Raw genomic sequence first — 144,179 nt, forward strand, 5'->3', positions numbered from 1 at the left:
ACCACGTCGTTAGTGCGTCCGCAGCCGGCGAGGCCGAGCGAATAACTGCTCTCAAATGGTCGTGCCGTGTTCCATGACAATTCCCTCTGCTGATTTGCTTCGCCGAACAAAACGCTGTTTCTTTCCTACTTGTTTTTTGTTGTTTTCAGCCCCCACTGGCGTTCCATTCAAGCGCGTCAAAGGAGGGTTCCTGTTACGCTCTATTAAGGTCTTCTCTGACCGTAATGCGGCTCCGCACGGATGTACACGTGTCGCTCGTAGCCTATCCGACACTTTTGAATAGCCTGAGGAAGATTTTCGGCAGCATACATAATGCGCTTCTTTGTTTCGTGTATCCCTGAATTCATATGTTTTTGTTTGTTTGCCTTTCTTTGGAATGGTCGGTTTAGGAAGAGAGGGAATTATTTTGAACTTTCCGGCAGCGCTGCGCACATGATGCTTTCTCGCGGCCAAATTATGGCTTTTGGTTTAGTTTAATAGCATCTGTAATGTCTGTTGGTTGTTTTGTGTGTTTCTTTTGCCGAAGAATCGGGTCACAAGGCGTTATGCTTGTTTTGGAGAAGAAAAAGAAAGTGAACTACCTTTAATCGTATTTCATCTTTGTGCCAGTGCACATAGACCACGTGACCGGTAAAAAAGAAAATTGAAATCCAGGACACGTGGGTGATGAAGTCCACGTGGTATTCTGATATAGCGGAGTGTTGTTCTCCATTGTGCGTCCCGCAGCTATGGACAGCATTTGTCTAGGTGCAGAAATGGACGTGTACAGTCTCAAGGTATTTCTCCGAGATTCTGAACGTCGCATGCCGGTGCTGGGGACCCTGTCTGATAAAGGACGACCAATCGTTCTCGTAGCACATTTGAAGAGCACAACCAACCCTACCTGGTTTTATTGTGCAGCGGCTTCGAGGCCAGCTGAAAGTGCGTAGTAGGCCTACCTAATTTCTTAACTGAAATTTAAAAAAAGAACACAGTGTCATTCCACTTTGTGAAGGTGGAAGACCAGCGAAGTTGTGTATGCGGGCCCCTTAATGGCTAACTGCCCATTGTCGTGGTTCAAACGCCGTATGCGCAAAAATGGAAGGCGAGGCGCGGCTAGTGGCTCCTCCACTATGTTGAGCCTTGGAAGATGATGCGGCACCAGGGGGTATACATATCCATGTACAGTTGCAAAGCGCAACACACCTTTTACTAACGAATCCCGGCACGCAGAACACATACGCACCTCACCGCAATCCGAGGGCACACACTGCTTCACCGTAGCCAAGGCGATCGTGCGTTGGTCGACGTCCTGCAGTGCAGTAATGGGTGTGAGGTCACTCGAAAGCCACAAGACGGTCACACACAAAATTGGCTCCCCACAAGCTCCCTCTGAAACGTGGCTGTTGCTCCGGTGAAGCGTTCCAAGTTTGTGGGATCGGGGCCACATGGTCGGTTCGCCTTTCTTTCCGCCTTGTCGTCCTGGCGGGCAGCACGCTTACGGAACTGCCACCGCGGGAGAGCGGAAGGAAGGGAGATACGCTAGCGCTTGGAACGCCGACAAAGAGAGGCCGGTGTGAGCGTAGACATGGCCGATGCAGGTGAAAGTGTAGTAACTGTTCTTATCAGCTTAATATTGTATACGGGGTTTATTTGGACCTAAGATATTAGACTTGTTTTTGCAATTTGGCGGAGTGCTTAAAGCCTGCGCCACCTCCGCCGCGGGTCGGCCCGGTATTGCACTATATTCGGGATCGACCCACGTATGGGGAGAAATTCTCGATCTACACAGCTTTCAAAATAAATCGAGTCGCGTGCCAAGGCTTCTTTTTCTTCATCCTGTGTTCCTGCTCTAAACCAACAAATCACGCTTGCTGCCTGTCATCCAGTGTTGGACGAGAAAATTTAGCCAGAAGTTTCGTGCTCAATATCAATACTCAGCAAGGGAGAGAGTATGAACTTTATAGTTTATAGCATATAGAATAAACTTGAGCCGGCTGTCCTTCGCCTGACGCGGGCGGCCTGCGCTGAGGGTCTGAACCCTGAGGGCCAGCAACGCCTCCTGGACAGGGTCAGCTTGGCCCCCCTGTCCACCAGGCGTTGCTGGCCCTCAAGGTCAGCGCATGTCAGCCGATCCTCCAAGCGCTCTTCGGTCGGTGCTGTATTGTTGTGGTAAAGGAAACGTGCCACAAAACCTTTTCTTTTTGCTTGCTGAGTTTTGTTTTGCTATGTGCGTGTGGGCGCGCAACCCAAGACAACTCAGCAAGGAAAAAAATAAATCGCATATGTTGCCTCTAGGCAACACTCGTTGATAAAGGGTTAACAGAGTTCATCAACGTCATCATTCACGTCCGCTGCAGTACGATAGCCTCTCCGAACTATATATCTCCAATTGCTCTTCTGCCTTGCGTCCGTCGACTGCACCCTATGCCTGTAAATTTACTAATTTCATATCCCTCCACCTAATCCTCTGCTATCCTCGTCTTCTCTTGGCAGCCATTCTGCCACGCTATATAATATAAGGCAAGAGTTATCTCTGCCTCCCCCCCCCTCCCCACGCATTACATGGCCGGCCCAACTCAATTTCTTCCTATTAATCGCACCTATGGCGTGTAATATCAGATACACTCATTTGCCCGCTAAGTCATACTAATGTCTTTCCGTCCTTTAACGTACCGGCCATTATTCGTTCGCTCATTGCGCGGTCCCTGCACTTTCAAACGCGCCCCAAAGCGAGCTCGTGAGGAAATTTCTCTGTTGGCCTGCGGCCGACACGCGTTCGTTTCAGTTGTCATTACCGGCGGGCCGAACGCGACATTGCGTGCTTCCTCCGAGGCAGCTGATGACGCCGCCTTCCCTCCAACAGCCGTCAACGCTACCTTCCTCCACTTCCTCCTCAACACTTCATTTACTCTCATGGTGTCACTGCCGGTTTTACTACTACGGTCCGGAGAAAGTGCAGGGATATAATCGCTTTTCATATCCGTTCTTATTGCCGACTGACATGTTGCAAACGTGAAGAAAAAAAAAAGGGGGGGGGGAGAGAGAATGGTTTAAATACCACTGTTAAACGCGGGGGGCAAGACATCATCTTACGTATATAGACAAAGTAATATTGACCGCGGGTTCATGTTCCTTGTCATAGAAACCGAGCTTCTTTCTTTTTAAGACAGATATTGAGGTGCAACATCGTGTGGTACAGGTTGGAACATTGATGCAAGATCCAAGATTTTCATCTCGACTCGCGATATTCGAAATGCACTTCAACGGGATACTTTTCTCTTCTGTAACGACACAACGGTCTACAGCAAATTGGTGTCGAGATTCGCGGAAACGGACTGGTAGAATACTGTCACGGGGTAGCGACGGTTAAGAAGGCAGCAAAGCCGTGATTAACGAAACGAGCGTTTTATTGGGCGAACTTGTGCCCTCAAAAACAGGCTACACTCAAAGCACACCGATAGCGTCGAACACAGTCGGCGATCGTGGAAAATCTGATCAGCGGGTCAGGCGCGTCGGCTTTTATACAGCAGTCGTCGAATGTTCCAGACTAATCGTTGGGACCCGCGTGCCTTCCACAAAGTTCTACACGCGATGAATCAGATAACACAAGGTTCGGCGACAACAGACAGCGGATAGAAGCATCGATAACTTTCCAGAAACTTCGGAAACATGCAGGCGCGTCCCGCGCTGTGCGATATCATTTGTTAGGCGGCGAAACGTGGTCGCCCAATAAAGATAAGTGCACGTGTCAATACGCTTATTAAAGCCACTTTCGTGCAATGCCGGATGCGTTCGACTTCATAATCAGGGTTCAATATGTTACGCAATCGTTTCTGTGGTTATCATTAGTGTACGACTGAGGGCAAGGTTCACTGTAATGTGACAAGCCGTCCCATTACATGGATGCAGCATACCGTTGCGTGAGACACCACGGAGTGTGATGCTCCTGTCTACGTGAGCTCCGGACGCCCAAGCGTCTTCGCGACGCGTACGCGGTGCGTCGCCGAGAAATGACGCCGCACCTCGTTCTTGTTTTTCGCCCTTGACGACGCACACTGCTTCGGGCAGTATGGGAGAGAGCAAGGAGAGAGAGAGAGAGAGAGAGAGAGAGAGAGAGAGCTTCGTTACACACGCGAGAACGTGCGTGCGAACGCGCCGTATAACCTAGCAGCCGCTCGGGATCGCCATTACGTCTGTAAACTATAGCCGCGCCTGCATGATATATCCTGTGTACGTGCGAGGACTGTGTATTATATATATTTATATACAGAAATCCCGCTTGCGCAACACTTCTGTAACTATAGGCAATAAGGGCAGCGCATATTCAATACCAGGTGCTTCCAGCACGTAGAGGCTTGTGCTCGCTTTGCGGGGATGTCGCAACGATGGTCTGTGCGTGCGTATGTACGTTTCTCTTTTTTTTTTTGCTTTTATTTTCCGTAGTCGTTCCGAATATAGGGGCTTCCGGCCGAGAGATTGCCGAAACACGTAACCTCGGAAGAGAAAAAAAGAAAGAGAGGGGGGGGGGGGAGAGTCAACATGCCCCGATTTCTCAAGAGAGTCGCGCTTGTATACGAGTCGGTGGGAACATCGTTAGGCGAGACGTACAGTGAGGCAATTCCGAAGCCGTGCCGTGAAACAAACGTCTCAGACGGTGGTGTTTCGCTATACGCGAGACACAAATATACGCCTGGAGGACCGAGGCATCGTTATAATCTCACGCCAAAGCGGCGGCGTACGTGCTGAAACAGCTTTTGCCATGCGTTAACCTCCCGAGGCGTTGCTTTCTTTTTTTTTTTCTTGTCTTGATGTGGTGGGGGAGCTTTTGCGGTCACACGAAGAACGGTGCGCAGTCAACTCCGCAACTAAAGCGGCGAATGTCAAGCGCGTGTCCTACATATCATAGCGTGTGTTTGTTTCCTCGGAGCATCTTGCGATACGATAGCTCTAGCGCCACTTATACTACGTAGCCCCTGCGTTGTCCACCGAGTGCCATCGAAAGATCTACGTCGGCGCATTCGCGTATACGCAAAGGTCAGCGAGAAAAACGGCAGTGAAGCTATTTCTCGCATAGTGCGAAGCCTGCAGGGACAGCTATAGGCTTGAGGAAACAACGGATACTTGCAAATCGCACTTTTGGTAAAACTGGATCTCACTTCTTTTGCAAACATCACTTACAGCGCGTGCATAGGCAGGGACCATAGGAACGACGAAGCCAAGCGCTGACTTCCAACTGGTTTTTATTTTGAGTAACACCCATATATACCAAGACACCAAGGCAAAAGCCCCCCCCTTAGCACAAAACCGGGGGCGCTTTTTGTCTTGGTGTCTTGGTATATATGCGTGTTACTCAACATAAAAATCAGTTGGAAGTCAGCGCTTGTCTTCGTCGTTCCTTTGGTCCCTGTCTATTTACGCGCTGTAAGTGGCGTTTGCAATGGAATACCAACTAGCCCGTACCCAAACCCTGTCTCACTTCTTGTCTCGAGAGGCGCAATGGTTAAGATGTTCATACTGATAATGACGACGACGACATTGTCTGAACATTCTTTACACCTTATTCTCCCTGCTCTTCTGGCTCCCTGTATTGGTCAACTAGAGCGCTGCGTTGAGGACATACATCCAGTTTCTGAGCCCAATCGTCCTGATCGTGCTGGAACATGCGAGCGCTTGCGCTCTTCGCAACGAGCATGCCCATGCCACATAGTCATAGACTGGGACTGGTTGGACGTGTCGGGCTAAATGGAGAGTTGGTACGGGCGTGCGTTCCTTTTGGTTAAAGACGTCCTGCTTAAGGACGCCCTATATCGTCTACAGGAGCTGCAAATATGACCGTTCGGGCAGCACGAGGATGATAGGCGTAGTGTACATGGCCTTGCCTAAACATTGTCTTTCTGTCTTCAAGCATGATTTGCGACATTGCACACTGATCACTTTCGACACAATAGTATACGCTATGAAGGCGACACTTCCCAATGATTACGCGTGAGCGCAGAGACTGATTGTCGTGTTGTGTTTGCAGAACTGACTTCGTGAAAATTAGCGACGAAACGCACCAGACGTCAAGACCGTTTGGAGCCACAAGTGCGAAGATTAGACAAATCCACGACAAGTCCAAAGCTGCGTTCTTTCGTATGACGCCGTGTTTATGGTTTACAGTTTTGTGGGATATACACGTCTATATAGATAAGTTGTACTGTTTAAACACTCTTTCTATACGTTCCATCATTCTCAGTGTAGATGCACGATCGCATAGCCGGAGTTCCCTCTACTGATGTTTGCACGAAACTCAACGGCACACTCAAGCCGCCGTATCACCTCCTGGCTACCACCAGTTCGCCATACCGCGTTTTATCTCGTTCTTATATAAACACTATCGTTTCTGGGCATCGTGATTTTCGTGCGTCATTGGGCGCTCAAGTTTCCGAGAAGTAAGTGAAGAGAGAGAGAGAGAGAGAGAGAGAGAGAGAGAGAGAGAGAGAGAGAGAGAGAGAGAGAGAGAGAGAGAGAGGGGACTTAGATGTTTCTCTGGCATTCAAAACGTCGACACCTGAGAGCACGTCGTTCGTTCTCGGAAGGGTTTGCTGACGCGGCGAATGGAAAGGCTCCCGTCTGAATGGCGCGTCGTAAAGGATGTCGCCTTCGTGCCATCCCACGTGCATTCGAAAATGCATTGCATCTGCTTCGTGCAGTGCGCAGAGAAGGAACGCTCGTTAAAGTAATGCAAACTTATGTGCCTTTCAGAAAAAGAATACTGGGGGGAAATGAATAGCGCCCCTTTTGAGGATGCAGCCGAGAGACTCTTCTGGCGAATTCACTCGCGAAAACACTCCTTCGCGGCCCTGCAGACTTGAGAAAGAAAGAAAGAAAGGAAGAAGAAACGGAAAAGCTTAACGTTTCCCCAAACAGACTGACTTGGGAACCAACTGACCGAGAAGAGTGAAAGGGGACTTCGCCGCAAAGCTTGTACTTACAAACGGGCTAGGATTGAAGCAACGTGAAGCCGTTCGGCTTCGCTTTGTATGACCGTGTTTTACGGACTGTAGCATGCGGGCTAAGCACGTTTAGAAGCGTTTCCTAAACACAGCTTTGAATTGCTTAATATTGCTCGAATTTCCTCGCACTTGTGGAGCTGTTCAATGATCGAAGAATTGAAGAGAGTGGTCAGTTCAGGACTTCCGATTTTTTTTTTACATGTTTACGCGCGTGGAACAGGTTTCGAGCAATCGCAAAAGTCGCACTGTTTAATTGTTTGGGCAGGATTGACGAGAACAACGGTCAGTCAATATCTCATGCCACTGCTGATTATGAGGCACGCCGTAGTAAGGGATTCCGGATTAATTTTGGCCACCAAGAGATCTTTAACGTGTCCCCAATGCACCGCACACGAGCGTTTTTTGCACTTCACCCCCCATCGAAATGCGGTCGCCGCGGCCATGATTTGATCCCGCGGACTTGTGCTGCGCAACACCACAGCCAGCTAGCCAACTCGCCGGATTAAGCTCGTAGATACTGACATTATCGAAACGCTTTATAGCATTTCGGTAAGGTCTATACATCGACGCACTTACGCTCTCTACTGTTAACTGAACTTGAATTGAGCTGTGCGTCTAGGGGGACCTTCCATTTATGGCAGTACACGTGGAGTACGCTTGCACCAACTGCTAAAAACTACTAAGTGTTTTAGAGTATTTGTGTAGTGGCGCGGTCGGGCGTTAGGTATCAGGTGGCCCCTCCGTTGCGATATCGTTATCCAAGAGAGAGAGAGAGAGAGAGAGAGAGAGAGAGAGAGAGAGAGAGACGAAGTTACGCGCACTCTTGAATGTGTGCACCATCCATAAACGGTCACCGAGACCTTGAAGCGCTGCAGCAACGCAGGTGCTGTGGAGATCGAGTGTTGGAGTGCTTCGGATTATTTTGACCATCTGTGGCTTTTTAACGCCCACCGAAAACTTGATACAGGAGCACTTTTCGCACTTTTGGCCCCCCAGAAGCAATCAGTGACATTGAGTTCAGGATCAGAATACCTTAGCCCATGAGCCAACGTTACGTGTTTCTTCACTGTTTTTTTTTTCTCTCGAACAGTTACATCGATTCTGCGATTTTAATGATACAGTGAGATAGAGCTTTCAAGACATCTGAACGCAAAGGAGAAGCAAGCATTGGCAAATGAGTTGACATAAAAGACAAAATCATCACAATGCATGCGCTGTTTTGAATATAATCTATGTGCTGATAAAGTGCCTGTAGATTATTTCTGGCCAAGTTATTATGTGCAGGTTTATACAACAGGCGGGAACTATTGAGAAGAATCTTCAATAATCTTTTCTCAATCGAGGTCATTGCTGCGATCTAAATGTGAGACTTTGGGAGTACCGGACGATCCCCGCACATATTGTAAGGTTCTTTTTTTACCGAATTTTTTCTCACCCTATCCCTTTCTCGCATTGTATTCCCATGTAAATGTTTTCAAGATTTTAGGTGTTCTTTCACGTTGTATGTCGAAAAAAATATGAATTGCTTTTCTTTTCAAATTTGAAGTCGATATTTTAAGTCATCTTTCTGTCCTTGTGAACTGAAGTTTTTGTACAGTGCCAATTTCCTCCACGTTACTTTGTCCTCATGCTGCTTGTGTTGTTTTTGTAGTCTTATGACCTGTCTTTCTTTTTTTTTTCTTTTTCTACTTGTCCCGCGTTCTATGAACTCGCTATATTAATGTTTTATTTCGTTTTAATTAAACAGAAATAGATCTCTTTCTTGTTAAATTAATCTTTTATTTTGTCTTAACATTTCGTTGTAGACTTCCGACGGTGTTTTTATTTTCCCAACTTTTTCTTTTTTTGTTCTTCTTAACTAGGATATTAGGATACTGGGCCCTTTCTGCGATTGAACTTCTCACGCTTCACACCTCGTGAAAAAAAAAAACGATATAACGATTCGGTGCTTTTTATTTAGTTTTTTCTTTTCCTTCTTGGCGACACCGATATTGTCCCCTCATCTAGCACTACGCATTATACCTGGTTTGTTACGGTATACGGTACGTCTTCCTGGCCTCTCGGCTCCATCCACTGATCATAAGCCCTTCTTTAAAGCTCCTTTCGGGGCACAGCGTCCGGGCTCAACTCGCAAGGCACGGGGTCTGAAACCTTTTCATTCGTACACGCTGAGACGTGTCTTTGACTCGGGCTCTGACGCCGTGAAAGGACCTCGGGCAGGAATCGCATGCTTGATGAGCACTCTCTAGTGGCGGCGACATTCAGTCTCGCGAAGCACTCGCTATATAGAAGTGAATGCAGTAATGCTTCAGCGGTTTCACAGCGAAAACGACCCGTGTTCCGCGCGGTAGATTTTTCAAGGAAGAGATGGCTGCATAACCGTCTTCGCGAGATTTATGTGCGCGCCGTCTTTTCACGGACCGACGACTCGAAGTAGATACGGTATATGCCGATCTCCACACGCCGTTCGTATGAAAATCGGGGTTGTCGTCTCTCGCAGCGAGGCGATCGAGAAAAGGCGTAGAGTTTCTGAAACCTTTGCGGTATCTTTATGAAACCTTTGCGGCAGCTTTCACCTTACGCTCCAAAAGATGCGCCGTTCCTATCTGCTTCAGATCTTCTGCAGGCTGAAAAAGCCAAGTTCTGAATGTTCCGGTTGACTGTGATGTTTTTTAAGACTGACGGGCAAGTTTATCCACTGGATAAATGAGATATTGAAAAAAAAAATCACAATTTGCTTCACTGCGTCGTCGTCGTCGTCATCGTCATCACCACCACCACCAGCATCATCATCGTCATCGTCGTTGTCGTCATCGTCATCACCACCACCACCACCACCACCACCATCATCATCATCATCATCATCGTCGTCGTCGTCGTTGTCGTCGTCGTCGTCGTCGTCAGCAGCAGCAGCAGCAGCAGCAGCAGCCGCCGCCTATTTTAATGTCCACTGCAGGACGAAGGCCTCTGCCTGCGATCTCCAACTACCTCTGTCTTGCGTTAGCTGATTCCAACTTGCGCATGCAACTTTCGTAATTTCATCGCCACCGCCTAATTTTCTGCAAGTTCTCGATTGTGTTTCCCGTTCTTTGGTACCCATTCTGTAACTCTAATTGCCCACCGCTTATCTACCCTACGTATTGCATGGTCTTCGTTTCATCATTTTTGTGCGGTCCTTAGCTTGTTTCTGCCCCATATGTTAGCACCGGTACAATGCAATGATTGTACTTTTTTTTCATGGACAGTGGTTAGCTCGCAGTCAGGATTTAGTAATGCCCGCCGTATGCACTCCAGTCGATTTTTATTCTTCTGCAAGTTTCCTTCACTATATAATAGTTAGGGAATGAAAAGAAGGGAACCTATTTACAATTATTATGCACAAGATTGCCACAACACGCAATATGGCGAGGCTTTAGATATAGGTGCTGCTTCATGGTGTTCATTTGGTCAGATAGCTCGGAGCGTTTGCCGGCATTGCTAACCTAATGCTTCTTGACAATGTGAGGAAAATGATTCAGGGTAATATCGACATCGAGTTTGACGTATCCCTGGCTTCTCTATGTACCTATACAACGACAGCCATGCAACGACAATACAACGACGGTCCATGCCATAGCATGTTGATTAGATCCTCATGCACCAGAGAGCACGATCTCCTATGTATGACTCGCCTATAGTTCACAGACTCACTGCCACAGGCGCGAGACCGCAGGAAGCAGAACATTTACAGCTAGAGTAACGCAACTAATTCGCTCCCTGCGGTCTGTGGGGTAGCCAGATGGGCTGTGACAGTGCCCGACTGTGGTATTGTGGGCTGTTGCCTCTCTGTATACTAAACACAAGCGTCTTCCTTTCTGCTTTTTACACGTAATGCCTTTTCAGTTCTTTATAAACCAGCTACAGCCTTCTATGCGATCTTATGAGCTCTTTATGCTGTACTTCTGCTTGTAGTGGCTGATATACATATGGTTGCATAATTGCTAATGCTTTGAGGTGGTTCAGTATAGCCTCGCAAAATTTCTGCCGGCAGTTTCGCCCTAAAGTTTTTTAGTTTGCTTGCAAAAGTTGTTGCTGCAGGGGAACAAAAATTAATATAAAGTAGGTGACCTTCATGTTGAGTTACAGTGACTCACGGAAAGCGCGTGCACTCCAATTTCTATATATCAAACTCTGAAATAGTACGAGAGCCTTTTCATGTTGCTTTTCTTTTTCGTTTTACGACACCCACGTGCGGTGAACGTTCTTGAGTTATCCGCAACAAAAGCATCGACAAACACGGAAGTAGAGAAGAAAACAGTTCATATTACACCGACACTTCCCCAATAGAAGGCCATGTTCGCTAATTTGGCGTAATAAACGTTGTGTAGTGCCATGGCCCTCATACTAGGAACTGCTGTATATAATTCACGGCTTTTTCGGTGTTGGACGATGTCGAGTGAGAACGACGCGTTGGGAGAAATCCGGCTGCTTGGCGAAGCACCTCTGCCGCGGCCACGTTATCACGGAGCCGTGAAAGTTGTTTGTGACGGCGCTATACATTCGGGCTGTGGCGGAGTGTTTACGCAGGTACTCTGGAGCTGCGGACATCCGCTACCCGGATACGTGCTCAGAGTAGTGCGGCCGTGGATTTTTGCCGTTCTTCTGCATATGACTATTCTCCGCTATCACTGTACGCGCAGAAATAAGCGTGTCACGGCTACTATCAGTATAGTGCAAACACAGATCACTTCCGTTTCGTTTTGCTTATGAATTAGTGCGCTTGTTCTTCTTTATTAGCTTTGAAAGACAGACAGACAGATGGACACAGGCAGACAGACACAGACACAGACATACACAGACATACACAGACATACACAGACATACACAGACAGACACAGACACAGACATACACAGACATACACAGACAGACAGATAGACAGACAGATAGACAGACAGACATAGGCATACAGGCACAGACAGACAGACGGACACTGACAGACAGACAGACAGACACTGACAGACACACAGACACATACAGGCCCACAGACACAGACAGGCACAGACAGACAGACAGGCACAGACAGACAGACACAGACAGACAGACACGGACAGACAGACACGGACAGACAGATACGGACAGACACAGACAGACACAGAGAGACAGACCGACAGACACAGACAGACACAGACACAGACAGACACTGACAGACAGACAGACAGACAGACACTGACAGACAGACAGACACAGACAGACAGACACAGACAGACACAGACACAGACAGACACAGACACAGACACAGACACAGACACAGACAGACACAGACAGACACAGACAGACAGACAGACAGACACAGACAGACACAGACAGACAGACAGACAGACAGACAGACGGACGGACGGACGGACGGACGGACGGACGGACGGACGGACGGACGGACGGACGGACAGACGCAAACAGATTTTCATGTCCCAAAGCTATACTGGGGATGTGAGAGACGCCGTGTATAGTAGGAGGCTCGGGGTTAATTTTAAACTTTGAAGGTCAGTATTAAAGGGCTAGCGGTGACAAAGCCTCAGCTAAGAACAACAACAAGAACGGTAACAAAATAACAGAGCGCTATCAGTCCATAACACGAAATAACAGCGAAATAACAAAAAGAAATAACAACGAAATAACAGAGCTATACTAGTCCCTGGATTACGAAGTAAGAGAGATAATAAAAAAAAGACTATAAGGGCACATGAACAAAAAAACAAAACAAAACACACAAACAAGCAAATCATTGAATGAACCAACATTGAACCGTTGAATCACTGAACAAACAAATTACTGTTCACGAAGAATGTGAGCTCATGTAGAGATGGGAACAACCGCTTCTTTTACAATATGTTTATTCTTTATTATTAAGCATGAGAAATTGCGCTTTGGGTGCAGTTTACTTATAGTTTATTGATTGCAGTAGTCTGTAAGCTCGTGACATATGGTTAGGGGTGATAATTAGGGTTTTGGTCTATAGTCTCCCAAGCATGCCACAAATTGCATATTCCATACACGTGGAGCTCGTAATCGAAGAGAAGGTTTGTCGCGAGTTCGTGGCCTACTTGGCTGAACATTCTTTGTGTGACAGCGCAGAACTGACTGGGACGCAAGAATGCAGAAGCACATACCACAGTGTTTGTGTCGTCCCTGTCTGTGTGCTCGTCTCTTGTGCCCAACGAGTGTTCGGGACGGGTTTTTACGTCAAACAGCAGGCTCTTGCAGCAGAATTCGGATTGTCAGGCCTCGGGAATAATAAACAAACAAACAAACAAACAAACAAACAAACAAACAAACAAACAAGTCCAAAGTGTCAGATTTGCACGTATTTATTTTTTGATGAATGCCTACAAGGCCGATAAGATAACTCTTTTCCGTTATAATATCAGGGGGTGGTACGTGGCAATATGAAATGACATGAGGATACGAAATAAATTTTCTCATTAAAAGTGCTTTTTTTTTTACAGAACCACTTGTATTCACCTTGTGAGGTTGCCATATTCGTTTCTTGAAGTTCAGATTGCGTGAATGATTAATTTTAAATACAGAAGCTGAATTCCTGTTTGGCGTTAAGAGGAAGCTTCAGCTCGAGTGCTCCTATCTAAATACATGTAAAAGGAGAATTCGTTTTTCTCGGCAACCACTGCACCAAATTTGACGAGGTTTGTTGCATTTAAAATACAAACTTATAATCTAGTGACTGTTGGTTTCGAATTTTTGAGTTAGGTTGTCAATTTTTTATTAAAAATTGGCAAAAATCGGAAATTTTCAAAAAACGAAACTATCAAGTTTACAACTCTGTAACTTAACCACTAAATATGATAATACAATTATGTGAATTGCATCTAATAGTACATCTAAAGCGGACAAAATTGATATGTTACACATGAATATAAAAAAAATTTAATCATAGGGAAATACAACTTTTGCAAAACTGTTGTAACCAACGTAACAAATTCAAGTAAGTTGTAAAATGACATATTGAATTTGTCCGCTTTGAATGATCTAATGAATGCCGTTTACAGAACCGCGATATCAGTTCTTGATGCAGAGCTATGAATTTGTAAACTTCGTGATTCTATTTTTTTCGAACGGTCAAATATTTGAAAATCGTTTTAAGAAAATTCAAGCCCTAAATCGAAATTCCGCTTCCAACAGTCACTAGAATTTAACTTTCTCTTTCAAATGCGACAAATTTCATCAAAATCGGTCCAGGGGTTATCTCATAAAAACGTTTTTGCATTTTACATGTATTTGAACAGGCCGCGTCGGAGTTGGGCCCGAGCTAAAGCTTCCTCTTAAGTGCAACACATCGCGGATTTGTTCTGGTCACTCCCATATCAGGAACTTATGAAGCGCGTTATGTGAGATGCCTCAATGATAATAAGGCTGAACTCAGATTCGTGAATAATTGTGTTTCATCTACAGACGGTACTCTCGAACTGATGTCTTTCTCTGTGCGATCAACATGCGGAGCTTGCGTAAAACGGTACGGCGTTTACGTTAAAAACGGTGGTCCATGTAGGAGCCATAGTGGCTACGTTTTTGATATTTATTTTATTTAAGTCGCTCGATCATCACTCGGACTGACTGACTGACTTTATTTCACTCAATTTATTTACTGAAATTCGAAGAAACCGAACACGCGCACATTTCTATAGAACACTGCATATTTTACACACGTTCGAAATCGATCGTGTGACTTGGAGCATCCGTGGTGCTGCCGCATGCACTCTCCACGTTTGCGCATATGAGAACCTCCGCAGATGCCCTCGCAGAGTATTTGCAGCGACTTCCTAAAAACATAAACACCCGTGCTCAGCCGGGATTCTTTCTTTTTCACGACGTTACTGCTAGCGTACCTGTCAAGCACTACACCGAAGACAACCGCCCGACACGGAACGCCAACTACGTCCACCTTTCCTTATACCTTGTCCTTTAAAACGCACATAATGTCATCTTCATGTCGCCAAAGGCCAAGCCGAGACTTTGATGAATCCTAGAACGACGTGAAGTTTGACAAGTTGATGAGTGGCATTACGGAAAGGCAGGCGTGGAAGCACGCGACACAAGTAAGTAACGAAAAGAATGACAACACGACGTGTGTGCTCCCCCTCCTGTGGCAAAGCTTTCGACACCGTATGTCATGATCTACTTATCCATGAACTTAACCAGCTTAATGTTGAGCCAAATGTCTTATTTTGCATTAAGGAGTTTCTTTCTAATCGAACTCAATATGTCACAACCAATAAATATTTATCTGCTTTGTCACCAGTTACATCCGTAGTGCCTCAAGGCTCCGTCTTGGGGCCTTTACTCTTCTTGATATATATTAATGATCTCCCTAACTGTGTAAAGTCATCATCAAAAAATTCTGTTCGCAGACGATTGTATGATGTACCGAAAGATCACTAACCTTGATGATTCATATAAACCGCAAGGGTACCTTTACAATGTGTCACTCTGGTCTAACAAATGGCTCACGAAGCTTAACGCGAGCAAGTGTAAATCGATGCGCATATCACGTACGGCCAACAATGGAAATCAGCGCAAATATGTACTGGATGACACTTCATTAGTGCCTGTTAACGCTCACAAATGTCTTGGCCTTCACATAACTAATTATCTGTCATGGAATATGCTTACTAAGTGCATTACTGCTAATGCTAATCGCATGTTGGGATATCTTCGTCGTAATTTCTCTACTGTTCCTACTTTCGTAAAATTGACACTCTACAAAACGCCAGTTCGCTCAAAACTAGAATACGCATCTGCCATTTGGGATGACAATCAGGCATCACTAACCCTTACCCTTGAAGCGATTCAAAATCGAGCAGCTCACTTTATTCTATCTAACTATTCCCACCACTCCAGTGTAAGCCATGTATGAAAAAAAAAAAAAAACCCTGAATCTGCCAGAGCTTTCATTACGCCGCAAATGTGCTCGCCTTCGCCTACTCCATAAAGTTTATCACTCTAACCGCATGCACAAATAAAGAGCACTCGTCCCACGTGTCTGCCAACGAAGCACGATGTATGACAAGGCAGAAAGTAGAACGCGCCACCATATTACAAATCACTACATTTTTTTTTTTTCAGGCTCCATTCTATATATGTTGCGGAAGATGCTTCATCTATACCACGGAATTTTATTATCGCCAGTTCGCTGCAGCGAAAGTGCGAGTTTCTATTTTTTGTCATTTGCTTTAAGCGTCAGCTTGCTACCCCCCCTCCCCCTTCCCCCCTTCTGTATCGACACCGCACGTCTCGGAAAGGCGTACGTCCTCGTTTCGATGCGGTTGACTGAAGGGTACACCTAAGCTACTGTCTTTCCTGCTTCTTCGGTGTCGGCGTCGTCGTCTTTCTCGGCACATCGATGTACAGCTCCGTCGCGGCCCGAGATATATAGAGTGGGCGCGTGGCATTCCGTCCCAGCACTCGGCGACGCCTCGCACGACCGGTCACCGCAGTCTGTCAACGTCGCCGACTTGTCCTCGTCGCATTGGCAATAAATGGACGGAGTGCCTTCCCCACGTGTGACCCCCGCAGGGAAAGAAAGTCCGGGTGCGGAGATGCCGAGCTGCGAAAGAAGGAGAACCGAAGACGAGAGTTAGAAAAAAAAGAAAGAAAAAACCCCGACGTCATAGGAGGGAGACGTTAGAGAGGCGGGACGTATACAGGAAGAAAGCCACAAGAGATATACTAGAGCTCGCACGATTGCGCGCGGTCATCAATCGTCATCTGCGTCAGTCAAACTCTAGGGCGACTCGTTCCGGACGTTGAACTCCCTAATCGGAAGCCGCATTGTCCCGCGCTCGGGGCTGTGTTTGATGCCTCGAGGCTTTCCTGGACGCCTCACGCGCACCGTGGGTTAATGGTATTTTTGTTTCGCTTTAGCCTCACCGTTGCAACCTCGCCGTGGGTATCGTCAATGAAATCCTCATTACTTCACGCGGCAGGACAGACGTTGCGGCACTCGCTCGTCGGCCAGTCGCTTGTGTTTGCCGGCACTGCGTGCACTGTTTACGGTCGCGCGAGGATAGCTTAAGCGTGTATGTCGTGTAGCCCAGAACAGGGAGGTAACCTTGCGTTATTGCATGGCGTGACTACTTTGGCAATAAAGAGAAACAAATGTACGCAGAGGAAAGCCTATAGGGACGGCCGTCCGCAATAATAGCGGTTGCCTTATAGCCCGGCGGCAAACAATCGGAGACATGCGAACTACGATAATGACGACGACTGCACAGCGACGACCAGGGTGAAGCGGCGAAGATAACTGGTATACTGTCTCAACCGCACTTGTCCAGAGCTGTCGAGTGGCTGGCTGAGGATTCTGCCAACGCCCGTCATTCCTTCATTTTTTTTAATTGAAATTAAAATAAAAGAAAGAGACGTAGTCACTTTATAATGGTGACTACTCCTTTTAGCATAGCATTTGCTATGTTCCATATATATTTGGCCCTATAGCGAATGGGCCCTATACAGCGTGCACTCAAATATAGCGTATAGCAGCTGCAACCGCATACTGAAACCCACACGATCTCGATAACGGGGACCTGAGAGCGGAAAAATTCTGTTGACGTTCATGAGCTGCTGTCTCGTCTGTCGGTTATCATCCTGCGATACATTTATGCCCGAGGAGCTGCTGCCATGTGGCGGAGCGTCCTTCGCAGTGCGGTTGTCTGCTCCGGGCTAAAGCGAAAAAAAAAAAAAAGCTGAACCTTGCAGTGTATGCTGCGCCGTTGGGACCCGTGCGGATTTCGCACTTCGTACAAAGCGAAATCCGGTGTCGCCGCACTTCCAGTGATCTTCTCTTAAATGCATGTGCTGCGGTCGGGACTCCGAAAAGACTTGGAATATCGCGATATTTCGTATAAAGCGATTTTGCTATAACGAGGATATGCTGCATCATTTAACTTTCTTCGTTGTTCTCCATTGTTCGAATACGGCGAAATGTGGGCCTTGTGGTGCGAGAACTATGTCACAGAAACTTGACAGATTGGTGCGTCGCAAGAGCTTTATTACTGAACTTGTCACACTCTGTACACAGGGCTCTGCGCAACGTTAGTCCTTGAAACTGAGAAATTAGCCGACAGGCGAAGCTCTGGGAGTCTTTTGATTCTTGTATCAATTAGCCAGAATGGAATGTTCCAGTTTCCGCCACAATTTCTCGCTAAGTTATTTGTAGTATTCATAAATAAAAACTATCGCGAAATACGCGCAAAATAGCGCGTACATTATTAGCTCGAAGTGGTAGGAATGTTGTTTTATACGGTTACATGAGGGCTCCGTTCTAGATGATTACGCGGTGGCAGGTTACCGGCATCTTATGAAATGGGACACGAAACACTGCTATCATAAACACCGTTTTAAGCTTGGGCGAATCACAGGATTATCCACGTAATCGAGCGGAGGATGAAATACTCTAGTTCCGCTTTCAGATCGTGTCCCTCGATTGTCCGTCACGTGGGCAAGAGGCACAGCGCTGCAGGTATACAGCGCTCGTAACAAGTATATACCGCTGTAAAGAAAAAAGCACATTTCTCATGGTGTTTCCTTTCTTTATTTAAAGAAAACTTTAACTCCCTCCTCCGCCTCCTTTTTTCCTGTGACTCGCGGTTCGATCGACGACGCTACAAGAAAGAAAGAAAGAAAGAAAGAAAGAAAGGCACAAGTGGCGTGGTGTGTGCGCGCGCTCGTTCGGCCTCCGCAACAGGAAAGAAAGCGGCGCGCGCGGGGTTCGCCTGTTTGTGTGCCGCGCCTCGCCGAGTCCGTGGCCCATTCCGCAGGCAACGACCCCCGCGGAGTCCTTGCAGCGGCTCTGCCGTTGACGCCGCCCTCCCCCGCCGGCTGTTTTGGCGACACGCGCGCGGCGTGGCCTCGCGCTCGCTCGCGGCGCCGGTTCTATAACCGGCTGACGAGTGTGTCCGTCAGCTTCGCCTGGATACAGCCGAGAGAGTGTTTCCGTAGAAGCTGCAGTGCGGTTTCTAGCACGGGGGCAAATCGCTTTGAAAACAGCACAGAAACAAACTCTGCCCCCCGGTTCATATAGGACGAAAAACACGTTTTGTTGTTGTACCGAATATAGATAGAATCAGTGACTGTCATGCCTTCAGTTATGTATATGATACATGCACTCAGTCCGCGGACCATAGCGTTGCTTGTGGGCTATATATGTATACCGCGCAACTAAACCGCTGCATGTAACCCATCTTAGAGACATAGGTAGCAACGGGATGCTTTAGTTAGTTTGTACTTGGCGCGCGCGTTATGGTGCGTGTTGTGTTGTGTTAGGTGCCTGTGACGCGCAATGTTTGTATCATCTCGCTTTCTCGTCATTCTCGTCCGGATAAGCATGCTAGGCGTTCCGCGAAACAAACCTCTCAAGGATTCATTAACTATACCTTGTCTCTTTCGCTGTATCTCTGGAGGAGGAGGAGGACATAAAGAGAGAAGGCAGGGATGTTAACCAGAAATGCGTCTGGTTGGCTACCCTACTCTGGGGAACGGGAAAGGGGAATAGAAAGATAAGAGAGAGAGAGGAGGAGGAGGAGGAAATCCGCGGTAAGCTCGCGCACGCACGTGGAGAGCATGAGCGAGACAAAAACGTTCACATAGGCCAGTCGCCCTCAAGAAAGACAAACGTACCTTCACAGCTTTGTCGGCCGACGAGCGATGGGGACGGTCTTCAAGTAGCACCTGCACAGACAACGGCCGATCGTCCAGTCGTCGCAATGCGATAGATAATGTTTGTCTTTCCGACTGAAATCGATGACAATGGCACAGTAAATGTTCGATGTTCTCTACGGTGCCGCAGATGTTCGCATGCAGCACTGTGGGTCATTCCAATCAAAGTCTGTGTACGCCTTTCGTGAAAGCCACTCCCAACCACAGCCGGTATAGAAGCGATACCTCACGTCGGTGAAACCCGAGTGGAGGTTGGAGTTGGAGTGTAGGTTTCACTTCGGACAACCTGGTGTGCTTTATATTGGGGGTGGTCCACTCTGTTAAAGAGAGCTTGCGTGCCAGGTGATGAAGCTGCCTTGCAGCGTCTGTCCTGGAAAGAGGAATGGGAAGGCTGTGTTGTTCTTGATGTGACTCTCGGGAAGCTTTGTCTGCTTGATCATTCCCACTGATCCCGCAATGGCCAGGTAGCAGCGTAAAATAACTTTGGGGCCTTTCTGTTTAACGTCGTGGTGAAGTTTGACGATTTCGTACGTTAGCTGTTCGTGAGCTCCACTTTGGAGAACTGACTGCTTGCTGTGTACAGCCGGTCTCGAGACGGAAAACACGGCTCATGTACCAGGACTCTCTATGTCAATAAATTGAAGCGCACTGCGCAGAGCCGTGAGTTTTGCAGGTATGGTTCTCTAAAGATGTCACAGGTTTTAGCTAAAACGTTCTATTCATCTGTTCCTGCAACGAAGGGCTCGTGCTGTGTCGGTAAATTTTCGCAGGTTGCACAGCCACTTCGCGGAGCAAAATGATCGCACTGTAAACCGGCATCACGTATATAACCCACGAGCTGCGAAAAACTCGTCTTATGGTCGTGCATTAGGACCCTTTTGTGCCCTTTCACTTGCTTACGGAGGTTAATTGCATTTTACTATCTTTCTGTACTTTACTTTTGCGTGGAGCTTCGCGAGCGTTCGTGATATTTGGGCGTCTACAGTGATTTTCACGCTTTTGGGGATTTTAGTTTTGCTTGCCGTGCCAAAAGAAGCACCCGGCGCTATTAAAGACACCTATACCTCCTTCAACATCACATAAAAAAAAAAAAAAACCTATTCCCCGCTCTCTACTGTGATGGAGATTTATTCTGATCGCACTGGAAAAGTTGGATGTCGCCGGCTTCTGCACAAGCAATACGTTGTCTAATGAGCAAAGGAGGATAATATGAGGTGACATAACGAACAAACAAACACACACACAAAAGCAAACAAACGGTGCGGCAATAAAGCACATTTCGTAAACTTGCTTAAATAACTACACAGCCAATATAGAAAAGAAAACAGCACACTAATCAATTTATAACCCACGCAGAATGCTGAGAGAGAGAGAGAGAGAGAGAGAGAGAGAGAGAGAGAGAGAGAGAGAGAGAGAGAGAGAGAGAGAGAGAGAGAGAGAGAGAGAGAGAGAGAGAAATATAGGCAGGCAGGAATGTTAACCAGTCAAGAGTCTGGTTTGCTACCCTACGCTAATAACAATAGCACTCATGGGTATGCAAAGCGTTAATAGAGGTGCAATGTCACTTTCAGCAAAGAAAGTTATTAAAGCGTCCGCAGCTGATCGCTGTAAGAATTTGTTATTCCAATGGCTCAGGAAACATTGCACAAACTTTTTTGAGGTTCTCACCGAAGCGAGTGGTTTTTCTACAAGCTGCCAAATCCGATTGTTTCGTTGTCTGACGAAGGAGATTTTACAAAGCACGAAGCACGTTCCACTTAACGGAAATGGGAAATGTTGAAAACAGTATGACTTGTCCTTGAGTCCAATGTCAACGTTTCTTTTTTTCCTTGTTAACCTTCATTCCTACTTACTTTTATGCTTTTGATCCATGTTGACCTTGCGACTGTCATGTATATACCGAGGCCTTTCGTTTTATTTCATTCTTTTGTGTTCAGTTTTACGTGTTCGCCCTCCCATTAGTAACGGTCTGTTTATTAGAAATGCACTTGAAGTAAAATGTTAGGCCGCTTTCACAACCGGTGTGAAGTATTGTCAACATTATGACCACTGAGTTCGATCAAATCAAATACATGTGTTGAAAGAACAAGCCGATCGATGTAGGTTCAGGAAAATACATGGCTTATGTCGTCGTCGTATGGAAACCGCGTTGGGGACGGACCATGGCTTCAAGAAGCCCACTGAATGAGGTTGCAAGCAGGTGCAGTTTCAAGCCGGAGGCTCCACGCTTCTTTTTTTGCCTACACAGCGTAGTGGTACTGATGTCACGATATGTTTCGCTTGCAAACGCGGAGGAGGTCAAAAAAGAAAGAGCTGGATATGGTGCCTCTTAGCTTTTATGATCTGTTGTGGACGTCTCTGACAATCTCGTAATGGCTTGAACCACAGGTGGTTCAAGTTTCCCGAGTCCCCCACCACGGCATAATGAGATCGTGGTTTTGGCACGCAAAACCCCATAATTTAATTTTCTTTTTGTCGCCACAATGATCTCTGGGTGGCTGTAATTTTGCATCAGGTCCCCGCATGCGCACTGCAGAAGCTTACGTGCTTACCTTTGTACTCGCGCGCAACAGCCCAGAGACGACATATAATGGTAGCAAGAGGCGAAAGAGAGAATGACCTGCCGTGGTGACTGCTAAGCGTGAGGTCGCGGGATCGAATTCCTTCCGCGGCGGCCGCATTACGACGGGGGCGAAACGCAAGAGTTCGCGTGTTCCGCTCTTTCGGGGCACGTTAAAGAATGCGAGGTGGTCAAAATTTATCCGGAGTCTCCGGCCTCGCGATCAGATTGTGGTTTTGGCACGTACAGAACCCCAGAATTAACCTCCTTCTTTTTTTTTTTTTTTGACGTACAGGGTGCACGGTTCGTTCGTCGCTTCTGCACTCGATTGCGCGACGTACGCACCGTCGCCGCCGTCTCCGCCTTCGCTGCCTGGCAGCCGTGTCATTGCCATTGCGCGGGAGAGCGAGACAGCCCCGCTAGGGGGGCAGAGTCACGTAAGCCCGCACGCAGTCGCGCCTGTCGCGCCGACCCCGATCAAACTGCGCGTATCGCGCGCGCGCGGGTGGGTCATTGAGGACGCGTCGGCAGCACCGGCGGTGCTCGACCCCTACGTACCACGTGGGTCGCTCCGATATGCCTGCACGCGCGACAACCGACGTTGCTGTGCCGCGGCACGCTGGTGTTGCGCAGCCGGTGATGCACGCCGAAGAAAAAAAAAAAAAACAAGAACAAAAAAACCAAACCTGCGGTAACCTTTTTGGTGTAGTTTGAAGCGTGGTGTGGTAACGTTAGCACGTCGAACACTTGAATTTGCGCGTCACGCGTTACAACCGGTCGTTTGGCGCGCTCTCTTTCACTTAGACTGCCGCTGTTCCCTGCAAGCCACAAGTGTGCCGCTCGCGTGGAGTATAAGCTTGGTCGCGCGCGATACATGTGACAAGAGGTTGCACACTATACACGATGGCGTATGAGGGCCGTTGAAGGTACTTGATAAGGTGGGGCCAATCGGCGAATGAATCGGCCGTTACTATTGGCGTCACGCCTGCAGCGGTAGTCATCCGATAGATAGGTAAGCGCCGTCGTTACCGCAGCCAGACGCCAAGTTGGCGTCCTTGACGCCAACTTTAGTAACTAGGGGCCCTATAACGTATTACTATTCCAATGCGTTTTTATTCCAATCTCCTGACGTCAAATTTGCGTAATCGCCGACGCAAGCACCGGGCGGTGACCCACAGGGTTGTCTGGACAGACCAATCAAACGGTGTCCTTGTTTATAGGAGGTCACTTTTGTTTGCTTTAAAAACGAATAACATTGCCTACAGTGAGCGGCTTGTCTCATCTAATTGGCTGACAAGAGGCGAGGAGCACGCTCAACTGGAGAGGTATTCGATGGGGCCGAGACAGTGCACTGAAACTCGATAACCGGAGGAAAAGGGTGGGGCCAGCGTCAGCGATTGGTCCGCTTTCCCTTACTTGGCTTGAGGTGGCTGGTCGAAAAACGGGGCGGCATGCAACGAAAGGTTAACAATGCCGCTAAAACGGATCGTCAGCAAAGAAGAGTTTGCAGAGCGAGGTCATAAACGTGCCGAAAGTGCTTGAAAACGTTACACGGCCATCAAAAAGGTCGATTGTGCGCAAATAAACGCATGCTCTCCGGCAGGTGCTAGTAGCCAGTGCCTGATCGATCGGCGGCAGCCATCTTTTATTCCTTTCGGAACGGGGCAGCCTGTGGCTACTCACAAAAAAAAATCAGTTTTGTCCGGCATATTAATGTACCTTTAACGCGTACACGTCACTTTGACGCGGGGAGTTCTTGCGGTCTTGTGACGTCGCGTGACAGGCAGGTGAAGTGGATGCAGCCCGAAAACTTTTGACCAATAGCCGAGAGTTAATTGCTTAAAGGCGTCGAACCAGAAATAACTTTTTCTTTTTTCTTCAGTCCAATGATGCATAATCAGTGTGCACACGTCCTATCAGATGGGGAGCTATCGCGTTTTTCGTGACGTCGCGTGACAGACCGGCGAAGTGGGGGTGGTGCAATAAAGCTTTTGACCAATCGCGGAGGGCTGATTACAGAATTGGAATAGAAAAGTTTGGAATAGCTTTACGTTATAGCGCCCTAGGTGTACGCCACTTAGAATGTGCCGTTCTGCAATGACGAAGAAAGACCCCTAAGGTTTATCGGATGCTGAGCGGAATTGAATCCTCGTCACAAGCATTCCGCAAGGAGAGCAACCCGACGCTTTAGCAGGCTTCGCCACAAATGTATATGCCGCTTTTCGATGAATTTCTCTCACGCCAAAGCTTAAGCGAGCTGTGCCATTAATGCGCTGGGTATGCGCCGCTCTTCAGTGAACCTCTCGCCAACTTGGGGTGACTGAATCTGTGCTACTGAGTGTGCGGCAAGCGAGCGAACAATTCTCAGCTTTCGCACGCACCGGCGCGCCATGCATTTCGGAGGCCACGCGCAGGCTTCGCGACGGCGGCGCTAGATGTCGCCAATTGTTCTCAAGGAAGCGCGAAAGAGGAATTGTCGTCATGCTCATGTGTCATCTTGGCAATCGAGTGCCACACCAAAGTGAGCCAGTACGGGACACAATATATATAGCATACAGTCGAAGAAACGAGTCTCAGATGGTTCCCACAGATATTAAGTAAACGTGGTTCGTGTTGTGTCGCTGAGCGCTATAATGGCGGAAAGTAACGTCGCGTACAAGACAGACGCTATCGTTTCTTTCCGCCATTAACCTGCTCCACGACACAACGCGATGCACCAACTGGCCCAACATCCAACGATTCTGAAATAAACGTGACTACAGCAATAAGGTGTGTTGCTACATTGCTTGAATGCTAATCCCATTGCCGTGGACGGCCATCGAGAGTTGGGTGCTGCGGTAAGTTTTGTCTTATGTCGAAAGCGTACACTGCTTTGGAGTGTGATCCCCCATCAACACGAAAGAGCACGATTTGCTTCCTGCAAAGCAAGTGTCGCATGTCTGAACCCCCCCCTCCCTTAATTTCAATAGTCATGGAGAGAGAGCGAGAGAGAGAGAGAAGGGAAGAAGGAAAGGCAGGGAGGTTAGCCAGACTGAGTCCAGTTTGCTAACCTACACGTGGGGAGGGGAATGCGGAGTGAAAGAAAGAAAGAAAGAAAGAGAGAGAGAGAGAGAGAGAGAGAGAGAGAGAGAGAGAGAGAGAGAGAGAGAGAGAGAGAGAGAGAGAGAGAGAGAGAGAGAGAGCATGAGTCTATAGCGCACTTGCACATGTACTAAGCTAGGTGCAGCATGTCTACAGTCGGGCACTCAAGTCTGTTGCCTTCAGGTAGTGAAGAAGCGCTCGAACTGCTTTCTGGGCTAATGAACTGTGAGGCCAGGCTCCCAAGATCTCTGCTTCTGTGAATGGCCTGTCATCCAGTCTATTCAAGGCGCACTGGAGAGTCTGACGTTGGTTGTTAAAGCGAGAACAGTGGCACAGAAGCTGACTGATGGTCTCTTAACACTTGCACTTAGCGCACATTGGTGAGTCCGCCATTCCAATACGATAGCTGCAGGAGTTGGTGAATGCTACTGCTACCCACAGCCGACACCGCAGTGTTGCGTCACGTTGTGAAAGGTTTGCTTGTAATTTAAGTTGTAGTGACGGGTCGAGGCTATATAAACGACACTTACAGTTCTGCGGTGTATGCCAGTAACTTAACGTGATGGTACGAGCGAGACAGCGAAGCTCTCTTGCAGCGTCTACTCTCGATAAAGGTATAAGGAGTGTCATCCTCCGGTGCGCCATCCTGGGAACGTCGGGCAGCGTCATCGGCGAGGTGATTACCAACGATGCCACAATGTCCCGGCAGCCAGTAATGATAATGATGACCATATACAAGGGAGTCATCACACAGCATCCCACTTGTTGGAATAAAATTTGATTTAAGTCAAGCAGAAGACCGAAGAGGAAGAGGAGATTGGGAAAGGGACGCTTTGTCGGTGATAGCTGCTACACCTTCAGAGAGAGTGAGAGAGAGGGATATAGAGGAAGGCAGGGATGTTAACCAGCTACACCTCCAGGACAACAAGCCCTGCCGTGTACTTTCTGTTGTGAAAGCACCGAAACCTGCAGAACGCGTTCGCCCGTGATCTGTGTACCATTTTTCTGAGAACTCCAACAGTGTCGCTGCAAACTTCTGCAAGCGTGATTTAGAAGAGCATGGCGATATGACTGCGTATGCCCAAGATGCAAATTCGTAGCAGCATTTTTAGGCTAAATCCTTATATGATCCCACGAACCGGAAAATCGGGCGAGCGTCAGGCGTTAACATCGCGTGGCAAGAAAAACGACGTGACCGATGATGACGTCACGTGCCCGGCGCTGGACCTGCAGCGGCTCGATCTGCGAAATCCCACGGTGAACAACCACGGCGTCGAACGGACCTCTACTGGCCCACTACTGAAACTGAAATAAGGTGGATTAAGGTGGACTAAAGTGGATTACAGTGAATGGAGTGAGGCCATCGCTGAGGAGCTGTTTTCACAGTGTTCGAGCTGGACGCCGAAGATGAGTTGATAATTCTTCGTTTGGCCTTGCGGTACTGGACAAGTCGAAAGCTGTCTTCCGAGGACTCGTCACCTGATGCGCAGTACAGCTCTGTGTCCTCGCTACCACTCGACGTATTTCCTCGCTTCCTCGAACCGAAGTCCGCGGGTGAACGGGAACCGGGAGGATCCTCGGGGTGTTGTACATCCATCACCGCGATGGAGGGGGCGGTAGACCCCACAGGTGCAGTAAGAAGTCCAGAAAAACACAGAGACGGGCGAGATGTGTTCCGCAAGAGAAGCACTTCGTCTATCTATCTATCTATCTATCTATCTAGCTATCTATCCATGCGATCCTTCTTTGTAAGCACCGAGGAAGGCCATACTTCCCTACATTATAGCTACCGCGGCGTCCCCCAGGGTGGTGTTCTTAGCCCCGTGTTATTTAATCTAACACTAATTGCTCTACTTGAGCACGTGCCAACCACAGTCAGGCTATCAATGTACGCAGATGACATCTGCATATGGACATCTGCAGTAACACGCCTACAGCTGCGAGCGAGAATTCAGAAAGCCGCGACAAAAACTGCTATCTACCTCCGTAATCGAGGCCTGGAAATTTCCTCCGAGAAATGCGCACTAGTGCCATTTACGCGCAAACCCATGGCAAACTACAGTGTAACGATAAATGGCCAAATAATACGACGGGTCCGATCGTACAAGTTTCTAGGTGTCATAATCGACAGGGACTTGTCATGGAGCCCACACATATCTTACGTGAAAAAACGGTTGACAGGCATCTGCCACCTGTTCAAGTTTTTCGCTGGCAAGACCTGGGGAATGTCGCCTAGTGCCATGTTACAACTGTACAGGGTGCTTTTTCTGGGATTTCTGCGATACAGCTTGCCAGCAATAAACAACACAGGCAAAACGAATCTACGCACAATACAAAGTCTTCAGGGTCAAGTGCTCCGGATCTGTCTAGGCCTGCCTCAGAGTGCTTCAACAGTGGCTACGATAGCAATCGCTAGAGACCACCTTGTCAAGACCCACATTGAAATTGAAGTACTCAGGACCCATATAAGGCATCTAGCCAGGACTCCTCGTCACCATTTAGCCTCTCTACCAGCGGACAGGCCACACACATCTTTCAGCCAAATGATAACTGCATATGATGAATCATTGCCAGCTTGTTTCACTCCGGCTGCGAGACCTTCGATCCCTCCATGGTGCCTCGCTCAGCCAAAAATCAACCTCGCAATACCTGGCATCTCGAAAAAAGCTGATCTGTCATCACCAGCCCTTAGACAGCTCACGCTACTATATTTGTACGAGAACTACCGTGACTCTACTCATATTTACACTGATGGATCTGTCCTTCCAAGCAGCTCCGCGGCGGCAATCGTCATACCAGCGAAAGCTACAACAATCAAGTTTAAGACGACCCACGCGACAACGTCGACGGCAGCAGAGCTCGCAGCGCTCTTTACTGCTCTTCATCACATTGGTGATGAACCGCCACACAAATGGACAATATTCTGCGATTCGAAGGCGGCACTGCAGTCTCTACTGTCACCTTTACGACGCGGACCGCACGAACAACTAATATTCCATATTACAGAGACATTACACCATATAAGTGATGCAGGCCACGAAATAACCTTTCAGTGGCTTCCAAGTCACTGTGGGATTATCGGCAATGAACGGGCGGATCACGCTGCCCGCTCAGCCCATACTGAGGAGCACCACGTCCCAATTCCTCTTTCTAGAACTGACGCGGCACGGAAGCTCCGCCTACTTGCTCGGCAGTGCACCGCGTCGCAATGGAATGAGCCACATTTAAGAAATCCGCGACTGTACTCACTTGATCCAACATTAAGTCTTCGAGCGCCATCACAGCTTCGCCGTAGAGACGCCACACTTTTATATCGACTTTGGTTGGGCGTTGCCTTTACTAAAGCCTATGCCTTCCGCATAGGGATGACCGACACCCCAACCTGTGACCACTGCGGCCATGAAGAATCAATTGGCCATATTTTGTGCGCCTGCCCGCAGTACAGTCCACAGAGGGCATGCCTTAGCCACGAACTTGACCAACTGGACGACCAACCGCTATCCGAAAAAAGAATTCTGCAACATCGAAAGGACCTACCGTCACAGAAGAAGGCCGTGCAAGCGCTTTTGCGCTTCTTGCGATCTACCGGCCTGTGTGAACGACTTTAACTGGAACGCCTTTTGTGCGTGTGTCTCCATGTGTGCGCGTGCGTTTTTTTTTTTTGCGTTTTCCTCTCTGTCATCTTTCTAACCCCTATCCCCCATCCCCAGTGTAGGGTAGCAAACCGGAGACTCGTATCTGGTTAACCTCCCTGCCTTTCCTCTTCATTCTCTCTCTCTCTCTACAGTGAATTGACGTTGGTATAAATTTGAGCAAGGTGGATTAGAGTGGACATCTAATTTAAAGCGATAGCATGAAGTAGTAAAGGCAAGGCGCAGAAGACCAGGACTCAAGAAGAAGAACACAAGCGACAGGACCGGCGCTTCCTGTCGTTTGTGTTCTTCTTCTTGAGTCCTGGTCTTCTACGCCTTTCCTTTACTACTTCAAGCATGAACCAACTAGCCCAAGCAAGAGTTTTACTTAAAGCGATAGCTTCGACAGGTAATGATGCTTTCGCATTCAAATCGCGTAAGAATACGTAAGGGACTGTCAATTTTGCCTTCACAGCTTTTTCGCGCTACAGTATATGTAGTTATCTTGTCAGCGTCATTTGCATTTTCTTCTTTTGTAAACTCCAGCACTTTAGGTAGTTCTGGGCAGCAGCTTTGCCCGGCTGCCTACGAATATACAGTATCACTCGGCGAAAACACAGAGCGCGAACGTGTCTGTGTTTGCGCTTGACTATTTGTTTTGCTGGACCTATATCTAAGTATCATTCCGCGTCTGTTCTTGCGGTCGTTCTAATGTTTGTTTCTTTATAGCGATTCACCGATGCCTACTGCCATGAGGTGGCCTTTTCTTATAACGTGTGGCATTCTTGCACACATGAGTACTGCTTTGAGGCATATGTTGAACGGGAAATGCACCATCAACAACGCTTAGATAGACTACATGAAGAACATGTTTGGCAGATAAAAAAAAAAGGCGAGCTGATTTGGCAGTCTGCTTATCGTTGAGATACTGCGAAATGCCACAGATAAAGTTTTATCGCTGGCGCTGTGTTGTTCGCCGGTACTTTCAAAGGTCAGCTCGCGCGGCCGTGGACCTGGGGCGGCTTGCACGAACATTTACTAGCGCAAATAATAACGAATTAAAAGAAAGTATGGGGTTTAACATGCCGAAACCACTTTCTGATTATGAGGCGCGCCGTAGTGGAGGACTCTGGAAATTTTGACCACGTGGCGTTCTTTAACGTGCACCTAAATCTAAGTACTCGAGTGTAACGAATTTAAGAACGCGTTCTTATGTGTTCAATACACAAAGCCTAGTCCGCACTAGGACGCGTTCTTGAAATCGTTCTTGTTTTCGTTATTAACTGTTCGTTGCAAGTCGACGCTTGCACAGACAGGTCGCAATTCTGTGGCCGTATGCTTTCGGCGGACCTAAACGGATCCTAAAGCAAAAGACTAAACCAGTTTATAGACGGATAAAGCGTTATTTGAAAACACTGCTATCGTTAATTTCGAAATAATAGGTTGATTATTAGAAAGAGGGAATGAAGGCCATAGTTTCTTGCATACTGAAAATATTTTGCGCAAGAAAACAACGCACACAAGAGAGATATCGACGAAACCATGTGCTACCCCCCCGTAGCGTGCTGGTGCACTCGAAGCGTCAGGCATGAAATGGCGTCATTGTGCGCAGTTTTAGATCACCACACCTTTCCAGCTTCAGCGTTCCGTTGTCGTCACAGTTCTTAGGCACTAATGTTAACGTTAGATTAACGATATTCAAAGCATTATGCAATAGGGACAGATGCAAAGTTCAGCAGTCATGCCTGCATGCCCACTATTTGGGATATACGCTACAGTGCAGCGGTCTATCTTGGTTCTTATTTGCATCACGCCTGGCAGTGGTCCCTGTGATGGCGATAGATAGATAGATAGATAGATAGATAGATAGATAGATAGATAGATAGATAGATAGATAGATAGATAGATAGATAGATAGATAGATAGAGCAAGGACAGGAAAGGCAGGGAGGAAACCAAACGAGCATCCGGTTTGCTACCCTACACTGGGGGTGGAGGAAGGGGAATAGAAAGAGAGAAAAACGGAGAGAGTAAGCAGTGAGTGCGTGTGGGAGCATGCGCAGGGACACTATAAACGGTCTGTTAAGCCGATGTACTTCAAGTAGTGTACTAGTGCACGATGGTGAACATGGCAGCTTTTCTATAGGATGTGCCATTCAAGGAAAACATTGGCGGTGCGAATGTGTGTACTCGGGTTTTTCTTTTTTTTGTGTGTGTTAGCCTTGGTAGCTGAGACAGCTATAGCGTTCCGCTGCTGACCACGAAGTGGTGTGTTCGACTTCCAGCAGTAGTGGCTGTATACTAACTTGGGCAGAATGAGAAAAAAGTTCGTACGAAGGTGCTCGCTACGTTAAAATCTCCAGCTAGACGAAATTAGCTAGTTATTTAAAGAAAGAACAGGGCGCTTGCTTGGCTTGTTGTCCAATCTTGTCACATCTTTGGCAGCTTTACCGGTTAAACAAAACAATTAAAGCCTGCCGAATTTATTTTTCCGACTTCGCGATTTTAATCGAAGAAATGGTTTCTTCAACCACCGGATGCACGAATAACCGAGTTACTCGAATGTATCGGGCCGTTTTTTGTGGAAGCGTTGAAATGCCAGCGGAGAGGACTGTGGAAGATCGATTATGTTTGCAACGTGCTGTAGGCCTTGTGAACTAAGTAAAGAAACGGTCTGATTACTTCATCAAAACATTTCAGTCGTACTTTAAAGTCTCGCCACAAAAGTGGTATGTAAGTGTTGTAAGGGACCCTTCAGGTAGCATGCGGGGTACATCCGCTACATTAGCGAAGAAAATCTGGGTGAATAGATGTGTGTATGTATTGTGATCAGATTAAGTAATTGTGACTTGATTGAAAAAGAGATGTACGGTTGGTCTGTAGACTAACTGTATCACTCACTTTTACTTGATCTGTGCATGTTTCTTCATTCCTGTTCCAGTTTGTTGAATGAACGCGCCATTTTCATGATGCGTGCCTGTCATTTGGTCACGTGATTCTATTTCAACAGTAACGCTAAAGCCAGGGTACATAATCGCCGAAAAACGAAAGACAACCGAAAACGTGTTTACCTGTACGACATTCAGTGATAAGAAACCGAAAACATGCGTTCAAAGTAAAAATTAAAAAAACCGGGAAAGGTACACCGCTTTCAAGAAAAGTCAAACCCAAAAACGCTGAACTGTAATCATATCGTATCACAAGTGATGACGTGTCGTCCTCTGCATGGCAGAGAATGCTTTGCGCTCTCTATACTTTCATAGTATATATATATATATATATATATATATATATAGATATATATATATATATATATATATATATATATATATATATATATATATATATATATATATATATCCTCCACTGGCTCCGCCACCGATCTATAAATTGTTCAGGAGCAAAGATAGGAGCAGTAGCTTCCCCTTCTTTCTCTTAGCGAATAGAAGTCGCGTAACTCTCGTACCCAGAGTGCGAAACGCACCATTCTAACCTTAGCTTCACGCTTGTTGTTTACAACAGGACGAGAACGTAACAGGAATCCTAGCTATACGCTCAAAACCGCGCGGCGCAGAGGCAACCAAGCGCATACAGCTTTCCCGGTCCCGCATGCAAGGTTTCCTTTCTGGGGCCGCGTCATGCACGTGCAGAGATGCACAGGAGGGCCCCCTTTATTATAGGCAAGCCTGCCTTCCATTAGAAGTCATCCGGCGTGGCGTGATCCCGACGCGCATGCGCAAAAGCCACTTCCGACACGCGTACGCATCGCGCTGCTGCTGCATTTCACGCGCGCTTCGTTCTTTTTCCTCGTTTCTATATACATTGGCTGCGCGGGGCCTTCTTGGCCCATCACGAGTCGTTGTCGTCGCCGCTCGAGGGTCAAGACGCGGGTCACGCAACCCCCTCCCCCTCTCGAGCCGGGGCGCAGGAGGACAAGGAGGAGAGACCACCCGTGCTCCTTCGAGTCCCGTTATATGTATGCATGAGGAGACCAGCTGCGTCAGCCTCGCGAAGTGCCTCTTTATGACAACTCTTGCGGCTGTATATAGACGACGACTTTACATTCGATTCACGGGCGCCGCCATCTTTGGCTGTTACGCAAACAATATCTAAGTTTTATGCGAAGTGAAGTCACGCACATTGGTCAGCGAACGCCTGTACGCAATTATGCAGTTATTTTCGTGTTTGCGAATCGGCTGTACTAACGCGTACATTTCGTTAAAGATGAAAAGCAGCAGCGTTAACAGCCCAATTAAGGTGGCGGCGCCTAAACGCTACCGTAAGATAGCATATAGACCACGCAACGTTATGCACCTCAACACAAATCAATTTGTCCTTCTTTTTTATTTTATTTCTACATCATGCCCGAACGCCTGATGATCGCATTGATGCGGAATGCAAAACAGGCGTAACGATTCCCGTGCGACCGCATAAACAAGGAAACGCGCGGAGCGGAAGGGTTAATGAACGAAATGTCACGTGGCACTGCGATTATTTATCGCAGAAACAAGAAATCAGTGAACGAAAGGTTTTCTTTAATAGTTTACAAGGCGAATAAATACAAACTGTAAATGCAACAGCGTCTGTGTTGTGTTCTTTCTTCTGTCCTCGTATTTCGCGCTGTGCAGACGTGTGGATATTGCATCACCAACTGGACCAAGCGTCAACTTTATCCAGATGTAACTGAGGCAGCCGGTCGCAGCCCTGGGCTCAGATTTGGCATCAATCAACATTTGGGATATGGAAAAAACGTTAAATCTTTTGACAATCATCTTTTGACAATCATTTTTTGACAACAGTGGTTAATGTGTGTCTTTAATGTCATGTATATGTGTATGCTTGTTATTCTTGTAACCTAATAACCTTTCTTTTTCCTTCTTTATATTCTTCGTGATCTACGTAGTTGCTCTGTTGGCATTTTAATTGCCATTTTGTTATACACTTTTGACAGTGCTTTGTATGTCCACCCGATTTTGGTATAGCCGGCGCCCTCTTTGTTCAAACTTTTAGTTTTTCCCATTTAATAAGGAACAGGAAAAGAAACGTCGTGTAACTCGTGCAGTCGGTGCGATTGAACAACTCTCGTCCCCAATCCAAAACATAAGCGCACTTCGCTAAAAGGATTTGAAAACAAGTGCGAGATTAAAGCGTAATGAGGAAACATTTCACACTTGGTGAAATATTTGCGCATAGTGCTCTTATGTTTGGGAACACGCAGTGCGATCGTTGGGGCAGCACCTTGAGCTTTTCGCAATGTTCCGCGCTATATATATATAGTGACGTTATCTGCCGACACGCGGCCTTTGCGCATTCAGCGCAGTGCGGTATTAGTGCGAAAAGGCGAACTGGTGCATGGACTTGTCCTAATTGATGATGTCACGCTCCTGGAAGTGTTTTTCGGACTCTCGAGGAAGGCGACCTCGTTGAATGCTCCACACGAGGGCAACGTGCCCTCAAAGAGGCAATTAAAGGGGGTAGGCGTGCGGGGTAACACGCTTTACGAGTACGATGGTCTCAAGGGCTCGAAAGAGCCCCTTCTTTATGATGTCTGTAAATAGAACAAGTTATACGGATGTCGCACGTTTCTCTATATCCCGCTACGCTCCCCTCCTAGTTACTTCCCTCCCCCTCGATGTAGTCTGTCTGAATGTAAGCCCACTCAGCGTCCCCTCTTTTTCGTTCTTTTGATCCTTTAATTAAGAGGAAGCTTTAGCTCGGGTGCTCCTATCTAAATGCATGTAAAAGGAGAAACCGTTATTCTCGGCAACCACTGCACCAAACTTCAGGAGGTTTGTTGCGTTTAAAACACCAGCTTAAAATCTAGTGTCTGTTGGTTTCAAATATATGATTTAGGTCGTCATTTCTTATTAAAAAGTGACAAAGATAAAAAAAATTTCAGAAATCGAAACTATCAAGCTTACAACTTTGTAACCCAGCAATGAAAAACGATATCACGATTCTGTGAATTGCATCTAATCGTACATCTAAAGCGCACAAAAGTGATGTGTTACACATGAATGTAAATAAATTTAGTAATAAGAAAATACAGCTTTGCAGAACCATTGTACACAACGTAACAAATTAACGTAAGATCTAAAGCGACATATCGAATTTGTCCGCTTTTAGTGATCTAAGGAGGGCCGTTTACAGAACCACGATATCTGTTCTTGATGCAGAGCTATTATTTTGTAAACTTCGTGCTTCTACTTTATTCAAACTTTCAAATATTTGAAAATATTTTTAACAAAACTCAGGCCTTGAATTGAAATTCCGCTTCCGACAGTCACTAGAATTTAGCTTTGTCTCTTAAATGCAACAAATTTCGTTAAAATCGGTCCAGGGGTTATCTCAGAAAAAACATTTTTGCGTTTTACATATATTTGAATAGGCCGCGTCGGAGTTCGGGCCCGAGCTAAAGCTTCCTCTTAACTTCCCCTTGTGAGTATAGGGTAGCTTACCTGACGTCCTTCTGGTTGACGTCTCGGGGTTATCGTTTTGGTTTCCGCTACGCCCTCACCGTCAGGGCATCGAACTATCGGGTAACTCAGCCGCAAGAAGCGTGGGCGGCCGATGTCAACTGCGAACCCATATTTTCTAAATTTAGGACTGCTCCTGGCTCTTGGCTGTCGCTCACAGAGAGAGCCGGCATCCACCATGGTGCCAGCAGCGCACAGAATGCAGAGAGGACTGCTGGGGTGATCGATATGACAGGCGTCCCTTTTAGGGGTGAGAACCTTACAGGGTGGTGTGCACCACATCTCAGTGACCGCGGCCGCAGAGGTCCGATCTAATCTTCGCTCCAAGGGATCTTACCTATCGCTGAGGTTTGCGTGCAAGAAGGCATGTTTGCAAAACTACAAGACAGTACTTTTCGTAAACTTTAGTTGATCGAAAGTACAAACACGGGTCGTAGTACTGTGAGCTAAAGAAAAAGCTGGCTCGAGCAATATTTCGCCCCAGAAGGTTATACACAAATGAGACGAACAAGTGGCCATGATAGGACATGTATGGTTGAAGACCTGCTTGTTCATACGGGTTCTTAAATATGGCATCTATGGTCATTAGAATACCAACAAGAAGACCGCTTTAGTGTGCATGCAGTCAAACAAAAGAGCGTTAAGGAGCACGCCTGGAGTCCATACATTCGGACCCTTTCCCAGATTGCGCAGATTGCACACTTTCAACGTCAGCAGCATCGGGCTACTCTATCTGACTGTGTGAGGCAGCGGTCAGTAGTAGCCGCATCACCGAGCTCAATATACCGTGGTCATCTGACTTATAAAGCGTGGCCGGTCGAAACAGGCTATCCAATCTGACCCGTGTCAGATCCTATAGCCCGATGTTGGGCCGACCGCCTTTCACGAGTTGCGAAGCGTGATTGAAAGGGACGTCGCTTCGGTGGGTCACCGTCGTGCACAGCCACTAGGAGGAGGGAAGGAAGCATGCGGGGGGGGGTGGGGGTGGGAGAAGGCCTCGATTATTTCGGCGCTTATCGCGCTTCCTTTGTTCTGCCGCGCATTTTGCCACCGCTCAGTTGTTTTCCAGTTTACGCTATAGCTGGAGGCGCGGTCTATCGTGCGGCGACCGCTTGGTGCACGCATACTTCGTGCACGTTCTGTATGCACTGTGACGGCTTGCCTACACCCCCCCCCCCTCCTCCCCGGACCTCGATTTGGGGAGGGGATCGGGGGTCAGTGCCGTGAGTGCCTATTTATAGGGAAAACAAAAGACCGCACGACGAGCGTGCTAGATGCGTTGCGAATCTATTGCGGCCCGCAATGAGGGTAGTCCTTGCTGCGGCGGGGAAAAAAAAAAAGAACGAAAGAAAGAAAGAAAACGCGAGAAGGGGTTTGCGTGGAGGGCTACAAAGCGAACGTCAATCCTGCCGGTTCATCTATGGCGGAGTTTTCGTACAGCACCGCGCCCACATGCGTTATATTCCCGCTTACATGCGTCCCGCTAATAATAACGACGTGCGCGGCGAGGGCGGCGGAGCGTGTCGAGATAGGAATAACACTCTGCCCCGGCTCGTAAAAGGGAGCAATGAAGTTTTTGACGCGAAGCGCACGCGAAGGCGCCCGGCGCGTGTGTACAGGCGCAAATGTGTACGGCCTGCCAAACACTTGACCCGAACGAACGCACCAGGAACCTTTCTTTTGCACGGGCCGGCCCACCGCTCCAGATACGAGCGGCGGAAAAGCGAACGCTCATGGCGATTTGCGCTGGAAAGCTTTTAGCCTATCGAGATAGGCAGCGTTCGCGAGGATACGCATGCAGTCGCCGGCATTTCTGTCAGCACTGTGATTGTGGGAGGCACGGAAACGGGCGATGAAATCGGCTTGGTTTGAAAATGCCTGGAAAGGCGCACCTGAATGAGCTTGACACGAAGCGCGGACCCTCGTCTTCGCGTGTACTATGGAGACCAGAGAAGGAGGCGGACCCTACGATGCGTAGAACTTAGCACAGGGCTGCCTGTGCGTTCTGCTCAACGAAGACACTTGTAAACTTCCCGAGAGACGTTGGTCACAATGAGATACATTAACTAGCTTGTATGTTGCTTGCTCTTGTGCGTTTTGTATATACTGTGTGTCGGTGACGTGAACTGTCTGCCGTTGCATGTCTCGTAATCCCTTCCCGTCTATAGTAGTACGCTAGGTGTGCCGCCGAGCAAGGCTCATCAGGGTTCACGAAAAAACCTTTCTCTCTCTCTGTGTTCTGTTAGTGTCGTTAGCATTTTGGATAGGTTTACGCTAACGTAGTTTCTGTTTGACAGCTGTTTGTTCTCGTCCATTGGTGACGCTGTGCGAGCGACTGCTTTTATGTGTCCTGGAGTGCTTTGGATGCTCAGCGATCACTGCAATGCCTGACCACTGTACTCTCCCTGTCCTGCTCAGGACTGATGAAGGCGCCGCTTACAGCTTGGTGAACGGCGCGCTTTCGACCTCTGCATTTGAGATGGAAGTGCCAGCTGAACTCTGTTGCGCTTGTACTTCCGAGCTGCCGCCTCTTACCCTTTATGCTTCTGTGTAACCTACTGTACACTTTATTCAACGTAAAAAGAAGTGGCGACATAAGCGCGAGCTGCGGTCAGGCTTTGTTTTGGCTTTTCTTTTTGTACCACCACCACATTGCTGAGCACTACGATGGGGTACCTGTTGAGTTGACGTGTCTTGTAAGTGCAGCGACTGTTGATTGCCTCCATGTGAGACACGGAGCTCTTCGACACTTGGGGAGGGGGGGGGGGTATTCTGTAAGAGTACACCTAGTGGACTGTCCATTTCGACTACTGCTGATTGGCTATGGCCGCTCGTCTCCTCCTCGCTCGTACAGCTGCATCCAATCAGCAGCGGCCAAAATGGACAGTCCACTAGGTGGACTCTTACTGAATACACCCGGGGTGACACACCCCTGATCTCAGATCACAGGAGGCTCAGGTGGAACAATTGCTGGCTATGTATGCCAGGTTAACCCCGTGCGACATGTTGTCCGGTCGGTTTGTTTTATTTCAAAGCTAAGTGCAGCTCCGGAACCGTGCAACCCTAAAAAAACTGACTACAAGAAGCGGCCGCCTTCAGCGCTTCAGCGGCGACGTTGAAAGAAGCGGCGCCGGTTTGACGCGTCGAGAGACGCTGCATGTGGTTGCTCACCGATGTCCACCCCCTCCCCCCCTTTCTTCCTCCCGCGCAGTCCACTTCACAAGCGTCTCCTGCACAACGCTGCCTGTATAGGCGAAGTGCATGGCCGTTCGCAGCGCGACCACAAAAATAGCTGACGTGGCACTGACTGGCGCGCATTAGGTCACGCGCATGTATAACGGCCGACTCGGCAAAGCTATAGGGGCCGTTTCGTCCTGACCTATAGGAAGCCCAGAGGGCGGCCGTATTTTGCCCTCGTCAAGGCAGGAACGACCAGCGACTGCTACGACGTCGCCGCAACCCGCCGCCTGATGCGCTTTTGTTCGCGTGGTCGAGGTGAGCCCTGCAGATTAAATGGGGGGGGGGGGGGGGAGGCCTCGGCTGTATGAGAGCCCCCCCGCTAGGTTGTTGTGCCCGTGCGCTCGACGCAGAGATCCGTATCGAACAATGGCGCCGTGTCCGTTTCTTTCTTGTGTTTTTCTTTTTCTTCCCGCTTTAGTGGCCGGCCTGTATTTGCCGCGCGCTGCGCGGAGGCAGCACTTAACAGGCCTGCCGTCAGCACTGCAGGATGCCTGGCCCTAAAAGGGCACTGCGGCGCTTTTATAGGCGCTGCCGGTATAAACGACAACGAGCGGTGCGGGGAATGGCTGCTGCCGGCTACGGGGATTGTATATTGAGCCTGCGGCGCAAATAGAAAGCGTTGGCGAGGGTCAACTGGACGGCCGCCTTGGTGCCGATTGTGGCCCGGATGCTTACTGTTATATGGCTGCGTGGATGCGGGCTCGGGCAGTTTGTGATGACGTCCCATGGGCTGACGGCCATGGGTGCGGTGTGCTTGGCTCCGGTGCTATAGGTTTGTGTGCGGTAGTTTCTTCTGTGATATTTTCTGTGATCATATATAGTGGCCTACCGGTAGGGGATATCTTCGGGCGCATAACAGATGGAGTAATGTAATGGGGAAACGGAAATGTGAAACACAGCTTGCGTTCTTTCAGGCGCATTGAGCGCGTTTTTTTTTTCTTTTCCTACCTGCTGTCGTTAATATAGGCGGAACAGCTTCCTGCGAGAGATACATTTGGATGAACAGACTTCGAAAGAGAAGGTGTAAGTTAGCGTCTAGGTGGTGCACCGAATAAGTTTGGTCCTTCAGAACCGATTAGGTAGAACCTATTACAACCTACCGGGTATATGCCATTCTTTCACGGACTTTCGGAGCAGTATCGCTTCAGCCAACAAAAAATAAAAAACAAACAAACAATAAAGATAAATGAATTGAAGTAAGTGTGGCTAAACATTAGAAGTTTCCAATATGAATTCAATATTTTGCAGTAGCTATCCGTATTCGTATTCGAAAAAGAACTGTTCGGTATTTTCGAATATCGAATCTGGCCAGATATTCCGCACCAACAGAGTGTGACAGTCTTGTCACCGTTCTCCGTCTGCTAATCAAGGTATCGCAAATTATAATTCAGACAACGACAATTTTTTTTTTTCGAAGCCATGCAGAAACAAAATTGTTATTGCAAGGTCTGTTTTTCGTTTCGCTGCGGAAGCGCACATGGCAATCTGTGACTTTTGCTTCCTTCATAATTTAGTATTCTTGACTCTCTGGTGTTGCACTATTTCTATTTTTCTTTACACTATACGACCAGGGATGTTTTCCTGGGTTTTACATTTGTTTGCAGCCCACAAGTCCTTCAGCAGCATTCATTTCATTTTTCCACAGGTTCTCATATACGTTTTTTTTTGGCAGCCATTGATTTAGCGTTTTCGGAAAGCCTCATTTCATACAGCAACCACTCATCCTCGAAAAGCTTGTTTACAATCAAGCTCTAAAGATGTTGAAAAGCTATATGTGCTATCTTTTTAAATAACGATTAATGATCTTGTGTTAAAACTGATCATTTGTCCCTGATAGTCAGCGATCTTCCCTTGCGCTTGTAGGTACAGGCGCCGGTACCTAATTGTAGCGAAATAAATACTTCTGCAGTAAATCCGTATATGCGTCTGCGTTTGAGTATTCGATATTCAATTCGATATTTGATACTTACTATTCGTATTCAATTTATTGTCGAAAATATTGGTATTCGCGAACGTCTAAATCACTCAATCGAGGTCAACAAGTAAAGCCAGCACACTTTCATGCACGACACTAATTCGATTCTAGGTTATTCTGTCCACGTCAATTGCTTCTGTCAATAATGTCGCAGTCTGTCGCCTATAGCGCAATCAAGATCCATGCATGTGCGCGTCGACCCAACGTTTCTAATAAGGCAGAAGCAGGGAAAAAAAAATACAGTGTTTTCTTTCAGTGCAGCGTGGAATGGCTGCTCAGTAACAAGTTCACTTAGTGCACTTTTGCAGTTCCGGGGTTTACTCATTGCTTCATATTTTTAAAGGTTTATTAGTCGACGTGCGCTTTCTGCTGTTATATAACGATATCTGGCCTAGTATAGCAGCACCAGAGCTAGGAAGTTCTTGTGAGTCTAGTTTCTAGAAGAAAGTGTTAAAATCTTTGTTGCTCCGTGCGACGCTTCACTGCGCCATAAAAGAAAAAAAAAGAAAGAAGAAGGATTAAAAGGCACAAGGATTCAAAAAGGGGCTAAAGTTTCCCCTAACTGACCAAATTGCTACGCTTTCTTTGTATTTCTCTTCTTACAATGGGCCGCCATCTGTAACGTCAGGAATGTCCAAGGCTTCCTCCTAATTGCCCTCAATTGCACAGCGTGATCTTCTGCCGTCACTGGCACTTCTTTTGTTTCCTCGCCTCCCCTCTTCCATCTAGAGCCTTCCTTTCTGCCGTCTCTCTCTGTATACACGAGGTATCACATGTCGGCTGTTACGCACTTGCCGGCAGAGGTCTGTGATAATCATTAAAGTGTGTTTCTCCTTCTGCCTTGTCTAATGCCAACGCCTTGCCGCGGAATATATTCGTCGTACACGTGAAAACAGCACAGGGGGGACAACAGTGGAAGTCAGATCGCAAGGACGCGTTTCTCTGTCATGGCGCAGCACGCGCGAAAAGTGGGCTATTCGGAAGCTTATTCTCTCGAGAAATAAGGAAAGAAAAAAAAAGAAATCCCAGGAGCCGGGAAAAACCTGGGTGCTGCTTTAGGCGCGAAGTAACCTTGCTGAAAGCGGCAACGCTGTTCGTCTTAATGACATTAGCGAGCGTAAAACTTCTGGCGTATGCAAGCGGGCTCTTTTACCTTCGAAATGGCCGACAGCTCACTGCGTGACTTTTTGGGGGTGAAGCGAGGCGATCGCGCCCTTTCCGCGCGAGTGCCCTCCTTTTAACTAGCGAAAAGCGTCGCTCTACTCTGCATTTGACCAGCTTGGACAGTCGCCCGCTTACGGACGCGCAAACTTATCTGGCACTGTTGGCCTACAGGGACATCAGCGCGAGCGGTTGTAAAGGGGCTGCTGCGCTTCTTAACAGAGACCGCATTGTGCGCTCTGTATACTGCGTGACATTGTATGTCTTTGCATACCAGATACTGGCACTGTGTGACGATGTGGCGCCTGGATGGAACTGCGTGACAGCGCCCACGCGGTCTTCGGTAATTCATCCGCACCCTCTGTGCCTCCCCCCTCCCCCCGTCTTTTCTCTAATCTTTCATTCCCCTTTTCTCTTTTCCCAGTACAGGGTAGCCAATAGAAGATATCGTCTGATTAACCTCCGTTTTTTCCCTTTATTTGCATCTCTCTATCCCTTTCTCTCTGACATAGACAAGGAAGGATATACTATACAAAATACTCAAACTCTATTACACACGAACATACTCTCTCTCGGGTGAAGAATAGCTTATACAGGCCTGAGCAAACTGCTGCTAGGACTCGTGCACCCCGTATATTACCGCCACTACGCTCGGCCCTCCGAACCCTCTATATCTTCATGATACTTTTCCCTTGGCGCCTAGATCTAAGCACGTTTCTTTCGAACTCAAACCGTAAATTTCCCGTGATGTCACACAAGCGTCGCTGTTCTTATAGCTGCAGCGTTCTGTTGACACGTGTGTTGGTGACCCGGCTTCGAGGCCAAGCGTTCGTTTTCATACCGCTTTGCCTGCGATCTCGCTTCGATTTTTTCCAGAAAGGATTGCTTGCCAGCAGTAGTGATGCCCCATCCCACACTTTTGCACTCTTTATAGGTCACGCTAACTTGGGATAATACTATGGAGGTGTGGTCCCACGGCGCGTTTGCTGCAGATGATAGGCATGCGGCGTGGGGCACGTGTGAACTTGAATTCTGTAGCACGCCGTTCGGGTGCATTAAAGTTAACAAGCATGCTTCGCGTGTATAGAGTTTCTAATTCCGACATTGCGGCCTTCGAAGTCAGCAATCTATATTACCAACTGCTCTCTGTCTGATTGTTAGCACGAGATGTCTAAGAATTAAGCTTTGACCCAGCCCGACCCAATCGCGTTTACAAGCGTCTTGTCACGAGGGGAAGTCAATTCGTTCTTTGCAGGCGTATTGGTCAAAATCGCCTCGACGCTCATGCGGCTCGACCTGCTATCGTTTACGTTATTCTGACAACACCGGCTCGACCCAATATTATCGGGTCTTGTTGCGACGCCTGTTTCTCGAAGCTCGACCGGCGTTACTATTGGGTAACGTGGCGTTGTCGGCAGGCTGCAGGCGTCCGGCAGACCATGGCGACCTGGCAAGGACGAGGCGATTTCTAGTGCGAAGCTTGCACTATTTATTCAATGGTTGGTGAAGGATATAGAAGAAGAGAATGAATGAAGTAAAAAATTACATTGCGGGGCCCCTTATATAGGCCCACTAAAATTGTAGGCGGGATCTTGCTCACGTCAACAATCACGTGACATGCACTGAGTCTGGTCGGGGGTAGACGGCTGATCCCTGCTCCCAGGCGAGTTGGCACGGGCTTGCCTCCTCTGGTGGCAACCCGCGGGTCCTGTTTGGTTCGCGGAAAGCGTTCTCCCCTAGAGTTGGACAGTTCGTGAAAAGGGTTCTCCCCTTGGTCGCACACACAAAGGGGCTTGTCATCACTGCGTGGCGCCTGCCAGACCGGAAACCACACGAGACAAAAGGATAGACAGTTGGGCGAGTTGGTACGGTAACATGATTTTGGCTTCTAGCGCGAAATGAAACAGGGACACAGAAAGGAGCAGAGAGGACGAGCGCTAACTCTCAACTAAATTTTTATTAAAACGAAGAACATATATATAGGTGATTGCAAAAACCGTAGCATAAGAACATGACAAGGTAAAAAGCATCATTTAAACATATCAGGGGGTATGGAAGTCAAAGAACAAAAAAAAATATTACTTCAGATTAGTACACGTATTGTAGATTAGGAGACACTTGCGTCAGTCATGCTTCGTTGTCTCTGTTAGATTGCGAATTTCAGTAGCTTCGCAATACGTGTACTAATCTGAAGTAATATGTTTTTTTTTGTTCATTGACTTCCATACCCCCTGATATGTTTAACTGATGCTTTCTACCTTGTCATGTTCTTATGCTACGGTTTTTGCAATCACCTATATATATGTTCTTCGTTTTGATAACAATTTAGTTGAGAGTTAGCGCTCGTCTTGTATGCTCCTTTCTGTGTCCCTGTTTCACTTCGCGCTGGAAGCCAAAATCATGTCACAAGAGACAACCATAGCACATCTGTAATCCATCCTCCGTTTTGATTAGGGATGGTCTTTGAGCATCCTTTCTGCCCGGGGTGTTACACGTCAAACGTAACAGTCTACTGGTACGTTTACATGAACCCGACAGAGGGTGGTCTAGACAGCTACTCGTACTTCTCGCTCACAAAGTAAAGGCGGGGCTTATTTTTCGCCTTTGTGTTTAACTTCATGGAACGAAATAACCACACGGAAAAAGCACCAACGTGGCGATCAATTTCTTCCCACCCGTAGACGTCAAACGAGAAACCATCGGAACCTGCCAACCGCCTTCTGGTCACTTGCGGGCCACGCGCGCGTGCGCCTTATCGATCGTTCGGTCTCGCGTGCGTGACACAGGGCGAGCGAAGGCTTGCTTCTCTGGTAGCCGGCGAGAGAGTCTTTGTAGCTCGTTTTTGGACGTACGGACGCACGCACGCGTACACACGTGGCTTCTAGCACGAACGCGCCGCACTTTCCTAATATGTATCCGAGACACCCGAAGCCCGATGCATATCTTTCGTCTCTTCGTCAAGCGCACACTTGCGTGCTGCCATACGAGCTTAGCAAGATAGTGAGAGAGGGAAAAAAAAGCCCTTCTGGTTTTTCATCCGGCTAAATGGAAGGTCGTTACGACACGAAATTTTTTCAAGCGCAGCCGAACGCGTGGTGACTCCATCATTGGAAACAAAACTCTCTCTCTCTCTCTCTCTCTCTCTCTCTCTCTCTATATATATATATATATATATATATATATATATATATATATATATATATATATATATATATATATATATATTGTTGTCAAGATGTGTGGAAATGTTCACTGCGCAAAGGAAATTTCAAAATGCTTCGAGCCCTCTTTCGGAGAACTTTCGTAACAATGTCGCCGTTCACGTTCCTCACAACGTTGCCTCGAGAATTCGTGCTTTCAAGAAGGAGGCTGTTTCATACTCTTTAATGCTCTATTCAAACTCTTCAAAAGGTTTCGCACAATCTGCTTATAGCTATACTTATAGTGCTAGGGCTGTATAGTGTTTCGTCATAGAATATTCTTCGATAGACGCACGTATGTATTTCTGTCTTTCTACTTTAAAAAGAAGCAAGCATTTCTTCGTGTTAGGAATGAAGTGCGTGGTCGATAAGCCAAACAGAAATATCTAAGCAGCTGCAAACCTACACTGAGACCTGCAGAAATGCAGATACACTGAATTGCTGTGAACAGTTTTGTTCGCGGTCCCAACAGAGAGAAAGACAAAGAAAGCGTAATAAAAAGCAGCGCGCCCCCGGTGACAGTAGAACCAGTGGCCCGGGTTAAGGCTTTTCGATGTCGCCCTTCGAAAAATTTACTTCCATACATATTTCCCGGTATTGTCTATTATTTATCTACAGACATCCAGAACAGTAATGACCTTAAACTTTCTGCAAGGAAACCGCGTGGAAGCCCACCGACACTAATATAACAAAGAAAATGAAGCTCTTTTACGACTTTCGTCTATGTTATATCATGTAGATCTCATATAACTCAAGCAAGAAGTCGATAAAAAGCCATAACGGCTTGCGAAAAATCTAAAGACAATATGCAGATGGTTTGTAGAAGTCTCTAGATTGTCTAAGTTCAATTTTATAAGAACAAGCCTCTCCGTGCGAGGAGATGGGTCGTCCAATAGCACCGGCGGCAGCACGGCGTGCCTCCCATCTAGGTTATGGATTCGCATGCCACTGGTAGTGCCTTTTCTTTTACTACGTTTCAATGTCGTCTCCCTCCAGTATCAAGAGGAACACAAATATGAGACCGAAGCTTCCCAACGAATTACGCACTCAAGTTTACTTGCGTATTACTCGGCTTCACTGAGATTTTGCGGTTTCAAAATGAAACCGAGACAATTTCAAATGAGCTACCGTCAGCTATGCCGAGCGACAGGAGAGTGTCAGGAGGACAACGTTTGTGATTAGAGGTAGATTATTGCGTGAAATTGCGCTAGGACAATACTCCACGTAGCTCCTTAGACCTAACCGATAGGACTGATAACGACTAGGATTTGAGCACCGCATCTGGAGTGGTATCGAAATTTCTCTCACATAGCTATCGGGATGCCCCACAGCCAAAAAGATTTCCGTAGCAGCCGCATTAAGCTAAATTAAGCAAGCCATGCATTCCACCTTCTTGAATGGCTGGCTCAATGCTCAAACCTACATCCATCTTCTAATTCTGGCTTTAGCTAAGTCACATCCATAAGGACCACAATCCATATAAGGCACGAGATACAAAAAAAAATTGGCAGATTCGCCCGAAGGCGATAGCCTTGCATGAAAGCGATAGCATGGTTTAGCGTTGCCCATGAGTTCCTCGCGCGGTTTATAATCCATCAGCATTAAGAATGTCAAAATGAAAAAAAAGAAGAGTCACAGTTTCTTCCGAAATGTGAAGCATATCGATTGCGATAGCTAATTAGTAGACAGCTATACGAAGTAAGGATATCAGTTTTATCGGTCGTGTAAACTTGTAAACATTCGCTCACTAATTTAACCAGCATGATGTCACGCGCGCACAAGCAAACATGAACATATCTCACTCGATGACCACGGAAACTCGTTGTCAAGACGCTGGAGTTGGGAAGTGCGGAAGCAGCAAGCGAATTGACCTTCGCGATGCCTCTCGCTTCAACGCGAATTAAGCGGCGAGAACACAGCGCACACGAAGCAATCGGCGCTCGGCGCTCTCTGCTCCCAACGCAGATCGCTTTCGAGATAGGGTTCACGCGGCCGCGCCAAACGCAACCGCCGTCGGAGTAGAACGTCTCCCCCCCCCTCCCTCCCCACCACCCGGAGCCATGCACGTGATGGAGGAAGACGGCTCGCTACATTGTCATGTTCCTCCCTTGCGCGCACGTGATTGAGCCACAATCGTCGGCTCACCCTCGCACGCCTTCACTCGCACATGCATCATAGGGCGCGCGGCGACATCGTCATCGCGCTTGAACTTTACACAGAACATCACGGCGACGCCGACGATGGCAGAAATGTGGCTGGAGTCCGATATAATTGCTATAGCAATAAATGTCCACATGTAGGAACTGTGGGAAGCCGGTCACCCTTGGTATACATACATACATACATATATATATATATATATATATATATATATATATATATATATATATATATATATATATATATATATATATATATATATATATAGTGCAACTGATGGTGCTCTGCTCCGAACCAATGTTACTTGCACTTAGTTTCTCGAAGAAGCTGGACGTGTGTCGAGTGAGCTTCAGAACAACACTATACAATGTGGGGAACGGTGTAAACTAGGTTCGACCTAATGCTGACGTATTTCTCGCCAATTCACCGCTAAATCGCCACTGACCTTTTTAACAACGCGGATGCCACATGCATGGCGCGAAGCAACACGTGTGACAACTGGTACGGCGCAGCAAAGACAGCGCCTGTGCAAACACCAGGCGTGTCACAATGCTGGCGCTACGAAGGCCCGGCAGGCGGCGTTACAAACGTCGCACCTCGACGGCGCACGGAACGAGACTGACGGGAAAACGTCGACGTTTGACGGCCCTCCATGGGAAGGATTAGGTAGATTTCGTTTGAGGTTTACTGTCGTTTCCGCTTTTTGGCATAGGCACACAGCACCTCAGCGAGGACGCTAAAGTGTGGGTGCGCAACAGTAATACCAGCAGCGGAGAAGGAAGAGTAGATTTTAACAAAGAGAAAGGAGGAGAGGTCGGCCTTTAGACCGTGTCTCTAGCCTGATAACGTCATTGGAGTATGCGATTTCATCAAGGCGATCCCCCCACGTCTTAACTGCCCCGCTACCCTACCCCATCCCTCATCCACCCTTACCGAGCGATGGGAAACCTTGCTAACCAGCACCGCCCTGGAAGACCAGCTCGTCCTGATCTCCAGGGGCCAGGCGGCTAGGGAAGCATATGGGTCCCGGGAAGAGGGAACCACTTCCATCGACGGCGTCTAAGAAGATGTCGAGCTCGGCTCCATAAAGTTGTTTCTCTCTCTCTCTCTCTCTAGCCTGATACTCCTCACTGCCAGAACGCTGCCATGACTCCGGCTGACCGGAACGTCACGGTATGTCCACTTGGCTTCGTCATTCTAGCATTCAAACGCACTGCAAGTCTCTGGAGGCTTTCTGAACGTGCGCGCAGTGCCCATGCGACGCGTCTACCAGGACAGAATGGTGGCGACGGCGCGAACTTGCCTGAAGCGCCTATATAGTTACTATGGCAATAAAGATTGACCAGAAACCATCGAAGATTATTGTCACATTAAGCGTATAGACGAACACTTCATGAAAGCCATTGGTTTTATTAAAAAAATTGTGCACTTGACGGTGTATATATTTGTTGGAGGGAGAATATTTAGGTAGCGTTTGTTGTTTCATTGCGTAATTCCGCACAATCTACAGAGCTGTTAAGTACCAGATTTGTACCGGTAGTTTAAGTAGACAGCAAGTGCGTGTGCCTGTACTATAGCATACGCTTAATCGTTTAGTACACGTACCGATGTTCTTTACATAACACACACATAACCCGCCGTGGTTGCTCAGTGGCTATGGTGTTGGGCTGCTGAGCACGAGGTCGCGGGATCGAATCCCGGCCACGGCGGCCGCATTTCGATGGGGGCGAAATGCGAAAACACCCGTGTGCTTAGATTTAGGTGCACGTTAAAGAACCCCAGGTGGTCAAAATTTCCGGAGTCCTCCACTACGGCGTGCCTCATAATCAGAAAGTGGTTTTGGCACGTAAAACCCCAAATATTATTATTATTAACACATACATACATACATACATACATACATACATACATACATACATACATACATACATACATACATACATGTGCCTTTTTTTCGTTGAACTCTTGCACGTACGCGACCTTCGCGATGACACATTTGCACCGGCGTTGGAAGTCCGACTACGAAAATAGGAGAACGAGCCGAAGAAAGCTATTCGCCTTAAAAATGGAGGAAATGCAGGCAACTCCGCCACACGCACGCCCTGTTTGCTATACCCCAATAGAGGAAATGGCATCGAGTGCTTTATAAAATAATGGACGAAAGGAGGGAGAACACATAAGGTGCGTTCATCCAGAGGAACACGTATAGGGTCTACATTCGGTCACTGTGTTCTGATGATTCCAGGAATTGCAGAAATGCAATGCGCGTGTCACTTTCTCGCATTGGGCAGCGGTAGGCGAGAGAGTGCAGTGGGCGAGAGAGGTCTATATAGGATGCAGATACCGCTATAAATGTGAATTCCTTCCCCTGTTAAGGAACGGCGCTTCGAATTTAATGGATCACCGTGTAGGCCGAAACAACTATACTACGGCCTGGAACTCTGAATTCGAGGCTATATTAAGTACCCAGGGTTTGTAGAAACAACCTTTCCCGCAAATCTCGCGTCCTGTACAGATGTACGGCCAACTGTATCTTTGTCACCGAGAGCGAGAGAGATAGCAAAGAGAGGAAAGGCAGGGAGGTCAACCAGACGATTGTTCGGTTTGCTACGGTACACTGGGGAAAGGAAAGGGGAACAGGAAGAGGAGAGCGGGATAGAGGGAACACTTTGTGTGCACGCAGCAAAGGGTCTTGAAATCACTGAAGTCCGAGCAAGTGCCCCGCCGATACGTTAGGCTGCCGTCATTCTGCTGTCTGAAGCTAATCTTGGTGCATCCCCATCGCTGGTGCTGCACGTTGAAGTCGCCTGTGAAGACCAAGGAGCCGGTGGGCGTCGGCAGTACGTTCCAGTACGTGGCAGTATATCGTTAAAGTAAAACCCAGCCTTTTTTACTTCAGTGCGAATAGAATGCTGCGGGTGAGCCATGATGCTAACTAAAGACTTGCAAGTACTGAACTGAGAGCATCCTGCATTTGCATTGCACTTCCCGCTGACGGAGTGTGCGGGTTATTCAACAGCATTAGAAAAGTATTCATCAGAGACCGGAGCACCATATAACCACTTGCCGGTATTCTTCGGGCAATCTTTCAGGAACCTACGCTGTGCACTCTACAGCAGTACGCAGCAGTGTCACTTGACGTGGCTCCGGCTCCGGCTGTGACATCGGCTTGGCATTGGCTGTGGCATCGGCTTCGGCTTCGGTTGGGACTTCCAATGTGGCTGGGGGTTTGGCTGTAGCTTTAGTAGTGCGGACCGCCATGGACCTTGTCAGATTTAGATTAGATTTCGCCAAACCTAGGGGGCAAAGGAGGAAGTGTTGTCGAATCGGGCGTATACTCTTCACAGAGACATCAGCGTCCTTTGAAGTCCGACGGCGCCGGGAGCGTTGATTTCTAACGGCCGCAACAGCTTCCCGACAAGACGAGCGGTTTCTCGCCATCTGCTTGAAGACCGCGTTTTCCTTCTTCATTTTGGGGCAGTCCTTCGAGCAAGCATCATGGGGCCCAAGGCAACTGGCGCATTTGAGAACCGTGACTGCACAATAGTCTGCAGCGTGGGGCTCGCTGCAGCGTGAACAAACTCTCGTGTTCTCGCGCACGGCGCTCACGTGTCCCAGCCTCATACAATTGCGGCATTGCAGTGGCCTTGGGATAAATGGTCGCACAGGTTGCCTAAAGTGGCCCCCCTTGATGTTCGAAGGCAGAGTCTCGCCCTTGAAAATTATTTTCACACAGCGGGTTGTGCCGAGGCCATACACATGGGTTATGGCGACGCCATCACCGGCAGGCTTCACTAGAATCGGCAAGTCAGTGCTGGAGGTGGAGACGTCCACGTCGTAGATGACGCCAGTAATGGAACCACTGTCCAGGGGGATGTACGAGAGAGCTTTATGCCACCAAGTTCTGTAACTTTACTCAAATTTCTCAATGCGGTTAAGTCCAGGTCATCTAACATGGTGTCAAGTCAGAGCTCCTAGTGCTTGCAGCAGGGACGGATCTTCGATAGACAAAAAATTTAAAAGTTACTCTATAACTCCCTTACTACCTCGCCTGCTGAAATAGAGAGAGACAGATAGAGAATAGTATACCAAACGTGTGACCACACAAGCTAACGTCACCACACTGACCCCCTTCCCTTACGTCCTCAATATGCCCTTGTCAAGCAACCCTCAGCTTAGACAGTGATGCGAACGCATAATGTCACTCCGTTTTGGTTCGACCACGTTTGCTGAGCGGGAAGCCTACTTTTGGAAATTCGCATACGGCGGCTGTTACGTAAAGCCATTCGGTTTCACGCGAACGACTTGGTCGCTCAGTGGAATCACGCCTGCGCAGCGGGAACTTTTTCACGGGAAGCAAAGAAAAAAAAGAAGAGGAAAATAAACATCGATTCAATTTCGCGCGTCGGAATCTTCGACAATTCGGCGGTGCGGGATCTCCTCGTAACGCGTGTGCCACCTTGCATACTCTCAAGAGCCTTTTACTCCCGTTCTGCGGTCTCCTACGCATTACGGTTGCACGTTTTTCGAAGCTACTCGATCTCTTCTTTTTTTATCCTACCCAAGTGCGCATTTTTCGTGAGGCGAAGCGCACGCCACAATAAGCACCAGACGTTGCTGTACATTCGCTTATTCTTTTCTTACATTTGTGTTTCCAGAATGCCGCATGTAACTTTTCACTATTGAATGTGTGTGTATATATATAATATATGCCATGCAGAGTCGAAGAGAAGGAAAGAAAAAGAAAGCTGTTACGCTGATGGAGCCATTTCCGATTTGGGAGATTGCACGTCGATCCACGCTTCTTTTGCTATTACGATCCATTTTCTAAATCGCGTTTACTCCGCGCTCGAAGTGTCTTTCTTCTGTGCTCCGAGCGTGCGACGCCGTTGGAGCGTTATGGCGCTCTGATTTTTCACCGTGTGCTTCGAAAGTCAGTCTTCAGAGCGACCTCTGAGCATGCGTTGAGCCAAAAGGAGAACGTGCTCCGAGATCGCTCTGAAGGCTGCATTTCGAAGTCCACGTTTTGCGAGAAAGAAAGAAAGAAAGAAAGAAAGAAGGAAGGAAGGAAGGAAACCATGAATCTGTTTTTGCGCAACGTCTTCTGCTATTCGCAGATTTTGTCGAAGCACTTGTGAGCAACAAAACCGTTGGCACAAGAGTAAAGTGCCTTTGTACATTTTCCTTCTTTTGTTGTCTAATATGATCATTTCTTTCTCGTGGCGCCCCCTATTTCTCTTTGTAAAAACACGTAAAGCCGGTTAGAGAAAAATCATGGCCAGCGTAGTGCTTCCTCATCGTCGCCATCGCTTTGTCAATTATGATTGGGAGGCGTGCCTCAATATCAAATCGTTGTTTTGGCATGTGATCTCCAAAATTCATTTCCTTCTCAATTTCTTCGAGCCCGCCCTATATCGTGTCATAGCGGCGATGCTTACGGTGTAGTGAGTTGCTATGATCGATAATTTCAATGTCCACACCGGGACTTAACGCTTTGACAGTCGATCGCACCTTGATTACTGTCCATTCTGATGATACGACATGGCGGGTCTACGAGAAAAACGATGCGAGAGTCGCAGACGCGAATTTTAGAAACGTATAGCCGTTTGTACCACGGTGACTAGCGATGTACCGCCATGTCTTCGTTTCTAAACAGGTGATATTGCGAGCTCGGGTATATGTGTAGGCACCTGAACCCATCTTTTTCTTTTTTTCTTCTGACGCAGAATAATAGGCTGCAGATAAAACAGAAGAAAAAGATTCCATAAAAAACTCATGTAAATGCTTTCTCAATTTTTTTATCTTAGATCTTGTTTTTGTTTTCCTTTACCCCTTTTCAGTGTTGAAAACCACCCACGTCCAATCGCTCTTGGGGTCACGGATGCGTTTGCTCTCCTAAACGAAATGGCTCGCAACCACTTTCGTAATCTTGCGACCACTCGTTCCGCGAATGCGAAACCTACGCGCACATTCGCGCTTTCGCAGTGGACTTGCGCGTAGCTGTGCTTCATTGGCGAAAGTGAGCCTCTACGAAACAATAGGCAGCTCACCCCACCCCCAGTGTAAGGTAGCAAACCGGATGCTGTTCTGGTTGACCTCCCTGCCTTTCCTATCCTTGTGTTCTCTCTCTCCGCGACATTGACTCTGCTGCGCTATTGGACAGACGATTCCTTAAACGGGCAGACGATTTCCTTGCTCAGTGGGAAGACGAAATATTGCTCGATAACGCAGGAAAATAAGACGAAGAACAAGAACAAACAAACAAAATAGGAACTAAAGGCTATTTGCGTGAAACTGCGGATGAAAGGACATGAGACAGCATGTTCAGGTCTCGCTAGTACGCGACGCGCTGACGCGCATTCTCTTGCTCTTCAGTCGCCTCAGCAGATGCACATTAAAGAACTTGCGCTTTGGGAAGCTTGCGCAGATGACTGCACACATTGAAATCGCTGTGCTTGCTGAAACCCCATGGGGACTCTGGCGAGCTTATGTACGCGGACTCCGACGCGTGCTAGGCTCCCTATGCGGCGCGGTATTGTGACACCACCTATATGCATGTGCGCAGCGAACGACGGCTGTCCCCTTGGATATTAGGACTCTTTATATTGTCTGTAAACGTACTTTACTTGGATGATTGCCGGATTACCGGAGAAGTAGACATTAAATGATGGTGATTTATTGACATCCCCTTTGAAACGGGCGGTGACAAATAGTGACCTAGCCTGCTTGATTTTATCAGGTATGCTGTACATGTCTTTCATTCTGACTTTCTTGCTTACATCTCCATAATCTGTCTTTCTTTTTCCCCCTCGAAACTTGCCTATCTACATCGCATCGCTAAATAGGCGTGTAACGGATTTGGTAGCATCAATCTATTCCCAGCTTTTATTCCACCAATACTCTAAACGTCTCTTGCTTATCTCGACTGCTAACTGGTTGATGCTTCCGTCCACTTTAAGTCCAAGCGCTTCTAGAAGCTGTTCGTTACCTCCGGGTCTCAGCGGCTCAATCCCTTCGCATTTCATTGGGATGTGCTGAGCTGCCTCCGGAGTTTTGCTGCAGCCTACACGCGTCGCATATTGTTGCAAATATTTGCTCCGGTATGTTTTTGTCATGAGCGGCCGAGTTGGTGGCGCCACTTCGGTGCGCAAAATTTAATCAGGAAGGATCCAGGCGTATTTACCGATATAATTATATATAGGCGGATCCAGGCGTATTTACTGTAGCAACCAATATAATTGTACTTAACTTCTGGCGTAAAGTTTCCGCGGGAACGTAGTCGTTATCAGGCAGCCTTTTCTTTGTTTTTCTTCGGCAAGAGCAGCTATGTGGCGCGGAAAACGTACTTAACACTTTGAGGTTGAACAAAACACCACAATATGTCACTTTCAGCGTTGTCGCTATATGGACGCAAGGGCTGGAAGCGAAAAAGATCATGGAGATTTACAAGTAGGAAAAGAAGGAAATCGGAAAAGGAGAATCTGTACGGCAGCACAAAGGACAGTTGCCGTGCTATTTGAGACCCGAGCTAGTTGCCTAGAGACAAAAACATACCTAAGCAAATATTCGCAACATGATGTTAAGTTATACGCGTGCAGTGCTGCAGCGAAAGTCCGGAGACGATTCGGCAAATCGAAATAGAACATATTCACTCAGCAAGATCCGTAGGGAACATCCGCATTCGAGAAGCGCTGGTATTCATAGTGGATGACAACCCGCCGTGGTTGCTTAGTGGCTACGGTGTTGGGTTGCTAAGCACGAGGTCGCGGGATCGAATCCCAGCGGCGGCGGCTGTATTTCGATGGGGGCGAAATGCGAAAACACTCGTGTACTTAGATTTAGGTACACGTTAAAGAACTCCAAGGGATAAAATATTTCCGGAGTACCCCACTACGGCAGGCCTCATAATCAGATCGTGGTTTGGGCACGAAAAACCCCAGAATTTAATTTAGCGGATGACATTATCTGGTCATCAGTGGAGATAAGCAAGAGACATTTATGGTATGCGTGAAGAAAAAGAAGCAGATAATAGATTGATATAGGCGAAGTCGTTACAGGCATACACTGTAAAGTATAGAAGTTTTAATGAAGAGATCAAGGAGAGATAGACAAAATGCTAGACTGCAATATATGTATAGAATACTTCCTTAGCTCAAGCAGGCTACGTGGCTATTTGTCGCCGCCTCGTTCCGTAGGGTACGCCAATAGAAGTAATCGTCGTCATCATTGCCGTTATACCTTTACATTGCCGATAATAGCTTTACGGACAAGCTCGAACTCCAATTTTAGCGCATGTGCTTTCTGCCTTTCTTCTTGCCCATCTGTTGTGTGAATATAAGTAAGGCACGAAATATGTTTCAGCCAAGATGACAGGACCCAATGCAGACACTATGGATATCTCGCTAAAGCAAGACGCCGGATGAGCACGCGTCTCGGAGGCACACATGATACACAAGGGGCTTCGCACAAGATTATTCGCAGACAAGTACAAGTAATCATCACTCGCTATTGCAAGCGAAGAGAGAGAGAGAGAGAGAGAGAGAGAGAGAGAGAGAGAGAGAGAGTCCCGAATGTATACGATGTATTGCGCGAACCAATGTCGTTCTCGCAAATGATCCTCGTGTTGACTTCTAGCCGCGTCGAGGTAGAAAAGCCGGCGCGGCTACCGGGATATATGGGCGCGCTGCGTGGGTGCAATTACACAGGGGCGGAGTGGAAGCAGGCCGCCTGCTATGGTAATATAGCAGCGCAGCCGCGTAAACATCGCAGTTCCCACCTATTTGCATTCGTGGCGCGGGCGTGCATGCTGGCCGCAGACCCCTTCCTCCCCGCCCCCCCTCCTCCGTCTCTGACGCCGTCGTCGCTCGCACGTAGCGTTCAATTTGGACACGCGGCTTGCGCCAGATTGGTTCTGGGAGGACTCGCACCGAACGAACCGACGGGGTCGCACTTTTGCGGCCACCGATAGGAAACTTATTTCGGGACACGCGCGCGTCTCATCGGTCCTCCGCGGCTGCTTTATTTTCTTTCTCCCTCCCCCACTCTTTTTTCTGCTTCGGCGACAGGGTGTCGCTTACTTATATAGTGACCGCAACCTAGTTTGCCGTGCTGTTGCTTATTGCTTCCCGAAGCTTGCTTTTGACGTTGGTGAAGTTTGCGTGCTGCTTCCCAGCGAAAGCGAAATTCGCACCTGGGCGATCGATCGCTCGATCGATCGATCGCTTTTTGGAGATACGTTCGCTTTTGCACGACTTATAACCCCGCATTCTAGCGTGTTTATCCACTCGGCACTCGACCTAGAGTTGCAGCGCCGTATTTCGCCGCCTTGTAGCGCCGCCGCCTAGAATGCAGCGCGGCGTTTCGACTGAATTTGTCAGTGAATGCGCCTCAGTGACACTGTCCGGCTATACTTAGCGAAAAATTATGCGACAAGGTGCTCTCGGTGTGTATACTCGAATGCACTGGAGCGAAGCTGTGGTACTGGGGCAACTCCTCGCTGTACGAATCGTCGAGGGGCGTTACTGAAGCGCAGTGCCTTCTTCAGTCAAATGGCGACACTTCGCTCTGCTCGGTGACGGCTCTATTCGCTGATAAGCTTCGATCGAATCAAGGCGCCTTCCCGAGTACAGTTCAGGGGTTCAACTCGGGACTTGACTCAAGCCATGGGCGTCTTGCGAGAGCTCTCGACAAATAGGCGACCGGAAAATAACGGTGACGGCAAGCGCACGCCATTGCTTTCGTAGCAAATTTCCGCTTGCTCAGCCAATGAACGAGCAGTAAAAGCGATGCTCCCGTATAGCGACTGATCGAGAACGCCGTCTCAGAGCGCCTGCGGATTCGGGGATGCTGACGGCTGACGCCATTCTGCTGACGCACTAGCTCTTTGCTTGCTGACAGCTGTCTCTTTTATCGCAGCATCCAGACTCGCTGGCTATGAGTCTCGAGTACTCTGTTTCACCATGTAAAATTAAAGCTCTCTGTCGCCCTCGTTATGTATGTATAGCATGACACCACAAATTATATCGTGAAGATGGCTTCCCATTTGGTGCAATGTTTCATATGTGTCGCCGGTTATTTTCGTAATAACTCACTTTCATATTGCGCGCAATGTACTGACAGCGCTTTGGATTCAATGCGCTTTTGCGGAACGCCTTGAAACCGTGTTCATTTCTGCTCACGTCCGTTATGGGGGTCTGCGTGAGTAACAGTATGCTTGAAGAAAAACTGCGCTTAATGATTATCTTGATTTCGAAACGTCGTACTTCAACTCGATATGAGGCTCACAAAGCAGTGCTGCAACTGTTGTCAACCACGGCACTATAGACATTCGTCTGTAATGCTCGCACTAGGCATGCGATGTGGTGGGTTGCGGTGTGCCTTCCTCTCCTTTCTTCTTTTTTTCACTTTCTCTGTCTTATTTCTCTTCTTTTCCCCTCTTTTTTCTCTTATCTTGAATCACTTGAGCGTGGTGTCTCTTTTAGGAGATAATTGCTAGTCAGCTTTTGTTTCTCTCTTTGTGGTACTTGCACATGTTTGCATGATTAATAGTAATAAGAAAAAAAATATACAGGCACCGCACAGCCTGGACTCATCGTAAGGTGACGAACGGATGCGGCAATCTGTAGATTGTACGAAAGATAATCCCCTTCCGCGCAATTATTATTCTTTTCTTGTTCAACTCCTCTTCCTTGATTAAAATCATTCTCATCTTTGCATTTATCCTTGAAAGTTGTCTTCGTCGTCATTTTCAGTGTCATTGTTGTTGCCTATCAGCAGTTGCGTGTATCGACGCGGGAGTAGGGCGAAAATGGATCGACTAACGCTTTCAGCGCTCATCTTGCAATTTGCTTTTGTCCTTTCATTTTCTTCAATGCATTAAGCAGGCGAATATTCATTAAATGTTATGTGAGGTTTCATACATGCAGATATTAGGCCTTGGTTCTTCTTCCTCATTGTTTTGTAAAATTTCTTCCTTATTATGAGCGTGACTTTCTGAAGCAACCTACATGATCGCCCTCTGTTAATGAAAGTTCCTGACAACTTCATTTTCTTGCCATAGCGATTGCGTGAACACTCCAGGCGAGTTATCGCCGTCGGCGTCGCCGTGATGGTGTCGTATCCTGGACGTTATCTGCGTGGGTGCAAAGTCCAATGGCGAGCCCAGATGGCTTGGGGATTCGCGAGCGCTGTGTTCCTCAGCATTTATAGGGTTGGATGTCGCCTAATTTCAACTTTCCGAAACACGGCGTAATTTTAACTTTAGCACGAAGCGTTTGCTTCCAGCTGGCCCTCTTTTATAACGCCAGCGTTGCGACTGTGATTGCTCGTTGCGTGGTAACTGAATTAAATCTGTTTGCGTTCGTCTGTGCACGCGTCGTACAATGCTTGCTAATTCAATTAGCGAATGTTTACTGCAATTTATACGGGTGATAGAACTACGGACCTCACTTCGTGTATTACATTGATGGACATTGCTACCAATGCTTCGCCTTTCGGGCTAAACTGCGACTTCTTTTTTTTTTGTTTTCGTTCCATTTAGGCGCATAACGTGGCTCAGAACATACAACGCAAATGCAGATTATTTTGCAGATCTTCATTACATACATTAACTGCAATGCGAGATTGAATACCAATGAGGTGTTTCCCCTGTAGGAGTACGAAAAGCTTCCGTGATCATTTAGTTGCAAATCTCCGCAGGGAGCCCGCTCGACCAAATGCAGTCATGACGTACGTTCTGTTCTTTTCTTTCTTTCTTTTATCATTTACGCAGCTGCGGTGCGTCCCTGTGTATAGTCCCCTTGACGCAGTCACAGTGCAGCTGCACGCAAAACAGCTGCGCTCGAGAACAGCTGCTGTGCTGCAGTGCGACGGCTGTGACTGCGGGGACGTTCGAACGAGCTTGCAAGCTGAGAGAATGCAGACTCAGGGGGGGGGGGGGGGGGAGGAGAAGATCTCCACGACCGCGCCGATAATGGGAGAACCGCGCGTTCTTATCATATCGGGCAGGCCATCGCATGCTCTCTAACCGCCACTCAGCTGGAACCTCGTATCAGCGCTCGAAAGCTGTGCTTACCTTCGTGGCTGAGCGCACTTACTCGGGCCGCGTGCGACGGCGCAGGCTGTTGAGACAGCACGTCTCAAGTTAAAAAAGAAAAAGGAGAGAGAGAGAGAGAGAGAGAGAGAGAGAGAGAGAGAGAGAGAGAGAGAGAGAGACGCAAAACCGGGGCGCGAGGTGTTTTTCCGGCAAAGCGGTATAAGTTGCATGATTTTATTGATTTCTGGTTTTCTTTTTAACCGTCACAAAGCAACACTAGGGTTACCAAAAAATGCCGTATTTTCATAACCACCCGTTTAATTTTTTCCACTTGGGAATCTTTTTTTCTTAATGCCCATCGAAATGTTAGAACGCGACCACATATTGTATTTCATCCCAATCGAACTGCGGCGGCCGTTGCCGTGGATCGATCTCGCGACCTCGGACCTAAAGCGGAACTCCATAGCCACTGTGCGGTCGTCGCTGTTAGGTGCCACGAAGTAAAAGGTGTGTTGTGCCGTCATCTATAGCCGACAATTAGGCGACTGGAGACTGTTGTGCTTTGGTCGTATATATCTGGGACGTCTTCATTAAAGTCCTGTATCTACTTATAATCTGTCTTAAGAAACCTCCTCCCCCTTTAAGAAAGATTGTGGCACTTCTCTGAGGTATGAGGGTTCAACATTTGCAGTTGTGCTTAACAGGCACAGTTGTTATAGGCACTACTTAGGTTATTCTAGCTGTTAAATGGAGAGCAAGCATAAATGCTGGAAACGGCTACATTTCGACATTTCTCTAACACTCCACGTTTTGAGATTCCCTGCGTTGGTGTCTAGCCAGGACACATAATGACGATAGTAATGATTATAATGATATGTTGAAGAGCATCCCCTCTGCATCCCCTCTGCCACGAACCGCGCCTCTTTATTCCGTTGTTCCCTCTTACGCTTGCTAATTATGCAAGCCTGCTTAAGCTTTCTGAAGAGGGCGCTTCAGAAGCTTCAAGCGTGTCAATTCGGCCAGCGAAGAGAATGATGTTTAGTACACGGGTTTGCCTAAAGTTTTTCAGACGGATTCGTGAATATGCAAATCGATAAGTCTTCAACAAAATATTTCGTTATAAATGCAACAATGCGCAATGATTATACAAGTGCGCAGATACTGCCTTACAAGTGCTTAGCCAACTGCGAGTGCTTGGAAATTCAGAAAGACAAAGTGCAATTACTTTGTAGCGTCGCAAGGAAGGCCTGAAGTCACAAGCACGAAGATCACACGAATCCGTGTGTATCTAGCTGTCATTTCCATGGGGGTACCTTTCTGAGCATCGGTCAATTCCGCCATATCGTCGAATTCGCCATCTTGTGAATTCTGATTGGCGCAGAGAGCGCCTACGGAATTTCTGATTGGTTCAAGATGCCGCCCATTACAGAATGTCCAGAATAACACCCGTGTATTCGAGGGAACTGCGATCTCAGCGCCGTAGTTCCCTCTAGTAATTTGAGTAGCAAGTACTACGAAGCCAACTTCTTCACACATGCATCGCTGGATGAATATCTCTGGCATTCTACTAGAAAATGCTCAGTGGCTTCCGCACAATTTCCCCACGCGTTCAACTGATCATGATGATGATGAGGGGCTTTAGGCGCAGGTCGGGGAGCCTTCATGAGCACGCATACGCGCTTGAGCGTGCGCGTGTGTTTGTGTGTGTGGGAAGCGTCCCTAAAAAAGTGGTCGGTAGACGCGCGCCATCTGGCGCCACGTCGGGAAAGCGCGTTCCGCTTCGGTCTACGTGGGAAAACGGGCTGCGCGCTCGGAACGGCGGCGGCGGCAGCGGCGGGCGGGCGGGGGTGGTCACCCGCCGCTCGATTTTGCGGCACGTGCGGCCTTCGATTGATTGCGCCCGAACGCAGCGTCGTCGCGTGTGCGCTCAGTATGCCGGCCCGTCATCCGGTCTGCTGCCCATCGCTTGGACCCAGTTTCCGCGCAAACAGGACAGCGTGGAAATAACTTGTTTTTTTTCTCGCACGAGCGCGCGGCTGCGGAAAATGAAGTTCATTACCGGCTGTCTCTCTCTCTCTCTCTCTCTCTCTCTCTCTCTCTCTCTCTCTCTCTCCCGTCTGGCACGGTTTCCTTTGTCTTTTCTCTTTCCTGTCGGTCTCGCGGACACCCGATGGAAGACGGCGCGTTACCCATGCGGCTCTAACTTTTCTTTTATTCGCTAAAATGCAGGAACTAGCGAATGTCGGCACTGGAGCATGATGTCGCTGCGGCGTCTCCTTAAACAGAATGAGGATGTAAACAGCACTCTCACTTGTAAACAACTTGGCCTCGATTAACGGAAAGCTGGTAAGAAAGTTGGCATTAGAGGTAACTAGCGTTCGGGAGGAATTAGTGTGGTTGACTAGAATGTGCGGTACTGAGCTCCAACGACACGCACTTTAATGCGAAACTTTTATTGTGGGTACGCATGTGTGTGTGAGAGAGACAGACATAATCGCCAACGGCCAAGTTTGTTAGTGCAGATAGATTTTGTGTCGTCAAGCACGCACGCACGCGAAGGCCGGCACAGGTCTGCAATTTTCATGCTGAATCATCGCACGATCGAGTCTGTAGCCGTCAGCAATACGACTAACGACTATATACCTTCATTCATCCAGGGGATATCTCGTGACGGTCTTAAACGACGCAAGCGTGTACGTTCGGTGAAAACGGAAGAAAGACAGGGCGAAACACTGGGCGCCCTAAATGTACGTAGCAAGTCGGCGATAGGCGTAGATGATTGAATGGGCCGGCGGCAACGTGGTGGACGCCATTTTCGGCAACTGCTTGGAGAGGCGGTAGCAGCAGCCTCGGCGCTCTATATAGTACCAGTTGACCCAATGCGTCTGCGTCGTTGGCCCCCCCCCGCCCCCCCCCAAACGGGCAGGTCACGGTACACGTCGCGCCGCTCCTTTGTCTGTGTGTGTGTGTGTCGGGCTTTTGTGTTCGTGTGTTTGTGTGCGTGTTCAATCACGACCCTATATAGTCTGCAGCGCGGGGTCACTTCGCAAGAGAGGCGCAACAAAGCGCACTGCCGGGCCTGTGACCCGCGTCGAACGCTGTACCACGCTTCTCTAGCCCAGCGTACGCACTGGCTTTGTTGGCCGGACGTGCTGCGTGATGAACGCTGCTCTACACAGGCTCCGCGTGACGAAGTGCGGGCCTTTGTACTTGGCGGCCCATATTCCCGCGCCAATCGGTCAATCGTCCCGCATTTCACGGTCAACGAAGACCCCGTTTTGCAAACTGTGTTGGCGGTGCTCTCTATTTGCGGGTCACCGGTTGTTTTAACAGACTGCAACGAAACGAAAAGGGAAAAAAAAGGAAAGTTCTTACAGAACCCACCTATTGATGAGTGTCACCGAGAACGCGAGATCATTCAATGACGGCTCGACTTGACACTAACAGTCCCTATCTTCATCGTTGGCTCACCGTAGGGCATCGTTATCGTTATCCTTGTCGTCATCCCCATTCATAATTATCGTGATCATCACATACAGATGAGAGAATTATCAACTCGTTGCGCCTATAGACACAATGTGTGCCATCAGACTATACGTCAGACAGAATCTATATAGAGTCGCGTAAAAATGTCTAAAACTGAGATTCAGCAAAATGTAGGTGGGTGCTGCCAACGAAATTGCGCGGCAGTGTGGCAGTTTTTAAAGAGCGCTGACGAAGGGGAATACTTATAGCGCTCGCCGAAACGCACAACCTGTCGGAAAATGTCCTATATCATCCCTAGAGCTTGACGGACCTGTGCAGCCGAAGTTATGTTTAGCGCAACAGGAAAGATGACGCAAGCAAGGGAAAGGGACTCTTCTTACATAAAAGGAGATGAGCATCGTTTTTTTTTTTCTGTGGCAGTACACGCTAGTAGCACAATGACACAGCGCATGTAAGTATGGATAGCTTAATAGAGGATATATTAAGTTCTCATAGGCAGCCTCTCGGAGATGTTCCACTTGAACAAGGTGGAGGCTGGCTCGAAGTGATGTCGTCAAGTGTCCGGAGGCCAGGTTGATAAACAGAATCTGCAACAAGGTTGAAGCCGATGTCGGAGTCTGTTTTGCGAGCGATGACAAGACAAAAAGAGCTTATGAAAAGTCCTCTTGCACAACGAACGTACCGACAAATAGACGAGAAATAGTTTTTATGCATTCCATGTCTACTTCTAAAGTTTCTTTCATCGCTAGTGAAAATAATGCAATTATCGTTGAAGTGACCAGGGTAAATTCCTTACTATATAGCGACTTCTGGAGCTCTAGGAACAGCTAAGTAAGTAAATATAGAAATAATTAGGACTTCATCACTCTGTGACACGTGATTTGCTCTGGCAGGGTAAATCTATTGCACCAGTCTTTCTGTGTTTTTTCTCGTTTCTTTTTTTTTTTTTTTTTACTGAATGAAGCATTCTCACAGATGTTCCCTGAAGCAGCAGGCTAACGGAATATCACCGTGCATTGACACTTCTTTCGAACGTAGTTTCTTTCTTATTTTTCTATTTTTTTCATCAGTCGACTGTGACGCATGGGGCGCCCTTAATCGATGTGTTATTCCGGAAATTTAAGCGAAAAGGAACGACCACTGCGCTGAACAATAACGATTTTCAGTTGTGCACCGTGACAGACGAGCTAGAAGCGGCTGGCGCGAAGTATTAATACTTTTCGTCGTCTGGCAGCGCGCACTTGATGCTCGACTTAAAATATTTGGTCGACGAACTCGTGTTGACTGAGGCGTGAAAGTGACTCATTGCAGAGTTGTGCAGGGAAGGTGTCGCTAAGCATAAAAGTGATAAAGAAAGAAAGAAAGAAGGAAAGAAAGAAAGAAAGAAGGGAGGGAGGGAAGAAGGAACATGTCTGCGTTATGCAAAACTCGTTAACCGGGAAAGCGAAAATCAGTCACTTTATTTTTTCAACATCAGTACTGGAAAGCAAGATAATGCTCATTGTTCTTATTAACAGATCTCTTATAGCAAAATTTTAGTCTCTATCACATGTGGCACAATTTTTCGCTAAATTCCGAACTGAAGCCTCGTTTGTGCATTTTTGTACGATTTAAAAAGAAAGAGACAGAAATCTCGGCGGTGTGCAACTATACGTATGCGTTTTTGTTTGTTTGTTTGGAATGCATCTTTACACTGTGGCTTCATTTGCTGCTTAAATGCGTCCTTTTTTTCTTAGCGCAGGTACGTGGCTACAGTCTCTAAACTTAGTCTTTGTAACTGCGTGCCACTGAATGCTTGCGTCGAGGATCACTTCTGATCTGAATTTTATTATTGAGAATGTGCACTTGTCATAGCTTGGTGAGTGCGTCTTTGCTGCACCACTTCATTTGCTTTATGATTGCTTAATTTATTGAATAAGTACACAATAAGTAGGTGATATAATATGATATATAGTATATAGTATGATGTATGATATACAGTATGATATAATGTGCGCTCAAATATAAGGGAGCAACTATAGCACATGGGAAACTGATAACTTCGCGAGCGTTTCTTTCTTTATTATTATTATTTGACGCTCTGTATGGCATGCTTTTATATCTCGTATTCCTTAAACCAAAGGTTATTTTCCGGGTCGATTGCACGACAAGTCCAAGCTTTCCATTACACGGCTTCCAAACCACAGCTTCTTTCTTTTACTGTGTGTCGAAATAGTGTAAACGTGAATATAATAAATACACGACGAAGACACGACAAAAAGTGGAGGACCTCCAAATTCTACACACAAGCGCCCCTCCTGTGTTTCAAACAGCTTGACGTCTGGCTTCCATTTACTTAGTTTGTGTTAGTGCGAAGGCACTGCTATAACTCGCGGGAAGCTTTCCCTGGCTATTAAGGGAAAGCTACGGGCACGCGGCTGCTGCACATGTGTCACCGCACTAAGAAATCCGGCAGCGTTTGTCAGTGCTTTTGGTCGCTCGAAACATACGCTGAATCGACGCAGCTTCCACGTGCGACGATTTCGCGTTTGCCCAGACGTGGAAGGGAAAAGCCGCAAAATAAGTGAACCTTTACACTCACTGATGTGTTCTGTCTTATTTAAGGTTGCTGATAAGGTGTTTATGTTTTACCTTCCCCAGCTTAAACTAGTTTTGGATCAAAACGCGGCACTCTTTTTCATGAGCGCTCCCACTTGTGCCCGCTTTGCCTCCGTAGCTTTCCCTGCATAGCCACAGAAAGTTGTCCTCGAGTATCTAGCCCATACCAACATGGACTTCGGCTCTGTCTGTGTGAAGCTTCTTCAAAGGCACGTTTGTTCACGCGCGTTTCGCTTGCACGGCCTCTTCTTCTTCTTTTCACACAAACGCCTGCGTGCACATGTGCGAAATAAATATGGAGAGTGAACCGTGATCGTTGTCTGAGATGCTTAAAAAAGAGAGTCGTCGCACCAAGCGCGGCGAACAACAACGAGCTTGGCAACAGAGGCAGCGGGAGTCGACGGACGAAGATGCGTCCACGCGATTTAGACTGCAGCAAGAAGGCCTAACTAAATTGGTGCAAGAAAATGGCTGATTTATTAGTAAAAGAAGATGTGATTTCGCACCATATTGCGTGGTATAGGCGCAGCCAAACTGTCGGTGATTTTATTTTTATTTGCTTGTCTGATCCTTTCTCTTCTCTTGTAGTACACTCAGCGCTCTGAATAATGTTAAAGATGCCCGGGAAAGAAAAGAAAGACAGAAATGGAAGGAAGATGTGCTTAAAATCGCGTCTTTGTCATCTCTGCTTCCTTAACGGCGTGTCCTTGTCTGAATGCAATGTTATTTTAATTATATTAACCCACCACGGTGGCATAGTGGCTTTAGCATCACGCTGTTACATATGCCGAAAGGCGTGGGATCAAATCCCGACCGCGGTGGCCGCATATCAATGGGAGCAATATGCAAAAAAAAAAAAGAAAAAAAAAACGCCCGTGTACCATACATCGGGTGCACGTTAGGGAACTCCAGGTGGTCAAAATTAATACGCACATCTCCAGAACGGCGTGATAATAACCATATCTCTGTTTTTGGCACGTAAAACCTCCGAATCTATATTATTATGTCATTTTTGAAGGACTTGAGAAGTAAAGGCTTATCTGCTGTCGCGAGGGCACCCCTTCAACGTGTTCTGTGTTACTGTATACTCGCTACAGCGTACGTGCAGATACGATCAGTCGCGAGCGCGCTACAGCTTTCTTTCGTAACAACACCATTATCGGAGCACAACGCCAATTTCATAAGACACCGCAGCAGAGGGACGTCAAAACGGCGCTGCAGATTCTTTTTTTGTTGTTGTTGTTGTTAAGCACAACCGACCTGCACAGACGGCTCATTGTGAGACACGTGAACCTGTGCTGTGATAGGGCGCCGGGGCCACGAATGAGCGCGATCGTGCGTCAAGGTTCTCTCTCTACTTTCTTCATAGCTTTATATCTCCCTCTTTCTCCAGTGAAGGGTAGCAAACCACCTTTTCCGTTCTGATTAACCTGCCTGTCTTTCTCATTTCTCTCGCCTCTCTCTCTCTCTCTAGGCGGTGTCCAAATCACGTAGTCTATAGGCGTGTTTCCGGCTACCGCGGTCGCTTCCGGCACTTGAAGCCAGCAAAAAGCATTGCCTTCGAGATATCTTTCTGCTACCCAAAAAGAGCCATTGTTGGGACAATGGATTTGGATACCGCTTTCATTTACGAAACCCTACTGGGCCCCGGTCGGAATGGTTGACGGTGCTGCGTGAGCTGCTGGCGGTTGCACCAAGACTGTGGTCCGCCTACGGTGTGGTTGCCTTTGCGACACTCTTTGCGGGCAATACTAACGCCGACAAAAAAAAAAAAAGAAAAAGAAAAGCGGGGGGGGGGCGGGGGTAGAAAAGAAGAAAGAATCAAGAAACAGGAAAAGAAAGTCTCGAAATCATGTTGTTTGGTTTAAGTATTAATTAATTATTTAATTAATTAATTAATTTATTTATTTATTTATTACGTTGTTGACCAGTCAAAAAGCTGCAGAGCACGACACCACGAAGATATCGCGGCGCTGATGTCTGTTACTGAGTGCGCAAAAAAAAAAAAAAAAAGAGGGGGAACAGTAGAGGGAGGGGGAGGGGGGCTTTCTCTGAAGCCTCCGAGCTATATGAACTGAACGGAAAAGCAACACTCGCCCTAAAGAAATTAAGCCTCGTTTCTTATTTTCATTTCGATAAGTGAAGTAACATTACTGAAAAAATAATTACAGAAGTTTTATTGTTGCAGTTGCTGTTCAACAATTTAAAAGGCCAAGAACAGTCATTGTTTTAGTATCTTAGTCTGCTGCTCTTGCTTTCAGCACGTGTCGCCGAGGCCAAGCAAGTGCGTGTGCAGCTCTGCTACCCGATAACAACTTTGTCTGACTTCTCTTATGGCGTTTCAAGTTATCATCTTAATAAGCTGCCGTTAACTCGGAACAATGCGATTTGAATCGGAGAAGATGCAAACACAGAGAAGCAGCTTTTATCTACACGTCCTGTTCAAATACAATGTGATTTGAATCGGAGAAGATTCAAACAGAAAGAACCAGCTTTACCTCCATACGTCCTGTCTAAATACGTGGGAACAGAGAAATCACTTTGCTCAACAACCACAGCACTCAATTTGATGAGAATTGGTATTTCTATAAAAGCAAAAGAAAATATACGGACAGTAGGGAGCAATTTTGTTTTTAATTAAGGACATCGATTACTTTTCAGACAAAAATCTTCAATATCACGAAATAAGGAAAGACGGAAAATCAACCATTAAGCTTTCAACTGTAACTCAACAATAAAAAGAAACATATAAGAATTCTGTAAACTGAATCGGTTAAGACATATATATATATATATATATATACATATATATATATATATATATATATATATATATATATATATATATATATATATATATATATATATATATATATAGAACAAAATTTGTACTTTAGAGCCGTCCCCTTTCTTAAACTAAAGACTTTATTCATTTATACACAGCTCTGAAATATGTCACTAATTTGTGATTTGTACATTTGCAAAACTTTCGGAAACATATCAATTTCGCGTCAGCTGTAAACTCGCGTGGAACATCTTTCCCCTTCAGATGTTCCAACAGATTACAGAACTACGATATTTATGTGTGATGTAGATTTACAGATCTGTAAATTTGTTTTAACTTTATGTTGCTAATCTTCGGCTGTTATCGCAGGAAAATTTGACGCCCTAAATCAGAATTCTGCTTCCTACAGACAGTACAGAATTATGCATTTTCTCTTAAATGCAGCAAAAAAACATTTTTTTAAGGTAAGTTCAACGGCCGTCTCGTGGGAGGATTTCTGCCTGGCAGGCGTATTTAATCTCAACAGAAAAATTTGAGATGGCCTGGAGATGATGATTTCTTTTACGTTTAGAGTAACTTACGCCTTACGACTTAGAGTAACTTACGACTTGTTGGGGAGGGAAAAAAAAATCTGGTGGTGCATTAATCCTTTAGATATGATTGGTGACTCTAATGCTTCTGGCTATCCATATTATGGTTGGGGGGTAGTTGTTCAGGATACTTATTATATAATGGTTATTATGAAAGGTGGCGGTTACCCAGTGACGCTTACCCAGTGACGGTTACCCAGTTACTCTGACCCAGTGGGTCAGAGGGGTTCATTGAAGAGCCCCATTTGCCCAGAATTGCGGACCCACAGTCACAAGTTGGTCCGAAGGTGTGTTGTGAATCTGATTCCCTCAGCACGATGCCCTACGCCTTTGAACATGGACTGCCCACACAAGTTGGCAGGGAAACAGTTTAGGCGCGGACATACATAAAGACATAGAGGCATAGCGCACACTGGGTGAAGTTCCCAAGTAATGTTAATAGCATTAAAAAAGGAAAGCTAATGTGCTTGAGCATGAAATAGCACGCGGAGCCACAGCCTCTTTGCAGCAATGCGGCTCAGTCATTTTAGCGAAACTTAATTTTTTTTTCCATACACGTAGAGCTTGCACCGAGAAAAGGTACAAGAGCAGCATGCTGTAATTTCATTCTGGTAGTGTGTATGAATCTCGGCAGCTACGCGTAAATCTGAAGAACTATCTTAATGATGCCTATATTCCTACGATTGGCATGTTATAATATATCTTACGCCTTTGTTGGCACAGAAGGCGACCGAAGCCCCGGAAAGATAGCGCATCTATTATACAAGTCGTTTAATTAAGGACATCTTTGAGAGTGAGCTGGAGCTTCTAGTGTTTACAACTTCATCGCGTGCGTTCAAATCTGCTTCTGTCCCGTTTTGCCTGTTTTGTTTTGTCGTGTTTTCTAGCTGCTTCCTTCGAAAGGCCAAGCAAGTTTCTTTTTTATCTCGCTCGGCCGATAGAGCGGCCCCCCTTGCACTTCGTGGAAACGATTTCGGGCTCCGTCGTCCTTATCACGTCTCTTGGATGGATGTTTTCTTCCGACAAAGCGCTACACTCACAAGCTTGTTGAGACATGTCGGTCATAAACGTGCCCGAAAGCATGTGGGTGAGATAAGAGTCGACGAGGATTTCAACGGACGCGCTGCGTTTTGTATCGCTGCTTTCGTTCTTGCTCCTCTTATTGCCCATCAGATCCAGCCGCGTTTCCAAGAAGTGTGCTTGGGCTAAACTCGACAGTGAACATCCTTCTTGCCTGCAACGCCGATACACAACGAGACAATTTGTTTAGAGGAAATGCCAAGAGATGTTGGGCTTGGGGGAGGGGTAGGGGAGGGGGAGGGGAGGGTAGTGGGAGCTCGAACTGCTGGTGGTGGTGATGGTGCTATAGGCGGGTTTAGGCCATGCAGTTTTACAAAGATGGCAAGCAAGAAATCGGGAGAGGAAATTTGTGCGGTAACGCGAAGTGTGGTCGTGCCTTCCTTTATGAAGTTCTAGTTTGCTGCCTAAGGAAAAAACGATGCAGAAGCATGAAATTCAGATTAGTATATAACTTGTATCTGCTGCAAAAAGAAGATAAAGAAGGAAAAAAAAATTTATAGATGACTCAGAACAGTGCTGCCAACCTTCGAATGCGCTTTACCCCATAATTCGGAAGGAAACAGTCCCTAAATTTTCCTGTACAATCTTGCAAGATGGGGTTGTTGATTTGTCTTATAGTTTCTGCAAAGATAATTTTTTTGTATTGTGCAATGAACTGCACCATTTTATAAATAAACTTATTCTTAATCTTGATTGCAGATACTTATGTAAAATGTTACTGCATTCAAGCTCGAATGAAGTCGCAGTGCCAGTTGTCGTGCTAATAACAGAGGCTTACTTGAAGCCATACTCACAGATGAAGACGTCAACCCGTTTACACTTCGCTAAATATTCAAAGCTAGGCTTACACGGAATCTTTTTTGAGTTGTGCACAAGACGGACGTCCAACTTCCTTACCAGGATCCAACAGTGTCAGAACAGTGTGCTACTCCCCCCCCCCCCCCCCCCTCCTACATGTAAAATAACGCCAAATAATTTTTTCTTGCTTGCCTTGTACTGGCGTAGCACCACCACGCTTACGTACTTACACATCATTAGTTAATTAATTCCTCAAATGCCCCTGGAGAGGGGTTTTACATGAGAGGTTTGTACTGAAGTACGCCTATACGAGGCCAAAATGTCTCTCTGCTCGACTCCAAAACTCGCCCAAACACGTACCCAATGCAACTTCTGTCGAGGGTGCTCTTTCCATGGGCGGTTGCCGGCAAATTTTAGCATGCGCGTGCATAATCAGCTACTCGGCGCCTTTGTTTGGTTTTGCACAGTGAATTTCTTTCACAGGTTAGCGATCAATATTTACTTCAATGGGCACAGAAATGGGGAGCACAGCGGCAGTAGCGCAATAGTAGTGATTCGGAAACGGGCGGATAGCATCCGCACCCCGTTTGTTTGTTTGTTTGTTTGTTTGTTTGTTTGTTTGTTTGTTTGTTTGTTTGTTTGGCGAGATGCGTTCACTGCGCCGCAGTAGCAGCATAAGTCAAAGTAATGGAGAGGCAGTTTGCGGTTACTGAAATTAAAACACGCTTTCAGGTCAGTGGTTCTACGTATCGATCGGTCGTTGTGGTGTCAAGGCAGTTGTTTCTTCTTAGCGCAACATTTCCCTAGATATGAGCAAAATTCTTTATTTACCTAAAATTCTTAAATCTACAGAAATTTCTCTAGGGTTGGCAGCACTTACTCAGTATATCGTAACGGAATGAGCTGATATCCATTCAGCCAGAACCCTGGAGGATTTCCACCTTCCAGAAGCGCAGGGATCCAGAACTTATGCATGAGAGCAATAACTGGCCCAATGTGGAAATCAGCAAGGGACGAGTGGAAAATTGGCGAGAAAAAAAAAAAAGAAATGCAGGGAGAGATAGGGATGGAATCGTCACAGATGTAGGTAATTGGATGAGACAAAACAAAGATATTACGACACGGCAACATGTAAGTAGCTGTCACAGGGTGTGCGGCTATTTATTGCCGCACCAAAGGCGATGCCATTAACGGTCATCACCGTTAGCCTGGCACTCATGGGCTGGCACTCGCTTCGCCTGAGCGTCTCTTTCCATGTCACAGTGCGTCACAATAAGTTCATCTATTCAGCTTCTTACCGAAATGTGAGGAGAACTAAACTAAATCTTCCTCACTGCTGTGCAAGTCGTCCCGGAGACAGACATTTGCGTGCGTGATAGTTAAAAATAAGAACAAAACAAAAAAGCCGTGCGTAAATATTCAACATGCTAGCAGAAAGGGACAGCTAGGTTTACTTTCGGCATTTACGAACAAGAGGATTCACCATCCCATTTAACTGATGCACGCAAATAACCTTCCGACGCTGGGAGCTGGACGTAAAATTTGCGGCTTTCCATTCATTCATAATGTTTTATTGTGTAAAATTGTTAGAAACTCCCGAAAACGTGAGCCGTACCAGGCATCGACGAACTCGTCAAATTCACATGCATTCATAAACTTCACTTTTTTTTTGCAGGAATGAACATTCACTGCAGGCACAATTTTGTTGTTTTCACGATAAATTGGGGAGTGAAGATATTTCCCGCCTGATGTTATTCAATCCGACAATTTCATTGCTGAACTTTCAATTGAAAGCCAGTATTACTAATATGCGATGTCATGCTGCTGAATCGACATGTTTCCTTGCTTCCGACATGCTTCCTCTTCAGTGGAATCACTGCATGCTAGTTTCAGGTGTTAGCGCCTCCTGCTTTGGCTAATTCCTGCCCTGAAGCATTTAGAAATAAGTAATAAGTAGATAGCCCAGTTAGGTGCAGCGTGTCGCGAATCTAGTGGCATGCACTCGTGCGGAAATCGGAGGTGTTCACAATACGGTCAACTCCCTTCTAAGAGGATATATATATATATATATATATATATATATAGGTATAGGCGAGTGCGCGCCTATAGGTATATAGGCGAGTGCGCGCGTGTTCATCGCATTGCATGCGATCAACGCATGCGCATTCGCGTCGCTCGTGTTAACGCGATCAGTGTTGCACCACATTCGAACCTCGATTTCTTCTCCACGGCGACTGCGGTGGAAAGCTTCGCTGCCTGACGATGTTGACTTGAAAGTTTCGCACTAATATCCATACGGAGATTAAGGATTGGGGATCAATGGGCCATACTCACTGCTTACCAGATCGAATATATCAACGTTTGAACAGCTTGGATCGCAATAAAGCGTTGCCAGGCTGATTGCATATAGTAAAAGATATAATACAAAACGGCACGTTATGTTGTAAAATGATTCAGTTGTGGCAGAAATCTTGTGAGCAAACGACTGTAGAAGGGCTCCAAGGTCCTGAATGTTTGCTTGCTTGCCAAGAGATAACACCAAGTACGGTTGTCCCCATTCCCCCGCCGCCTTTTCGCTGGATGTTTTCTGTCATAGTACACTGATAGCGGGAAAACGACCGCAGAAATGAAGTAAAGTCATTGCAAGTAACAGTTACAAGCTCTCTATTAGTCGGAAGGACTGTTTTTCCCCGCAGATAGCCGCGGTTGTTCCTGTTACGTTATTAGAGAGCTTTAGATTAGGGGCACGCAAGCGTTGGAGCCCCCTAGCGCTTGGGGCCACGGTGCTGCGCACGTGCAGACCGTGTGCGCATGCGCAGTACCGTGGACTCAAGTGCTAGGGGGCCCCAACGCTTCCGCCCTCCATTGGTTACACGCCATTTGCGTGCCACATTGTTCCTGACGTTATTATGTTTGTCCTAAAGAAAGAAACTATTCTCCTGGCAGAGAACTGCGAGCACCTGAAACACGAATGAGCCTGCTGCTATTCCTGAGTCCTTGTCGTGGGTGTAATGGAGGCTGCATGACTTTTTTTTTTTTTTGTCACGCGTTCTTTCAAAGCTTAGTATGAATTGGAGGGGGCGTAATGAACGAGAATGTGCGCGAACATAATCGAGTGCATTTGCGTGACTCCACGCTCGGCATACGCCAAAAGTCAGAACCGAGACGAGTAGAGAGAAAGACAGCCTCCAAATTGCATATGCCACGATGACGAAAAAAAAAGAAGTAATAATATGATGAAAGGAACAGCGTGCTAATTCTACTCGAACCAGCAACCGGCAGCGTCTTCAGTGCGGAGTTAATTGAACGACACACACAAACGCACACATATATACGAAAAAATATATATATAAAGGCGGAAACATGCGGACGAGTTTTCTCAAGGACGAGAAGCTATACCGAGATGGGAGAAGAGGGAGTGCAATTTGAAACGCCAAGAGAGGAGACTAGAGGACTCGTCGACGTCAGCGATCAACAACACATGCAACGGCCGCTGGGCTTGCGTGGCACGTCGCTCGCCGTGGTCTCGAGCGAATCATCCGGGTTTTCGCTGGAAGCGCGCGGCACGAAACGCCAGTATGCGGTACACTCGCGTGCATGGAACGCGGGGAAAGCGTTATGGTACAGCGACGTTTATAGCGACCTCGATTTGGCTGCTGCGTCTCGGCGGGCTTTCTTCTCTCGCGCTGCGCCGCGCCCGTAGATTACGCTGGCGAACCGCCGCCAAATTAGCCGGGTTGTTGCGGGGGGGGGGGGGGAGGGGAGGAGCGCCCGTAATTTGCAGCCTCGCGACTTGGGTTCTTGCCTCACGCACCCTCGTCCGGGTCTCGTCTTTTGTTCTTCCGGCACAGAGAAGACGACGCGCCTGGATGCGCGCAGCGCATGGCGATGCAAGACGGCAACAGGCCCTCGGAGAATCGGGGAAGGAGGGGGGGGGGGGGGGGCGTTCTAGCTCTTTTGAGGCGACACGAAGCAATGACTGCAAAAAAAAAAGAAAGAAAAAAAAAGAAGGCGAGGCATTCTGTAACGCACACGCCGAGGATGGCAACAAACATGAATGGGAGAGACGAGCGCAAAAGGGACACACACAGAGAGAGACGTGTACTCGCGTGAGCACAGTCGCGATCACTGATCCCAGGCCTGCTCTCTATCTCGCCTCCATTCTTTTTTAATGCGCCCGTTATCCTCTTTCGAGAGAGGTACGCATTTGTATACGCGATATGAGCCCAAAGAAGGAGAAGAAAAGAAAAAACGTTGTAGCAGTCAACGGTGACCTAGGCGAAGAGACCCGCTTTCAAGAACCGCGCTTATTGGATAACCTACAGCTAGATATGCAGCCTCCGTGGCATCTTCAGAAGTAACGCGAGTGTGGTGGAGGAGACTCCGAAGGCGTTACAGCCACGGTTTCTGCCGACCACATTTGGAAAATGACGTTACCAGTAGACGTGCCCACAATCGGTGTGGAATCGTCGATTGCTCTAGAAGGGAGAAAATTTCATTTTAGGAAAGAGCGCAGGTGTAAGCTTGAGACAAACGCTCTTTAGACTGCTAATCTGAACGCAGGGAAGGGATGGGAAATAGGGCCATAGGGAAAATAGGGAAAAAGGCGGCCATGCAGTGGTAGGTGAGTACGTACACACACTCGTGGTGCGGAGGGCCCATTCACCGCAGTGGATCCAGACCAGTGTTGCCAGGAAATTTTAGAAGCGCACAGATGGCTCGCTCATTTGATATGATTGATGAACGTCCGAGGGCACATTAACACGTTTTCAAAGCAGTGGTCGTTTGCCGATTAGCGGTGACGAAGAGGCCAATGCCTGGCGTTTACAGGTCTATTGGGGTCAAAGCAACAGCTGAGGGTTCAATTATACTATCACTTCTCATGTTGAACCCATGAGAAGTGGTAGTATATGTACCACGCTGGTATATGTACCACGAGCTGCAGAAATTTGTTTGCTATTAGGGCTGAAAAGCAGTTGCGAAAGACACCGTTGTAGAAGGCAGTGAACTGACTTCTACAAGTGGGGGATCTTTTTTCTATATATAGGGACCATTTGATTTTTCTTTCTTCTCGTCATCTGTCGCGCAGAGTCGTTGATCCTGGCGGTTAATGGCGGCGCTTCGGCCTCCGAACAGATGACGAAGCGCAAGACAAAATAGAACGCGCTATGGATCGTTATAAATTAAGGGCAGGTGATTTCTTTCGCGTGTGCATGAATCAACGTACGCGAACGCCTTAACGTTTTGGCCTGATTTCAAGGCGATCGCTGGAAAAATCACTGAGCTCCCGCGGTGGGTAAAGACTTCTGAAGGAGGGTAACAAAAGATCATTTTACGTAACTAATAACTAATTTTCAGACGTGTTCTTTTTTTCTTCCCATTTTCTGGTCTTCGAGTTATGTTATTTGTGTTTTGTTCACTAGCTCTGCGTATTTTTACATTCTGCTGCTGCTGCTGCCTGCCTCTTAGCACTTGTACAAATGAGAATACAGAAGAAAGAAGGAAAGAAAGGGAGAGACAGAGAGGTGGAAAGAAGGAAGGAAGAAATAAGGAAAGAAAGAAAGAAAGAAAGCGGAGATATTATTGAGCCGATGATATTATTCACTGAGCGTCTGTTCATTACTATAGAACATATTACAACGTAACAATAGATGCAAGACATGTTCGTTGTAGCAGACACGCTGTTTTTTTTTTCTTTTGTGGTCTTATGTGTTATACTACTTGCGCAACCGAACGGTTCATTGACTCTTATAGACGGCGAATGGTGACATTAGTTTGCGTCTACCAGGTGCTTCTATTTCTGCCCCGACACCTGGCGGATATGGGCTGAGTGTTCTCCTATCCTTTCTTTTTTCTTTTTGCCGTAAACCACTCCGCTGTATACGGTCACCCTAACCATTTACGACGCAGACGTCTAGTCAGACGGCACAATAAGGTTGGCGATATGCCTCACCTCAGTACCCCCTGAAACTAACAAAGAAAAAAAAAAGGAGAACGTTCCCAGAGTAGCTACTGCCGCTTGGACCATGTGGTTCATTGACATCGACGTCTTCGCTGAAGAAAGAACAAGCCTCTTATAGCCGCCGATGACGGCCATTCTTTAGTACGGCCACAACAGGCGCGCTAGTTCAACGGCCCACCGCCCTCAGATAAGCCACCTGGCAGGAATATCTTGGCGGACTTGCTGTCAGTGTGTGCATGGAGCTCGAACTCAAAACGCGTGATGGATAACGCAGCGCCATACAAGTGTCTAGCGATTGCGAGTACAATGGCGTTCGTACGATGAACGAACATATTTTCGTTCCCGCTTCTGGTCTAAAGAGAAGGCTGAAACAATGGCCCGGTGCTACTCGGGCGAACATTCGCAATGCGAATTCGAATATTGGTTTGCCGAAACCGTCGCCATATCTGCACGTGACGACAATGAGCGTTAGTTTGGCTGGGTCCACTGGATTGACTGAGTGGCGCAATACGCCGTTATGTGGAATATCGCGACGCAAATGAAAGTATTCATACCCGGTCAAGTGAAGGATCAGCAAGATCAGTAAGTTGAGCAATGCGTTAACAGTTAGAGATCCTGCAACGCAGTGTCCTCATGCATGGAGAGAACAGAATTTAACTTTTGTTGCCTATTTGCCCGTTCCGCGTCGTGACCTTCTAGTTTCGCGGTCCGCATCTTATAGTGCCTCTTTGATTGGCAACGTTCGAAACGGCTAAGTTCACTAACATTTTATTTCTTGCGTACGGAGGCAGCAAAGGCAAAATCGTCCGCGAAACAAGAAACCAAAGCGTGGCCTTCGGCCTGCGTTGCGCGCACAAGAAAGTATTTTTACATTCTGCTGCTGCTGCCTGCCTCTTAGCACTTGTACAAATGAGAATACGGAAGAAAGAAGGAAAGAAAGAGAGAGGCAGAGAGAGAGGTGGAAAGAATGAAGGAATAAGGAAAGAAGGAAGAGATAGAGAAAGAACGAGAGAGAGAGAGAAAGAGAGGTGGAGGGAAGAAATAAATAAATAAAGAAAGAAAGACGAAAGCTAGAGAGAGAAAGAACGAAAGAACTAAACTGAACTCAGTTAAACGGCCACGCGCCTTACGCAGTGAACGGCGAACAATCGCACAAGCGTCTGTCTGTCACGGTGCTAACTTTAACTACACAATGGCACAGCCACCGTACGCGGGCTGTGGCGCATGGGGCGCTCTCTGATAAAGCCGAACGTGTCACACACCGAGAGGAGGAGCGTTCAAGCGCCGGTGAAGAGGCGCAACGAATCTGGCGCGCGTGCACGTCAGATTTGAAATGCGCGGCAGTTCGCAACGCCCAGTGCGTAAAGGAAAAGCCACCGCCGGGCAGCGCACAACGCCCTTGGATGTACACCGGTGTGTGTTTTCGCTTTGCAGCTGAGTGCGGGCGACCGGCTGCGCCGCCCTAAGTGCGCTCGGATGCTACAGCTGTGCAGCGTGTCGGGACGACCGGAGCATTAAAAAAAAGAATTGTGGGGTTTTACGTGCCAAAACCACTTTCTGATTATGAGGCACGCCGTATAGTGGAGGACTCCGGAAATTTCGACCAGCTGGGGTTCTTTAACGTGCACCTAAATCTAAGCACACGAGTGTTTTCGCATTTCGCCCCCACGGAAATGCGGCCGCCGTGGTCGGGATTCGATCCCGCGACCTCGTGCTCAGCAGCCCAACACCATAGCCACTGAGCAACCACGGCGGGTGTCCGGAGCATTCGACACCCGCCGTGTCGACATCGTTGACCTGCAAGATGCTGTGCATTACGCGACGTCGGTTCAGCAAGCCTATCGATACACTTTCGATAACAGACGGTACACCCAACAGCCGAATGTTGGGTTTGAATTCGTTGGAAATCTGGCATGTGCGAACGTGAAAGATAGAAGCGGTCGCTCTCGTAAAATAAGTTTGTTCAGCGTGAATCAGTCTGAAAGGATGACCCAAAAATGAAATTAAATGCATTATGTGTGCGTGCTTCTGTCTCTCTCTCTCTTGCGACCTGCCCGTAGGCTGTCTACTGCTTTCCCTTTGCACTGATAATTTCGTTTAGAGCCGAGTACGTATAGCTGTCGTTATGCGATATTTTTGCAGCCTTGTTTAGTTAGTTTGTTTATTTTTCGTTCATCGTACACGCGATGACTCACTTGCGCATAGCGGGATGCGTTATTTTTCTTTAAGCCAACTCTTTTCGTTCAGTTACTTAGGCTGCAAACTGCCAGGAGCAGAACGCTAAGTCACTATAGTCGTTTTGTAGAATTATCTTGGTTAAACAAAACACGCAAAATGCCCGTCTTTTTCCTGCTGTTCAGGGACAGAGAGAGAGAGGCGCTGGAATATATTGTTACGGGGATGTTAGGAGTATATAAAGACTGTATTTACAATATATGTACAGGATGAGTCAGCGTAGATAAGATGGCTGACCGCCAGCAACCCGCAGCAGCCAGCGTCTCGCGATCTTCTTCTTTCTCTCTTCGTTCATCCTTCCAAAACAGAAGCCCCGGGTGGTGAAGTGCCGTCTCGCCGCATGGTAGGCGAAGAACTGCGAGCGAAGTATGGCTTCAGCCGCCAAAGGTACACGACGCCAACAGGCGGCGGACTTGATGATGGATCAAACTATAACGGCGCGATGTCGTAATTGACGTCGTTAACTTGACTTAGGACTTCGTAACGCCCTGTGTAGCGAGAGAGAAGCTTCTGGGAGAGGCCGACCCGACGACATGGTGGCCAAAGCAGCACCCAAGCACCTTGGGCGAACTGAACAACGCGATGGCACCGGTCATAACGCTCTTTCTGCAGATGCTGCGAGGCTAATAAGCGAGATCGGGCGATTTGACGCGCCATGTGAGCGCGATCGATGACTTCGCGAGCGTACTCAGTGGCAACGCGGGGCACAGACGGTATAGGACGGTGTCAAAGGGCAATGTGGGGTCGCGACCATACAAAAGATAAAAGGGTGAACATCTTGAGCTGGGCATGTCGGGGACGAGTTATACGCGAATGTCACGTAGGCCAGCGTGGCGTCCCAGTCGCGGTGATCGTTGGAAACGTACACTGACAGCATCTCTGTGAGTGTTCGGTTGAGACGTTCCGTAAGACCGTTCGTTTGTGGGTGGTAGGCGCTGGACAGCTTGTGCTCCGTGGCACAAGAGCGGAGGTGGTCGTCCACAGCTCTAGAGAAGAACTAGCGGCCACGGTCTGTAAGTAACTGTCGAGGTGCACCGTGCTGGAGAATGACGTCGTGAAGGAGGAAATCGGCGACGTCTGTTGCGCAACTAGTCGGCCACGCCTTTGTCATCGCGTAGCGGGTCGCGTACTCAGTAGCGACGGCGATTCACTTATTCCCCCTAGTCGTCGTCAGAAAAGGGCCAAGCAGGTCAAGGCCCACACGAAAGGACGGTTCAGAGGGAACTTCACTTGGATGGAGTCGTCCGACAGGTGGCAGCGGAGGTTTCTTCCTGCGCTGACACGATTGGCAAGTTGCGACATAACGACGCACAGAGCGGTAGAGAGACCCGGCCAGCAGAACCGGCGTCGTACGCGGTCGTGTGTACGCAGAACTCCAAGGTGTCCCGCGGGCGGTGCATCGTGAAGTTGTTCGAGAACGACGGATCGCAGATGACGAGAACGGACAAGGAGTAACTCGGGGCCGTCAGGGTTGATATTGCGGCGGCAGAGGATGCTGTCATGCAGCACGAACATGCGGCACGTGAGGTCGGCGCTGCCAGATTGCACTCCGGCGATGATGGACTGTAAGGATGCGTCGCGTTGCTGTTCAGCGCGCATGCCGGTCATGTCAGTCAAAGCCATCACGCAGGTCACCGGATCATGCGCAACAGGATCAGGGGGATCCACGGGGTGACGCGAGAGGCAATCAGCGTCCTTGCATAGACGTCCAGACATATAGTTGACAACAAATGGAAATTTCTGGAGCCGCAAAGCCCAGCGACCAAGCCGTCCTGTGGGGTCCAGGAGGGAAGCCAGCGAGCAGAAGGTGCCGTGGTCTGTAACGACCAAAAACGTGCGGCCGTACAAATATGGCCGGAACTTGGCGACAGCCCAAACTAATGGCGAGCACTCCCGCTCGGTGTTGGAGTAATTTCTCTCGGCAGGTGGCAGCAAGCGACTGGCCTAAGCTATCACGCACTCGGTACCAGTCTGCTGCTGGCCCAGAACAGCGCCGATGCCGTGGCCGCTTGCGGCAGTGCGGACTTCAGTCGGTACAGATGGATCAAAGTGGGCAAGTATGGGAGTGGTGGTCAGAAACCCGATGAGAGCGGCGAACGCGTGAGCCTGCTCCGGGCCCCATGAGAATGGCGCGTTCTTCTTTAGAAGATCTGTCAAAGGCAGAGCAACGTCGGCGAAGTTTTTGATGAAGCGGCGAAAGTAAGAGCACAGGCCGACAAGGCAGCGCACACCAGAAGCAGAACGTGGCATAGGGAAACTGAGTACGGCGCGAACTTTTTCCGGATCTGGTTGGACACCGGATGCGTCAACGAGGTGTACCAACACTGTAATCTGACGGCGCCCGAATTGACACTTCGTGGAGTTCAGTTGAAGGCCGGCTTTTCGGAAGACCGCAAGAACTGCAGCGAGTCGGGTAAGGTGGCTGCCGAACGTGGGAGAAAAAACAATAACGGTCGTCAAGGTATCCCGTACCTCCACTAATATGATACGGGGATGTTAGGAGTATATATAGACTATATTTACAATATACATACAGGATGAGTCAGCGTAGACAAGATGGCGTACCGCCAACAACCCGCAACAGCCAGCGTCTCGCGATCTTCTTCTTCCTGTCTTCGTTTATCCTTCCGTAACAATATGAAAAAAAAAAAAGAAAACAGGATAACGACCTACACGGTTGGTTCGTTACATTGAAAGCTGTCGCGCATGGCTGGGCTGTCATTCAACGAAAGGACGTTAAGGCATCTCTGGAATTTATGTAGAGAGGAATTAGGCGTAGCAACGCTGAACTGGAATCCATAACAGATGCTAGTAGGTGAAACTTTAGCAAACAATTAAGGATGCAGATGAAACACTCAGGGTTACTCGGGGCGCTACAGCAAATTGTAACTGCCAGTACGGCCAAGTTGGCCGGATTCGTGGCTGCGTTCACAAGAAACAGCGCGCGAATGAAATGACGAAGGACAGTTCCTGCATCGCAAGCGAAGTTATATACTTGAAAATCTATAAGCATGCCATACATTTTGTTGTTTTTCACAAGCATGAATTTCGCTGTAATCGATAAAAGTTCATCCGTGGAACAGCACATTTGCTTTGGAAATTCGACTGACCGGCCAAAAACGTGCTTCTGATTACCGTATAGGGATCCTATCTCTGCTATGATGAAGTGTCCCTTGCGATTCTGCTTCTTTTTTCAAGGGATACTTCATTTGTCTGCTATTCTCGGTTTCGCGTGGTTGTGCGATGTGTCGCCGAGTAGGACTTTGTGAATCGGCTTATACAGCACGGAGTTCGATTACAATTTACTGCCATTAGGCGCACCTGTGCTCTGCGAAACGAAATTATGAAACCCTGCACATTATGTAGGCATACGTCATCAGCACATATTTTTTTTTATGTCCTCTGCACGACGAAGGCCTTTCCCAGTAATCTCCAATTACCCCCGTCTTGCGCTAGCTGATTCCAACATCCGCCTGCGCATTTCCTAATTTCGTACCCACCACCTAGTTTTCGGCAGTGCTCGACAGCGCTTCCCTACCCTTGGCATCCATTCTGTAACACTAATGGTCCACCGGTTGTCTACCCTACGCCTTACATGCCCTTCCCATTTCCTTACTTTCCCCGTTTTCCCCAAATCCCATCCTCCCGCCAAATTTTCTCTTATTGACAACGAGAACACCAGCTAGGTGCGTTTGCTCCCTGATCCACACCGCTCTCTTCCTGTCTCTTAACGCCTAAATCTTTTTTATTCCGTCGCTCTTCACGCGGTGCTCAACTAGTTCACGAGGTTCCTAGTCAACCTCCAAGTACCTACCTCATATGTTTGCCCGAGTAGAATGCAATGATTGAACACTTTTCTTTTCAAAGAGAGTGGTAAGCTCCACTCAGGATTTAGTAAGGTCAGCTGCATGCACTCCAACCCATTATTCTTCTGAAAATTTCCTTTTCGAGATCAAGGTCCCTTCTTTTAGGCTTTAGTTTGTGGTGGATAGTAGTTCTAGGAAAGTACGGAGAGGCGCGACGTTTATACGTTCGAGCATCCAAATCCATGTTCTGAACGTTTTCTGAACCGGACTCGCAACTGTTACCACTCTGGCGTTCGACATGGGATACGCAAGGTTCTGCGTCGTCAGCACTGCGTTGCAACGCCTCTGCCGACAGGCATTTGTCTATATTTTCATGAGAAACTGTAATCTCACTAACAAAACTTGGTCGCGCCGCAACCTGCAAAAGTTATGACGTCTCAGCAGTGAAAACTCGCCCAATAGCTTCAGAAAGGTTCGAAAAAAGACTGTCAATGGCTTTTGCCACAGGTTTCTCCACAGCAGCTGCTGCAACATCCGCAAGAGATGCATGCATTCGTAGCTTTTGAGTGACGTGCGGCAGCTTCAGCGTACCCACATGATTTGTCTGATACAATAGCCTGAGCCTCCACGACGCGAACATCGCTTCCCCTTCTATCACTTGTAGAATTTGAAGCTCTTGGTTTCTCGCAGGGCATTTCGAAAAGTCCGTAGGGTGGGAACCTTCGTACAAGCAGCATCGCTCACTCTGAGAGGGACGCATCTTTGCATCGTGGCATTCTTCGCAAATGCGGCACCGCAGCTCTGACCTACATCGCTTAATGCTAAGGCCGTATCGCCAACACTGAACGCATTGCAGTTGGCGGGGAGAAAGTGCTTCAACCCTGTACACTTGAAGCCATGCCTTCATCTCTGAGGGCCTAGTTGTGCCTGCAAAAGTGACAATGACCAACTCTGTGGGGACTCTTTGATTCCCAGAAACACGTGAACGTCGGTAGACGGATATGACACCTGCCGTGGAAAACACCTTCGACACCTCGGAAGCTTGGTTTGGGTTTGGTTTGGTGCATGTAGATATAGCACAACCCACTACGGGGGATTGGCCATGAATAGGGCGGCAGTGGGCCGAAAAAGAATAAATACCTAAATAGGATTTTTCAAAACCGGAAATGAGATATTAAATGAATTCTAATCTTTAATAGTAGTTTTCATGCTATAGTTTCTTAAAATTAGAAGTTAATATTTTTGGTTTCTTATTGTGGAAAATAAAACAGTAAAATTAGCATGGAAGTCTCCTTGTTTCCATTACAAAATTATATACAGCATCACATACGTTCCTATTACAGTGTCCTAGTGCGGACGCCCCCAGAGACAGAATGATAGGTAGCGTAATGGTTAATCCAAGGCGGAAGGGACCTTCTAGAAGTCGTTTTCTATGCACGTTGAACCTACGACACTCTATAAGGAAATGACCCATAGTTTCGGGTTCATTGCAGTAGAAACATCTAGGAGAAGGTGCCAAACCAGACCTATGGGAATAGAAATTAAGCCTTGGTATTCGGCAACGCATACACGTAAATGAAACTTCAAATTTTCTTGTTGCACACCATCCGCTGTGCCAAGGAAATCTAAGGTGCTTCTTCTTGAATTGAAAATTTTTAAAATCTTGCAGAAGTGACGTATGCCGAAGGTTTTAGGATCCTCAGCACCGGGCCTTTAAGATATGCCGCTGATAGTGCGTCTGCTGACTCGTTTAAAGTGAGCCCCACGTGCCTTGGCACCCATACCAGATGGATGAGGCGTAAATTTTGGGGAACCAATGAATGAAATTATCGGAGAATGATACTTGAATTGGGCACAGATAAAGCGGAGCAAACAGACAAGGACTCGGTTAAGATTATGACTGAAGAAATAGATGTGGGAAGTTTCCGTAGAGCTAGGATGATCGCCAATAACTCTGCTTGAAATATTGGCGCAAAGTCGGGTAGTCGAAGAGAGAAAGACCAATTTAATGATGTCGAAAAAATGCCCACTCCGGCCTTCTCCTCACTGACAGAAGCATCTGCGGCTATTACTGCATTTATTTGGAGATTTTCAAGGTGGCGATCTAATAAACCTTTTAGGTATCGAATTGGTAGGAGCTTAGCGTTATTGGTAAATATATCGCCAAATTCGACACTTACTGTCGAAGTAGGTAAATTTTGAAAAGTCACATCACGGATTGATATTTGTAATGGCTCTAATAGCTTCTGCACAAGAACTACCTGGGGACAATGCAGTCTGGACCATTGATTCTCAAAGAATGCAGTTGGTTCTCGAATAAAAATATAGTAGGAGCGTCTCTGGGGAGAAGCATAGACGTTTAGAAATGTTTGGACTGTCAGTATACGAAATCGAGTTTGAAGAGAAGGCAGGTGAGTTTCATGATATAAAATATTATTGGCTACAAATTTTGGAAGGCCGAGACACATACGTAGTGATTCGCGTTCTAAAAGAACCAGAGGACGTAACTTATACGTAGGACCTCCGGAAAATAACACGCCTCCAAACTCTAGAATGGGGTGGACATACATACAATAAATCATCAGCAAGGTCTCCCTGCGCATTCCAAAACGACTGCTGCAGACTCTTCGTAATAAACCAACAGCGCGTGCTCCTTTAGATGCGATGTATTCTATGTGTGTCTGCCAATTAAGCTTTTCGGTGTAAATCATTCCCAGTTATCTTAAAGCATGTACCTGCGGAATAATCTCCTGGCCATACGACAGTGTTATTCGGATTGTAAAAGTTAAGGGAAAGACAATGATCGCACTTTTGTTGACATTTAGAAACATTTGTATTCCTTTTAGCCAAATTTCAATCTGATTCAAAAACGACTGCAAACTTTTATATAGGCTATGTATATCATTCGATACCGTGAAAAAATGCGATATCATCAGCGTATACGTATACCTGTACGTCATGATGTGTCGGGATGTGATTTAGTAAAATATTGAATAATACTGGGGAAAGTACGGCACCTTCAGGAACGCCCCTTGCCTATTTGTCACTTTTAGAAGAAACACCGTTTTGATAGCAACAAAATGTTCGTCCGCTTAGAAAATTTTGAATCCATGCAATGATATACTGCGGAAGATTCACACTATTGAGTCTGTTGATCAAAGTATTGTGGTCGACACTGTCATACGCCTTCGCAATGCCTAATGTCTCTAAGGCCGCGTACTGGTTGTTGCGGCGAGCGAGTTAGTTGAATTCTACTCTCCAATTCAACATGAGCACACCAAATTGAGCAGCCGGGCCTGAATCCTATTTGAGAATCACTTAATATTTGGTTCTCGCCTATCCACCTATCGATGTGACCATACAGAACTCTCTCGATTAACTTTACAAGATTTGAGGTCAGAGAAATAGCTCTAATGTTGTCTATTGTATATCCATCGCCTGGCTTTTTGAGTAGTGGAATTATTTTTGCAACCTTCCAATCTGGATGAATCCATGCATTTTTAATCGAGCAATTTATGAAATTAAGAAAATCCTGGGGAGACAATTCGAATAATAATTTTATCATTGCTGTAGTTATGCCACCAGGACCTGGGGCTGAAGCTGACAGCACCTTTACCACTCTCATTAATTCTTCTAATGTGACTGTTATGTACTCATTAGCTGGTTCAGGTGTTGTTGTATGATAGGGGCGAAGTGATGTCAATCGACGCTCTAAGCCTTTTGCAATATCCTCCTGTGACTGCACTAATTCAGTGGAAGTTAAGCTAACAGACTCTACATTTATTGGGGCTGAAACAATCTTTTTAGACCGAAGAAACCTAAATAGGGCTTTTTTATTACTAGACTGTGATAGGTAGCTGTAATGTTTGGTGTTATAATTTTCTTTCGCTTTGTCAACTGTTTGCCTGAATGTAGCTGCAACAAACTTATAGTCAATCCAATTACGTGGACATTGATTATACAGTAACTTTCTCCACGCTGCCTTTCTTCTTCTATATTCGCGTGCACAGTCCGGATTCCACCATGGTGAATAAGTACCACCTTTAGTTGGCTGCATACTGAACTTGGATTTTTTATAACTGTCACTTAGCACTTGACACAAATTAACTGCCTTAACTTCATCATTTAGGCCAACCTGTTTTTCTAAAGCTGATCGCAGTGAAACTTGAAATTTACTATAGTTAACATAGGTGCGGACATGCTTTTCAACCAAATTAATTGGGCGCGTTATTTCAGAAGTTATTGGAAGATGGTCGCTATTTGTGGCCGAGGTAATGGCAGACCAGGAGGAAATTACACAGCCCGAACTGGAAGAAGTTAGGTCTAACACCGAACGTGATTTGCCGGATACATAAGTTGGGGTTCTCGAATTTACACAATTAAGGTTATTTGACGAAACCCAATCTAACAATCGTTTACCACAAGAGTCGGACCGATAACCCCATGATACGTGGTGGGAATTAAAATCACCAGCTATGATTATATCCTTTCTGCATGCCGCAACCGCGGCATCAAGAGAGCCTGTATTGCGGACTTTTGTAGGGGAATAAACATTAATTTTTGAAAATGGGGCGCATCCAGGAAGCGTTACATCCAATGCTAGAATCTCACTTTCAGTGGAGAATGACTGGTGACTAATTTTAGCTGTATGACAAATTTCTGTTCAGATAAAAAATGCTAATCCCCCTCTACGAGAAGGACGATCTAGACGAAAACTGCGAAAAGTCTTTAAATGATAACTCTTTTCTGTGGATAACCAAGTTTCTTGCAAAATAATCAAATCAGGAGAAAGATCTTCACAGAGATATAAGAGATCAGCGGCTGCAGCAAAAATGGAACGACAGTTCCACTGCAGCACTTTCAAGCTTCCTATATGTTGACGATATTCCGGCAGTATTAACTGCCGTCTGTAGAGTGTTATCCTATAGGAAATCATCCTTTGATAAGCTCTTATTTTCGCTCTTTTTAGCTTTTAGTTTGCGGAGGGTAGTAGCTCTCGGGGAGTATGGAGAAGCACGACGTTAACAAGTTCTAGCATCCAAATCCATGTTCTCCATGGTATCTGAACTGGATTCATGACTGTGCAAGCCCTCATGTTCTACATGAGTTGCGGGAGCTTCGGAGGCATCAGTGCTGCGAGGCGAGGCCTCTGCCGATACGTGTTGCTCTATGCTCTCATCAGATACTGTTAATTCAGAAGAAACACTTGGACGCGCAGTAACATGCAAAAGTTGCGACAACTGAGATGTGAGAATTTGTCCAACGGTCTCTGAAAGGTTCGTAAATAAACTGTCAGGGGCTTTTGCCATAGCTTTCTCTACGGCAGCGGCTACAACATCACCAAGAGATGCATCCATTGCTTTGGAGTGACGAGCAGCAGCTTCAGCATAGCCACATGATTTGTCTAATGAGAGTGCACGAGCTTCGCGACGCGAACACCATTTCCATTCTATAATTTGTAGAATTTCGAGCTCTTGGTCTCTCGCAGGGCATTGCGCACAGTCCGCAGGGTGGAAACCTTCACACAAACAGCCCCGTTCGCTCTGACAGGAACACGTTTTTCCATCGTGGCCTTCTCCGCAAATGCGGCATCGAAGCTCTGATCGACATCCCTTAATACTGTGGTCATATCGCCAACACTGAACGCATTGCACTGGGCGGGAAGAAATTGCTTCCACCCTGTATATTAATGGCCACGCCTTGATCTCTGATGGCCTATTTGTGCCTGCAAATGTGACAATAACTGACTCCTTGGGGGCTCTGATTCTCACAAACGCGTGAACATCGGTAGACGGAGACGACACCTGCCGGGGAGAACATCTGCAGGACTTCGGAAGCACACCGACTCGCGTCGACTCCATGAACTAGCCCCTTAACGCAAGCTAGATGAGCAGGAATAAAAGGCCTCACCGGGTGATTCGCGAACATTTCGCCCTTCAGAAGGTGGGAGAGACAGGTCTGGTCCGGCGAACAGCATAGAATGCCCCCTCTGCCAAATTATCGAACATCGGTTATGCTTTGGAAATGCGGGGTTGCTTTCCGCAGCTCTTCTTGAATCACCTTGGGATTCTTCACGCGGATGAAACCCCCATTGGTCGGCACTAGGGCCACTGGAACGCTGTGAATGCCACTGCGCAAGAAAGCCTCTATAGGCATGTCATTAGTGGGAAGCGAAGCCATCCAGAGGAAAGATCTCTGGCTGGGAGAAGAAAGAGACATCAGGAACTCACAATCAGATTGACGACACAATAAGAGGAAAGTACAAAACAAAACTAAAGAAAATTAAACCGCCCGATACTTGACCACTGAACCAGCCTTTTGTTGTTGTTGTTGTTGTAGCCTGTGGCACGTGTGGCTCCTACCCACGGTGGGGGCTTGGCCAAGAAATGGGTGGATTATACCAAAATAATATAGAGCATAAATTTCCTAATATCTATTGGAATAGCATTGAATAGGGTTGAAATACCGGTTAAAATGTAATCAGGAAGGTGCTGTTGAATGAGTAATAATTAATTTGGTCAGCGTGAAACATCGCCTTCGTCCTCGTCGTATTTCGTTTTACAGACGTACCACAGTTTGCAAAAGGGTGCAAGAATTTAGGCATAGTCTGTGAACGATGCAATGAGTAAACGTGAACATTAAGTGAGATTAAAATTGTGATGTGTGCAGCGCATAAACATAAACATTAAATATGACTACAAGTTGCATCGGATGAAAATAAACGCAGTTCTAAGCGTCGATTTCAGTAATACATTATATCATTAGCCGCTGAACAAAAGCTTCCACATAGATCCCACAAGGAAGATCTTTGTTGTTAATGAACCCCGTTTTCCCCATTACCTGCTCAAAAGAATAATAATAAGAAGAAGCAGGATAGGAACGGCGGAGTAGCCTCGGTGGCAAGAACCCCGTCGAGGACTCCTGGGTTTCGAGATTAACAGGGCACAGGAAGACAAAGCACCGAAATACGATCTTCCCTTCGGTGTTGGAGCCTTCCAGTGGTTGGTTTTGTTGAGCCTCAGCATAGGAAGCTACGTCTACGCAATGCACACCGTCAGCTTCCTAATGACAGCCGTCGTCATGGACCACTGGTGTCGGCGCCCTGCCCGGTTCGCGAACATCAGCGAAGCCGAATGGAAATTACTGGCCATCCCGGTGGACGAGAATGGCAACTACAGCCGCTGCACCATGCGACACCCACCGGAGAACGGCAGCTCGGCCGGCATCGTTACGTGCACGTCGTGGGAGTACGACACTGGCGCACACGGCAACAGCATCGTCAGCGAGTGGAACCTGGTGTGTGGCAGACGGTGGCTCATCGAGCTAGCCGATATCATCTACGCGGCCGCCAGCGCCGTCTCCATGCCCGTGTCCTGTGCCCTGGCAGAACGCCTTGGCAGGAAGATTGTCGTGTTCATCGCAGTCCCAGTTGTCGGCGTAGCCGGCGCAGCCAGCAGCCTGCCGACCGACTTTCACTCGTTTGTGGCAGTGCGCGCAATCGTCTTGGCCTCCACCTCAGCCCAGATACCGCCGCTCGTCTCTCTGTTGTACGAGGCGTCTCCAAAAGAGAAAATGCCCATCTACTCCATATTACCCTGGCTCTTCAGTTTTCTCCTGGTAAGAGTCGCATTTATGGCCGCGATGCTGATCAAAGGTGGCTGGGCAATCTCCCAACTTGTGCTCATGGTGCCAACGTGCCTTCTGATGTTGCTGTACTGCACCGTCGACGACTCAATGGAATGGCATTTGGCACGCGGCCATGCCAAGCATGCGAAGCGCGCCGCCTTGCGAGCAGCGAGGTGTAACGGAGTACCTTGCAGCCGTTGCCGCGAGTCTTTCACCCGACTTCTGTCTTCTACAAGTGCAGACACCTTCACAAAAAAACCTGGCGTCTGGGACTTGTGCTCAAGTCGTTTTCGAACGCGAACCTTTCTGCTAGCCTACAGCTGGGCCGCAGTGACGTGCTGTTACAACGCTCTCGTCTTGAACGATGGGGTTACGGTTAGCCACGCCGTGACCGTCATTGGCTTCATTGCATCTGCCGCGGCCGTGGCCGTTGCTGCGTTGTGTATTCCCAGCTTCGGCTGTATACGAGTACTGTCCACCTCAGGAATCGTCTTTAGTGCCACTTCCGCTACTCTGACCTCCATGTACAATGACCAGGAGACGCTCACCAGCGACTGTTTAGTTGTGGCAATGCGGATGGCGGATAGTGTCGCCATGTTGTTCCTGTTCTCTCCAAGTATCTACGCGTACCCCGTTACTCTGCATTCTAGTGGCATCGGTTTTGGTCTTGCCTGCTCTCGCCTGGGAGGCATTCTATATCAGGTGACACGATGGCATCCTGTGGGACGCCGTGTCCATGTACTGCTGACCCTAGCTACCATCTTGATGGCACTTTTCGCGGTTGCGATGGTGTTCCTTCCCAAAGAGGCTAACTGGAAGCTGAAGAGTCAAACTGTCGCATTCGCATCAGTCACAGCCTTGACCGGCGATGATTTAAGACGTGCCCTGCGTGAGACCGTGCTTCGCTTGCCGAAGACTGCGTCGGCGCATTAGCAGATAACCGAAGCATTGGCCAGGGCGTCGTTTTTGATGCAGCTCCCGGCGGACCCTTTTACTTCGTTGCCATATCTTTTTTCCGTGAAGCAGTGACTATAAATGCGGCTTCTTTGTTCACACTTAATAGAAAGTTTTTCTGACTGTATCATGTTTTGGATGCTTCTACAATACCGAAGTGAAACGGAGACAAGTTGAAGTTTGTTTAATGCGCCGTATCAGTACTGTGCATAGAAGATGGCTTCGATTATGTTATTACGCTTTCTCTAAGCTATGCTGAGAGTTGAGAAATGCAATCACGGCATTGATGAGTCCTGTAGCTCTGGAAGGATTATGGCGTAACTAAATTTCTGACCGGTTCGTTTGTGTATGCGTGTTAATGCTAGGGTTTCGTTAGAGAGAGAAAAACCGATATATTTAGGGCGTGTTGTTATTTGTATTGGCAACGATGGCCTTCCAAGTATGGAATTCTGGTTTACTATATTGCACTTAGCTCAATGTTAGCTATAGCTATAGCATACAATGTTAGCTTAGCTATATTTCTTACCACAATGTTTACGGCTACGCCGGTCGTCCACTTTGGCGGGGCGCAATGGCCTCTATTTTTATTCTCTTGGCAGGCTATTGAAAATTACTTTTGCCTTCTGCATATTAATTTTCACGCCTACCCTTGCACTTTCTCGGTTAAGGTCCTCTATCATTTGTTGCAATTCAGCCTCAGTGTCACTGAACAGGACAATTTCATCTTGTTACAGAAGTTGCATTACTTTTTTGTAATTCTCCACCTCCCTGCCTCCTAAGTATACACGCCTATAAGGCATCGCGTCTTTAACATTGGGCCGCAAGCCCACGTGCAGCGCCTTTTCGCGTAAACGGTTGGGAACTTGATGTTTAGTACATCCAGAGCACGTTGAGCTACGTGCATCCGTGAGTTTTGCTTTGTGTGTGATTAAGTTGTTCGCCGGCGAAGGTGACTGCTGGTAGAGTCTTAACCATCGGGGCCCCATACCTGGGCTACGTGAAGCTGTGTACGTCCATGGCTGTTGTTTCGTGTGTGACTAAATTGCTTGCCAGAGAAGGTGACCGCCAGCAGAGTCTGAACCGCGGTGGGAGCACGCTCGGACTACGTGAAGCCAGTCTTCGTCCGCAGCTATTGTTTTGTGCGTGATTAAATTGCATGCGGGTGAAGGTGACCGCCAGTGGAGTCTGAACCACGGCGAGAACCAGCGCGCGTGCGTATGCTTCACGTATGCGTCTGGACGGCAAGAGGTGAATGCCGACGTCTCGAGAGGTTTATGAAAAGGAGCCGATCCAACGCATCGCCAGCTTGCTCCGGAGGACGATAAATGAACGCTGAAGAACTCCTGGGCAAATAAGAAGCCGCCAACGTCACGTCCCCGACACCGAACACCACCAGCCACCTTGGAAGCCAGCCGCCGACGTCGAGGGCCGCTTGCGAGCCGCATCGGTGTGGAGGGAATGGTGACGCGCTCGGATTACTGCATGTCACTTTTGATTCTGTCGACTGCGGACCCTAAATATTTTCTTTACCGATTACTGTTTAGAACATTAGCCTGTACCAATGGACATATAGCTCATTGTTCATGTAGCGATTGCACATCGTAATTGTTCTACGTTGTAACATCTGTTCTTTGCACTTGTCACCTTCATACTTTTTCTCTATAACATATTTAAAACTGCAACTTACTAACACCAGTTTGCTTTGTTTTTGAGTGATCACATTAAATTACTGTTCTGTTCTTGATTTGATCAGGGCTTTCCCTCGTTCACGACGGCAATTGGCGAAAGCCAGACATCAGACTCCAAGCCCTTGTGGCACTGCTGCGGAGGAACTAACGCATCTACTCTGAGTCAAGACACGTCTGAAAAAGCTAAAGTAGTTTAGTTATTCGCCGTTGATTCTCCCTTCTAAGCCTATCTTGTCGGCATATATAGAAATGTCTAAAGCCCACGTCTTAAAAGAAGAGAACTTCATATTCGTTGACACCATTGGATTTCTTAAATTCCGTATAATTGGCCTGCCCTATTTTTGAGCATCTGGGTATATGCCCCGAATGCTCCCGCCTGCTCTGGAGCACGAAAGATTCATACAGCGCGGAAAATTAGTGTCAATCAGAACAGCTCTCTTTTGAGTACTAAAACCGAGACACAAACGCGACGTAAAACATACTTAAAGTATGCGGACATCTTATTGGAATAGCGGGCAATGGTGCTTTGTCTTCCTTGATCTTTTTAACTTGCTTATATTTGGGCTTAACGAGAGGGAAGGAAGACGAGGGCCCTATTGTTTATTAGTCATATCATAAGAAGCGAATTATATTTGGGCAGCCCATTCATGGCCCATTGGGTATGTGCCACTAGGTATCTGTGCTCATTCTGGGACAATCCTGCAGATTGGATCGGCATCACTGTGACGCAAGCGGCCGTGCTTCTCTTTGCCTACACAGCTCATCAAAGTACTTATTCGGCAAGCAGCAAACATCGCCTTTGTCCCCTTAGCACTTTGTTGTATAGACATCCCACAGTATGCAAATTGGTGCTATAATTTAGTCATAGCTTTAGAACGGTGCAATTAGTAAACGCGAAAATTGCGTGAGATTAAAAATGTGATGTGTGCAGCAAATAGACATAAACGTCGCATGGGGCTACAAGTTGCATCGGATGAAAATAAGCACACTTATACGTGTCGATTTAAGTTGTACATTATGTCATTAACGGCTAAAAAAAGCTTCGCTGTACCTAGATACCACAAGGAAGACCTTTGCTGTTAATGGACCCAGTTTTCCTGCTCATGTGTCATGCAGTTTTGGTAGTAGTCACGTTAGCTGCTCAGAAGAAGAAGAAGAGAAGAGCAGGAATGGCTGAGAAGCCTGAGCCCATAGTGGGTTTGTGCCATTTATTGAGGATTCATCATCATCATCATCATCATCATCATCATCATCATCTCAGCGGCTGCTGGGCATCGCACTTAGCGGGGCACAGGTAGACAAGGAGCCCAAATACGATCTTCCCTTCGGTGTTGGAGTTTTCCAGCGGTTGCTTCTGTCCAGCCTCAGCATCGCAGGCTGCAGTCTACACGCCGCACAACGACAGCTTCCGAACGACAGCCATCGTCATGGATCACTGGTGTCGGCGTCCTGCCCGGTTCGCGAACATCAGCGTAGACGAGTGGAAATTACTGGCCATCCCGGTGGACGAGAACGGCAACTACAGCCGCTGCACCATGCGACACCCACCGGAGAACCGCAGCTCGGCCCGCATCGTTACGTGTACATCGTGGGAGTACGACATTGACGCGTGCGGTAACAACATCTTCAGCCAGTGGAACCTGGTGTGCGGCAGGAGGTGGCTCATCAACTTAGCCGGGTTTACCTACGCGGCGGACACCGTTATCTCAGTGCCCGTGTCCGGGGCCCTGGCACACCGCCTTGGCTGGAAGACTGTCGTGTTCATCGAAGTGAATCGTCGTCGTAGCCGGCACAGCGAGAGGCCTGCCCACCGACTTCAGCGCGTTTGTGACTTCGCGAATCTTCACCTCGGCCGCCATCTCCGCCCTGATACCGCCGCCCGCCTCTCTGCTGTGCGAGACGCCTCCGTCGGAGCGGATGCCCGTGCACAGTGAGCTGCCCTGGTAGTTCTGTTTTGTCCCGGTTCAGAGTCGCAATTTATGGCCGCAGTGTTCACGAAAAGGTGCTGCGCCGTATACCAACTCGTGCTGACGGGCTCCGGTGGTGTAGTACGTTAAGGACCGATGCACGACTAACCCTCGCGACCATCTTGGTGGCACTGTGATGGAGTTGCTTCACAAACAGACTGACCGGAAAGGGGAGTGCCAGATTCTCGCATTTGTATCGCTGGCAGTTGTTTTGGGCGACGATTTAAGACTGGCAAATGCGAGTGTTCTACGTTCCGTTGCCGAGCAATGCCGCGGTGAATTAGTAGAGCACCGAAACTATTTGCGAAACCCTATTGCCTACGCAGATCCCCGTGCACTGTTTAAACTCGTTGATATCTTTTTGTCTGGAAGCAGGGACGATGAATGCACCTTTTTCTTTCTCTTTTTTCTGACACTGATATTTTTTGTGAGAGTGGGGACGTTTTGATGAATTTTACAGATGCGGAGGGAGACGAAGACTCATCGGACTCTGTATCTTATTACATAAAAATTTGTTTAATGGCTCAATACCAGCGATTAAGTCATGTGCGGCTTCCGTTGACGAACGGGTTTGGTTGGGAGGCAAGCAACGGAAGAGCTGTGGCCCTCTGGGAATTCAGTGACATTACTCAAAGTGCGGGGAGTCTCCTTGCGTGCCTGCGTCGGGAAGGTTCAAATTTGACTTTGGTGTGATAGGCTGTTTTTCTCACATATGTGTACGGATCATGGCTGTACCATAGACCATGACATCTCTTCTAAACCGTAGTACCTTTCCTCTGCACTGTAGACAGCACATGGACGAAACAGTCGAGTCTGTGAGGGCCGGGGTAAAAGGGAAAATGGGACGCCGCGACGCCACATCGGCTGTTTTATCAGCGTATCGGTGTATTTTCCTTTTAACTGCGCTAACGAAGACGCTAGCAGACGCCACAGAGCGAACGCTAATTAGTAACTCCTTTGTTTTCCTTTATTTCTCTAAACAGTAATCTGCCGAAGTCCGTGAAGTGAAGGTTTCTTAAAAGCGTAATTTTTAACGCGATAGCGTTAAGGAGCTCGTGTCGCAGAAAAGCCGGTGTCGTCGGCGTCGGTGTCGGTGTCGGCGTCGGCGTCCGCGGCGTTGGCCGTGAGCGATAAATCACGGCAGGCACTTCATAAATAAAAAGCAACTTCCAAGATGGGCTGGGTGGGAATCGAACCAGGGTCTCCGGAGTGTGAGACGGAGACGTTACCACTGAGCCACGAGTTCGATGCTTCAAAGCGGTACAAAAGCGCCTCTAGTGAACGCGGTGTTGCCTTAGAAACGAGCTGTTTCTAAGGCTCAGGCGTGCGTCGCTTGCTCAGGCGCTCATTTCGTTGTCGCGCCGAACGCTGCGTTGCTCGACGCTCACCGCGTCCGATGCGGGGCGCGTAGTCGCTGCGCCGTAGCCCAATACCCCTTGTCGGGTCGACGGGAACGCTGTCGCGTTCCACTCTTGAAGGCGAAGCTTAAGCGTCCTCCAATTTTTTTTTATCCAGCCAGAAGTTGCACAATGCCACAAGCGCTCCACAAAAAGCAAACCACGCACGCGGTCATCTCACTATTGCCCGATGGCGATAAAGCCTTCTTGACCGCTCAGGCCAGGTCAACTGGTAGCAGTGGGTGAGATCTCCAAACCACAATCTCCTCTTCTCTTCTCTTTCTTTCTTTCTTTCTTTCTTTCTTTCTTTCTTTCTTTCTTTTTTTCTTTTTTTCTTTCTTTCTTTCTTTCTTTCTTTCTTTCTTTCTTTCTTTACGATGGTCCCGTATGCGTTTTAATCGTAGCTTCCTGGCCACTTTCAGGTGGATGGCAATGTTTTTGTGTTTGTTTCGAGAGGCATGAGCCGGGGGCAAGCAAAGGGGATGCAGCTGAGGCAGCGCTTGCGTATCAAAGAACATGTCGTTTTCGCGCGCTATGACTCTCCGGGGATCTTGCGCGAAACAGAGGTACTATCGGCGTCAAATGAAACGCAAACAGCGGGGCTCGTGGCCGAAGCATAACTGAAGTTACAGTGCGCGCCGTCCAGTTATAACCATTGACGGGCGCGCACCTCCGGCTTAACCGCACTTAACGATGTTGCTCGTTCTACACTGCGAAATATTTCGTTTCTATTCTTGTTCCTTTTTATTTGAAAGCTAAGAGAGACAAAAGAAAACACAAGCTGAAATATCGCTGCACAGCCGGAGCATTCTCGCAAATTGCGGCGCAACAGTATATGCACTATTCGCGTCAAGGGAAGCGCGAACAACGTGTTATTCGTTGCGCTGTCATCATTACTGCGCCGCCATCGTTTCTCGCTTTGAAATACAAACTGAACTGACCAGAAGCGAAAATATCGAAGTATAGAAGGTGCAAGACCGCGAAGTGCAGTTGAACCGAATGGGCGTGCCTGTCAATGTTGATGACTGGACAGCACGCACTGTATGCTTCTGCCTTGCGCTCCGCTGTTCGCGTTTCATTTGACGCTGACCGTATACATACAGCGAAGTCAGAGGAAATCAAAAACGAATTTTTTTAAATACAAAATCTGTTGTTTCATTACGTTTCTGCGGCCTTCTTCATTGCAAGCGCTTTGGAACCACCCGATGCAGCAGCTGCAAAAGCCCAAATGTCTGACATATAAGCCTCAAAAATCTAGAAGCACTCGGAGGTGCGTGGTGTCGGAGGCTTTCTCATGCCGATGTGTGTGAAAGCTTTAAACGAAAATCGCTGCGTGACACGTGTCAGCCGCACCAATTTCCCCCGCTTCTGTCGTTGCGTTTGAAACAGCCTTTAGGTCTCTAAAGACGCTGCATGATGTTATCTTGCTTCTTTGTGTCCGCCTCGCGGTATCACAGGTCCTTAGCAGTGTTCCGTGTGACCAAAAACGCGAACGAAGTAATCACCAGTCGTTTCCACTTTCTTATCGCGATTTCTGAAATCATAAAAGATAAGCTTCTCTCTCTCTCTCTCTTCGCTCTCTCTGTTTGAACATGAAAGCTCCTTTGTGATCGCTCTTACGGCGGTTGCGACTATTCCTTTCGGGAGCATTTGTGATCAATCGACTGCCCCCGCTCGTCGCCCCATTACATTAGATGAGCACACGCGCAGTACCTGGCTGAAGCATCAAATAAGCATTCATAATGGGTTCGGATGCATTATGATTCTTGGCACTTGCGACAGCTTAATGCGCTTTGATGTAGCACATACACGTCAATACTTGCGCGTCGGAAGACCTTTTTTAGTGTGCACCGTTACAAGGTCCGAGATACAGTATTGATGTATGCAGCAGCGAAGTGCACTTACTGTGGTACGGCGTTTGATGGATCTCTCTACCTTTCCTACTTTCGATCACCCTGTTTCTTTTTTTTTTTCCTGGGAACATTTCGTAGGCGTAGTTGTCGGTTGATGGCAAGTAATACCGAAGTTTATTGGTGCGATAGTTGTGTGTGGCTTGCCCTGTTCTTTCGTATGAGTATATCGAAGGGAAATGAGTGGGTTCTCTTTTAGTATTGTCGGCCGCGACGTATAATGATGACGAGGAGAGAAATATCATGACTGTATAGAAATACTAAACCTAGGTATAGCGCGCACATTCGTGAGGCCGATATGGTAGTTGATGGGTGCGGATAGTTCTGCGTTACTTCGCAAAAATATATGCTATATATGAATGAAATAGGCTCGCTTTATATATGGTCAGCGAAGAGTACGATGATAACAAAGAGAGAAATGTTATGACTGTATGAAATTACAAAGTCGGGGGGAGGGGCAGTAGGCCCTTAACGTTGAAGAATTTCGCAATATAATGGTCTAGGATAACGATGTGGTGGTTTGCGCAGAGCTGCTGTAACAGTTAGTTGCTGAAGGGAACGGAGTGCATGTGCTTGCATTAAGTATTGTCGTTGAGACGTCCATTTATAATGCACTGGGAGATATGATGATTATATAGAATTAATAATCCAAAGTAGGCTCCTAATGATGCGGTACTTCGTAGTTGATGAGTCTGGATAGTTTTGTGTGGCTTGCGCTAACCTTTGGAAGGCCATGGAGTCTGATCATGTTGAATATTATCGACGAGACGTACAATGATAAGATAGAAACAAATTTCGTGACTGTAGAGGATTAACAATGTACACTAGCGCGGAAACTGCTCACGAGCGTTCAAGGACAGCACAAGGAATTTTGTTCTTTGCTTATCGGTTTGTACACCTTGACATATTAAGCACAAGTTGACCATCGTAGTTTGACCAAAGGCCAAAGATAGCTTCCTTTCTGATGTCAGAATACGCTTAAGTCAGTTGTGGTGCGGGCTTTACAAGTTACGCGTACTCATCTTCAACCAAACTGCAGGCTTGACACGTCTCTTGTGTCGTTGACAGAAGGAATTGTACGTTGTCGGCGTCCTATTTTTATCAGAAGAACAAGTTTATCAGATTAAGTTGGCGATCGGTAACGCGTCTATTTCCTCAGACAACATGCAAAAACATTTACTGATAAAATACAGCACCTAGTAACAGTACGTTTGGGAGGCGGCACTCAGTTCCTGGCGTGTTTGAGGACGTAATTTAAGCGCGCTTTTCCGTAAATTGCAAGACTTTCGGCCGGTCCTGCAAGCGGCTACCCGTGCTATTTGCCGCAATATAATGTTTTAGCTGCTTCAAGCTTGCCGTTATAGGCAGTTTACAGAATGGCGGAATAGCCGTGAACTGGACAGCGGCAGCAGTGCTGGTAGCGTCATCTGACGGCGCTTTGTGAAAACACAAAACGTTAGAAATATTCTTTTTCTTTTTTTGACATGCCGTCCTCGTCGAAGTAAGCAGACTCTGCAGTCCCGAGACAGTTACCGCGCTAAGGAGCTCCACTAAAGTGTACTCTTTCGCGTGACCTAGCAGCCCCAGCCACAAAACCAAATTCACGTTTACATATGCCATGTTAATATAACTCTTAGCATCCGGGGTGTTTGTTTATTTATTTTCCATACCCTCAATCGCCGAGTCTTGCAGAGGCGAGTGGGTGACAGTATATAAACAAAGAAAAGAACAGAGTGATACGTGCAGCATTATAGAATATTAGCCGCAAATTGATAAATGTGAAATGAAATATAACAGAATGAAACAACTAAAGCAAAAATAACTGAATTGAACAGAAATAAGCACAACATGTTGTATTAATATTAGCAGTAAAATATAAACGTCTAAAAAGAATCTACCTACCTATCTGTCTGTGTCTGTCTGTGTCTGTCTGTCTGTCTGTCTGTCTGTCTGTCTGTCTGTCTGTCTAATCTAATCTAATCTCATCTAATTTCATTTTTGTTTTACGCCGACCGTTAAAGACATAAAGCCGCAGCTTTCTGAATGGACTATACGCTGCCGCCGCCGCTATTCTCGTTGCGTTTTCCGCGAACAGACGCGCATTAGACTGCTAGCTGGCCAACTTGCTGTTGCGCTCTCGCCAGAGCAGCGCTGCTGTATCAAACGAGCGAGTGAGCTAAACGGCAGGGGCCGGCGTGTTCCAAAAAAAAACGACTGAAGTTCTCGTCACGGGAGGTTTGAAGGAAAAGCCCAGAAGCAGACGCCCCGGGAAGCTCTGACGACGCCGCCATGGAGATCGATTCGCGCCAGGCGCACTCTGCAGGTCGGTAGGGGCCATCTTCCTTCGGCTGATTAGCGAGGACTCTTCGTCAATTCCTTCCCTTGGTCCTCGTTTAGTAGCCCACGTCTGCCGACGCCAAAAGAGACAGCTGCGAGTGGAGCAGAACTGATGTGCGCCGCCCCCAGGATACGACATTGGTTCCCCAGGATACGACATTCGAGCGTCTCTCCTTCGCCGCTAAAGCGTCGTAAACAGAACCTTCACTGCAGTGTTTAGACGCTTCGGTTAACGCGAAAACCCAAGCCAATGTTATCGAAACCTTTAACCTGCGTGCGTTTATGTGATGCTTATATTTGTGCTGCCGGGTTGGATTCCCGTCAGTTTCATGCACCGTACGTGATAGGCCGCTCGCCCATGAAGTATCACGTCCTGAGACTTTACGAAGGAAGGAAGAATATTGATTGGAAAACGACGTGCGTCTTATTCACGCACTTAACTTTAAAGAAATGGACTGGCCTTGAATTTCTTGACCATTAAACGACTTTTGAATATCAAATAAAGTCAGCTATGGACTAAAAATGACATTTCGCTGTATGTGGGGAAAAAGAAGGGGATTTTATGTGCCAGAACCACAACATGATTACGACGCACGCCGTAGTGGGGGACTGTGGAAGTTTTGACCACCTGAGGTTCTTTAACGTGCCCCTAAATCTAAGTACACGGGTGCTTTTGCATTTCGCCCTCATCGAAATGCGGCCGCCGTGGCCAGGGTTTGATCCCGCGACCTCGTGCTTAGAAGCCCAACACCATAGCCACTAAGGTTTTTCGGTGTTCTAGATTTATATAGTTTTGCTCTGTATAGTGCCCTTTTAGGCGTCCTCAAGTATAGAAAGGGCTTGTCGCCTGAGGGAATGCGACATATATGGATTAGTGTAATCTTCTTTCTTGTAGCTTCAGACGTTCTTGTGGCCTCTTTTTCTTACGGTTTCGCTTCCTAAATTGCAAAGCAATCTGTTTTGTCAACACAGCAAGGCAACAAATCTCTTCGCACATACATAGCCGTCGCAATTTTTTCCGTTTGTAGCGCAATGATTTTTAAACGATCAACTTGCAAGTCACAACGTCGTTTCTAGCCAGAAGGACGAAGTTTAGTCATATCCATGTTTTCAACCAGATGGCCGTTGAGCAAGAGATTAGGTCGTTGCCACTAGGTGCCACAGACCAATGAATAATGGCGCTCTTATAGCGAAATTGTTTTATTGCAAAAATAACCGTTTGCGGGTTATACTGGAGTTCACGCTCATGGCTTGACTGAGTATAGCCAGGGTGGGCCTAAGTGGCACGTACTGTACATAAAAATTGCCTCCCGTCGCCTACGGCCTTGGTGCTGGCAGAGCGTCGAAGGGGGACTGCGGATCGGCAAACCTTACGCTAGGTGCCCACCCCATTGACACGGGCCAATCACTCCCGACAAAAACACTGCCGCTTCACCATTCCGACTGTGTATCGGCCACTGCGCTCCTGTTTCCACGGAAGTTGGCGCTTAAACGGAGCAAAGCGCGTCGTTTCCGTGTAGTGCTCCATCATCATCATCATCATCATCATCATCATGTTTATGTCCACTGCAGGGCGAAGCCCTCTATAGCCAAAGGCAGATCTTGAGAAGCAAAACGGTCCCCAGAAAAGGTTCCCTCTTTGTGGACTTTTTGGCTCGAGCAAATACGAGGAAGAAGCTCACGTCCGATCGAACCACGCTGGAGTGCTTTCCTGGACGCTATCAAATTGCGGCATGTCGGCGTTTCGAGCCAATCAGAAGGGCCGAAACAACCCCGTAATCCAACCCCAGCTGACCAGACGGCGAATTTGATAATATTGTCACGTTGTAGTGACATGTGGAGGAAGATGCAACGTCAAAAAATTAGTTACGAATTCAACTCTTCATCGGGCGAACCTGCGCCGAGCAAAGCATGTAACACTCGGCGCGATGATTGCGGCGAACAAGCTCGTCGATCGTCGATAAAATGTGATCTGCGGGAATAGCGCGTCGACTGTTTGCACATGACTCGTCGAAAGTTCCAGCGCAATTATCGCTAGTGCCCGCGTGCCTTCCAGAAAGTGCAACGCTATTCGCGTCACGCATAAAATTCAACTACACAAGGTTAGACGACGACATATATCTATGCAACCTACAGATTCGACGATAACATCCGAGGTATTTTCGATTGATTTACCGCGGGAAAAAATGGTCGCCCGAAAAAGGATGAGCCAAAGATTGACAATTTACGCGTGCCAATATGACGGAAACGTGTCAAGCGTGGAGCATATATAGCTACCCTGCGTGAACCTCCATACTTTGCAGCTGCCTCGAACGCTAGTACAGTAATTTTTGTAGGAAACTCTATGGCCGGGGTTTCACAAGCTGTCAAGTTTTGGAAGGGACTGGCCCACGGACCCGGTCAGGCTTGAGCACCCGTGGCTGGTATTCGGCGAATGCTCGACGCCACCTCGCTTCGTGGAGGTCGGCGCGCGACGCTCGGCGACGACGGGCCAGCCTTCATTGCAGTCTCGACGCGCGAGCGTCGTCTCCGCGGCCCCACGATGAATGGACCGGAAGCAAGTCGACACTGACCGTTTTGTTCGTGCAATGCACCGGCGTAGCCCTACGGGAAGCTGCTGCGAAGCTGAAGCGGTGCACGGAAGCGCGCTGTTCTTTCCCTTCGCCTCACGTTGTGTATTTACTTCCTGTATATGCACTCGCTGTGTTTGTTTTATAACGCAAGAAGTTAAGTGTTTTATAAAGCAAGAAGTTAAGTAGGTGAGGGCTAGACTAAAATTACGTCTGATATAAGCAAGAGTACCACTAGCATTACTAGTTATATGGTTAACATGAGCTTGCTTAACATGAGCTTGGTTAACATGAGTTAGGGGAACGTTAAGAAAATAGGTAAACGGTGTGCCGTTAGAAGTACGGCGAGCAACACTCATTTCTTTACATCTATTTATATTGTACACGCGTGTGATATTTGATTGTTTGAATGAGGCGCGTGGGCGCCATCACCCGAGAGAAGAAGAGGAAGAACGAACTGCGCTCGCGCTGTGAATCTAACCGGTCAGCGCTGCAACCGCTGTTGTAAATATAACCTGTAAGTAGTTGCTCGTCTTACTGACTCGTCCTTCGCGTAACATTGTGGTGGCGGGTGCCGTTCCCCTGTCCTCGCCACGGAGCTCCGCAGCGGTCGCACCGTCCTGCTTTCCGTCATGGCTCCCGGTGACGACACCTCGTCTCCTTCCACTCCTGCGACCCCGACAACAACGTACGTTGCAGTTGCCAATCCCCGCGATCCCGGCATATTCTCTGGTCAAGATAATGTTGACGTTGAGGACTGGCTCAACCGGTATGAACGTGTTAGCCAAAACAACCGCTGGGACCCTACCATTATGCTAGCCAATGACCTCTTCTACTTGGGCGGAACTCCTCGTGTCTGGTTCCGGGCCCACGAGGACGAGATCTCTAGCTGGGATGCTTTCAAGGAGAAGCTCGTCGACCTCTTTGGAAATCCCACCTGTCGGCAGCTGGCTGTAGAAAAAGAGCTTTCTCTACCCGAGTTGCTCGTCTTGCTGACTCGTCCTTCGCGTAACAATATTCCGTTTCACTAGCAAAGTCTCACACCACACATTTACATTACTTAGGTTCGATTGTAGTGTTAAATGCTCATTAGCCACTCCGCGTACGCAAAAAGGCAACAAGACGGCAGGAGGGTGGCTTTCTTAATTACTTTTGGCCTAATGAAAGCTACCTTTAAAAATAAAAATACAAAAAATAAAGATATCATTGTAAACCATGTGACAAATCACTGAACAGTCAACCAAAGAATGGAAGGGAGTGTGTTATGCTTTCAGACGCGAAGTCATAAAAGGGAAAAATTGTTATCCAGCCGACAGCAACATGAAGCTTCAAAGGTACCAAATATTAGTTTCCTAAAATGAAAGCATCGCAGTTGTAGAAGACTTTGTCCTGGTCGAGGGATCGAACCCGCCACCAACGCTTTCCCAACGTGGTTGCCTTATATATTTTCATGCTATTATCAGGGGGAAGAAAATGTTCTTTCCTTGCATAAATCTTCAACTAACGTATTTTCGCAGAACTAATTTCCCAAAGGCAGAGACAGTTTGGAAAGGTGATTCCAGCTTTACTCCTCGCGCAACAATCCAGCGAATGATGGCAAAGGGCGGTTGTGCTGTGTGCAAACAAGCAAATCTAATCTCGAAGAGTGATCTTCGTCGTGCTACTACCGAGATTAGCTCTCAAATCTCTATCATTTTTTTTTTCGTGGGTAGTGATTTGATAAGTTCGTTGTGAACAGTATATAGCTGTATGTATGTTTAATTTCCTCCGGTACGTTCTCATGACCTGTTCAGGCTCGTGTTGTTCTTGTACCCGTATAAGCTGCCTTTTTCTTTATTTTCCCTGTGATTCATGAACCTGCTGTTAGTGCGTTTTATTAGCAAAACTTTCTCTGTCTCTTCTTTCGACTTTCCCGCTGCTGCTGTTGGTGCAGACTGTCGTGCTGGCCGACTAGCTGGCTTGCCTTGCGGAAAAGTTCATAATTAGGACGGCACTCCTATCGTTATTATACCTCCTAGCTGTGATAATTTCTACGTTGTTATGCCGTCATGGTAGTTCTATCGTCGTCTTTCTGTCGTAGTGATCCCGCTGTCGTCATCGCATTGCCCCATGCCCACAGCTTGAACTTTGAAAAGATTAGCTAGGCGCAGAAAAATCCACTGGGCGGGCTTCATCGGCCAGTATCGGCATCGGGTTGTGGCCATGCCGTCGTTTGGGACGCCTTCCTCGAGATGTCTAGTCGTCGTCATTCTAGTGTCATCATATGTTCATCGTCATGCCGTTGTCCTCACGCCGTCTTCGTTGTACTAATATCATCAGTGCTGGCTGCTGGCTACAGTCTTGCACCATTGGTCAGTACCGGACATAGTGCAAACACCGGATATAGCGCGTATATGGAGGTGGCTCACAGTGGCAGGAGATAGTGAACGTAAGCGCGGACGTGTGCTCCAATGCCAACACAACACCGTTGTCATGCCATCATCGTCATGGCATCGCCTGCATGACATCGTGGTCATTCCTTCATTCCTTGATCATCGTCATATATTTCCGCCCTTTTCACTTTATCACTGCCACTGAGTCGTCATATCGTTGTTCTCACGCCACCGTCTGTAAGTCGTCATCGTCATACCGTCGTCACCAGACCGCCGACATGCCGATGTCACCTTTGCGTTGTTGTCGCAGAGTCACCGTAATGCCGTCATCGTTTCTTCATTGTCCTCATTATGTCGTAGTGATTCTACTGTCTGTCATGCCTTTGTCGTCACACAGTTGTCATCGTTCTAGCATCGTCACCTCATTATCGTTATGCCGTCGTCGTCTTCCAGCTCCGTCATCCCATCGCCACAACGTCGTCGTCATGCCTTCGCCATTATACCATCGCCATCATTGTAGCATCAGCACTACGTCATCGTCATACCATCATCAGTTCAGCGCCGTCATCCCATGATCGTTATGCCGTCGTCGTCGTCACATCGTCGTCATGCCATTGCGGTCATTGTAGCGTCGTAATGCCGCCGTGGCCGCTTCATCTTTGCTACTCCTTCATCGTCATACCTTCGGCATCATCCCAGCATTGGCATCACGTTTTCACGGCATCATCGTCCCACTGTCGTCATAACATTGTCGTCATAACGTCGTCGTCATAACATCGTCGTCACTCCAGCGTCGTCGTCCTATGATCGTTACGCCGTCGTCGTCCCGTTGTCGTCATTCCGCCATCGCAGTGCCGTTCTCTTCCTTCGCAGTCGTCTTCATGCCACCATGGCCGTTCCATCGTTACATTATCGTAGTGATGCCTGCGTTGTCATTAAACCGTCGTGCTGCCGTCTTCATACAGTCATCGTCATGTCATCGTGGTCGTCATATTGTCGTCATGCGTGGCAGGTGTATGATAGAGCGCAACAAGTTATGTTGAGCAAGGCGGTTTCCAGTGAAAATGTGCCCAACTAGGTCGTGTAATCTCTACTTGCTAGTTACCGCTAAGCAGGTCAGCGTTCACAGACTCCAATTAAACCTTCGCTTAAGCCGATTCCCACTGTGCGTGGGACCCGCCTATGTTTATAGTTATAGACTTTCGATAGTTTTTTTACGGCGAAGCTGTATATGTCTAGGGTCCCATCTACTTTTCGTGTTTGCGTGTCAGCAATAAAAATATGAGCGTGGGTCGCTCGCTCGGATAGTGAAATACCGGGCCGACGCGCGGCGGACGTGAAGCAAGCTTCAAGCACTCCGCCTCTAATAATCATAAATGAAATACATAAATCAAAATATACTGTTTCAAGTCGATGAGTATACTGGAATCGTTTGTGAACAGCACATGGATTCACGAGGATGAGGCGTTGAAATACACGCAAAGGACAAAATGTATGTACGACCATACTCCCTTGACTCGCTGGAGGACAATGCCACAGACTGTGGGGATATCTGTGCCGTACAAACGAAAGGCATAATTGTGATATCCATTGTGTCTATCTCTCCAGGGACACCCAATTGTGATATCGAGAAGTTTATGACCACGCACGTTGTATGGCTTAACTGAGATGACAGTACCCCTGAGATCGTCGTTGCAGGCTTCAATGTGGACATTTCGAAACTAGACAAGAAACGGCTCGGTCACTTTGTGCTGGAAGTGTTTGGTTTGGAGTGCTGCACCAATCCAAGTCACTCAACTACTCAACAACGGTCGCTTATAGGTCTAACTTTGGCCAAGAATGTGCCTAAAGTTCTCCCCCAACCACTCAGTGCATATCACAGTAATCACAGAGCTATCATCGCTACCATTACCAAATCATGACAATGAATACACTTAGTCCTGTCTAACCCTGTGTGATGTGCTACTGAGCTTCGCTGGTCCTCCACTTCCACAGAGTGGAATGACTCCTCAATTTATGCAGTTGCGTTACATTTATTTTCTTTTTGTTGTTTTTAGCAGATATCTTGAGATAACCGACCCTCTCGGTCGACAAGCATTTGATATTTCACAATTAATAAAGAAAAATGCATGTGAGGCCGCTATTAGCTGAAAACTCGAAGCGCGGAGATGGAGATAGACTATTCAAACTTTGCCATTATGTTTGCCCTTTATCATGTGTGCACATGTAGGAGTCGCATAAAATCATTACGATATAGCGACTCTGCAGCTCCCAGAAACGTCAGTAGCAGACGCACTACTGCTTATTATCATAACGGGAAGGTGAACGCTCTTACTTGTCATACCGCAGGTTATTTTTGCAAATGCATTCAGAAAACTAAACTCGGTCTACCGCGCTATCAATTTCTGTCCGCTTTCTGCATTGCACTCGGCTTTGAATATAAATATTCATCGTTGATCGTTCCGCGCCAGTGTCGCAGACGTCAAGTAGTCACTTTAACTGCAATGACGTCATAATATTTTCCCACGAAAATTCTTTCACAGCAGGGCGCTGCCTTGGAAGCGAGCTGCATGTGCGCAATTGCTAGCGCGTGACGTTTGTGAGTTTCTAGAGCCAGCTGCTCTCTGCTGTGATTGGTGCAGGCAGCAATGAGAGTAACTACATGTGTGTGAGCTACCAAAAGGCAAAGCGAATGGCGGCAGAACTGTTGACAGCCCTGTAGCACTGTGTGATGTTCGTAAGAAAAAAAGAAGTACACATAAACGTGTGCACAGACACTGACGCGCACAGACAAAAAATATTTTGAGGCTGTTAAAATAAAAAGAAAGGCCTCGCCTGTGCCACCGAGGTATAACAGGCTTGACGCACAGACAGGAAGGAGTAAGTACGCACACACGCCATATACGCAGTCATCACACACACACACACACAGCATGAGACCGCAGAAAATAGCTGACAATCTCTCAGAGGTGTCTCCATCACAGTCGTCCTTCATTACTGGGAGAAAATCACCCAGAATGACGCACGCACGCAATCTGGTCTACAGAAGTAGTGTTCAAAACCCGGAGGGCATTTGGGTCCGTTACATTTGCGGGATATGGCAAGTATATATGCAAGCCCGCAAACCCCACCACACAAACATACATACACGCACGCAAACACTCTCTCACACAACGCTGAATAAACGTACACTCGCCAACTGAAAAAAAAAAAAAAAAACTCGCACAGAGATGCAATGCACCAACACAGAAGCAGCCGCAGGAGTATTTATTACGTTCGGCCTCCTGAGACTCGGGGCGCCATTGTGGCTCCCACTCCCCCGAACATGTCGGTTCGCAGTATAACGTCCGACGAGCCGCGCCGGTTGTCTGCGGCCTTCAGACGACGCGGGGAGACGACGAAGACGACGTCGGCCACGTCTGTACCGCGCCGCTGATGCAAGCGAGGCGTCTTTTACAAGCTCGCTCACTTCCGAGAAGGGAGGCCCGCGATATACTGGCCCGTTGTGTTATGGCGCAGCGACGAAATTGATCGCTCTGCATGACAAAGGACGGAACGGGCCGTCCCGGTCGGGTCGTTATTCATACGGAACCGAGGACACGCAGGGGACGAAACCTTTTGTTCCTCCCTTTGCCGACCTCAAGCCGGCGTGACGGACGCCGAAGGCGAGAAAAAAGAAGCAAAATGAAGGAGGAGCCGGGCAAGGACTCATTTCGAGACACCCTTCATTGGACACGCCTGCTCGGAAGCCGAGAACAACGAGACGGCTTTGTTTTGCAAACAGAGCTTCGCTCATGGCCCCTATACTCAATATCGGCTAGAAGGTAATATCTACGCGACTCGCGGCATAACACCCACTAATGGCAGGTTGAACGCCTCCTTGCGTCCGAGTAAGTATCGGGAATTCGTCCCTGCGACGCCCCACGTATATACTACGGGTGTTCGTTCGTGACTGCTTCTCGGATTTCTCGGCAGCGGTGTTTATGACGTCGGCGTGTCAGGTGCAAGCCAGTGTGCGCATTTATCAAAGGCGGGGAGAAGAAAGGGTGAGAAGGAAGGGGAAACGCGAATTTCGGTTGTCAACACAACGACGCGTCCGGCTCGCTTACAAAAAGGCGCCATTTCTTTTTCTACATCTTTTTTGTTGCGTGTTTTGCAGTTTTGTGAATGGGGGAGGGGAAGGGGCTCCGGAATAATTTTGATCACTTGGGGATCCTTTAAAGTACATCCAAAGCATAGATACACTACCGTTTTTTTGCATTCTGCCTCGATCCGAACGAGCCCATTGCGACCGGGGATCGAACCCTCGGCTTCGAGGCGCAATTCCACGACAACCGAACCGCCACGGAGCGTATATACGACGTCACACAAAACGATAATTCGACGCCTGTATAAATAATAACGAGGGAAGACTTCGCGCAGCACAGCTGCCAGATCGTAGGTGGAGAAAAGAAAACACAGTGTTTCGTAAGCCTCTTCATCCTGGGATTAAAGGCAACCGAAACAATAGAGCAGGGCGAAAACAAGAGCGTCCTGTTAGCCTTGCACTTTCGTAACAGTTGCTGACAGCTCTTGAGCGTCTCGACGTGGTGGCCGACGCCGAGTCACCCTCGACCTGCCTGTCTGGGCAGTGCGAAGGCTTCGGTCGACGCACCAAGCTGAATAATGTCCTCCAGAGCCTATAGGCTGCTTGAGTAAGCCGCGCGGGCTTCTTTATCTCATCGGCAAACGCCGAGGCTGTCGCTATTGCTCCACCGCTCTTTCAGATGTCGGGCCCAGACCTGTCGTGCAGTGTTGACCGAGGGAACAGTTCAACCCTCGATGATCGTGATGGAGGACGGCGTCAAAGTGGGCGTCTGCAGAAATGCGTTTGTGCAACTTTCTACATCTGACCGCAAATATTTACATTCAAAGGACCGTAGCGTTGATTTAGATTAGCTGTAATCTCATCGGAGAGGAAAGAGAAACTCAACAGCTGTCCCCGCCCATGGCTTATACAGCAAATAATGACGATGGCCGGTTGTTTGTTAATATTTTCTCTTTCTTTTTTTAAAATTAAAGTTTGCTCACTGTTTCCAACAAATACAGACACATCCCGAAACATACGTTTGGAAAGATAGGGTCGACCCTTAGTCGTTACTTAAATGAGTCGTTTTTTTTTTTTTAATGCACATCGCCTCCATTAAACGTTTCTCCTCTTTCGAGCTTTCTTTCTTTCTTTTTTTTTGTATGTGTGCCGAAGCAGCGGTTTGTCGGGCAAACTTTCCGAGGACCATACGCGCTTGCTATCGCGACGAATTCGTGTGGTCCACAGTGTGGTAGACGGCGAAACGCTCGCTATCACGTGACGCTGCGGCTCGATCGTCACAGCGCGGGTACTGTATACGAGTGCACCCGCGAGACACCGGTCTTGAATCGCCTCTGCTCAGCTTCCAGCATCCGCGCTGCACCCCCCATCCCCCTCTCCCTGGCCAGTGTGTCCAAGTACCAAGCCAGTCCTCGCGCACGCCGAGGGTACTGCTTGCTCTTTCAAAGAGCTCCACCGGCTCCTATACAGCACTTCCATCCTCGCTAAAGGGGGTCGTCACGGCAGTACGGCGCGCCTGGTCAAACACACTCGGCTGCACCGAAACGATGGCGCAGCTCCGCAGCCGCCGTGAATTTACCTTGCGGCCCGTAGAAGACTCTCAGCCCGCAGCTATATGGCGGGGGGCGGGCGACGACGCCCGTCGCAAGTGAAAGCTGTTTGCGTTCGGCCCGGGACGAGCTTCGAACTGCGCCAAGAGTGCATTTGCGTTTGCGATGCGCGAGCGTGCTTTTACGTGCGCATGTATACTTGCGCGGCGGGTGCGTTGTTTCGTCACGCTGAGTCTCTGGCACTAAACGCCCTGGGAGGGTTTGGAATTTCCAGCGCGCTTCGGGAGAAGGCTCAAGCACCGCTACGTGCCACTACGCGGGGCGTACGGCGCTTGCTTAGCCCGTGTCTCTTATGTATAGCGCTTAGCATGCACGGCGCCTGGATCTGCAATGTCGTTTTTCGCATGTGTGCGTTTTTCTTTTCTGCTCACTTCCGTCGGCATTCGTTGTATTGATATTAAGTTGAAAGATAAAAAAAAGAGTGAGAAAGCAGCCAAAGAAACTGACGATTATTCTTTTTGTTGTCAAAGTTCAGAATCGTAGCGTAGAAAGCGTTTCCATGGTTTCTGATGCTGCAGGTCGACCTTACAGGAAAATGCGTAAGGCACGACGAATCATTTTCAGTAGTTCGAGGACATCTTGCTAATGCGTTTACTATTCCCCGATCGTATTTTTTTGTATATCTCTATTTGATTGAATTTCAAAATTGTCTGTAGTATAGCAGTGTACCCTGGATACTTCATCGTCGGCATATTGAATGTGCACGCGCTGATATTCGGTATGAAAGGACGAGCAAATCGCGTTAGGCTCAGTAGTAACTCCGCCTAATTTGGAAATCAAGAGGGGGGGGGGGGTAGTTGCAATGAACCAGTTTCAGGATACTTCGTTTCACAATTCGTTCGAAATGAGAATTGAACTTGCAGCCTCGTGTACAACTGATAAAGATGAGACAAACACTGCCAGGGAAGGTTATCATATATGCCCTTGCCGCTAATACCGTAACCATCTTGCTTAATTAATGTGGACACACAACTACATTGCGGCAAAATACTCATAGTGGACATCAACACTGAGGGTTCTCAGGCGGAACTACAATATTCTAGTGCTCTGTAGTATAGCAAAGCTCCGAAGAAATGACCGAGCCTAATGTTGCTGACCTGCGATGACCTCGCAGAACTGACATATTGAGCGTGACGTGGCCGACAGCAAGGACAAATGCGGAGTCATTGAGCTCTCCCAACGGTACACCTACCTTTGTGTGTCGTTGTGCTTATTAGGCATTCATTTCTATCAGCCAAGCGTACGCCGCACAAACTGTGCAACACTATTCAAAAATTTTATCCTGCTGCAATGTCATGGTGACCTTATCGTGTCAGTGACTATGTATTCGCTTCGTTGTTAACTCAGTATTCCATCATGATTATTAACTTCTCACGCTTGCAACAGGTTCAGTGCTGACTCCACATTACGTGTGATATGCATATATTTGCAACATATGATGTCGCGTTCTTAAAACGTAGTGAACATTTTTTTATTATTATAAGCGTTTAATATTTCTATTTCTTTCACTGTTATTCGTTTCTATATTTTAGTGTTTTGTTCTTAGCTATAGGACATTGGGACATCGGACTTTTGAGTTGGCAAACTTCCTGTTTTGTCGCAGTGAATAAGAAAAAATGGGAATAGCATTTGTTGATTGAAGCTTTCCAAGGAAGCATTTACCACGAGGCATGAGACTAGCAGGTTGGCTAAGAATTCGAAAGTGATTTGTGTCCACAGTTAGAATTCCTATGGATCGTAGAGTTTCCTGCAAAAACTTACAAGAAAGAACTCATCTGCTGGTGCCCACGGCAGCTTAAACGTAGGCCTGCTCACCCAGCATGGAAATAGTGGATATTGTGCACGAATTTGTCCAAACTCTAAACTTTGATGACTTTGTAATACAGTGATTTCAAAGGAAACATTGTGTCATAAGTTCGACGATTTCCAATTACTCCGAGAAACTTATTGCGCTTCTCGTTCCTTTTTACAGAAAGGCTATCACGGCTTGGAAACTTCGAAAAAACATTTGCAGTCATAAGCACGAAGATCTGACAAATCAATGCACTAACTAACAATCATTCCCTTCATACATGAAAGAGCACTGCCGGAGTTACGCCTCTCTAGTAATTTAAGTAAAAAAAAATGGCAGTGGATTAGCACGGCTATGCCAGGATATACGTTGCGAAAGCTAAGGCATAACATGGTTAGCCTTGGTTATTCTTGATACCAAGCCCAGGTTAGTCTGGTTGTCTAGCTATGTTGCGGCGTTCAGCCAGCCGTTCGGCGCGCTGTTCGTCTGTTTCCTGGGCGATTCGTTTCCTCTTCATCTCGTTCCGATGTCGATTCCAGGCTTCCTCCTGCTTATCAGAATTGTCGCCGTCCATACTGGTCCATACTGCCACCTCAGCTATGGTTGCGGCGCACTCGAGCTCTCCTTTTCAATCATCCGACATGTTATCAGGCATGCGACGCAGCTGGCGAAGCGAGCGGAGGCGAACGCAACGACGAGGAACGCGGGTGACGTCATGTGCCTCCTCGGAGCACGCCCACGGCGAAATCGCAAGTTCGCTGTTACTGGCCGCGAACTTTCGCTTTAAAACAAACAAACTCAGTGATACAGATGTCGATTATGCTGCTGCTGCTACTGATGATCACGGCGATGATTGTATGCGTGCAGTATATTGCATTCCTGTTGTCCCCCTCTCAACATGGCAGTTCATCCAGTCAGTGCCCAAGTAGTGTACGAGGCGGCGTACGCTCGCTCGATCCCCAGGGCCAGGCAGCGATGGTCACGCGCTGTGCCCCCGTGGCTTCCCGCCATCATCGCGCCGGTGCCGGCCGAACTCTTTATGCAGCGGCAAAACCGTAGCGGCCCTGCGCTCCGCACAATGGCGGCCCGTGCATTGGCGTTGCCCGAGGACTTCCCCTTTTGTTCTGCCCATCGGTCGGCGACCGCTCGCCGCACTGCGGGGTCGGACGCGGTGCCGGGCATTGCACGGCCTCTCTCCTCGCTCCGTTTGCCATTGTTCTTCGTCTGAACCCTGCGAGGCCTGCGCTGTGTACGACCGATCCTACAAAAGAGCTCTCGCGCAAATATTACTGCAGGAGACAGTCTGCTGTTTCGAGTCGCTAAGTATGGACAGCTGGGCTAGTTGGTTGTGATTGGCATTATGACCGGCGTTCGTGTTGTACTTCACGTCCGTGTTCAATTGTGCGCTGGAACGATGTTTCATAATGTTTCGAATCGTTCGGCATGCTCGTGAATCGTTAGCGGGACGTGGATATTGGTTTACCTGGTATAACGGGAATCGATGAGAAAGGATACCTTGTGTACTCTTTCTTTCTTTCTTTCTTTCTTTCTTTCTTTTAATACTTCGAGCTGTATATTCTGTTTCGCGGCGCAGCGATAGGATTGGATTGGAGCAAAGTTTATTTGTGCCTGCAGTTGGGCTATCGCGCGCCTCGACGAGGGCCTTCCAAATTTTGCGCCTGTGAAGTGCTTGCCGTTCTGAATTGATATCGCTTCCCTCGCGCGCTGGGCGCAAACACTGGTACACATGAAAAACGAACTAGCGAAGTGCGAAACCGCTGGGAACGGCCCGCTACTAAAAAAATAGCTTGCGACGTTCGGAATTAATTGCCTTTTTCGCCCGCTTTGACCTGCGTGTACGAAACGCCCGAATGGCTCTGAGAGGAAAATAAACGGATCAACAACCTACTGGTTCACTTTAATTCCAGTACGAATTCATTCACTTCAAATCTGCTTCTGCATAGATCACGTGTCCCCCCAGCTTATAACAAAATTTTTAAAGGTATAACTCACGAAGCAATGATTTTCTTCGTATTCTTTCTTTAGATAACTAATGAGCTGGATCGTTTAAAAGCCGCCAAATAGAATCTGGACGAGAAAAGTAAACGAATTATTGGCCTACGATGATCTTAGGATTATACGGCCACTAAGAGGTCAACCAAGACACTTCTTCTCTCTATCCGCTCCTCTTGCTAGTTCAGCCATGAATACCGCCTGGGCAGCTGTAATAAAGGTTCCGTGGGCGTAAAATACGTCAGAATGGAGAAAATGCGCACTGGAGAACTGGTGGCGTGATTTGATTTGGCTAGTGAACTTGGTTGAGAGGGAAAGAGCAAGGCCCTTTAATGGATCTTGGAGAAGAAACGTGCCTGGCGGCACGCCTATATAATAGCACACTACCACAGATGGGAAGGATGAGAAATAAAAGTGGTACGCTCAGTGCACGTCACAGACACGCAGCGTACACAAAACGCAATCACAACGCGCAACATACGAAGAGAGTAAAGTATTTCGTTGGGACAGTGTGTTTTGGAGAAAGGTTTAAAACGTTTCGTACCCTCAGTAGGAACACTGCAACGATCAATTCTCGACTCCGGGGCTCTGCGTTACCTCACGTTGCCTAGCGACCATCAGATGAGGCAGACCAGCTTGATTGCCACAGTGCACTTCCTGCAAAGAAGCACGCACTTAAAACACGCACGGCCAGCGATAAACAGCGAAAGCTACCACGAATCTCTGCTGCGGACATGCGTTACAGCGCTAATGACGCCATCAAACTGCGCTGAGAAGACAAACAACGTGATTTTCAAAGTATGCAGGCAGAGCTGAGATGTTTATACATCGTGTGGATCTCTCTTACTTCTTCAGCGCTGTCCCTTCTTAATTTTCGTTTGAGCTGTCCACGGGCCGTAATAACGTACGCGTTCGGCCTGTCTGCCCGGCACTCGCTTCAAATAGGCACCGCGGTAAAGGAAGTTGCTCTCGAGCAGCCATGGATCCGGGTCTGCCTCATGCATCGCTGACGAGAACGCGATGGCCAGCACTGTGATTAAGCTCTATTTGTGCAGTGGTAGTCTGAAAGCTGATGGGACCTGACATCTCGGGGCTAGTTTGTTCGGTCGTTGAGCTAATGTATGGAAAACGTAGCTTCCCTCGAGGTACCTAGGAAAAAACAGAAAGATTACTGAGGTTTGACGTCCGGGATAACAACGTGGGTTATTATAGGTGGCGTGTTAAGGAAAACATGCCAAATTTCGATCACCATAGCTTATAGTTATCGGCTTTCAGGTAGGTGTCTCATATACATCAAGGAAATATTATACGGGTACAAAGCTAATGCTCTGGCCGACTTGGAAAGAGCGTGAAACCTTCACTATTTTGAGACCATCAAGTTGTCATGCGTGCTCCCCGATGTAGCGTTATTATCTTATTTTTCATATCAGATCATGTTAACTGGATACGAAGACGGGCAGTACGCAAACCCGTTTTCTGCTAGCGGGTTTCCCAGAATGGGGTGGAAATTAGTTTCGACAGAAAGGGCGGAGTTATGTAAAAGAGAAAAAATAGCATTTATCTGGCACAAGATACTAAGTAAAGTTAGGTTAAGAGCAAATGCTAACCAAATGTCAACAAACACACCACAAACATGTGTTTGAATAAACAGGGCACTTACGACCCAGCTTATACCTTCATAAATACAGAGTCTCAATTGGCTTTCTCTTCGCATTATCACAGGGCTTAGTGGAAAAGTCCGGACTGCGAAACTAAGTTTCAAATAGTGCTTCTGTGGTGAAAGTATGCCATGTGGCACCTGTTCTTTTCATATAGTTCGAAGAGATTTTAAGAAATGCCTGGTGACAGACAACGTCCTCCTGCATATTAAAGCAGATTTAAAGAAGAGGTGGAAATTAACTACAGGAGACATAGGATTGCTCAGGTGCGTAATTTAATATGCACTAATTAACCTACAATTATTCCCTCAATCTCTTACAGCCTCATCTTTTTTTTTCGCCTGAAGACAAACGTTCAATTCGCAGTTGGAGAAACTTCTATGCTGGTTTCGAACATCCAAAATTAGACTCACGCAGTTTGTTATCCCTGAGTGAAATTCAAGGGCTTCTTAAGAAAAACCAAACTGGTGCCTACTGCGGGATGCTTTTATATTCGTATGTTTTCGCACTCTACTAAATATGACAGGGCAGGTGAACCATCTCGCAACTTTTGGCAGCCTGTGTGTAATAAAGTATTCCAGAGGTGAGGATGACTGTCATTTGTGCACCTGAATGCATTCACTCCCACGAGTTCCTTCGAGTGTTCACCGTTGTTCGAATCCCGAGGTCTATCGGAAGAGCGCACACAAGAATACACAGGTGACAAGAAACAAAAAGAAAAAGTAAGAAAAACAGCAATTCCACTTGGATATGGATACGGCTTTGGCTGTGCGTTCTCCAACATGAACGCAGTAGGTTGCCAGACAGCGACCCGCATTCTGCTAAATACCGGTGTATATAACACGAGCGGTGACATTAGCCTGCATCTTTTCACGAAACTATCTCGATTTCCGGTTTATACGGTACTACATGCATTGTTTTGCTATTCACTAAAGTACACCAGGGATCTACGGTGTAGATAATAGATCCACAGGTGGTAGTCTGGTGGGCGGCTTGCGTTGTATGGACCCGCGTTCGACAGGTATACCTGAGCCGGCCGAACTGCGTGATTGCACGATTCTTTCGGCGTCGCCTTTGAACTGAACAGCACTCGTGTGTTGTCGCCTCGTAGCGCCAAGTGCGTCTCTCGTGCGCCCAGCGCCGAGGGGGGCGAAATACGAGCTTTCGAGCGCCTGCCTCCGGTCGCGAGAAGGTTCGAGTCGAACGACAGTCGTGTAAACGCCTAACGCGTGATCATTACACGAACCAGTGCACCGGCCCTCGATCGCTGCACGCTCGTGGCCTCGCAAGTAACCCCTGCCGTGCGCAGTCGCGCCTACTTCCTAACCGTATTCATATCTGCCCATTGTCCGATCGGAGGCTCCAGGGGCAGCGTGTGGTATAAGAGCTCTTTCCGTCGAGGCGTTCCCGACAAACTTCCGGTCTGCGCTTACGTGGACGTGACGCCGGCGGCTCCGGCCGAACCGAAGGATTCGCACGAGCCATTGTTCCGATCATCGTCGTTCCCAAGGTTTCCTTTTCCTTCTAGATCTTCTTGCGCGCCTCTGTTTCTCGTTGGGGCACAGCACTTGAGGCTTCTCGTGAGGGCGGTGAAGCGCTGAGATTAGAACTATTGCTGCTATCTGGATGGAGGAGGACGATGAAGAAATAACTTTGTTGGTAATTAAAAGAAAGAAAAATAAAAACGCAAGAAGAGTATATATGCGCACGTTTGCGTTTTATGAGCTTGTATGGGTCGCACAAAGCCCGTGATCCTGCAGAGGGACGTGCGTAAATGTTCATCATGCGTGTGCACGGTAGTGCGAAGAGTTTTGTGTTGGCGCTGCCGTTTGTTGAGTCAAGGCGTCTCTGCGTTATTTTCACCGAAGTTATCTTTTGCCAGCGCGGCTGCGCTGAAACTGTGTTCTGTCTGGTTTTGTGAAAGCAAACTTTTCTAAACTCTTCGCATGAAACCTTCCTTAAGGACTTTTTGGATGTCGCTATGACATGGCTATTCTCAATGTGTCTCTTTTCTTAATGATATACGTCGGAGCATATGAGTGCTAGGCGCCTGTAAGAAGCGCCAACAGCTCTTTACATATTTATTTAAAAACAAAGTGGTTGTGTTCAGGGTTGGCATTCTAAAGCGTCTGGTTGCCAGCGGTTAACTTGTAATCTATGTAGTCTCGCGTTCAAAGAACACTGAAGGAGAAGCGCAAGCCTCCGAGGCTGGACTATGCATGAACGGCAAGACTGGAGTCGCACTCAACAAAGTGGCTCCCCAGGAGGATGTCCCGGTGTCGGCACTTGCCTCGCATGTACGCATGAGTGAAAGACCCCGAAAAATACGAAACGAAGTTTCTAAGTAATGCTGGGGCTTGTTGGCTGCTGGGTTGGTGATTCGCGCTACAAGCAGAAAATTTAACGGCAAACGAACATAAGACACATACACTACACACGCAGCTCAACAGTTAACGGTATGGGTCGTGCATGCACACTAACCAGCAACCGTACTAAACAGGATTATATATTACCTCGCGCGTGTGGGTGTTTGGGCATTTGTGTGTCCCGCTCGATATTGCTCTGGAGACGCGACATGTCACGAATTTGCCTACGCTTTCTGCTGGATCACGTGAAAGAAGAGGAAACCCAGAAACGACAGAGAAGCGTCACTCTGTGCAGGCACGCATTCGATTGCGTTCAGTGCGAGTTAATTCAGAAGTCCCACGCGCAGAGCTCTGTAGTATCGGACGTACCCGTGCGGAAAACCGGAAGCCTTCCAGGGGCACTCCGTTTGCAAACGGCGGAAAGCTGCCCGCTAGAATAGCCCTGTATGTGTTTAGCGGAAAGGAAGACAAATGTCAAGAGGAATTAGTACGCCATTACGGAAGCCCGCCGCTTCTAATTTGCATCGAGTTATAAAATCAGTTCTTGCCGCAACAAGCACGAGAAACTGTATCTACACAGTCGTCGTCAATATGAAAGGGAACAGCTCAATATATTCAAATACCCATTTAATGGTTAAACATACATTCCTTTTATAAAAGTGGTCAATAAGACTAAAAGTTCATCAGCAAAACTTATTGTTATGTATCAAGTTCCTTGATCTGAATCTACGCGTCACGAGTGATCGTCGTTTAAAAAAAATTAGCTGTTCCCTGTCATATTGATGACGTCTGTGCATGTTCTTATAGCCTGGCGCACGTTCGTTGAATTTGAAAACATAAACAGAGGTGTCCCTTACATTGAAGTGAGAACAAGAATGCCTATTTTTCTTGACGAAAATCGTCTGCAAGGATAGAATACTGGAAACTTTCTTTGGGACAGCAGGTTCATTGCGGCTATGGTGCCTGAGAAACTCTCTACACACTCTTAACCTCGTTGCGCGTAAGTTCCTCTGAGTAAGTTGAACATTTTTGCAGATAGCATCCCCATAGTTGATGGAACATATCTGGAAAGATATTAAGATTTTTCACTTTGTGAAACTCCTATAGGAACGGTAGCGTAGTAACAGAGGCAAGAAGCTGTATCGCAGAGGGAGAGCCGATGTTTCAAGAACGTCCTTTTTCGCCTGTTTCCACTTAGTTAAGACGAAAATTTTTTGCACATATGCTCCATTTACTTAGCGCAACCTGTGTTTAACGAAACTAAGAGTGCACTTTTTTTTTTTTTTGTTCGCGGGTGTATACATAGACGCGCCTCGTGCTAAAAGCTTCGCGCTGTAGAGCTTCCTGCTAAACGCTCTCTAATAAAAGAAAGATCGCACGCATAAACGAGGCCGGCCGCGCACGTTTTTCTCCGGTAGCTCGTTTGCGCGTCGCTCACTATACTCCCTTCCGGCGGCGAGAATACGGCGCGCACGGCTGCAAACGAACCGCGAGGCCCCTCGCATTGAAATACGCGCGGGGTCGAGCGCGGGGGGCGCACGGTTCCGAGTGGCCTTTGTCTTGCCCGGAAGGAGGCTTCCGTCGCCAAGAAAGACAGCTGCGTGGCCAAACAACGCCGCCGCCGCCGCCGTCGCAGTGGCGTGATGTCAGGCTTGACAGGGCCGCTGTGACGCGCGCGCACGTCGCCCGGCCACGATCCCGGCCTCCCGCTGAGGCCCTCCCGCATGGCCGCCATTAGCGGCACGCGGTAAACATGGGATTCACGCGCAGCTGCAGCTGCGAGACAGCGCGGGCACGTTCGTTCATCGAGTTCGCCTTCGCGAGCCGTCTGCTGGCTTCGCGGAGATGCTTTGCCGACGTCTGCTCCCGCCTCCCCGCTGATGTGAGCCGTCTGCTGCGCGCGTTCTTCCGGATACACCTTTGCCAGGGAGAGAGTCGCGACTTTTCGTTGTATAGCGCACGCGGCAGTGTTGCCGAGGGCATCTTTTCGGGAAGACAACGGCAGCGCGAGCGCGCTTCGCGTGCGTGCTTTAAGGGCGAATCACACGTGCTCTGGTTCTCCGCCATGCAGACGGACAAGTTCGTGTATACAGACGCGCGCAAAAAGTTCGCAGGTCGCAGATGCGGCAGAAACAGAAACACGAAAATATATATATCGTCATGGTCTATGCAGGCGCGTTGAAATCAATTGACCGTGTATTTTGTAACGATACTATCATTTGCCATTATATATATTTGTATTCTTCATAGGCTATCATAGATTCATAGATGCTGCGCCTATGAATCTAGATGCTGCGCCTATGAATCTATGAAACGCATTGCTGCCAGTATCGACCATTTGTTGAGATGGGTGATAAGAAAAAAATAGAACCGGTGGGAAAGAGCCCTAACATAATATAGCCCTTGATGTGCATGTTCAACGAAGGAAACGCCACAATTTCACATTGGACGGCTCTGTTAGAAGAAATGTAACATTTTTTTCCAATGCCGTGTTCTCTGAATGTTTGCCGCCATAAAGGTCCTAACAAAAATTACGAGAGGAAACTGCGACGCTGCGTTTAATCGGCTACCGTTAGAATGACGTCCAGCGCATGCATTCGTCTATACTTCCTGCTTGTGACTTCAGACGTACCTACTGCGTCATTTATTGCGCTTTATTTTTTACAAATTTCCGATAGATAATACCTTCAGAAACGCACGAAAACAATATGTTTCTGCTCGTGTGTACGTAACTGTCGTGCAAGGTTGGATTCATTACAAAAAAAAAAATATTTTGCTGCATATGATCAGTTTGTGCATTTACGAAGTCGCTCGAAGCCAGAGGAAGGACGAGGTTGAGGCAAATCCGCGTATAGTCCTCATCCTTTCCTTGCTGGGTGAACTGCCACACTTGCAGCTACTGCAGCCACTAGCTCCAGCGTTCCCTCTAGTAGATATTTTTTTTTTCTTAGGAAACTCTTATCGACACAGAATGGCCTCCGAAATCTCGCACGCAGGTTCCTGCGCGAGCAGTCTCGGAGGCCATGGATATACATAAGCTGGGTCCCTTCTCTAAAGCTGCACTTGCCATCGCGAACTTCGCGTTCTGATGCGACACTGTTATGTCATCGCTGGATCGGGGTAGCATTTACAGAAGTTACTCGTTCCGCATTGGAAGTGTTGACGCGCCTAGCACGTGCGACTTTTGCGGGACCGAAGAGGTTATGCTGTACACGCCCTGTGTCTTTGAAGGGGAGGGGCGTGTTTTTCACGACGTCCAGCACCACCCTCTCCACACAACGTTCAGCCGGCTGAACTCGAGGCCATTTTCAGAAGCAAAGATCTTTGGATCATGGCCATGTACACGTCACTGGCCCAGAAATCAACGAGGGTGCCGCTACAGCAGCTCAAGTCACATGGCCTCTCCAACTGTTTATAGACTTGGTTTGCATTTCTCTCTCTCTCTCTCTCTCTCTTCACTCTTTGTTCCCTCTCCCACAGTGCAGGGTCGCAAAGCGGTCGTGCGTCTGGTTAACCACCCGGCATCTGATTTTTTCTCTCTCCCTGTTGATACAGCTTATCAAGATTAGCTATAGCTTTGTCTCCCCTATATACAGGGATTCTCAATATGTGCTGCATAAAAGTGTTTTTCCGAGCGTGAAAGAAGCCCGCAAGTGCACGCAAAATTGCCGCGCGACTGGCCGCTCGAGGCACTTTGTGTGTACTCGCGGTCTTCCGTCACGCTCGGAAAAACACTTTCATGTAGCACGCGCTGAGCAACAGAAAGCTGTATCGGGAGTTTTTCATGTCGCTCTACAATTTTCTCATTGACACTTTCCATCTAACTATAATGTTTGAGAAGTTGATTTAGTAATTAGGGCTAATCATGTAGTTCGGTGGAATGCCAGTAGTAGTCTGAGTTGGCAAACATTACCTTGGTTCTGTCCAACTACGGCAAATATTACCTTGGTTCTGTCCAACTACGGCGCATTCGCTCATTTTATATACGGGGTGTCCCAGCTAAAGTTATCTGGAACATCCTGTATATATAGTGCCCAGACAGCAATGTTGCTGAGCGCACCCTCGCAAGACAACAGTAGTGCGGACATACTTTGAGTGCCTACAGTGGCGCGAACAGAATTTTATCTGGCTCTGCTGCGCAAAACAACGGTAAAGTTCATATACTGGTCTCGTTGTGCGATTCGTTCGTATCTATTCGCTCGTGTGGGAAAATCCGTTTTTCTTTCTGCTGAGGTCTTTATTAGCGCTCTCGCGTGTAGCCATTGTTGTCTGAGTACATGCAGTTAATGCAGTGCTTTTACATAACTATAAATTATAAAAACCATATAAACTATGATTACGAATAGAACATTACGGCGTCTCAACCAAATCTGTATTACTTTAAGATTAATTAAAGGACTGCTTTGTGAGTAGCACACTGCCAAACTTGAGTTGAGAAATAAATGACTGATGTCGGCTGCAAATTAGCGACGTGTTAATGTTGTCCGCTTTAAATATTCCTTAAAGTGCAGCTTATAGCAATTGAGACATGCGTATCCTTTTTGGTGTTACAGAGATGTAAGCTTGATGCTTCAGTATTGTTATATTGTTTTCTTTTTGCGATGATAATTATTTTCATACGATATCCAGCATGAAAACAAGAAAAAAACGCTCTCAACTCTCTTGGTAAAGATGTGCCCAGTTTCTATGAATAGATTAATTTGGATTCAGCGATTACCCTAGAGCATCATTGAATATCGAATGAACTTTAATAGCGATAGCTCCGAGCTAGGCTTCTCAGCCGCTGACGTAGACGCAGATTCAAATACGCGGAGGCTGACGCAGAATCATTGTAGCTTAACTGTTGACGTAAACGCACAAACGTCAAGCGAATGATTTCTACCAAAGGTTAGATATGCGTTCTTTACGAAATATATAAACACTTTCATGGAGTGTCGCCTGCGACGACGTAGTTCTGTAAAGTGGCTAAATTTAGATGCAAAGCCGGCGTCAAAAGTTCACTGACTGCGGAATCTGGGAAACTGTTGAATTATGACCAGTTTCCGATCGGTCGCCATTAGAATCGTGCAACTTTATTTTGTTTGTCCATTGCAGGCTGCTAAAGTATTCAGCTTTCTCTCCGGACCAACAGTCACCAACCTGTATGATGTCAACGGTACGGGATGCGAGAGCACACCTACAGCACTTGTGGAAACCGAATGACGCTTCTCCAGAATGGTCGATCGAGAGGCTCTGTGACCAAAACTGGGATATCTATAGAGGTAGCCGCCGAGACCGCAATTCGTTTGGAAAGAGGGCCTGTAGCTCGCGCGAGCAGTTCATGAAGGGGCAGGCCTGCATGTAATATTTTCGCAAGCAACGCTGTGGCTGTGAAAAGGTGATTACTGAGCCGATTAGATTATCACTGTGCGACACAGCTCCTTACAAAAAAAAAAAAGTCGCAGTTTCGCCCGAAAGGCGAACTATCGATTGCGATAGCAAATTATAGACAGCTCTACGAAGTAAGGCCAGTAGTTTTATGGGCTGTATAAACTCGTAAACATTCGCTTACTAACTAGATTAACGAGCACGGTGTCACGCGCGCACGAGCAAACATGAACACGTCTCGCTCGATGACTGCGCGTACTCGCTGACGAAAACGCTGGAGCGACCAAGCGCGGCAGTAGCTGCGCGAACGTATTGGCCTTCGTGCTGCCTCTGGCATCAACGCGAAGCGGCGAGAGCAGAGAGAAAGAGAGAGAACTTGACTGGCCCATAATGAAATGGAGTGCGTTAAGCGTCTGATGGGGTGGCTCCGTCTTCACGGGCTCCATATGCTTCCAGGGCCGCCTGGCGCCGGCGAGAACAGAGCGCACACGGAGCTATCAGCCCTCGGTGCACCCAGACTCTGTACTCATCACAGATCCTTTTCAAGATAGGGCCTAGGGCGGCCATCGCCGGGTGAAAGCGCTACGAGTGACGAGAATTACCAAAAAAAAAAGACACGAAATTAGCGTAAAAAAAGGAAAATTGAGCAAACAAATAGTGGATAACACAACGTCACAATTAAGCACGAGGTTGATAAGCAAATTTCACACACTCTCGATACCTTGCACACACTCTCGATACCTTGCGGCTGTAGGTTAAATAAAGCTATAAACAAACCAAAAATACGAGATGGCCGGAGAAGGGCACGGTCCGAGAGTATTATATCATAGTGTACCAAAATTATGCAAGCTGACGAAAGCAATGTTAATCGTAGTGTATATAGACTGGTGTCATGGGTCGACTTTTTTGCGTTTATTTATACGTTTCTCTTTTGTGGCTGCCTGACTTTATGTGCACCTTTCTTTGACCTGCGCTCGTGCGCATCTACGTGGCCTGCGCGCGTGATATTCAGGTTTTCGTTATGTTCACTCCCGCGTCGTAGTAAGCATCGCAGTGCCATTTCTCTTGAATTTTTCTACTACGCATTTATATCATGCGACAAGGCCTGAGTAGCTGACGACAGGCGCCAACATATCAAGATTGTGAAGCGACGAAAAAAAAAAGAAAGGCTCCTCTATCAAAAGAATTATTCCTGGTCCACCTATCACACCCGGCAGGACAGAACTTTCCTTGCTAGCCGCTCTACCAGCTGAACTATAACAAAAATAGAAGATGGCAGAATGAGGGTGAAATAATCGACAACTAACACGCGGCAACTGATGGCGAATTGTATTTCAGAGGAACCTGCAAAGTGGAGCACTGCTCCCGACATAAGAAAAACAAAAAAACTACGTCCAACCATCTAGACTGTCTGACTGTACTCTTGATCAACATACCTGCCTTCCTTATAACCTCTGTCTCTGTCTCTGTCTCTCTCTCTCTCTCTCTCTCTCTCTCTCTCTCTCTCTCTATATATATATATATATATATATATATATATATATATATATATATATATATATATATATATATATATATATGTTCATCAACGGCGAGCAAGCAAATTCATACCGAGCCCGGCGCCAAATAATGCTTGGACAATTTGGCTTGCCTCTTCGTCATAGGAACATCTGCTTGGTGGCTTGGCAAAACAACATTCAATTCCAAAATGTGCCAAAAAACACTGAATACTTTCAGAGAGCATCAAAACACACAAAGTTCTGTACATGAGTCTATAGAAAGCCGCGGAAGAGTGTGCATGGCAATGTGCAAATGTGTATGTTCATGAAGGGTTGCATAAATAAATAAACTTAGGTGAAATTGCCCGTCAACACAAACAGGAGTTATAAGTATTCAAAACGAGTGGATGAACGTAAATACACGTGCATAACACATATACCGCGTAGTACTGCATGAACACCATATAACAAGCTTATAGACTTAAATGACATATCTATCATCTGTATATTAGTGTTCTTTCTTTTTACGTTTTTAGCGCAGGAAAAGGGATGAGAGACAGAGGTCCGAACAGAGGCTGTTCCCTATATATATGTGTATCGCTTCGTGGAATAAAAGAACAATTGTTGAAAGTTAGCGCTGTGTCCGCGTCATACCTCTGTCTCTCGTCCCTTTTCGTGCGCTAAAAACGTGAAAGTTATGGAATACCAACATGCCTAAACTTACGCTCTCTTTTTTTTTGTATGAGAGAACACAATAAATTATTATACAGCTAGGATATTCGCGTTTTCTGAGGAAGATTCATAAGAAGCAGGCGCTTTATTAAACCCCGCTTTGTCATGCGCAAAGTGTACTTTTCTTCTTATTTTTGATTTTAGAAAGGCAGTTGGCTTGATCCCCTAGCAACATTAACTAAAGTTCGAGTATGAGTTTCGTCGGCAGCGTGAGTCAGCAAAGCACAAGAAAATATAATAATAATAAAAATAAAAGAAACCAGGCAAACTGATCTGGTAAGTGACACAGACGTTATACAAATGCGCGGGAAGGAAAAAAAAAACAAAACAAAACAAGCGTACGCGTTCGTCCTTGGGCAAATGAATGTCACGCAGATCACTCCGGGAATAATTCACGCGTCTCTGCTGCGTCCCAGCACACAAACGCGCGGACAGACATATCCACTCTATTCACACTCCTAATATAACGCACTCTGCATGTTCGGGTGCCGCCCTGAAGCGCGTCGTTACCCTCTGAGTTATGACGTCAACGTGACGTCAATGCCAAAAGCCTGTCGTCGACAGTCCCTCCAACTGTCTCCGTGACAAACTGTCGCTCTACTTCGCTTCCGTGCGCGGGCGAAGTCCGTCCGCTTCGTTGTGGCGTGAGTTTGTTGAGCCTGTACTCTGCTAGACAAACACCTGCGAAAAAAAAAAACAAGAAACATGGTTGATCTATGCGAGTGACATCGTGAGAGACTCGCTAACCTTTCTGAGGGTTCGTTTGTCACGCAGCTAAAAGGATAAATAAAGCAAAAGAACACAGACTAGGCAGTATAACACGAACCTAACTGATTGTATTCTTCCTAGACGACATGTTTCTACAAGCAAATGTGTTTAGTAAAATTCAGAAAAGAAAAACAAAACATGAGTTGACGAGCATAGGTGACCTCTATGGATGAATGATGTCAAACGATCGATAAAAAAATGGCAGTATGTCGCAGAGAAGTGATTTAGCTTTTGAGGAACATTATCATCGTTCGTATTTGAGCGTGCGGGTGACGTCGGCAAAAAGGAATCTTCGAATTCACAAGCGCAAGAACGTCGAACAGCCTGCCCTGTTTTGATCCTGGTTATACCGACCAATTCGGGATCGGTTCAGAGGAAACGCGGGGGAGGGGTTCACTGATTGATACAGCTGCCGAAGAAGTCAACGTCGGCTGAAGCCTTGCGAGAAAGTCATATTGAAATTGAAGGCAGTTTGGAAATGCATGTTCCAAAATCATAATGTAGATCTAGAAAATGCAGTGATGGACTTTGTATTAGCATTGACTACCTCGTGTTGGTTAACAGGAACTCTAAGCTTGGTTTGCACGCGCGTTTTTGTGTTTCGCCTCCGTCCAAGTGTGCCTTCCGCGGTCGGGCATCGAACCTCTGACTTCGTGCTGCAGGACACTGAGCCCTCGCAGCGGATTAAAGCACAGGGTAATTGAATGAGTTGCTTGGAGGTGACATTGCGTTTTCCTTCATTTCGCTTCTCGGTTACCTCAGTATTTCTTGTTTATATTAGTATTCCATCGGTTCTATGTGTTATTGTTGACAAAACGCAAAGAATGTGGAGGAAACGGTGGCCCACCAGCAGTGGGATACGAGCCTAAAACCTCCGCATCGTCGTTGCAGCGTTACTTGTCTTGAAAATTTGGTTCTTAATGGAAGTTAGATCAGGAGACCGACACGTTTTATTAAATTTCCATCCATCGTTCTCCTAAACAGAATTTTGATAAAGGGAAATAGAAGCTCAATTTCTGCCAACACAACCAGAAGCTCTGTGGCTGCAGAATGTAAAACACTGCAAAGCCAGTGTGTATAAGACCGATGTCTATGCACTGCGTTAACACAACCTCCAACAAGCTGAAAACCATGAAAGTATACTTCTTTTTCTTGTGGCATTCGATAATAAACCACTGCTAAGCGTTCCTTACTAGCCCCGTCCCAGGGTTTAAGTGAGGCTTATCGCCAAGTTGCCTCCTTATACGCAAAACGTACGAGTTTGGCGCATTTCGCGGTCCTCTATACAGCAGCGTGACGTCAAAGGTCAGCACCAACACTGCTCACCGACCTTACGGGTGCGGCGAGGACCATGTGCTTCGCACCCGCGACCGTTATGCCGGCTGCGAGCCGATCCCCTACATCCTGTTATAAACCACCGCCGCATTGCAAACCGAACAGTTTACGCATCTCCGCCGTCTCCCCCTCTTTCCGCTCGCATTTCGCTCGATGAACTATACGCGCGTGCACCCAAGGGCGGCTTCCAGCAGCGCTATAGCTGCGCTCGCTCCTATAGCAACGGATCGACGACCCAGGTCGGAAGCCCTCACCTGGAGGAGGAGTCCGCACCTGGGGTTTGGAATCTCCCGTGCCAGCTCACATCCGACTTATGACGCGGCAAACATCTGGAGACATCGGGGAGGGTCGGAAGAGCAGAGCGGAGTTAAAAAAAAAAGAGTAAATGAAAGGTGGCGGGGTCCCCGTGTTGTATATATGCCATTATAGAAGGCAGCTGACGCAGATGCCCCTGGTTGCCGCGATTTCGCGAGAAAAGATGTCGTGGAGTGAAGCGTCAGCGAGTAATGGCAGCTCTCTTTTTTTTTTCTTCCTTTCTTTGCGACGAGGCTGGGGGTGGGGGGAGGGGGGCAGTCAATATTACGAAGACGAACGTTGAGCGTTGTACTCATTGCCCATGAGGCTCGCTATAGTGGAGGACTCCAGAAATTTCGACCACATGGGGTTTGTTAACGTGCACCTAAATCTAAGTACACGGGCCTTCGTCTTTCAGTCTGTGTATCCACGCGCGTGCTTATTTAATATTTATTTGTTCGACAGTCATTATACGGACGCTCGCGGAGAATTTGCGTCAATCTCATCGGCGTCGGCGAGCTGTCCTGATTATAATGGCGCATGCGCGGTTCACGCGTGGATGATTAGAAGGTATCTAGAGACACGTAACGCGTTCAGCTTCAAAGAGCGACGAAGCCAATTGGACGCACCGACACGCTGTGCTCATTCGGCTCTGCCGGAGGCAGGACAGTATTCTGCGGCTATCGCGGCTGGCAACAGCCTTATGCACTCCAACACCGTGGTGAATACACTTACTTGTCTGTGCGGAATGCACAGTAAAGGTCGAACTAAGTTTGTGTAACCCTCCCTCCTTTCTTTTTTTTTTCTTTTTCTTATGGGGGGGGGGGGGCGCTGATAAAGGCTCGACGGTTCTCCTTCGGTCTCTTCTCGTGCGCCATCGAGGTGCAACCAAGGAGGTGTGCTCCTCATCACACAAGCGTTCTGACACTCCTTCGGCACAGCGCTTAACCTTGTTATCGCTGTTTTCGAAGCTTCGCCTTCGGGTGAAACTGACAATGTTTGTATGTACCTACGCACACTCGTGAGCAAAAGTATGCGCACCACAGGGTCGCCAAACAGAATTTCTTCGTAGTTAACACGCATGAATGGAAACTGACGAGTGCACTACAAAATTCGTAATACCAAATCTCTACTGCAGTCTTTAACTTCAAGTTGCATTCACAGAATGAGGAGCAAACAAGTTTTATCGCGCGATCTCTGCTCCGTATACCGTTGCTCACGGGTGTACGTACGTGCGTGCGTAGGCATGCATGCCTGCATGTAAGTACTAATTAGGTAATTAATTAATTAATTAATTAATTTTTGATGGAGATCAGTGGATGAGTGGGCACGTGAATGTGTTCTTGCCCGTCCGCTTAATTGCATGCATTTATTTATAGGTGCAGTATTGACAAAAATTAAATGTGGTCGAAGCCGCCGGCAACCACATTTTTGTGCGCTACTGCAGGCATTCAGGTCAGTGATATGCGCGGTTTATGTTTTGATGATAATGGCTAAGGGAACAGGGTGGAGCTGTCCTGTAGATTCATTGATGTCTTCTCAAATGAATGCGTTTCAATGTCTGTCGTGCTAGTCGGGCGCACCTTCGTCGTGCTTCGTGTTTGGTCGATTAAGAAATACACACGCGTGCCTGCATAATGACTTATAGTGCACATCTCACGCCTGCACACTGCGCAGGTATATGCCGTATGAACTACAGCTTGCTTTCTTTTTCATTGAAGCAAGCGATATCAAGAAAAGTTAAATGCAAATCGCGGCTTTCGTTAAAGCGAGAAGTTGCATTGAGCTCCAACACTTATGTATTCAGTTCACTCATTCAGTTACGGCACAAACCAATATCACAGACAAAGAATACCGAAGCTGTTGATTGATTCACCCGCTGTGGTTGCTTAATTAGTGGCTATGGTGTTGGGATGCTAAGCACGAGGTAACGGGATCGAATCCCGGCCATGGTGGCCGCATTCCGATGGGGGCGAAATGCGAAAACACCCGTGTGCTTAGATTTAGGTGCACGTTAAAGAACTCCAGGTGGTACAAATTCCGGGAGGTCTCCCCCCCCCCCCCCCATGGCATGCGTCATAATCAGATCATGGTTCTGGCGCGTAAAACCCCATCATTTCTTTTTCTTTTTTTTTTTGCTGATTGCTACAGCTTCCAGGACAAGAAATAAACGACTTCAAAGGATGAACGCGCTAGGTGCAATACGCAATGAAAGCTCCAATCTCATGTCATAAAGAATTCTGTTTTCATCCTGCCTCAGTAGATTGCAAAGCGAGCAGTCCACATCAAGGATCAAGCTGGATTAAGTGCGTGCAAGTAAAAATGAAATATTTATCATTGACTCAGGACCTTTTGTCTACTGTTTCCTTTTTCTAAATATTTTGTCCCTGTCACTGGGATCTGCGAAAGATAATTCCGCGCAGTCACGCTTAAAAGGAGCAGTAACCTATGCTGTGAGAATATATAGTAGCCATAATCCTCCGATTTCTTCTCATGGACGGGCTATGTTCGTTTCACTACATTACGATCTTTTCGCTAAAGCTATCTGCTGTAAAGGCTAAATATATTTAAGCCCTTAAGAGTTTGAGGAGCACTCGCCTTGTCAGACTGCGTATTAATAATTCAAGAGAGCACTGTAACTGAACAAGTCAACCAATAAATGTTAGGGAATGACAACAACGAAGGTCACTGCTTGACACTGAATCGGAAATTGTGAAACACACCGCTGTCATGCGACGAATTCGATGTATTAATGAAGCTGCAGAGCAGCGCATTACAACGGTCCTTAGTTCTTTTTGTTCCTTTCTCTCTCTCTCTCTCTCTCTCTCTCTCTCTCTCTCTCTGTTGTTGTTGTCGTTGTTGTCCCCTTCCAATATTTCTTGCGTTCCCAAAGTTATGCTGGTTAGTCTGGCATACCCTATCTTCCCCAGGTTTTCGTAACGCAATAAACAACTATCGCTTCCTGCGGGTGCGTCGTTTTGTTGCCCTTGGCAACGCCTAACCTTATAGCGCCACAAGCGTGCCGGTTCCGCAAAGCTGCCGTCGATTTCGCGGTCTTGCCACCATTCGCACGAAATCTCGCCTTTCGGCGTTCCCTCGACCTGATTTTTCATTGCTCAAGTCCCCCCCCCCCTCCCCGACTTTCCCCCTCTTCGCCGTTCTGTTGACTATCTGCACACCTTTATGTTGCACTATAGGTGCCTCTGAAACCTCGCACACCTTTCTGTAGCCTGTCTCGATTCCCCTTTTTGCGCGAACTCCGCAAGACCGCACTCCCCTCCCAGTTTGAGGCATTTATTATAAGTTAGCGCTCCACGCAAAGAAGTAGGCTTCTGTATATACCTGAGTGGTGTAACCTTTTCTTGTACTCTATAGAGACACCCCGAATCACCCTTCTTCACAAGCTTGAAAAGAAACGATCTGGCAGGAGTCTGAAAGCACTCTAAATTCACTCGATTCGCATTTGTCTAGAAAGGTGTGTCTACGGAAAGGTCATCGACACTGAGAAAGAGCCTCACTATACATTTCTTTCTTTCTTTCTTTCTTTCTTTCTTTCTTTCTTTCTTTCTTTCTTTCTTTCTTTCTTTCTTTCTTTCTTTCTTTCTTTTCGAATTTGAAAGGTTTCATTTAATGCCCGTTGTATATTTAGCTTTTCACAAACTTCGGAAAGGTGAACGCACTGCCTGACGGGGTTGCTTAGTGGCTTTGGCGTTGCGCTACTAAGCACGAGGTCGCGGGATCGAATCCCGGCCGCCTCGGCGGCAAGAACGCCCGTGTGCCGTGCATTGGGTGCACGTTAAGGATTCCCGGGTGGTGGAAATTGCGTGACTCATAATGAGATCGGAGTTTTGGCACGTAAAACCTCAGAATTCAATTTATTAGGGGGGCACGTACTGAAATGGGTGGAAATGAGCATGTCATTTACATAAAGGGAAGAATTGTAGTCACTGGCCAAGCCACAATTACTTGACGTTTTGGAAGTCACAGGGTTTTTTGTTCACAATGCAGCGGACCTAGTCTCCAAAGTACTCACAGACTTCTTCCCCGACATAGGGATAAGTATCTCATAGACTATGTCCACTTCACTCTAAAGAAAGAGCCCAAATAAAGAAAGAGACGTCAAATAAGAGTTTTCAACTTGGCCCCGGACCTCAATTTTTCACTTTCCGTGACATGCTACTTGACCAGACCAGCCTTCTCCCTAATTCCGACTGAGTATATGTGTGTATGCTAATCATTTAATCACGAGCTCGAATACACTCTAGAGCCGTTAAATGCGAGGCCGGTTCGTAAGTATACTTGAGTTAAAGTGAGGCGGAAAAACAACAAAAAAACACAGAAACGCTTGCTCTGTCCAGTTCTATGGATCTCGTCTACAATTTATTCCCGCATTTGTCTGCACCTTAGATTTAGCGATCTTTCAAGACGGTTTTTCAACGAACCCAACTATGTTTGACATGCTGCGACTCTTCTAACGAACACACACTAATTTACAAATGGACATATGTTCCGTTTTATTCCACTTACTCTGCTTTGCGCTCAAACGCTGCTTGTCAAATTAATAATGCTTAAAGAAAGGAAGGTCACGGACTCATCTAAAAAAGAATGCCTAGAAGGTGCACCCCCTTCTTTTTCCCTTCCCGCTTCCTGACATCTGAAATGTACACCGGTCATGTCAGGTATACCTGAATGTATACCTGACATTTAAGAAAGGTGAACGGCAAGAATGCAAACCAAGAATAAGACAAAGAAATTTTGTTGCTCTGATTAGTAGGGGGAACCAAACATGCTCGGTAGTTCATACTTGAATGCGAGAGCTGACGTCTGCATATGACGACAAACGTATCGTTCGGATGAAGACCCTGTATAGTGAACCGCTATTTGCTCACCTTAAACTACCAATGGCGGCGGAGCATGAGAACTACCGGTCATAAAGTCGCCAGTCTGATATATATCGCATCGTTCTTCTGAGCAGTTCGTTACGGCGAATGTCTTGTGATTTAGCGAATGGTACATTCGTCGAGAACCTGCCTCTCGCCGCACCTATGGCAATAAATTAAGTCCCATATCACAAATTGATATTTTTGTTGTCGGCAGTGTTTGTTTTATTATTGATGCTCTTGCAGTTGGGGTACTTATTATATATATGTCGCGAAATACGCGCATAGTCATACAGTTACACCTTGTATGCCTATTAATGATTCCATATATACTCCCATTACTTAATTCTCGAACCGCGGGAGCTGTGAGGTAGGCTAAACGCAAAAAGAAAGAAAGAAAGAAAGAAAGAAAGAAAGAAAGAAAGAAAGAGAGCGGGCACGTCAAAGGGTGTGTAAATTTTTTTGATCATGGCTTTGAAAAAGTACCTCGAGGTTAGAGCCGCTGCTGGGTGGCCCAGGTGGGGCAGTGTATACACCGTACGATCCTTTCTTAAAGGTGTCTGGGTACGGAAGCATTTTGTTCGCATGAGTGTCTTTTTTAAAATTTTTTTCTGGTATCTTAACTGATAGCGCCGTCTGCGTTCGCAGCGTGGCTGCAAAATATTATGTTTTTTTTTTGTAATGCTACGCTGTTTTATTATCACTTCTATGTTCCAATGCCGATGGAGCAGGCATTGATTGCCACAGTGTATGTCGTTCCTTGGCACAAACCACGCGCATATATTTTCCTATTTATTACACTACCTGTTTATTACAGAAAGGGTAATCGGCGCTGTACATATCGTGTGCCAACACCCTCCTTATGTCGTGTTATTGTTGATTTTAGGGTGTAACGTGTCAAAACCACGATATGATTATGAGGCACACAGTAGTGGGGAAGGGGGGGGGGAACCCGAATTAATTTTAACCTGCCCCCGATGCACGGAATACGCGGGTGTTTTTTGCAATTCGCCCCATTGAAATGCGACCGCCGCGGCCGAGATTTCATCCTGCGACCTCGTACTTAGTAGCGCAATGCCAAAGCCAGTCAGCAACCACGGCGAGCACTTTTTATCGTGTGAAAAATGAAAGTAAAGCAATGCGTTTTTTATTGTAACACCTCGTTGATTCCGCTCCCTCCTTTATTTCTTCATCTTATCTTCACGGACAGTACACCAAAACACTAAGCCTGTTTAAACTGACAAATAATTATTTTAATGCCCTATTTTAGTTAAATTAGCCGTAATAGGTTGATCAGTAGGAGAAAATGAAGGTCAACGTTCAAATAATAAAGTATTGCACTTAAACCGCATGACGTCACGGATTTCAGCGTATCTTTCCGTATTCGGGCAGTTCTGCCTTAGTAGAAGAGCTTAACACTTGATAATTTCAGTCTTAATCTTTTAGAATGCAATATATTGTCCATATTTGCCAATCTAAATTAACTAGGCCCAAACAGACGTCCGTCAGAATGAGTGACTCCGTGGCGAGCTGCTGCGAGAACGTCAAGGCCGCCGCTCAGCACCCGCCTTTACTTCTTGTATCGTTTCTGGCTCTGCAAGCCTCTTCTCTCGGCGAGAGTGGCTTTTTTCTTGTACATATTGTACAAGGGTAATTTACTGATACAGCTCAAATTACTTCTCTGATTGCTGTCTCCTTAATCAGGTACCATCGTAACTATGAAGTCGTTGAGCAGGAACGATTATTCCCTTGAACTAGCGAGTTGTTGGGTGCGGTTTCCGTCACCGAACAAGGCTCTAAGCGCTGAGTGTGAAAATAACGTTTCTCTCACTCGGAGACATGCTCAGAAGGTATTAACAGAACCAACAGAAAAGTGCAGCCACGCAAGTACAAGAACGCTACGTAGCTCCCGAACGTTAGCAGCGGCTCTGACTGCAGCTGCTTCGCGACAAAGTGTTTTGACCCCTCGACACCGTCGACTTTCTCGCGCTATCCCCCGGAGAGGATCCGGGAGTTCCGACCCGAGTCACGAAAGGCAAAGCATCGCTGCTGAAAAGCAGCGAGAGATAAAGTAAAACGATTGCTGCTGCGAACAACGGAATTCTCTCTTCTTGAGGCACCCTCGAGTTCTTCTACTGGGAGTTAAATAGAGGGTAAAAAAGAGAGAGGGAGACAAAAAAAGAGATAGTGATGAAAAAAATGGCAGGCACAGACAACGACAAAACGAAAACAACTCATATGCGCTGACAAGCGAAAGAGCGACTCATGTGCAGGGAGGGGGAAAAAAAATTAGTACAAGAGAAAACCGCTGGGTCATTTCTGTGCGTCCTAGTCCCCCTCTCCCCTCTTCTTGTCTCTCCTCCATTTCTTTTCACTCGAACCCCCCTCTTCCCCCTCCCCCTTTATTTTTTTTGTTCCTTTATCACGCCACTTTGGTGCTGCGATTCCCTTGTATACCTTTCCGCTTTATAGTTTCCGTTTCTTTTTTTTTTTCCCGGTCTTTTATAACTGCATCCGAAACGATCTCCTCTCTGATTTTCTCTCTCTTCCTCTCTGCGTATAAGTGTTATATTTTGGCGTTGTTGCCACATCCTGCAAGTGCCCCGAGGTAAACTCTCGCATTTCATGCGTCACGCAGCTTGGACGTTCTAACTCCCCCGGTGCGCCGCTTCTTTTTCGCCGGTCTCTTATCTTCACGCCAGCTTGACTCTGCCCTCTCGCACTTTCATCTTTCCGCTGAGCTATATTCGAGGACGCACCTTTCCTTTTCTTTTTTTTTTTTAGGCGGGAAGGAGGCCGGGAAGTCTTCTACGTTTTCTACGTTCTCGACGGTTGAAACTAACGGGCAAACGGGCAAGAGCAAACGAGAGGTGTAACTGTACACTCTTAGAACAAAGAGTGTACTAGGAACTCCATATTGCTCTTTGGTAACTCATGCCTGCAGCCAACTTGACTCCATTTATTTAGAGTTATCGATACTCAGCGAGGGATCACGTTCACTTCGCTTCGGCACAAGCAGGGTTATTGTGCACTGCGTTGCGAAGGACACAATGCGAGAGAGTCAACGCAGAACTCGAGAACTGCACAGGACAGGGCGCTGAACTAGCATGTGGTGAACTGCAACAGGAGATTGGATTGAGCAAGTTAGTTGAACTTCATTGCGAAGAACAAAGCTGGAAGTAGACGAAATACGCGGAGTTTGATAACTACACGAGATGGGCGCTGAACTATCCGGAGAACTGTGTAATTATCTAGCTCGCCGTTATTTTTTTTTCGTCTCTTTCTTTCAGCTGTGTTCACGATGAAGTTAAAAGAGTCCGCCCAGTCCACCGTTGCGCTAGAGGATATTAGTAAATTATGCAGTTCGGACTGCTATTGGAAGTGGGAGTGCGATATGGGACAGGCAAGTTGGTCCCTCAGATGGAACTCCGAGCCTCTTGCTTTGTTTCTAAAGTGTATACGTTCGTGACAATGCCTGCGCCACCGTTGTGCTCGGCGTGCACTTTGCGCGTAGCGCTGTAATTATTGGAAGCCTATATAGGGGAGCTGTATGTTGCGGCAGCTGCGGAGATGCGTGATTGGGCGTGTTTCACGCTTTTTAACCCGCCGTACGACCTCTGCTATGGCGGGATGGGTGGTGGAGAGGGAGGGGAGTATAGATGGAAGGGGAGAGGAGGAACATTCTTCGAAATGAACGCGTGTTGCTAAGCCTCTCGTGTTCAAAAAAAAAAAAGCAGAAAAGAAGCACAAAGTGAAATTCCAAAAGGCGAGGAATAGAACAGAACACTAAGCAGCCACAAAGAAGCCTGTGTTAATAAGGATATTTAAGGATGTGGCAGGAAGAAGGCGGCGAGCGTACCCGCATAGATGCCAAGGAAAATGTGAGCCGTGTGCACACTGTACGCAGTACAGCTGTGTCTTGAACTACAGTTCACCCCGCTCGCCTTGGGGATAAAAATAAGTTTGATGGGAAGGCGCTGCAGAGGAGAAAAGGCCGAAGCAGCAGAGATGGGTTGTCAAGCTATCAATCACACATCTCTCCGTTGTGTTAAGAAACGAGTTCCTAATGATAATAATAAAAAAAGGTTTCACGATAGGGTTAAAGGTCAACCCGACAGAGACGGCAGGCGGGTTTCTGATGCCAGTCTTAGCGTGCGGCGGCAAAATATTTCTTGGGCTTCTCTGTTCCGGCATTCCAACGGTATTTCTGCTCGGTATTGTGATTAGGTCGTGTGTGTTTTCGTTTTTTTATTCTTTTCAGGAAAGGGATACACAGAACGCAGCTCACAGGTTATAATGCAAGTTAATGACGAATGTCTGAGGATACTTGCCGATGCCAGCCGAACGAGGTCAGCTTGAATGTTGAGACGGAAAATGGTGCCATTTCGTGAAAAAAAAAAAGAAATAATAAACAAAAGAATGCATGACTGTAGCGAGCGTGTTGCCTTGGTGACCACACTTTTTATATTTTGTACTTTCGGGGCCGCAAGTTTAAATTCTCACAAGGCGGGAGAGATAAATGTGCCCATTTTGCTGGCACGACATTGTCGTTGCCACGTTTAACTCTGTTAATTAAGAGCAATGTTAAGTGTTCTGTCCCGGCACCGACACAGCTCTCGCATCATATACGCACTTACCGAGCGCCAAGTCAGCTTGGAGGCTTCTTTATTTCGCAATTTTCACTAATTGCGCGATGACCTCGCCAGAGGTAAACTACACTATAGGCCCGCCATACTTTCTGCCCTCTCTCTGCTCTCTCTCTCTCTCTTCATCTCTCTACCCCCTTCCCCCAGTGCAGGGTAGCAAACCGGACGTGCGTCTGGTTAACTTCCCTGCCTTTCCTGTTTTCTATTGCTCTCTCTCTTGCCATTGTCAACCTTCAGACATGGGGACCGTGATGCTTACGTCACCACTCCACATTGCGTGAAATTGTTGAAAATTCAGACTTTGTAATACTTGTCTGCAACGTTACTTGATTGATTGATTGATTGATTGATTGATTGATTGATTGATTGATTGATTGAGTGAGTGAGTGAGTGAGTGAGAAGGTTCGACGTTCTAAAGCAGGACTGAGGCTGTGAGAGATGCCGTAGTGTCATGTTCCTTATTGATTTTCACCGACTGCTGTTTCTCAACACTCACCGAAAGTTGGGGTGCGTGAATGTTGCTGTGCACTCCGCATCAGACAAAATGTGACGATCAAAATCAAACCGACAACGTTAGCGTTCAGCAGTAGAATTTCATAAAAACCGTAGCCACTGAGCCGCCACGGTTTGTCGCTTGCGACGTTCCAAGCAGTGATGTTGCGATGATCGTAGCGCGCCGTTTCTTGAAAGCGCATGCCCCAACGCACTCCTAGTTCGCTATCATCGCGGCAGAATTCGTACGGACACCTTCAGATTCTACGCTGCATAGATTCTGCACTGCATGCGTAGCTCTGCTTTGGAGCGTTCTAGCGTGCAGTTTGGAGCGTGCAGAGGCCGCGCAGTTGCCAGCGCTGCATCAGCAGCGACGTGCCGAGTCTGCTAATTTCGCTTGTGAGATGGCACCGCTTGCAAGTGATGAATGCATTTCATATATATTGGCGCTCATCACCATCACTGTTAACGCCTAGACAACCAAATGAACACGGCAGTCGTTGTAAAACGAAATGTTCCTAGATGTATGGTATAGCAGCAGAGAACTACAAACACATGTATCGCAAACCACGCACAAATACATGCTTCCTTTGAGACACAGATCTCAATGTGGCACTTTAGGCTAGTGCCACGGCTGATGGATTAAAGAAAAAGAAAGAGTGCGGCCTGCCGCTTTAGGCGGGCTGCAACGGGTGCGAACGTGACAGCCGTAGTTGAATTCTCGGCCGCTTGGCTGAGAAGAACGGCGCTAGCTGCCCGGGATGGGACGCGTCGGGCGACAGCGTCCCAAGCGCATTCCTGATGCTTTTTTCACGCCGTCCCCGGGCAGCAGTTCTTGGCTGGTGGCGCCACAGCGGATCACGCCGTTTTCGATGCATGCGGTGGGGCACATCTCTCTCTCTCTCTCTCTCTCTCTCTCTCTCTCTCTCTCTCTCTCTCTCTCTCTTCTTTTTTTTTATCCAGCGGTTATGCGGGTATTAAGTGGTGTGTTTACTGTTTGTTGTGTACTTTTGTCGTGAACTATGCACATCATTTAATTTTTCATCCCATCCACATGGGAGGAGGTGGAGGAAGAAATAAAGAGAGAAGGCAGGGATGTTGACCAGAAATGAGCCTGGTTGGCTACCCTACTCCGTGGGACGGGAAAGAGGGGATAGAAAGATAAGATATAGAGGGGAGGGGGGAGGAAAGATGCGGGTGAGCTCGCGCACGCACTTGGAGGGCATGTGTGAGCCTGGAGTAGCATAGTAGGCATGCCATTAGGCAGCCTTTAGGCAGCCTTCTCCAGGTCCCATTAAAGAGCATCTCTTTTTCTCTCTCTCTCTCTGTCTAACTAACTAAAATTATTTAACGTAATTCGTCTGGCACTGCATTACGAAAGGACGCTTTCTGATGCATCTAAATATTTTTATTGCTTTCAATGAGAAAGAAACGTTCACTGACATGAAAAGGTTGATGCCTTCGCAAGGAAAGTAAGCCTCAACTTTTGGACGCTCGGGGAGCGAAGGATAGTATTCGCGCTTTCAAACATAGCAGAGGCCAGCTCCTTGAGAGAAACTATTTCTCAGTTCTTGAGCTGAGTATGGGTATCTTTTACTCGAGTTTTATTGAACCGCGCGTGAAGGTTGCGAGCACACATATACGTCTAGCAACATGCTTGCGCGAACTGCCCATAACTATGCCCGATCCCCCGCGCTAAAATATGCATCAGCGAAGGGGTTGCTTCGTGCCCCCTTCGTAACGAGCTCCGAGGAATAGTTTTCCCAGCGACGAACACACGCCTGGACGCTTCGACGACGTAGAAAGCAGTGTCGCGCGCGAGCGCACGGAGTATCGAAGGCAGAAAGTGACTTTCAAGTGCGCGCGCAACGCCTTCCATCTGTTACGCATTCGCGTACAGTGCCAGCTGCTGCAAGTTTAGCCTCACGGTGGACGCGCACGCAGCAGTGACTTGCGAAGCCCACGGACGTTGTGCGTTCGCGAGCGCGTTCGCTGACGCTCGGCGCCCGCCGACAGCGACCCGCCAGGAACGCGCGGGGGCGTGGGAGCCGGCTGCTAGGCGAATAATGGCGGGAAGCCACGCTAGGCGGCCGATCGAAAAAAAAAAAATGAAAGAGAAAAAAAAGGAGAGAACAGTAACACAAAACTGGTAAAAGGAACGGGGCAGGCGCACACGAGAAGCTTGTTATCGCTGTCACGTCACGCATACGCGCCGCTCTGCGTCGCGGAAGAAAAACAAGGCGCCGCCGTATAATGCCTCGCAATTTGCATGTCCTCGGGGCAGCGGTGATGCGTCAGTACCAGTTCGAGCAGCGACGAAAGCACAGCCCGGAAGCGTTAAAGAAAAAAAAGAAAACACTCCTGTCAGTTGCGAATATCAATTACAGTAAAAGCGACGCGAACCACTTCGACGTAAGAACCCGCGGCGCCAACTAATTTTCTTGTGCGGACTCCTTCGCTGGATGAGCACATTAAAAAAAGAGAAAGAAAGAAAGAAAGAAAGAAAGAAAGGTAAAGAGAGAGAGATAGAGGGAGAGAAAAAGAGCTTGTGGTCTAAAGGAATTGACAGTCGAAGGCAGCGCGTTTTCACGTTGTCTATTGTTGTCACGTTGGTGCACGATGAGCGGTATATCGCTTGCGCGCCATCTTTCGTCGTATGTGTGTACGTGTAAAGGGAAGTTGCGCCGCAGAGCAAATGAGCTATGCGACAAAACGCAACTTGAAGGCACGAAAGCCACAACGATGCGCACTTTAACGAGTGCATCGTTTACGTGGAATTAGTTGTGTCCACTCAGTCTGTCTATCATATAACACCAATATCCATAAAGCCGAGCATGTCTCACGAGGGAGCTTGTATGTTTAGGCAGTAAAAGAGAGAGAAAGAAAAAGCCATTTGGATTGACATATTCAACTCATGCTAACTCTTAAGCCTGGTTACTTTCTTTGGGACACCTCGAGATATTGAATCTTATTTGGAGCAGTGCTAAACTACAGGCCAAGAAAAAAACAGCACAAGGGCACAGTCTAAGAACCAGTTTTTGTATTAAAGAACATATATACTAAAGAACGTTGCGCAAATGTTTGAAAGCACCTCCTCCAAATAAGTTTCAAGATGTGCTAGCAAGCACAATTTTAAGCCCACCTCGAGATATTCGGAGTGTACAAGGATAACCGGCTGTGGCAGTGTCAGCTTGCATTGCACCCGTTGACATAACAGCGTTATCTGTCAACCAAATATGCACCAACGATGACGTCATTTCCGTTACGTACTATGTGGGGCAGGAAGTAGCTCGAACGACAGGCTAGAAGACGCTTGTGCTCAAGGAATTGTAGAGCGGGTCATCTCTAAAGAAGGCATTTAGTGTCATATGAGACAGTGATAGCTGTCGCGACGACGACCTGGCGCTGTAGCACTTTTGGACGGCAGCAACGTCGCGCCGCCAAGGGCGATTCGACCAAAACGTTCCAGTACGTTCTCCAACATTGCTCTAGCCCTAAGCTTCGATTGACATGATTACGATGACGCCGCGACGTGGGGGTGAGGGTGACGGACCCACATTATAGAGTTAATTACCCTGTCCGCTTTGCTATTACTGTTTTTACATATAAAAAAAAGACTGAGTGCCAAATTAATCCATCGCAGGAAAGTAGGATGCCTCGATGCGAACGCAGCCGTTGGATCAAGGCACCCTATGGAGCAAGAATGCTGGTAGCGCCATCTTGTGGATCGTTAAACACCAAATCACTAAAGTATTTCTATTGCGTCTGTGTTCTCACAGAAAGGCGGAGAATAAGAAATACATTGCTCGCTAAGACTGTCGCTGCCAACGCCTTTGCACCTGCGGGCAGATATAACACGGTGGTAGCATGTAAAAGTTTTGTGTGCTCTAGTCGCCGTCAGTGTCGCAAGATGGCTCCAGTAGCACTGGTCTGCGGTATTTCGGTATTCTGTCAAGACTGTTACGTTTTATAAGAACACCGTTTCTAGTATTGGACAAAGAGAAGATAGCAGCCATCTCCGTAATGATTACTTGTACGGTCACATCAACACCACAGGGAAAGACAACGCAGTAGACGCCATCTAAATCCAGTGACGTGAGCAGGCCTTGTCGCAGGACATTCGCCGGTGTGAGTCACACGCGCCAGGCAAGGGCAACTTACTCGGTCGGTGCATTGTCTATACATGTAGGTGGCGCTGGCGTGCCTTTGAGCAACTTCGCCGGCCGACGTCGAGCGTGAATAAGTGAGCGGCGTTGCGAGATATATCCGAGTGACACACTCGGCTAACGCAGAAAAGCTGCCGACGGGAAAAAGTTTGCGGGTCGATAATTACGGGCGCAACGCTGCGTCATTGTTCGGTGCCGCGAAACGAAGTGGGCGTCGACGCCGTTCGGTGCTTAATTATTAGGGCTGCGTATGCGCGCTCTGTTGCACGCTCAAACTCAGACGTACGCGTCCGCGTCATTGTTACGTGAGCCGGCAGCTTCGCACAACGAGAGACGCCATCGGCGGTCGAGTAAACCGTGTGGACGGAGCACGTGATGAGCGAGTAAAGAAGATTTGCGAAGGATGGTGCTAAGCTTGAGCCCGACAAAGAGGTACCGCCTCTAACGGAATGTGGAGTTGGCTCGCTTTACTACGAGCCTCTTATCTACGTGTTTTCTGGCGAGAAAGCGCTAAACAGTCAAACACACAAACGCTCACCGACGTGCACGAGTATTCAGAGCTGTACGTTTGGAGTCTAATCGAAATCACCATTTCAAACGCGAGGCTTTCTCTCACGAGGCTCCCATCTGGAAGGAGAGCGAGTTCTAGATAGATGACACAGGGAAGGCAGGGTGATTAATGTCAAGAGAAAAAAAGATATTGTTTGCTACTGGATATGCGGTCCCCGTTTATGTCTTCGGGCCTAATTAGCGCGAGGAAAAGCAGCGGGGTAATATCGACAGAAGCGTACAGTTTGTTCTCGACTACGTCGCATTAGAGCTATATGACTGCAGTAACTATCAAACCAACTAGCCCAAAAGTCCGCACTCCTGTAGGGTCACGTTTACAACTTCAACTTTCAGATGCACTAAAATTAGATAATAATTTTGTAAGAAGCACGTAGTATACTAAGCGGACAAAATTGATGCGCCAATGTGTTCTACATTGCTCAGCATATACCACTGATCTGCGAATAGGACTGCTGAAAAACACTCGCAAAGACTGTTTCATGTAGTTCGTAAACTGATATGCAAAAAAGAAAAAAAGATGTCCCGTTCCAAAATGCTCTAACAGA

At 47.4% G+C, this 144,179-nt stretch overlaps 1 protein-coding gene and 1 pseudogene across 1 annotated transcript; one reads left to right on the forward strand and one right to left on the reverse strand.

The window, feature by feature from the left end:
- Positions 1 to 1,567: 1,567 nt before the first annotated feature.
- LOC142586500 (U2 spliceosomal RNA) lies at positions 1,568 to 1,747 on the forward strand (annotated as a pseudogene).
- Positions 1,748 to 16,182: 14,435 nt separating this feature from the next.
- On the reverse strand, positions 16,183 to 119,949 carry LOC142584397 (uncharacterized). The gene is made up of 6 exons (XM_075694541.1): positions 119,869 to 119,949; positions 119,255 to 119,327; positions 115,406 to 115,518; positions 103,530 to 103,656; positions 19,642 to 19,692; positions 16,183 to 16,573 (listed from the first exon to the last, which is right to left on the reverse strand). Exons 4-6 carry the CDS (start codon positions 103,545 to 103,547, stop codon positions 16,310 to 16,312), a joined length of 333 nt encoding a protein of 110 aa, XP_075550656.1. The 5' UTR covers positions 103,548 to 103,656; positions 115,406 to 115,518; positions 119,255 to 119,327; positions 119,869 to 119,949; the 3' UTR covers positions 16,183 to 16,309.
- Between the last annotated feature and the right edge of the window lie 24,230 nt (positions 119,950 to 144,179).

Source organism: Dermacentor variabilis, chromosome 6 (genome assembly GCF_050947875.1).
Source record: "Dermacentor variabilis isolate Ectoservices chromosome 6, ASM5094787v1, whole genome shotgun sequence".
Lineage (NCBI taxonomy): Eukaryota > Metazoa > Arthropoda > Arachnida > Ixodida > Ixodidae > Dermacentor > Dermacentor variabilis.

Excerpts from the sequence above, each read along its gene's own strand:
- LOC142584397 (XM_075694541.1), bottom strand. Across the intron at positions 16,574-19,641 it reads CGGCCGACAAAGCTGTGAAG|CTCGGCATCTCCGCACCCGG; the intron begins GTACGTTTGTCT and ends CTTCTTTCGCAG.